The sequence below is a fragment of the Hyperolius riggenbachi genome, chromosome 9, assembly GCF_040937935.1.
Source record: "Hyperolius riggenbachi isolate aHypRig1 chromosome 9, aHypRig1.pri, whole genome shotgun sequence".
NCBI classification, from domain to species: Eukaryota; Metazoa; Chordata; class Amphibia; order Anura; family Hyperoliidae; genus Hyperolius; species Hyperolius riggenbachi.
The window spans coordinates 51,199,322-51,343,500 of record NC_090654.1 but is presented as its reverse complement, the minus strand read 5'-3'; the positions used below and the strand labels follow the sequence as shown (position 1 = coordinate 51,343,500).

The 144,179-nt window shown below is 47.2% G+C and overlaps 2 protein-coding genes across 2 annotated transcripts in view; one reads left to right on the top strand and one right to left on the bottom strand.

Moving 5' to 3' along the window:
• Nucleotides 1-2,552, top strand: part of SEC61A1 (SEC61 translocon subunit alpha 1) — a 16,910-nt gene extending 14,358 nt beyond the window's left edge. Inside the window, exons 10-12 of the mRNA XM_068252736.1 lie at nucleotides 1-138; nucleotides 224-300; nucleotides 1,925-2,552. The exon at nucleotides 1-138 is cut by the window's left edge and continues 54 nt beyond it. Of these exons, the coding sequence (XP_068108837.1) occupies nucleotides 1-138; nucleotides 224-300; nucleotides 1,925-2,111 (402 nt within the window). The 3' untranslated portion in view covers nucleotides 2,112-2,552. The remainder of the gene's footprint in view (nucleotides 139-223; nucleotides 301-1,924) is intronic.
• Nucleotides 2,553-89,082: 86,530 nt separating this feature from the next.
• Nucleotides 89,083-143,320, bottom strand: RUVBL1 (RuvB like AAA ATPase 1). Its single transcript, XM_068252732.1, has 11 exons — nucleotides 143,016-143,320; nucleotides 134,156-134,242; nucleotides 130,636-130,768; nucleotides 116,759-116,910; nucleotides 116,299-116,388; nucleotides 113,805-113,954; nucleotides 106,199-106,262; nucleotides 103,761-103,959; nucleotides 100,427-100,529; nucleotides 92,722-92,813; nucleotides 89,083-89,511 (listed from the first exon to the last, which is right to left on the bottom strand). The coding sequence occupies exons 1-11, from the start codon at nucleotides 143,154-143,156 to the stop codon at nucleotides 89,352-89,354; spliced, it is 1,371 nt and encodes a 456-aa protein (XP_068108833.1). The 5' UTR covers nucleotides 143,157-143,320; the 3' UTR covers nucleotides 89,083-89,351.
• Between the last annotated feature and the right edge of the window lie 859 nt (nucleotides 143,321-144,179).

The window sequence follows — 144,179 nt, the reverse complement described above, 5'->3', positions numbered from 1 at the left end:
TACTTGTCTCCGCCGGAGTCGTTTGGTTCGGTGCTAGATGATCCGGTACATGCGGTGGTTTACATCGTCTTCATGCTGGGCTCCTGCGCCTTCTTCTCCAAGACCTGGATTGAAGTGTCCGGCTCCTCTGCTAAAGATGTGAGTGTGAGAAGCAGTGGCTGTTATTAACTAGTCCTCCCTCTGTATGCTCAGCCTGTATGAACTCTGTTTTGTCTGTCCACAGGTGGCCAAACAGCTCAAAGAGCAGCAGATGGTGATGAGAGGACACAGGGAGACCTCCATGGTGCACGAGCTCAACCGGTGAGTCCCTCAGAATTTATATAGTCCTCAGCTCTTGTAACGTCTCAGTTGATTGTGTATTGCTTACTGCTTACATCCATATTTTTCTTTTTTTTTTCTACGTAGTTAAATATTATCTTTCACTGAGTTGTTTTTACTTTTTTTGTAAGTGAAATTCCAATTTGGTTGAAGGAAAAATGCGTCCTTCCCATTGCAGTTCTGTACATTACATTGTAAGAAGAAAAAAAAAAGGCATAACTCACCTTTGTTGCTGCCTCTCGCTGCTGTGCTACACACTGCTCTAGATCTTCCTGACACTTCCGCCTTCACAGCAGGAAGTGGGGAGAATGGAGAGCAGTGTGCTGCACACTGGCAAACAAGGGAAGTAATCCTCTCTGCCACACCCACATACAGGCTGTTTCATTTTAGCGGAAGGTGAAACTGCATTTCGGTCATCACTCGCTCATCCTTATGTCCCTGCCAGGAATCCAGTGTGTGCATGCTGTATTTGTGTACAACAGCGATAAATGAGTGTATTTTGTTAGTACTTACCCCACCTGCCAGAAGCACTCAATCATACACTGCCGCATCATCACTCTTTTCTTCTGCATTGAACGGTATACACCGCTCGGCTATAGCTGACTACTATCTGTATAGTACTTGTGCCCTGATCTCTTCGCTTTAACAGTGAATGATCTTTAAAGAGAACCCGAGGTGGGTTTGAAGAATATTATCTGCATACAGAGGCTGGATCTGCCTATACAGCCCAGCCTCTGTTGCTATCCCAAACCCCCCTAAGGTCCCCCTGCATTCTGCAATCCCTCATAAATCACAGCCATGCTGCTGACAAGCAGCTTGTCAGAGCTGGCTGTGTTTATCTCTATAGTGTCAGTCTGCTGCTCTCCCCGCCTCCTGCAGATCTCCAGTCCCTGCCTGCATCCCTTCCCTCCCTGCTGATTGGAGGGAAGGGACGGGGGCAGGGACCGGAGCTATGCAGGAGGCGGGGGAGCAGCTGAGACTGACACTACAGATGTAAACACAGCCTCACAGCATGGCTGTGATTTATGAGGGATTGCAGAGTGCAGGAGGACCTTAGTGGGGTTTGGGATAGCAACAGAGGCTGGGCTGTATAGGCAGATCCAGCCTCTGTATGCATTCTTTAAACACACCTCGGGTTCTCTTTAAAGTGGGATTGTCAGCCACAAAATCAAATTCCATTTACTCACTGCTCTGTTTTTATTGTGCATTCTACAACCTGATCCTGCATTGCACACATCCCAAATATAGTGTAATATTACCTCAGTCATCCTGGCTCTGTTTGGTACAATGCTGAAAAGAAGGAAGCTTGTCATCTCCCCTCCCACATTTCTGCTCCTCACTGATTTGGTTGAGGGCAGCTCAGTGTGACAGGCTGAGAAAGGCAGAGCTTCTGAAATACGATCTATGCTGTGCTCACATGTGTTTACAAAGCAAGCTAGATATGACCGTGCAGTTTCTATGGGGGGGGGGGGAGTAAGGGAGGAAATTACATCAGGATTGACTTCAGTCAGAAGTAGTAAAATGGAAAGTGCCAGGAACAGTTTTCTCTTTATAATCTGCTTTTAATCTCTGCAATGAAATCACCCCCATGTTTCCATCACTCTAGGTACATCCCGACAGCTGCGGCGTTTGGCGGTCTCTGCATCGGCGCGCTCTCTGTCCTGGCGGACTTCTTGGGTGCCATCGGCTCAGGCACTGGAATCCTGCTGGCCGTCACCATCATCTATCAGTACTTTGAGATCTTTGTGAAGGAGCAGAGTGAGGTGGGAAGCATGGGGGCGCTCTTGTTCTAACACCATCTCCACCATGGCCAGTCCTCAGCTCGGGGCGTGCACTGATCACAGGACTTGGAATTCCGGTTTATAAGTGCATCCTCCAAGGACTACAGAGCGGGTCAGGCACGTCGCCTGTGTGGCGTCCATCCACCAGTGATGTCCTCAAACACCCCAGTTTTGTTTTTTGTTTTTTTCTTTCTCCTTTTTACCAGTTTTGGCCCATTTTATAGAATTGTGGACAGTGTGCGAGAACTTTATTTTTTTTTTTTTGTTTGTTTTTTCTCCAGTGTCAGAAAAATATTTTAATTTCACCTTTTGTGAGCGTGAGTTCAAGAAGGGCATCGGTTTGGGTCTCTCTTAGGAGACTTGATTCATCCTGTTGGCTAATGCTTCTGTACAGTCATTCAGGGCAGCAATGTCGGTATTATCATTTTTTTTTCAATAAAATATTGAAAAACCGTTTGTCTTTAATGCTTACTGAGCGTGTCCATCTTATCGGTTAAAGTGAACCTGAGGTGAAAATAAACTGATGAGATAAACAATTGTATTTATCCCCCTACTCCTAAAAATTAATTTTTTTTTTTATTTTTTTTTTTACATCCCAGGATTTTATTTTGTATTCTACCACTTCAGGACCACAGGCTTGACCACCTCCTCCTCCCCCCCCCCCCCCCCCCCCCAAAGTCCAGGCCACTTTTTGTTAAATAGGCCACTGCAGCTTTAAGGCCAAGCACACAAGTGATTTACCCCCCCCCCCCCTTTTTTTTTTTCCACCCCCACTAACAGAGATTTCTGTTGGTGCGGTCTGATCCCCCACCCCCACAGTGTTTGTTTATTTACAAATATTTACTTTTTAACCACTTCAGGATTCTGCGTACGCTTAACTATGCCCCTGAATCCTGAAGTGGATTGCATGGAAACGGCCGCTCGTATGAGCGGCCGTTCCATGTCAGTTCACGGAGGGTGTCTCCCCCGGTGTTTACATATATACGGCGCCGTAGAGGAGATCGGCGATCCCCGGCCTCTGGCCGGGGATCGCCGGCATTACCCCCCCCCCCCACTGGCCAATCACTGTGATCGAGTCTCTGGAGGGGACAGCCGTGCCACAGTGTCCCCAGTACAGCGCTGCTGTACATCGCAGCGCTGTACACCCTAATTAGCCGGTTTCGCCGTCTAACAGTCTCTGAGCGGCGATCACCGCTGGGATCCTGCTCCGTCTACCAAGCAGGAGATGCGCGCGCAGCTGCGCACAATCTGTAAACTGCAGCCCCAGGACTTTATGCCCATTGGCGTTAGGCGGTCCTGTGGCTGTTGCCACGCCCATCGGCTTGACGCGGTCGTGTAGTAGTTAAACGTTTAGAAAGTAGATTGAATGTTGGCTCCGCTCAGTTGCAGTCTATTGAGTGTCCCTAAATGAAAACGCATGAACTACACTGACCATTTTGTCTCACTCTGCTTTCAGAAATTTGTAGAAAAATGTATTTTGTAAGTAAAACGTTTATGGCTGTAATTTGCTTATCAGTGATGTTTACTATATTCCTGACAAAGTACCGACAAGACAGAAACGGTCACTTCCATCCCTTAAGATTAACACTTTCAGGCAGCAAAATAAAACAAGTAAAACAGCCTGGTTATTAATGTTTAGTACTGTACATACACATGCTTATCTCAAGGGTACCCTGGGGCTTCTGCCAGCCCCCTGCAGCCGCCCTGTGCCCGCACCAGTCCTCCACTATCCTCCAGTCCCCTGCCGCAGCGCAGTTTCATTTTCTTCAGTCGCTGCCCACTATGCCTGCGCGGCCGCGCGCATCCTCATTCTTGTGCCCTGCGCAATACGAGAAAATACTGTGCAGCCCTAAGGGGATAATGGGGCTAAGCTTTTGGGCATTTTGAGAGCAGGAACTACTCGCCCACTCATGCAGGCGTTGTCTTCTATGCACCAACGGAGCCTCCCAGTAGCTTTATGGCGTCCATGCACCGCTCCTGGTGTGTCACGTGACCCGGTGCTGGTCAGGTGACATGCCGAGAGTCATACACTGAGGATGCTGGGAGCTGCAGGATGCGTAGAAGACGACTCCTGGACAGTCTGCGACTAATTCCTGCTGCTCTGGGAATGAGGGGGTAGTGCAGTTCAAGCAACCGGCAAGCAAATGTATCCAGCATCAAGCACTCCCCCCGCCAGTGCCAGATATTGGTAGTTTTGCTGTATAGCCTATTGATTGATTGTCAGTGAACGACGATATAAAATTCTATCTCGGACAGGCTAGAAAATATTGGTGAAAAGCGTCCATCATTCCATGTTTATGTCCAGTTCTGTTAACTTCTTTCTCTTTATTCAGGCAGAACTTATATCAGGTATGTTGCACAGTCTTATGTGTATATGTTTTATTTTAGACAGCACACCACTTTCTGTTGATTTATATTGTTACTCAGGTGTACCTATCAGTGCAGTGAATTGGGTAAAATTACATGTGTATGCTGTTTCTCTTCTTTATCTTATTGATGTCAGTTCTGACTATCGATCTGCAATGCTCAAGTTTGATCAGGGGCATCGCTAGCCCTATTTTGGGGGGGCAAGTGCCCCCAATCTGACCTGGGGTGCCACGGATCTTTTCCCCAGGGGTGCCGCTCACCCCCTGTCAGCGGCTCCCTCCAGCCGCCGCCGCTGCGTCACTCAGACCTCGAGCAGGCGGTACCAATCGTGCTGGCGCTAGGACCCAGCGCCCGCACTGATATGCGGAAGTGACATCACTTCCGCATATAGAGCGGGTGCGTCCGGCGCCCGCTCGTACTACTGGTCGGGTCGCCGCTGATCCTGAGGTCTGCTGACTGCGAGGTAAGGGGGGGAGCGGTGGCGGCTCCCTGTCACTCACTACCTAATGGGCTCCCTGTCACTTACTCACTACCTAATGGGCTCCCTGGCACTCACTCACTACCTAAAGGGGCTCCCTGGCACTCACTCACTACCTAAAGGGGCTCCCTGGCACTCACTCACTACGTGAAGGGGCTCCCTGGCACTCACTCACTACGTGAAGGGGCTCCCTGGCACTCACTCACTACCTAATGGGCTCTCTGTCACTCACTCACTACCTAATGGGCTCCCTGGCACTCACTCACTCACTACCTAATGGGCTCCCTGGCACTCACTCACTACCTAAAGGGGCTCCCTGGCACTCACTCACTGCCTAAAGGGGCTCCCTGTCACTCACTTACTACCTAAAGGGACTCCCTGTCACTCACTACCTACCTAAAGGGGCTCCCTGGCACTCACTACCTACCTAAAGGGGCTCCCTGGCACTCACTACCTAAAGGGGCTCCCTGGCACTCACTACCTAAAGGGGCTCCCTGGCACTCACTACCTAAAGGGGCTCCCTGGCACTCACTATCGGGGTCCCTGTCACTCACTAGCTAACCTGGGGGTCCCTGTCACTCACTAGCTAACCTGGGGGTCCCTGTCACTCACTAGCTAACCTGGGGGTCCCTGTCACTCACTAGCTAACCTGGGGGTCCCTGTCACTCACTACCTAACTTGGGGGGCTACCATATTAAGGGGGCATTCTGCCTAGTTATGTGAAATGCTGTCTATTTATGTGCCTCAAGATTGCTGAATTTGTCTTGTTGGGAGCCTCATGATTTGTTAGAGGCCTCATGATTGCTGAATTTGTCTTGTTGGGGGCCTCATGATTTCTGAATTTGTCTTGTTGGGGGTCACATGATTGCTAACTGTGAGACTATGGGAAAAGCTGAATCATCATCATATGAGACAAAAACATTAAACCTACTTTTTTAGTTTTTTAAAACAGAAAATAAAACTGGGAGGTTCTAAAAAATTTAATACATTTTTCAGGAGTAGGATGGATGAAATTGTTTATCTTCATAGTTTATTTTCAACTTGAATTTTCATGTATGAGTTAAAACGTTTGTACAGTATTTAGTTTAAATTGCTGTTATCACTTTGCGATAAGTGACTTTTGGGTTGTAGTTTGGGCACTCGGCCTCCAAAAGGTTCGCCACCACTGTCATAATCTAATGTCCCACCATTGCTAGGTTCATGTAAATTTGTCTCCACCCGTTACCACACCTATATTGTGGTCCATGGCCCACCCATTTTTCGGTGCGGCGCGATAAGCACGCCGCACAACGTGATCCTCATATTTTTGGCACGCTAGCTGCAGTGTGCTGAATTCTGCTGCCTACAGTATGTACAGTATACGCTGTTCTCTAGTGCTTGCACTGTGTGCTGATTTACCTCCAGTGTGTACAGTGTAAGGTGTTACTCTGTGCCTTTACTGATTGTAAACCAGCTATATTGTATGCATATCCCTGCTACTTTCAGTATGTACAGTATTAGCTGTAAAGCCTGGTACACACATACAATTTTGATTAGCCAATTTTAGCTCTGTTCATAAAATTCATTGTCTGTTGGCCCACTTACTGCACAGGGGTGGTAAAATTGGGGGTTAGTGATTGACCAATCAAAATTGTATGTGCGTATACATCTTTGATCTATGCCTATACTGATTGTAAATTATCCAAATAAAGGACAGGGGGCTCCATCCAATATTTCGATGGGCATGTCCGTTATCTGTAGCTTAAACCGCTGCTAAGTTCATGTACATTTGGCCCCACCCATGGCCACGCCCACTCACCTCATGACCACGCCCATTTTTTGCCACATATACCTCCCCACCTGGTGCCCACAGGTGCCCCCGATCTCCAAGGACCCTAGAAACGCCCCTGAGTTTGATGAAGTAAAAATTGCAATGTCTGTACCAGGGCTTATATTTCAAACAAGTCATGTTGAACTTCTTTTGTTTCGAAAATTTTATGTCTATGCTGTACCACAAAAAGCATTGGCCAGAGAATATTTAAAGTGAATCCAAGATGAGAGTGATATGGAAGCTGCCATGATTTTCTTTAAAGTGCATCCGTGGTGAACTTTTACTCATTGTATAATTGTGTTCATTTCCTATTGTTTATAGGGCATTCCTCAAGCCAAATACTTTGGCTTTTGCTTTAATACTCTAATTCCCTATAAACTAAACAAGCCACGCCCACAGGTTTTCAGAGAGCCTTGGCAGTAGCAAGGGCTCATGGGAGCTCAGTCTGGGCAGGAGGAGGAGGAGGTGTTACTAGCGATTTATTTCAGAGGCAGAGGGGAGGAAGGATGATTAGGTTTTTTTTTTCACAGGCTGAGCGCTCAAGATGCAGATAAGCCTGCCTCAGTGTAATGTTTACAAACATGGCTGCTGTCATTGTATCACAGGAAGAAATAACCATATTCTATTAAAGAGAATCTGTACTCTGAAATTCTTACAATAAAAAGCATACCATTCTATTCATTATGTGCTCCTGGTCCCCTCTGTGCTGTTTCTGCCATTCTCTGCTGCAAACCTGGCTTGTAATTGCCAGTTTTAGGCAGTGTTTACAAACAAACTAACCAGCTTCTAATAGGCTCAGCTAAGCAGAGTGTGTTAGTCACACAGAGCCTGCAGGGGGTGTGTACAGCTTCTAGCTAATCACAAGCAGCCCTGCACATTCCAGTCTGACTGCCTCAGCCTGACTGTGCCGACTATAGAGAGAAGATTAGATCATATAACAGAGATAACACAGCTACTGTGCAATTAGGAAAAGCTGCAGTAAGCCAGACCACATTAGAAAAGGCATAGGAACTTATAGCATAGAAGAAATAAAGATAAACAATTTGTTACAGAGTCTCTTTAAAGCTGTTTGCAGCTAGATTTGCTGTGTAAACTATCTAAACTTTAGATAAGATATATAGACAAGTTACTTGTTATAGTTAGTTTTTTCATCTCGGATCCACTTTAACCACTTCAGCCTACAGTGTCGTATGCATCCGAGCAAAGTTCACCTCCCATTCATTTGCCAATAACTTTATAGCTACTTGTCACAATTAATTGATCTATAGCTTGTTTTTTCCGTCACTAATTAAGCTTTCTTTGGGTGGTACGTTTTGCTAAGAATTATTTTTTTTCTAAATCCATTTTAACAGGAAGATTAAGAAATGGAAAAAATTCATTTCTCAGATTTTGGCCATTATAGTTTAAAATGAATACATACTACTGTAATTAAAACTCATGTATTTTATTTGCCTATTTCTCCCGGTTATTACACCGTTTAAATTATGTCCCTATCACAATTTATGGCGCCAATATTTTATTTAGAAATAAAGGTGCAGGACCAGGCAACTTGCATTGTTTAAAGGAAAAAACATCAGCCTTCCATATCCCTCTCACCTCCGGTTCCTTTTAAAGTGTGAACATACGGATGCTTCACTGCAAACTCCTTTGAAGGGTTTTTTTGTTTTGTCACCCTTTTACAGCTTGTGTGCCTGTGACAATGTCTGTGGGAAATAGCAACCATTTGCAGTAGTAATTGCTGCTTGCAGTAATGCTTCTCCAGATCATGCAGGTTAAAATGTTCCCGGAGATGCAGGAACTGAGCTATGCCTATACCAAGAGCAGGCAGCAGCAATACTTGTTAGCAGATGTTAGGCCCAGTGCACACCAAAAACCTCTAGCAGATCTGCAAAGCACTAGAGGTTCTTGAAGCCGATTTCAGAGCGATTCTAGGCATGTTTAGGGCCCTTTTCCACTAGCAATCACTAGCGTTCGCGCTGAACGCTAGCGATTGCGATTCAGCAAAAGTGCTACATTTTGCGGCGATTACCCGACGTCTGCGATCGCAATTTTGCTATGCACTGCATAGCAAAATCGCGGCAATGATCGATCCACGGCACGATTGCGATTGAGTAAAAAACGAATCGCGGTAGTGGAAATGGCCTACCGCGATTCCTATGTTAAAAAGCAAACCGTAGCGATTTGAACATCACTAGCGGTTTGCGTTTTTGCGATTCAGCCATCGCAAACGCTACAGTGGAAAAGAGCCCTTAGAGACGTTTTCTAAACATGCCTAGCGTTTTTGTGCAGCAGATTACAAATATTGTTACAATAAAGCTGTTACTGAACAGCTTTTCTGTAACAAAAACGCCTGGAAAACCTAAATCTAAAAAAATGCTGCAGCCTCTGAGTTTGCGTTTGTGGAAAAAACGAACTGCTCTGGTGTGCACCTTCCCATTCACTTTCATTCGCCAAACGGTTTTCCCCCTGCAGGCATTTTAAAAAAACACTCAGGGCATGCTGGGTTGTCTTTTTTTGCTTCTTTACTTTCCCTTCAGACTTGAATTAATGCAGCCTGCTTGGCTGAAGCCTCATTCCTGCCTGGTTTCCCCTGCCACACCCCTGTTCCTCTCTGATTGGCCAATATTTCTCAAGCAGAGACAATGCACTTTCTATTGCAGAGCTGGGTGGGAGTGCCTGAAGACTGGGAGGAGGGCAAGCAATGCATATACAATCGGGCAGAGGAAAGTAAGGGAGGAAATTACATCAGGATTGGCTTCAAAATAGACACAGTTAAAGAGTCTGAAGCGAGAATAAATCTCGCTTCAGACCTCATACATAGCAGGGGCATGTGTGCCCCTGCTAAAACGCCGCTATCCCGCGGCTTAACGGGGGTCCCTTCACCCCCAAATCCCCCTCCGTGCAGCGGGGGAGCGCTTCCACATTGGGGCAGGGCTAACCGCCGCAGCCCTGCCCCACGCGCGTCTGTCAGCGCGCCTCTCCCCCCCCCCCCCCTCTCAGTCTTCCTTCACTGAGAGGGGCGGGGGAGAGGCGGCTATGCGCCGCTGATAGACGCGCTGTGAGGCAGGGCTGCAGCCATTAGCCCTGCCTCCAGCAGCAGCAAAATCTACGACCAATTTGGTCGTTGATTTTGCGGGGGGGCTGAAGGGACCCCCGGTTAGCCACACGTGCCCCTGCTAACTATGAGCTCTGAAGCGAGAGAATCCCAAGAAGCATTTTTTTTTTTTTTTAAACTATAGAAGAGTTACTAAACTCAAAATGTGGACAGTGCAATACATACTTATGTAAGTATGGGGGGGGGTCTGGGATAGTATTGCTGATAGCTCCTCTGCTCAGGTCAGATTCTTTTCAAGGACACCTTTTGGAGATATTGTGGCATCCTTGGCTTAACCACTTCCGGATTCTCGGTGCGTATATATACGCCCCTGAATCCTGAAGTGTATACCATGGAAACGTTCCATGTCAGTTCACGGAGGGTGTCTCCGTGAACACCCTGCGAGCCGATCGGCGGCTCGCAGGGTAAATGTAAACACACGGGGAAGACCTTCCCCGGTGTTTACATGTATACGGCGCTGCTGCGCAGCAGCGCCGTAGAGGAGATCGGTGATCCCCGGCCTCTGATTGGCTAAAGCCTATCCCATCAGGCGCAGGACGCCGCTCACAGGGGGAGGGAGAGGGAGGGAAGGGGAAGGAGGCCAGGAAGCGCTGCGGAGGGGGGCTTTGAAGAGCCCCCCCCCCCTGCAAGCGCAAGCAGCCGGCGGCGATCAGACCCTGGCATCCTGCTGATCCTCTGCCTCTACCTCTACTACATTTAGCCATAGACCCTGAACAAGCAGTAAAGGGGCTTTGCTATTAACCGTTAAATACGGTGGGTTCTTAATCACAAATACCGACTCGTGATTACATGCGGTTATTGGACTCAAAACCGCACTCGAGTGGGATATCCCTATCTAACTGTGATCATGATCACGAGTCAATTTAAAAGTGGGCGGAGTCAAATTTGTGATCACTCGAATTTGTGATTGGGGGTATCCGAGCACCACTGACAGGGATGGTCAGAATTGCCAATTTCCGATTTTGCGGAAATTCCGCTTATTGCCATTGCCGATTACCGCTAATGCTTTCCGCTATCGATTTCCGCATTCCAAAGCGGATTTTCGCTGAAATTTCTGCTGACTTTAACATTGATTTTCTCGAAAAGTAAAAGGTCTTTTTGAAAAGATTTTTTTTTGCCTTTTATGCCTTTACCTCTAAAGTCGGGGGCATATGGTAATGCGGATTTTCTGCATTTTACATTTCCGCCGACTTTAGCGGTTAATAGCAAAGTCCCCGTAGGAGCTAGAGACACCACATTTTCATGGTTTGTTAAAGTGAACCAGAGACGAAGCACCCTCATGTATTTTACCATATAGATCAGTGGAAACATTAGAGGAAACACCTACCATGCTTTCTGTTTCATTCTGCACTGCACAGCTTGTTTCTTATCAGACCTGATAAAATCCCCAACTGAGCATTCAGTCTGGCTTTGCTATAATGACTCCACTATAATGATTCCTGACAGGGGCGTAACTAGTCCCTAACGGGCCCCCCTGCAAAATTTCAGAGCGGGCCCCCCCCTCTCCCTGGGGCCTGCTCGGGGCCGTTTTGTGGGGGCTGGAGGGATGGCAGCATGAGGGGAAAGCCTTGGCCACAGTCAGCGGAAGTTCCCCCCCCTCTCCCTCACCTCGGGGCTCTCCCCTCTGCGCTCCCCTCCAGCTAAAGTTATAGTGTGGGCAGCAGCGGGCAGATACATACCTTCCGTGCGTTCCACCGCATAATCTTCGCTCTGGTGTCTGACGTCACTTCCGCCAGAGCGTAGATTATGCGGTGGAACGCAAGGAAGGTATGTATCTGCCCGCCGCTGCCCAGCCACACTATAACTTTAGCTGGAGGGGAGCGCAGAGGGGAGAGCCCCGAGGTGAGGGAGAGGGGGGGAACTTCCCCTCTCCCTGCCGACTGTGGCCAAGGCTTTCCCCTCATGCTGCCACCCCTCCAGCTCCCACAAAACGCCCCCCCCCCCCCCCCGCAGGCGCAGGGGCTGCAGGGCCTATAGGTACGCCAGTGATCATGCATTAAAAAAGCATGGAGGGGATTATAAAGGTTGGACTGTGATTACGTTGCTATGCAACGTGGCGCAATGGAGGCGGTAGCGTGGCCACGCTACGTTTTGGGCGTTCTCCCCCTCTAGGACCTGTATAAATAGAGCAGCAGTACAAGATGTCAGTAGCTTCGAAAAAGCCACGCTATAGGTGGCGAATCGCGATAGCGGCGGTGGGGACCCGTGGAGACATCACACTGGTAGGATCTTATTCATCACTTGCTGACTTTAGTACTGGGTTCTGCCTCTTTCATTAGCTTTATCTACAGACTTTATTCCCTATGCACTATTTTCTATGTGGTCACTATGAGATGGCTCTTTGGCTGTTTCCTCTGCATTGATTTTTCACTTTTCAGGGGTTGTACCCCTCTTTGATGTAATATACTCACCTTCTCTTTTTCCAATTTGGTGTATGTATTGATTGTGGATATTCATTGCACATGTATATATTTCTATGTTATTGTATGTGTCATAACAGCATCATGCACGTTTAGTGCCATGCATATGATTTTTGACGAGCATGTTTGTCACTAGCACTTTATATTCCGCCAGGCCAGTTCTCCAGAGCAGGGACAAGGTCCTCCAGCACCCAAGGCTGAGACACCAAAGTGCGCCCCTCCATCCCTCCCACCCACCCCAGCCGTCGCACACTGATTGCTATTAGACTAAGAGGGCCACAGGGCCCACAACCTCCCCAACACCTTAATCTCTAGTTATCTGGCTTGCAGTCACTGCTATATATCCCCTTTTCTTATTTCTTTCTGCTTCATACACAATTAGGAATGACAGCTGAATGAATTGTGCGCCCCCTCCTACACTGCGCCCTGAGGCTGGAGCCTCTCCAGCCTATGCCTCGGCCCGGCCCTGGTTCTCCGATACTGTGGGTTTATACATTTCCCCATCATGTTTTAATAGTTTTTAATGTTTGGTAATTTCAAATAAAGGATATATATTGTATTTGATAACTACTGTTCTGGTGCGGTTATATTGAGGTCATTGCTTTTGTTTTTTGGTATACGATGTATGTAAAGAAGGTCTAATCTGAATTTTTAGTGCTAAACCTACCTGAAAAAATGGGAGGGAAAAAAAATCACTCACACATTCTGATTAAACTGCTCTGGTACTTTATTGGAACTGATACAAATCCATACAAATAATAAAGTTAATTAAAGTTTGCCCTATGTACCCACAAGTTCTGTAAATTGATATATGTGTTATTATATGTGACCACTAGAGGTCACTGTTGGATCAGCTGTCTATATAATGTAAAAGGTTTGGCATATAAAAGAAATCAGGGCAGTGTTTTTTGACAGTGAATGCCAAGTAGAACCCAAGAATACGCGTTAGATTAAACTCAGCTGAGGCAGCTGATAAAGACCACTCTGGGCAAGAATTGTAGTGTGTGTACAGTAGCGCCCCCGATGTTGCCTGAGCAACCCCTTGGTGCTTTTATTTCCACTTTGTTATCCACCCACCCTGTCTAGTGTCTACCAAGGCGCGATGAATACTTTTTGTGCCTCTAGGCCGAGTATGTTGTGGCTCCCCTTTTATGTGCAGCAACGCCCTTCCCATTCCATGTGCAGCCCCCTCTTCCATCCTTGCACTATAGCCCCTCTCTTTCATGAACTGTTCTCTTGAGCATGAAAAAGTTTACCCTTTTCATGTGTTGCTCCCCATTGTCAACCTCCTCTTTCATGTGTAGCAACCCCTCTATGTGTTGGTGCCGCCCTGGGCTGCAGCCGCTCAAGGCCCGTGTCTTTGTGGCCAATCCAGAAATCAAGACCTGCCGTCCACGAGATTCTGTTTCGTCGTGCACTGTGCATTGTCCCACTTCCCCACCATAGAAACAGATGTGTCGCTAGCCTGCAGGGTACCGACGTGTCTGTACAGGCTTGGCCCAGAACTGTCACCGAACATCTAGTCCCAATCCCTCCCAGGCGACGGTCCTTCTGCGTGTGTACGCGGCTTTGAAGGTGAAGTTGCAATGGCCTACAATGTAAAATGTGTTTATTTTGCTACTAGCATACTTCTGCTCAATTAAACTGTGATAAAGACACATTCAGATCATGAGAGCAATGTGTAATGTAATAATCTCTGTGTAATAATCTCTGCATAATCTCTGTAATGTCTAGGCATGCTGGTACTTATAGTGCCCAGCAATCTACTCTGAAGATACGTACACATATGCGATAACTGTCGGCTGAAATGGCCGATAATGAGCGTTTTCAGCTGACGATCGTTATGTGTGTACAGCAGCCGGCGATCGATATTGCTCGGGCATCAGGGGGTGTTAACCACTTCACATTCCAGGGCTTTTACCCCTTAAAGGGGAACTGAAGTAAGAGGTATACGGAGGCTGCCATATTTATTTCCTTTTAATCAATACCAGTTGCCTGGCAGCCCTGCTGGTCTATTTCTCTGCAGTAGTATCTGAATAACACCAGAAACAAGCATGCAGCTAGTCTTGTCAGATCTGACTTTAAAGTCTAAAACACCTGCTCTGCTGCATGCTTGTTCAGGGGCTATGGCTAATAGTATTAGAGGCAGAGGATCAGCAGGGCTGCCAGGCAACAGGTATTGCTTAAAAGGAAATAAACATGGCAGCCTCCATATACCTCTCTCTCCAGTTCCCCTTTAAAGAGAAACCGTGACCAAGAATTGAACTTCATCCCAATCAGTAGCTGATACCCCCTTTTAGGCTGCTTTCACAGTGGGACGTTACAGGCGCACGTTAGAGCAGCCTGTAACGCAGCCCAACTCACAGTAATTAAAAAGCAATGGGCTGTTCACAGTGCCCACGTTCTATGAAAGTGCAGCATGCTGTGCGTTACACGTGGTTTTAGCCGCGTTAGACTGTTTGCACATACTCAGCAATGTTGTTTTATTGTTTTTTGTGTGCAGGAGAGGAGGAGGGGAGAGTCCGCTATTTTGCCTAGCCACATGGCTAATTAATATTCACTGCACTGCAATGCCTGTTCTCTTCCTGCCAGCAATGATTCATATGAATCATTCTCTGCCTGCTAGCAATGATTCATATGAATCATTCTCTGCCTGCTAGCAATGATTCATATGAATCATTCTCTGCCTGCTAGCAATGATTCATATGAATCATTCCCGGTTCTCTGCCTGCTAGCAATGATTCATATGAATCATTGCCGGTTCTATCGAACGAAAACGGCGCACCAAGAGCCGCATAACGCGGCTCTATGTAGTGTCCACCTTTAGCACCACCATGCGTTGCGTTAGGGGAACGTTATGCGACCTTAACGTCCCCTGCAACGCAACGTCCCACTGTGTAAGAGCCCTTACATGAGAAATCTATTCCTTTTCACAAACCGATCATCAGGGGGCTCTGTATGGCTGATATTGTGGAAACTTTTAAGACCATGGTCCTGGTAGTTTCCTGTCTGTGAACCTTGTTGCATTGTGGGAAATAACAGCTGTTTACAGCTGTTTCCAACTGCCAAAAAAGCAAGCAGCAGCTACTTCCAGTGACATCACATGCCAGCAGTAAAAATGTCACCATGTGATAAATGTCAGAATGTAAAACAGGGAGAGGAAAGATTTTACAATGGGCAAACACTGACTAAATCATTTATACATAATTATTGTAAAAATTAAGCACTTTTTATTACATTATTTTCACTGGAGTTCCTCTTTAAGATTCCTGGCAATTTTGGCATTTCAGCTGTAACTGTTGATATAGCAATAACTTTTTTTTATTACTTACGCCATCAAAGTGATACACATGTAGTTTTTTTCTGGACAATCTATGCTTACTTTGTGCAAAATTTGTTTTCAAGAATTATTACATTTTTAGGCATTTTATAGGGAAAAATTGGGCGTAAGTGCAGAAAATACACATTTTTTCATATTTCACCCCTCACAAATTTCACATGACAAGTTCCACAGTTATAAAACATCTCAAAATATGTTACCTGTCTTTTTACGGTTAAAATGATACCCTCTATTTCCTAGGTTCTCAACGTGTGGTACGCGTACCCCAGGGGGTACTTCTGATGGTTCCAGGGGGTACTCAGGTGTGATATACTTAACCAAGAACAACACATTTTGAGTTTAAGAAAATGTTTACTATTCTAGGGGGTACTTGGTGAGTACAGTGTTTTATAAGGGGTACATACCAATAAAATGTTGAGAAACACTGCTCTATTTCATCACTAGTTGGGAATGTTGTGTACCACTATGGCCAGCTTGTGTGTTTGCAGCGATTGGATCCAATCGCTATGGCACACAGTTTAGATACCCCAGTGCTGTACAGATACATTACTAGGCAACAGCTCAGCGATGTATTCGTACAGTGTTGGGTCCTGGAGTTGATCGTGCCGATCGCTACAGGGGGCAGCCATTACCGACGTCCACTAATCTTAGTCGCTAAATATAGGTGACACAAGGGATTAATTAGTTAGGTAGGAGTTAATATTTTTCTTTTGGGGGGGGGGGGACACTTTATTATTTAATGGGGACACTGTCACTTCAATACTTTTTCTTTTCTTTTTTTTCTTACTTTCATGAATGAATCCCGCTAGTAGCAGCACTCATTCACTGTTAATTGAAAGCACGCTCGTGCACGAACATGTGCATCAGCGTACACGCGTGGGACCTGGGGGAGTGGTGTTTTAACTGCAGGACGTGAATTTCACGTCCCGGAATGCACAGGAGGGCCAATAGGGACATGACATTCACATCCTGAAATCTTAAGTGGTTAAGGATCCGTCCCAATGCTATCTTCACCCTCCCCCCTCCCCGATGGGTGTCAATTTGCACATTTGTGTGCATAGCGAAAAGCCTTGTACACATGCTAGATAGTTATTATTATTATTATTTAGTATTTATATAGTTCTTGGCCAAGGCCATTGTTCTCCTTAGACCTCTTGCTCGATGCCCCTTAGTCGCTCACTGCACCGTGACCGCCTTCAACCATTAAATTCTATGTAGTAGCCTGTTGGCTACTACTTGCATCTGGCACCCAAATGTCCTGCTAGGCGCCAGATTGCCGAAATATAACACAGGCGTCTATGAGACACCGTCACATCGCCTAAACAACCTGATCCACTCACACTATGCTCTGCAGAAACGCAGAACTGATCTCATTTAAGGGGAACCTGAGATGGATTAAAGTAAAGCAGTTATACAGTACTTACCTAGGCTGGGGATATCTGTGCATATATAAATACATAATAATATGGGAGGACATTAGACTATGACTATGGTAGCATTAGATTGTGAGCTCCTGTGAGGACAGTCAGTGACATGACTATGCACTCTATAAAGTGCTGCAGGAGATGTCAGTGCTATAAATACATAATAATATGGGAGGACATTAGCCTATGACAGTGGTAGGATTAGATTGTGAGCTCCTCTGAGGACAGCCAGTGACATGCCTATGTACTCTGTAATGTGCTGCAGAAGACATATAAATAGATAATAATGTGGTAGGACATTAGACTATGACTATGGTCAGGATCTTAAAGAGGACCTCCAACAATAAATTTAATGTAAACCTCTTTGACAGTAAGTGCTCTTTCACAGTGCGACGTTAACCACTTCACAACTGAGGGGTTTTACCCCTTCAGCATCCAAGCAATTTTCACCTTTCAGCTCCTTCCATTCATTTGCCAATAACTTTATCTCTACTTATCAGAATGAAATGTGTTAAATGTGTTTTTTTTTTATCACTAATTAGGCTTACTTTGGGTGGTACATTATGCCAAGAATTTTTTTATTCTAAATGTTTTTTAATGGAAAAATAAGAAAAAAATTGGAAAAAAATCCTTATTTTTCAGTTTTCGGTCATTATAATTTTTAAATAATGCATGCTACCGTAATTAAAATCCACGTAATTAATGTGCCCATTTGTACCGGTTATTACACCATTTAAATGATGTCCCTATCACAATGTCTGGTGCCAATATTTTATTAGGAAATAAAGATGCATTTTTTTTCAGTTTTGCATCCATCATTAATAAAAAGCCCATAATTTATAAAGTAACAGTATTATACCGTCTTGACATACATATTAAAAAAGTTCAGTCCCTAAGAAAACTATTAATGCATTTTTTATAATTGTAAATTTATTTCATTGTATTTTTTTTACAAAAAAAATAAATGTTGGTAACTATTGGGGAGTGTGGGAGGTAAGGGGTTAATTTAAAATGTAAAAACAGGTCTTTGCATTTAAAAAAAGTACTTTTAGATGTAGTTTTACTATTTGGCCACAAGATGGCCTCAGTCTTTTTTTTGTTATATGTCCTGTAAGCGAAATATGTATGCTTACAGGAAGTGTACTGAAGATGGGAAACTTTTATTTATTAGAATGATCGTGCAGCTTCTCATAAAAGGCGCCGATAATTGCTACGGGGACTTAGATCAATGATTAGGAATTGCTTTCCCATTCATTGATCTCCTGGCGGGCAGTTGGCAACATGAACGAGCGCACAAATAAGCGGGAGCGCTTTCAGCAGTGGTAGCAGCGGGAGTACGTATATTACTCCCCTGGGCGGTTAGATGAAGTCTGCAGGGGAGTAGATATACTGTACTGGAGCTGTGAAGTGGTTAAAGTCGCACGTTACAACAACATATAACGCACAGTAACTTACAGCAATGAAAAATCAATGGTCTGTTCACAGTGCAGACGTTGCGTTGGTGTCTAACGCTGCACGTTAAATGAAAGTGCTGCATGCTGTGCGTTATACACATTTTTAGCTGCGTTAGACTGTTTGCACATGCTCAATAATGTTTTCTTTTCTTTTTTTTAACGCATGCGCCGTTTTCATTTTATCACTGTGCAACAAAAACGGCGCACCAAACGCAGGGCTAAATAACATCCAAGTTATAGTCTTTCAATGCGTTGCATAGGGGCATGTTATGCGACCCTAACGTCGCATCAAACGCAATGTCTTACTGTGTAAGAGCCCTAATACCAGAATTGGCGGATCCCTGTATTATTTTAAAAATCTGACATGCCCCCCCATCCACAAAACCACTGTGGTGGGTCCTCCAAAAGTGTTTCTGAAGCTATGTCCACCCCCAGTGCGGCAGCACTCTACTCATACACCACTATACCTCTTCCTGATGCTTCAACTGACTACCTCACAGGGGCGTAACTAGAGGGGATCGCAATGGGGCCCGAAGCTGTGGGGGCCCTGACCTCTAACCTTCCCTTCCTCCAGTAAAAGGGACCATCCTTCAGATTAGGTGTTTTTGTGGCTACACTTGCTATGGGTGTGAAGATCATGATTGGACACTTGTTTTTTTGACCCTTGTGAGATGGGCCCCAAGGCTGTGACAGGCACCAAGGGGAGGCAAGGGAAAATATGCAATCATTGGGGGCCCCATCAAAGCATCTGACTCCCCAGATAGCAGTTTTGGGTGACCTTTGTGCTCCCTCCCTCCCTACATAGTGGTATTAGGTGGTGATAAATAAGAAAGGAACTGATATCGCTGTAATAGGTGGCCTTTGTCCCATCCCACTCCAGAGTATAGCGGTATTAGGCATTAGGGTAGCCCTGTTGTTCCGCCAGCACTGCAGAGAGCTCAGCATATAGCACAGCAGAGCGTCATATCTCAACTGACCAGCATCCCCTTTTTCCTTCCTCAGTGTGCTCCAGCCTCTTGTATCTCCTTCTCTGTTACGTGCAGACATACCATGCCAGTGATTCACAGGAACAGAGACCGGGGGGCACATTGAGGAATGGAGGATGAGGAGGACTGCATGGGCTGGACAGGTAAGATATGATGCTCCGCTGAGCAATCTGCATCATCCCCTCTGATGCTGACACGGGTGCACCCCGTACCACAATACCGATGCCCTTTAATGCTGGGCATACACGGCTCGATCGTTTTACCACTCGATTCCGCAGTCAATTCTCTTATTTCTTCGATCTTCAGCTCATTTTTCTTATCTTTTCCATTTAGATGGCTCGATAGATAATTTCCGACACGTCCGATCTCCCGCCCGATCGTTTCGCCGCTCGATTCTGCATTGAGGTCAATGGAAAAAGATAAGAAAAACGAGCAGAAGATAAGAGAATCGTCTGCAGAATCGAGCAGGAGTCGATCGAGAGGAAGAATCGAGTGGCAAAATCGAGCCGTGTATGCCCAGGATTAGAGGGGAGTCTTGAGGGGTCCTACAGGCTCTGGGGCCCTGGGCAACTGCCCTATGGCCGATCAAACACTATCTTTAATTGGTTTGCAGATGATCAGAACTGATGCGCTGATAACAGATTACATGTATTTGAATAGCACTGTCATGCCTGTCATATGCTGGGAATACACAGCGGCTCGATTCTGAGCAATTTAGATGGCTCAATAGATCATTTCCAACATGTCCGATCTCCCGCCCGATCGTTTCGCCGCTCGATTCCGCATTGAAGACAATGCAAAGAGATAAGAAAAACGAGAGGAAGATAAGAGAATCGCCTGCGGAATCGAGCGGGGAATCGATCGAGCGGCAAAATCCAGCCGTGTATGCCCAGCAATACACAACATATGGGGAGAAGGGTATGCTGTCAAATTATTGATCATTGGGAAGTGTTTGTAAACAATAAGAAGCCAAGGTGGTCTCAGAAGGTACCTGAGGAGGTGGAACAAGTGGATTGAGCCAAACATCAGCAAAGCCATTGGCAGTACTCTGTTTTTTTGGGTTTGCATTGGTTTATGGCTGTATATTCTATGCATCTTACCCATTGATCACCTAACCTGAACCTGTCCCATTAATGAATAAATACTTCCTAATGCCTAACCTTAAGCCTCGTCTACACGAGGAGATGTGGAGGCGATGTTCCTTATCAATCGAGCGGCTCGATTGATAAGATCCGTCAGGTCCGATTTTGCCGCCGACGATTCCCTGCTCGTTCCCCACGAGGGGACAATGGCAGGGAATCGAGCGGAAGATAAGCAGCGCAGCGCGGGGACGAGGGCGAATCGAATCTGACGCACGCTCGGGCAAGCGGGGACGCGGCGGGTACGCGCGGGGATGCGAAAGAGGCGATCCAGCGGCTAATCGAGCCGCCAGATCACCTCGTGTAGATTCAGCTTAAAAGTGGGATTATACTTCCAGAACTAAAATGTTGCTGCAGACAGCAGTACAAGATTGCTTATCTCTGGCTAATGGCAAATGTAATCTTTTGAGGCTGAAGTTCTCTGAGTCATGTGTCTTCCATCTTACATAGTTACATAGTTATTTTGCCCACCTCCTTTTCTGTTGAAGTGATTCAGCTGCTGCCATGGTTACATAGTTACATAGTTATTTTGGTTGAAAAAAGACATACGTCCATCGAGTTCAACCAGTATAAAGTACAACACCAGCCTGCTCCCTCACATATCCCTGTTGATCCAGAGGAAGGCGAAAAAACCCTTACAAGGCATGGTCCAATTAGCCCCTAAAGGGAAAAATTCCTTCCCGACTCCAGATGGCAATCAGATAAAATCCCTGGATCAACATCATTAGGCATTACCTAGCAATTGTAGCCATGGATGTCTTTCAACGCAAGGAAAGCATCTAAGCCCCCTTTAAATGCAGGTATAGAGTTTGCCATAACGACTTCCTGTGGCAATGCATTCCACATCTTAATCACTCTAACTGTAAAGAACCCTTTCCTAAATAAATGGCTACAACGTTTTTCCTCCATGCGCAGATCATGTCCTCTAGTCCTTTGAGAAGGCCTAGGGACAAAAAGCTCATCCGCCAAGGTATTATATTGCCCTCTGATGTATTTATACATGTTAATTAGATCCCCTCTAAGGCGTCTTTTCTCTAGACTAAATAAACCCAGTTTATCTAACCTTTCTCGATAAGTGAGACCTTCCATCCCACGCATCAATTTTGTTGCTCGTCTCTGCACCTGCTCTAAAACTGCAATATCTTTTTTGTAATGTGGTGCCCAGAACTGAATTCCATATTCCAGATGTGGCCTTACTAGAGAGTTAAACAGGGGCAATATTATGCTAGCATCTCGAGTTTTTATTTCCCTTTTAATGCATCCCAAAATTTTGTTAGCTTTAGCTGCAGCTGCTTGGCATTGAGTACGATTATTTAACTTGTTGTCAATGAGTACTCCTAAGTCCTTCTCCAAGTTTGATGTCCCCAACTGTATCCCATTTATTTTGTATGGTGCTAGACCATTAGTACGTCCAAAATGCATGACCTTACATTTGTCAACATTGAATTTCATCTGCCATGTATGTGCCCATATAGCCATCCTATCCAGATCCTGTTGCAATATGACACTATCTTCCTGAGAGTTGATGATTCTGCACAATTTTGTATCATCTGCAAAAATAGCAACATTGCTCACTACTGCATCTACTAGGTCATTAATAAATAAATTGAAGAGCACTGGACCCAGAACAGACCCCTGTGGGACCCCACTGCTAACAGTCTCCCATTTTGAGTACGATCCATTGACCACAACTCTTTGTTTTCTGTCCATTAGCCAGTTCCCTATCCATGAACACAGACTCTTCCCCAGTCCTTGCATCCTCAACTTTTGCACCAGACTTTTGTGGGGAACAGTGTCGAAGGCCTTTGCAAAGTCCAAGTATATCATATCTACAGCATTCCCAATATCCATATTAGCATTCACTACCTCATAAAAGCTGAGCATGTTAGTCAAACAGGACCTGTCTTTAGTAAACCCATGTTGATGCTGAGAAATAAGATTATTTTCTACTATGAAGTCATGTATAGTATCTCTTAGTAACCCCTCAAATAGTTTGCATACAACTGATGTTAAACTTACAGGTCTATAATTTCCTGGATCAGATTTTTTGCCCTTCTTAAATAATGGGAAAACGTGGGCTGTACGCCAATCCACTGGGACTCTGCCAGTTGCAAGAGAGTCACAAAAGATAAGATAAAGGGGTTTATCTATAACTGAACTTAATTCCCTTAGGACCGGAGGATGCATGCCATCCGGGCCAGGTGCCTTGTCTATTTTTAATTTATTTAGTCTTGCCTTCACTTCTTCCTGCGTTAAGTATTTAATATTACAGTTAGAAGATTGAGACTCTTCCGCCTCTGTAGTTTGCAACAGTGCTGTTTCTTTTGTGAAGACAGAAGCAAAGAAAGCATTTAATAACTCTGCCTTACCTTGGTCATCCACCATTGAGTTCCCATCCTCATCCTTTAGGAGTCCTATACAGTCAACCTTTCTTTTTTTAGAGTTAATGTACTTGTAAAACTTTTTTGGGTTAGATTTGATATCCTTAGCGATTTGTTTTTCAGCTTCAATCTTTGCCTGCCTAATTTCTTTTTTACAATTTTTATTGCACTCCTTATAATTGCTTAGTGCAGCCTCGGTCCCCTCCTGTTTTAAGACCTTATAGGCATTCTTTTTCCTCTTCATTTTATCTTTAACCTTTCTATTCATCCATAGAGGCCTTTTTTTTATTCCTAGACATTTTGTTTCCATATAGGATATACATACTACAGTATTGATTGAGTATAAGTTTAAAAGCTTGCCATTTCCCTTCAGTGTCTTCCCCTTGTAGTACATTATCCCAGTTCACCAAACTTAGTGCCTGCCTAATTTGAGTGAACTTTGCTTTTCTAAAATTCATAGTTTTAGTGGTCCCGCTGCCCCGTGGCCTATCAGTCACCAGATCAAACGTTATCATGTTGTGATCACTATTTCCCAAATGTTCTTGAACCTGCACATTTGATACATTATCTGGTCTATTAGAAATGATCAGATCCAGTAACGCATTCCCCCTAGTTGGTTCAGTTACCATTTGAGTCAAGTAATTGTCCTGTAGTGCTGCCAGAAATCTGCTGCTTTTACCAGAATGGGTAGCCTGAGCCTCAATACTCCAGTCAATGTCTGGAAAGTTGAAGTCGCCCATAATTATGACCTCATTTTTACCTGCAGCTTTTTCAATCTGCTGTAGTAATCGCAGTTCTGCAGCTTCATTAATAAGAGGTGGCCTGTAGCATACCCCAATAAGCAATTGGCAACTTTTATTTCCACCATGAATATTTACCCAAACGGACTCCACATCTTCGCAATCTTCCTCCATCTCATCGTTGGTGATATGTCTGTTCAGCAGAGGGGGGGAGCAGAAATCTATCTTGTACTGCTCTATGCAGTACATGTATACCTTTTTACACACAGCGGATTTGTGGGATTGCTTTCGATTGTCCTTTTATGTAGCTAAGAGTACTTACTGAAATTTTAGTGTTGGGAGTATAATCCCACTTCAACAAGTCTCTACTAATAACCCCTTCCTGACACCTAACCTTAACATGTGCATGAAATAAAGGTGTGAGGGAAAAAGGTTTAAGGTGGATTATGAAATTGTAATAAACACTAAATATCGTTTTCAACTGGGTGCGCAGTTTCATTATGCAATACCACAGCTTAACCTAACCCTACTCTCTTACAGAACCCTCCCCTGGTGGTGCCTAAAACGAACCACTCCCCTGGTGGCGCCTAACCCTAAACCCCCCCCCCCCCCATGGCACTATAGAGGAGGCGGGGGAGCAGCGATGAATGGCAGACATAAGTTAAACAGCCTGTAAGCGACAAGCTGCATGTCGTTAGCACTGCTTTTTTTTTTCTGGGGGACAGCAGAGCGCAGGGGGGGCCTGGGGGGGGGGGCACAGTACAGACACAGAGGCTGGTGATAGTATGCAGAACCAGCCTCTGTGTCCTAATAGCATTCTTCAAACTCACCTCGGGTTCTCTTTAATATCTACCACCGCCTAATCTTAGCCTTCTAAAGCTACCTACACATATTAGATGAAACCTGGCCGAGGCGGTCAATGAAGACTGCCTAGAGGGAGAATCTAGCCCGCACATAGGAGCCATGGTTGCAGCAGTCGCATGTGCTAACGGGGCCCTTAACCACTTGAGGACTGCAGTGGTAAACCCCCCTAAAGACCAGGGCAATTTTAACTAAATGGGCCACTGCAGCTTTAAGGCATAGCTGCAGACCCGTACAACACAGCACACAAGTGATCCCCCCCCCCCCCCTTTTATCCTCACCAACAGAGCCCCCTGTGTTTTTTTTTAAATATAAATATTTGTGGTTTTTTTTTAAATAAAATATGCTATTTTTGTGTGTGCTGTCCCCCGATCCCTCCCTCCCCTCGCCAGCCAATCAGCGTGATCAGCTGTCATAGGCTTCAGCCTATGACAGCCGATCACTGTGCAGCCTCAGGAGGGGACAGCCGTGTCACACGGCTGTCCCCAGTACAGCGCTGCTGCCGATCGCAGCGCTGTACAAGTAAATAGATGGCGATCACGCCGTCTAACAGTCTCCCAGTGGAGAGGGGGTGGAGCTCCGCCCTCCGAGCATGAGGGAAATTAGAGCCCCAGGACTTGACGCCAATTGGCGTTAGGCGGTCCTGGGGCACCCGCCGCGGCCACGCCCATTGGCGTGGGGCGGTTGTCAAGTAGTTAAGAGACCTGCTTGTCCCCCACACTTGCTGCATGAGAGGGCGCAACAGCAGGCGAGCGAGCAGCGGCTGACTGGGTCATCAAATACTCATTTTGCCACAATACTACGTGCTGCATGAACTTACTTCTTCCTCTTCCTGTATTCCATCTTACAGTAACAGCGCCCCCTAGGGTGCGGATTCATAATCATATCAAATGATTCATATTCACCAGGAGGCAAATTTAGTTTATTTGGCATATCTGTAAGTTTATACAGGTTGCCCCTTGTTAATGTAGACCTGAACTCTTGCACAGAATAGAAGGAAAACTGATAGAAAGGCACCCTGTATGTATTTAGAGAGTTTAGCCTGTTTAATTCTCCCTCATCTGTGATTAATGGCAACTGTGATTCAATCTCTTAGCTGTGTCAGCTGGCTGCCTCGGGAAAGAGCAGCTAATATGTAAATACAGGATGTTAACCCTATGTCTGCTTCCATGACAGCAGGAAGTAGACACACTGCAGATTGATTGCAGGATTTGTATCAGCTGTAACAAAGAAATGTTCTCCTTTAAAGGTTATTATACTCTTGCTTATCTGCAGAGTAGGAAGTTCTGAATTCAGGACTGCTTTTAACAAAAGGACTGTAGGTTGAAACACTGCAGCAAATCTGTCCCCTGCACCCCCTGTATGACCCCCCCCCCCTTCCCACGTAACACCTTTGTTCCCTCGTGCCTTTAGTTTCCCCCCTACTGTGTCAGCTCTGCCCTCCTGTGCCCTGAAGCAACATGTCATATTACCAGTTTAAAAACCAGTGTATTCTTTGTAGTTTTTGAGAAAATCGATTTTTAAAAAATTCAGTGTTTTTGAAAAATGTTTTTGGCTTGTTCCCACAGACAGGGGCGTAGCAATAGGGGGTGCAGAGGTTGCGACCGCATCGGGGCCCTTGGGCCAGAGGGCACCCGAGGGGCCCCCCGCAACTGCAGTATTAGCACTCTTGGTCCTGTGCTCATAATAATCACTTCTATAGAAGTGGATAGTGAATAGTAGTAATCATTAACAAACTGTTCTCCATTCCCTTCTTGCACCTCTGACACTGTAGTTGCCATTGGCAAGTTTTGGTGCGCCCTATCAATTGTTATGTATATAGAGTGCTTGGGGGGCCCCAATGTAAAACTTGCATCAGGGCCCACAGCTCCTTAGCTACGCCACTGCCCACAGAATCACATTTCACATTTTCAGGCCATTTGTATCAGTGAGTGTTTGTAAGTCGGGGGCTACCTGTACAGTGTAACTGGTTTTAATAAATGTAAAGGAGATGCTTTGGTGTTATGTCTATAACTCTTGAGTTCAGAGTAAAGGTCAGCGTCGGCGACTCGCTCCCCCCTCCTTCCTGCATCCTCCGCTGTCAGGACAAGGGCAGCTGGGCCCGCAGTGAGATCTCTCATAAAGCAGAGGATATACAGTATCGGCCACTGTGACCTCCACAGTTTCTGCTGAAGTTTTCTATTACAGAATATATTTACAGCCTGGCATTAATACACCAGCGCTGACAAGCTCCCTCCTCCCCGGCCCTCCTAAATCATATTTACTGCTGTCGCCCAGTTAAAGTTTCCGTTTGTGGACAACATGGCTGAGCGGAGGCTGATGGATGGAGGTCGAGGGAAACAAGGTTTGATATTTTCGCAACCCAGGGGACGCAGGTGTATGGAGGTGTACGGCGGATCCAGCGGTCTGTGTGGAGCTTTATGGGGATTTCTGGCCCATAACTTACAGAGGAAATCCAGCTACAACTCTTATTTTTATGTAAAATAGTTGGAAGCCTTTTAACAAGTGGAACCAGTGGCAGCTCCAGCTTCAAAAATTGGGGTTGGGGGCATGATGGCTGGCTGTTGGGGCCCATTTGGGTGATCAGAATCGATGTGTGTATGGCAAGCTTTAGATATTTTCTGCCTAACTCAGGTGATAAAATTAAGGCTAACTAGTTCAGCAATGATAGGAACCAGATGTAAACATCATAAACAGAACCAGGGGCGTAACTAGACATCACTGGGCCCCCCCCCTGCGAAACTTTGGATTGGGCCCCCCACCTCCCTTGCTTTCTGCACAGGGAAACTGAGGACCAATGTGTTTTCCCCATGCAGAGCAAAACACTTAGACTTAAAGCAGGTATGTCATACCGGTCCTACGAGGGCATTGCTGGAGACTATAGCTTGTTGCAAGGAAGGAAAGGAGTAGGGCACCACTTCTATAAAATCCCTTTTATTTCAGTTAGGAAGAGCAAGTACAAAGCAGTGGGGGGGTACCCAAGTGCCTGACAGCTGTTTTTGCTGGCTAGACCAGCTTCTTCAGAGGCCTCTGCTCCAGTTGTTCCGCTCTGCTGCATTTGGTGCCAGGTACTGTTTCTCTTTCTACATTAAGACTATAGCTTGTACTTTACAAACAGGAAGTTTTTTACGGACCCTAACAGACAGACTAGTGCTGCACTACTTATGGGAGTGGCAAGCAGTATGGCACATGGCGGTTGAACGTGCTTGGGGGAGGGGCAAGCACCTTGGCACATAGCGGTTGCACTAACTGGGGGAGGGGCAAGCAGAATGGCGCATGGCTGTTGCACTAGCTGAGGGGGCGGGGTCAGAGTGACTGTACTAGTGTTGGGAAGGAGGGGGTATTTGATTGATAAGGTGTCCACACTGTTATGTGGGGGATTGTAATATTGTGACTGCACTAGTTCTGGGCCGGAAAGGGGGGGTGACATGATGAATATGCTTGCACAGTAGGAAGTAGGCAACATGAGGGGTCCCCATTCAAATGTTGTGGGTTCCCATGTCTTTCAGTCACTCCCCACATTGGAAAACATATCTCTAATTACTGTTACTGAAACTATCAAATAATTCACCTCTTCTTTGTTTGCCAGGTGTCAAGGAAGTGAGCAGAAATCACCTTCCCCAACCACTTCCTGTTACACAATCATACAGAGCTGCAGGCGGCAATCTTCCTAAACGACTCTGACTGTTCTCCACCCATAAGGCCCTGTCTCCACTCGTCAGTTTTTCTGCATGAGTTGTCTGACAGTTTTGCATTACTGTCAATTGTCATTCTGTATGTGAGAAAACACACTGAGGCCTCATTTACAGTGGGAGGTTCGGGAGTTGCGTTATAAAGTCTTATAACGCAGCTTACCGCACTGCAAAGCTAATCATATGGGATGTTCACAGTGTGACGTTAGCGTCGCATTGTAATGGGTAGAGTTATGGTAACACACTGCTTGCAGTACGTTACCTCTAAAGGCACACGTTCCCGGGTACAGGAAAGCATACTTTTCATTGCCTGTATGTTTTACTGTACCTACTGTATGGGACGGTAACGCAGTGTTAATCTGCGTTACCAGCTTTTTTTTTTTGCATTGCGTTGTAATGCTGTGTTGTGACTTCGCATTACTGTTACGATCTGCATCTGCTGGTAAATTCCTGCATGAACTAACTTTGCTTCACCAGCAGATGTCACCAGCCTCCTCCATGAATTTACAACCTGAACTTTCCTCTGCCCACCAGCAGAGGGCGGACTGTCTAGAGATCTCTCCACAGACAGGGAGGAGGCCTGGACTGTCACATGGTCTCTCAGCATGGCATTTAAGCCACACCTGTGAACTGGCTAGTTGCTAGCTCTTTGTTCCCGGTTCTAGCTCTCCTGTCCTGAGTTCCCTGTTCCTGGTTGTATTGTTCCTTGTTTCCCTGCTCTATTGATCTCCCGTGTTTTGACCTTGTGCTTTGTATACCGACTACTCTTTGCCTAGCGATTACTGTACTGTTTTGATCTCCTGTGTATGACCTATGCTTGCTGACTATCCGTGTGTCTCCTCCTCGATTATAATCTGTATTTTGTAGATATATTCTAGGTTTATGTTGTGTTACTATTCCGGATCCAGGGTCAGTGTGCACACAGTTCTATACACTGGATCTACTCTGCATAACTCGCTTTATGCAGAGAGGTCCTTGTATAAACCCTGATTTTCATACCTTGTATGCTTATTGTATATATCTGCCAGTATTCTTTGATGCAGTGTGTTGTATGTGTGTAGAATACATTGCCTGCAAGTTGATACTGATTGTTTCTGTGCATGAGGTGAATGCACAGTATTTCTTTATTTTCATTTAATAATAAATCCTTATTATTCATTTACTCCTGGTTTGGCAGTCTTTTCCTAAACAGTGACATCTCTGCCTGGTTGCGGGTTTGTGCGTTGGTTTCTGTTTGCTCCAGGTGCAGCGCACAAACTCCATGCAAATTATAACAGAAGAGCTAGCCAGAAAAAATTGTCACTAGGAAAAGGTCTGGGATCCTGTTTTTTTTTCTCCAGCCATGATTGACATGGATTTAAAGCACCTGTCTGAATATGCTATTCTAGCAAAAAACAAAAGGAAACTTTGCTATCATACGTTTGCAGACGATTCCTATGAGGATCTGCAGCAGCTGATTTCATGGGTTCAGTCCGTGAGTAATGAAAGAACCTTTCCTTATGATTTAAAAGACTTTTTGTCAGTTTTGCAGGAATGTTGTTCTGAAGCCCAACAAAATTCAGTTGCTCATTCCACAATACATGTTCCGGGTAATTTATCAGGCCCCGTTAAAAGTCCTGCTGCCCCGTTGAATCAAGCCAAATCCTGGCCAGTAATTAACCAGATTCAATCAATTAAGCCCACTCATGATCCTGCTACTTCCATTAATACTGGAATCTCATTTGTTTCAGCTATGGAAGTTGATTGGACTATTCAGCACAATAACTTCTACTCCTTGCTAGCAGAGGAGGACCAATATGAGTGTTATAAGGAATTGTCAGCATATTCCCGTGAAGAGTTAATGCAAATTGTTATGCATGTTAAATCTTTTATGCAGCAGGGCAACTCTGCAGAATCTGAGATGCAAGCATTGTTGCAGATTCTGCAAACCCTAATTGCAGTAAGAGATCCTTCTACCTCCTGGACTCAAGTTAGATCCCTGCCTGTCTATTGCAATAACTCCTCCTCAGTAATAAACCAAACCAAGACAATTAAAACTAATCATATTCCTGTCACTTCCAAACAGACAGTTCAGTCCTGCAATTATGCTCAGGGTAATCTGCAAGCTCCCATTAAGAGTGATTGGGATCCCCCATTCAGTAGATGGGAAATTAATGCACTGAATGATGAATTAAAGTATGATTGGGAGTCATTTAATGAATTCTATTCCACAAAAGATACGACATTCTTGGATGCATGTATTAAATCTGCAACTTCTCTGATGAACCTGGATGTTTGCAAGTCTGACCGTATACTTCCCTTGATTGATGAATGGAAAAAGATTTGGCATAAAAAAGATCCTTCTGAGTTTTCTGGTAGTCAGTTTGTGCAGCATTCAGCAGCCAATGTTAACTCTGTCAGTTCCAGCAATAAGTTTGTCAGCTTTGATCCAGTATTCCATCCTGAACAGATTGATCAAATGTTTGGTTACCTTAAGAGTGACTGGGACCGATTTCTTGAGTTCTATCTAGAAAAAGGTGATTCATATATTTTTGCATGCATGCGTGCTGTCCAGTCCATGGTTGATCACAAGACTTGTAGATATGAATCAGGTTCTGGTCTAGTAATCGCTTGGCAAAGAATTTTGTCTCATTCTTATGATTTTCAGAGCACATCACCTGTTAATTCTGCCCCAGGCATCAAGGGAGAGACATGCTCTCTGTCCTCAGTAACCTGTTCCACGGACTTGGAATTACCTGTATCCAAAAATCATAAAAGAACTGCTCCTTTACAGACTGCGGTTAGATCCACTCCATGGTCGTTCCAGCTACCTACATCATACCTGCCCTGTTCTGCTGCACATCAGGACTTTGTTAAACTCACCCCTGCTTCCAGACTGAGTCAAAAATCTAAGTTCAAACGGAAATATTTTCCTACAGCCTCCATCCTTCCAGTTACCACCGCAAAGACTCCAACAGTTATGTTGCCGGTTTCCGCAGATCTACAAACTGTATCGTTACCGAAACATAATCCATCTTCACTCCAGCCTGCTGTCCCTATTATGCCAGCTCTGCCTGTGCCACTTACCTCAGCCGTGCCAGTCTCCTCAGCCGTGCCAGTCTCCTCAGCCGTGCCAGTCTCCTCAGCCGTGCCAGTCTCCTCAGCCGTGCCAGTCTCCTCAGCCGTGCCAGTCTCCTCAGCCGTGCCAGTCTCCTCAGCCGTGCCAGTCTCCTCAGCCGTGCCAGTCTCCTCAGCCCTGCCAGTCTCCTCAGCCCTGCCTGTCTCCTCAGCCCTGCCTGTGCCAGTCTCCTCAGCCCTGCCTGTGCCAGTCTCCTCAGCCCTGCCTGTGCCAGTCTCCTCAGCCCTGCCTGTGCCAGTCTCCTCAGCCCTGCCTGTGCCAGTCTCCTCAGCCCTGCCTGTGCCAGTCTCCTCAGCCCTGCCTGTGCCAGTCTCCTCAGCCCTGCCTGTGCCAGTCAGCTCAGCAGTACCAGTGTCCGTCGGCCCAATGTTTTCCCTTTCAGAAGATTTGGCAGTGTCCTTGTCGGTCGGCTTGGCAGTGTCCCTGTTGGTCAGTTTGGCAGTGACCCAGTCAGACAGCTTGGCAGAACCTCTGTCAGTTGGTTTGGCGGTGGGTCCTCCAGACGTCTCAGCAAGCCTCCTGCCAGCTGCTCCGGCAGAGTCTCAGTCTGCCGTTCCAGCAGAACCATACTCCACAGCTCAGCCAAAGGCCCAGCCAGGTGCTCGATCAGTTGGTCTGCCAGTTGCTCGATCTGAGGTTCAGCTAATAGCTCTGCCAAGGGTCTTGTCAGCTATGCAGCCAGTGGTCCAGCCAGTCGCTCAGCCAAAGGTCCAGCTTTCTCGAGTCTCTGCTGATGCCCTTTGCCCTTCAACTTCTGCTAGCGCACAGACTTATGCTGAAGTTCAACCCGCACAGATGTCTGACACTCAGGCACCACAGACCTCTGTTACTGCCCTGTTTCCACAGACTCCTGCTGAGATCCAGCTCCCTCAATGTTCTGCTGAAAGAGGTCTCCCACAGTTTTCTGCTGAGGCTAAATGCACACTCATCTCTGCTGATGGCTCGTCCTCAAAAACATTTTCTGGTACTCAGTTCCCACAGATCCCTCCAGATACCCTGCATTTACAAACTGTTATCCAGTCTGCTGCTTTGCCTGCTTTATTGGAAAATGACTTTCAGTTTATCCATCCTGATGGCCTCCAGTCTGCTGTTCCTGCTCCTGATGACTTACAGTCTGCTGTTCCTGCTCCTGATGACTTACAGTCTGCTGTTCCTGCTCCTGATGACTTACAGTCTGCTGTTCCTGCTCCTGACGACCTACAGTCTGCTGTTCCTGCTCCTGTTGCCTCCAAGTCTGCAGTTCCTGCTCCTGTTGCCTCCAAGTCTGCAGTTCCTGCTCCTGTTGCCTCCAAGTCTGCAGTTCCTGCTCCTGTTGCCTCCAAGTCTGCAGTTCCTGCTCCTGTTGCCTCCAAGTCTGCAGTTCCTGCTCCTGTTGCCTCCAAGTCTGCTGTTCCTGCTCCTGTTGCCTCCAAGTCTGCTGTTCCTGCTCCTGTTGCCTCCAAGTCTGCTGTTCCTGCTCCTGTTGCCTCCAAGTCTGCAGTTGCTGCCGATGCCCTCCCATCTGCTGTTGCTGCCGATGCCCTCCCATCTGCTGCTTCTGCCGATGTCCTCCCATCTGCTGCTCCTGCTGGTGCCTCTCCTGATGAGATCCTGTCTGGTGCCTCTCCTGGTGGTATCCTGCTCCTCCTGTTTATGGCCATTATGCATCCCTTCCTGATGGCATCCAGTTTTCTGTTTTATTTGGTGACCTCAGATGCCCTGCTCCTGTGGATGTCCAATCTATGGCTCTTCCTGGTGTCCTTCATTTTTCTGTTTCACCCAAAGGTCTTCAGAGGGACTTGCAACATGTCCTATTGCCTATGGGTCCTTTTGTCCAGTCAGCCTGGTAATACCCGGGTTGTGGCCTCATTTACTGACCAATTTATGGCCTGCCTCTTTGCCAGTATTTTCTGGGACCCAGGTGGGCATAAGTCCAAGTGGAGCATCCGGAGGCTGCTCCTTGAGGGGGGGGTAATGTTACGATCTGCATCTGCTGGTAAATTCCTGCATGAACTAACTTTGCTTCACCAGCAGATGTCACCAGCCTCCTCCATGAATTTACAACCTGAACTTTCCTCTGCCCACCAGCAGAGGGCGGACTGTCTAGAGATCTCTCCACAGACAGGGAGGAGGCCTGGACTGTCACATGGTCTCTCAGCATGGCATTTAAGCCACACCTGTGAACTGGCTAGTTGCTAGCTCTTTGTTCCCGGTTCTAGCCCTCCTGTCCTGAGTTCCCTGTTCCTGGTTGTATTGTTCCTTGTTTCCCTGCTCTATTGATCTCCCGTGTTTTGACCTTGTGCTTTGTATACCGACTACTCTTTGCCTAGCGATTACTGTACTGTTTTGATCTCCTGTGTATGACCTATGCTTGCTGACTATCCGTGTGTCTCCTCCTCGATTATAATCTGTATTTTGTAGATATATTCTAGGTTTATGTTGTGTTACTATTCCGGATCCAGGGTCAGTGTGCACACAGTTCTATACACTGGATCTACTCTGCATAACTCGCTTTATGCAGAGAGGTCCTTGTATAAACCCTGATTTTCATACCTTGTATGCTTATTGTATATATCTGCCAGTATTCTTTGATGCAGTGTGTTGTATGTGTGTAGAATACATTGCCTGCAAGTTGATACTGATTGTTTCTGTGCATGAGGTGAATGCACAGTATTTCTTTATTTTCATTTAATAATAAATCCTTATTATTCATTTACTCCTGGTTTGGCAGTCTTTTCCTAAACAGTGACATCTCTGCCTGGTTGCGGGTTTGTGCGTTGGTTTCTGTTTGCTCCAGGTGCAGCGCACAAACTCCATGCAAATTATAACAATTACAACACAACGTCCCACTGTGAATGAGGCTTCAAGTGTGAACTAGCCCATTGATTAACATTGGTTCTCAGTTTTCCTATGCAGAAAATGCACAGAAAAAGTGACGAGAGGAGACAAGCCCTAAGGCCCTGTTCACAGTGCTCAGTTGTGCTACAGAATAATTCTGCATGTCAACTCACTGCCCATACAATCCTATGGGCCTGTTCACAGTACTGCATTGTAACTGATTGCGTTATTCTAACTCGCTGCATGCAGGCTTTGTATTTAAGTCTACAGTGGGTTGCAAAAGTATTCGGCCCCCTTGAAGTTTTCCACATTTTGTCATATTACTGCCACAAACATGAATCAATTTTATTGGAATTCCACATGAAAGACCAATACAAAGTGGTGTACACGTGAGAAGTGGAACGAAAATCATACAAGATTCCAAACATTTTTTTAAAAATAAATAGCTGCAAAGTGGTGTGTGCATAATTATTCGGCCCCCTTTGATCTGAGTGCAGTCAGTTGCCTATAGACATTGCCTGATGAGTGCTAATGACTAAATAGAGTGCACCTGTGTGTAATCTAATGTCAGTACCAATACAGCTGCTCTGTGATGGCCTCAGAGGTTGTCTAAGAGAATATTGGGAGCAACAACACCGTGAAGTCCAAAGAACACACAAGACAGGTCCAAGACAGGTCAGGGATCAAGTTATTGAGAAATTTAAAGCAGGCTTAGGCTACAAAAAGATTTCCAAAGCCTTGAACATCCCACGGAGCACTGTTCAAGCGATCATTCAGAAATGGAAGGAGTGTGGCACAACTGTAAACCTACCAAGACAAGGCCGTCCACCTAAACTCACAGGCCGAACAAGGAGAGCGCTGATCAGAAATGCAGCCAAGAGGCCCATGGTGACTCTGGACGAGCTGCAGAGATCTACAGCTCAGGTGGGGGAATCTGTCCACAGGACAACTATTAGTCATGCACTGTACAAAGTTGGCCTTTATGGAAGAGTGACAAGAAGAAAGGCATTGTTAACAGAAAGCATAAGAAGTCCCTGCAGTTTGCCACAAGCCATGTGGGGGACACAGCAAACGTGGAAGAAGGTGCTCTGGTCAGATGAGACCAAAATGGAACTTTTTGTCCAAAATGCAAAACGCTATGTGTGACAGAAAACTAACACTGCACATCACTCTGAACACACCATCCCCACTGTCAAATATGGTGGGGGCAGCATCATGCTCGGGGGGTGCATCTCTTCAGCAGGGACAGGGAAGCTGGTCAGAGTTGATGGGAAAATGGATGGAGCCAAATACAGGGCAAACTTGGAAGAAAACCTCTTGGAGACTGCAAAAGACTTGAGACTGGGGCGTAGGTTCACCTTCCAGCAGGACAATGACCCTAAACAAAAAGCCAGGGCAACAATGGAATGGTTTAAAACAAAACATATCTATGTGTTAGAATGGCCCAGTCAAAGTCCAGATCTAAATCTAATCGAGAATCTGTGGCAAGATCTGAAAACTGCTGTTCACAAACGCTGTCCATCTAATCTGACTGAACTGGAGCTGTTTTGCAAAGAAGAATGGGCAAGGATTTCAGTCTCTAGATGTGCAAAGCTGGTAGAGACATACCCTAAAAGACTGGCAGCTGTAATTGCAGCAAAAGGTGGTTCTACAAAGTATTGACTCAGGGGGCTGAATAATTACGCACACCCCACTTTGCAGTTATTTATTTGTTAAAAATGTTTGGAATGATGTATGATTTTCGATCCACTTCTCACATGTACACCACTTTGTATTGGTCTTTCACGTGGAATTCCAATAAAATTGATGCATGTTTGTGGCAGTAATATGACAAAATGTGGAAAACTTCAAGGGGGCCGAATACTTTTGCAACCCACTGTATGTCCAACCTCCACTGCAGTTCACAGTCACAAACCTCCCAACTTTTTGAGATGAGAAAGAGGGACACTTAAGCCACGCCCCTGATCACGCCCCTGCCACACCCCTAGTCACGCATATCATAAAGATTTCATAAGAAAAATATGTTGTTTTATAATCCAAACCACACTGGTCCTTTCTATCCTGGTTCATTTTCCTTCATAGTAACATTTTAAAATCAGTAATATATCAATTTAAAGGATGGGAATAAAGTTTAGAGTCAATCAAACACATCTTTTAGTAGAGAAATATATATATTTACATAAAGGGACAATTGAGGAATACAGAGGGACAGGGCTCCCAAAGAGGGACTGTCCCTCCAAAAGAGGGACAGTTGGGAGCTATGCAGTCATTATAACACATTATAGCATGTGCGTTATGCAACTGAACTGATCACTGTGAACCTAGCCTCAGGCTGGGTTTACACTTATTCAAAATGGTGTTTTTTCCCCCGAATGTGTGAAAACACATTTGCCGCACATCTAATGAAAGTTAATGGAAAATTTGCGTTTATGTATTTTCATGCGTGAAAGAAATACGTAAGTTTTTTTTCACCGTATATTCGCACATTGCATGTGATTTCCCATTGACTTCCATTATCTGTGGGAAACTGAACACCTTGATAATTTCAGATGTTTGTTCACGCTACGGCGCTGCGTAAGTCATGCGTACTGCAATGCTCAATTCCCTCAATAAAACATTCACATTATTTCATAGCCTGGTCATTTACTTTGGTGCATGAGCTCATGTTATCTACAAACCGACAGCAGACAGTACAGCATAAAGACTAAAACTAACAACAACATAAGGTACACCGTACATATGACTATGACTAAGGAGCTATGCCTGCTCCGATACGCATGAGCTGTTTTCCTGTGTGATTGGACTTTTATCGAATCATCGGTGTAGCGAGATCTGACCAATACATGCAATCATAATTATCGACAGCTTTGGCTGCCACCTGACGGTACTAATGACCCCTGGGTATGAACGATTGCAATGCTGTTTTCGTTCGACCTCCCGCTCCATCGTGCGCTGATTGTTGTCCCTCCGCCTCCTCTTCATAGCAGTTGAAAGCATCGCTAACCTGAAGACTAGCGATGCATCTATACAGCACTGTGCCTTAAATGTCACTCAGGGGATTGTTTCCTGATCCCCTATGGGCGACAATCATCGCATGTGTGTACTTTGCTTCAGGCAAGCTATCATATAAGTTAATATACTGTATAGTTGATAGCACAACATGGGAGCTCAGAGGGACAGGTGTGTATCAGAGGAAAGTCCGGGGAGGAAGAGGCTGCTCAGGACACATTTCTGAATATTTTATCCCAGGACCACCCAAGAACCAGCAATGACAATATCCCAGCTGAAGCAACCTATCCTGCTCATGGCGCATGCTGTGCACGTGATGCTGTGTCCTGATGGAGTGCTGGGGGGGTATGTATTATGAGCGAGAGATGGATGAGAAGAGCTGACTGACAGATTAATAACTTTAGCTCCAAACAGCATCAAAAGCCAACCCACCTCCTACCAAAATCGCGCACCCTTCCCCCGGAAGAAGCGTTCGCAGAAGACCAGAATGGCAAAAATATTATCAGGCTTGTCCTTTCAACAATGATTTATTATTTGCGTTTTGTTATTACAATGTGCCAGTCGGCTTGTGCCTCTCGCGCGCCCCCCCCCCCCCTCCGCCACCTCCCTGACAGCAGCCTGATAGCCCCCAAAGCCATTTATATTTAGTCATAAGGCTAATATGATCCGGATACGCAGGGAACTCCCCCCTCCCCTCCTCTCTGCCTTGTACCCCCCAACCTTTCCTGCTTTGTTGCCTTTGGCGAAGGCCTAGCTGCGCTGACAGCCCTTGTTACGAAAAAAGGGAGAAAGAAAAAAAAAAACAGTAGTCGATCTTGCTTTAGCTATTCACCATTAATCAAACTGCCCAAGGATTGCAAAGTAACATTGACAGGTCTTTATCTAGCAAAGAGGAACCTTGGCAGATGTATTTTATTACAGAGAGAAGGTTCAGCAGCGTTCTATTAGATGTGGCGCAGAGGGAGAATCGTTGGAGGGGGGGAGGTGTTAGATGGACGAGGGTAAGGTGGGGAGGGTGAGGGAGCCCATTTTTATATACGGACAAGGTGCGCTTGGGAAAGAGAGGTTGCGATGGGGGAATGGGCAAAGGCCATGAGACAAGGAGAGAAGGTAGCGGGAGGTAGGATGGCGGGGGGAGGAGGTGGTGGCAGCAGCGGAAATAGACGGCTGGAGATAGATAGATCAGTCACTCAGCCGAAGAGGTCCCAAACGGAGGGAGCTATTGTGGGTGACAGTAAGACCAATCAAAAGGGGAGTGAATCAAAAGGTACATCTTATCAGCTGCGGGCCAGCTGGACGTACTGTGCACCAGCAGGACCCGCCGAGGGCAACACAAATTAATCGTGCTGTCGAGCCGTGAGAAATTGTACCCACTCAGGGCCTTCAAGTTCAACAATATGATTAACCCCGTCAAGGATGGAGGACGGCGCCGAACAAAAGAATAGGCCTCGCGAAGCCAGAGCATTCATTTCCATTCAACGTTTGGCACCGGCGCTCTCCGCCGAAGCCTCTGAGCACCCCTGGCAGTCAACATGTTAAAGGAAGACGTTAAATAAAACAAAACAAGAGAAGAAAAAAAAGTCTTTGCGCAAGAGCACCTGCAATTCTTACCTTTTATTATCCCCTTCTGACGGGAAGAATAGGACCCCCCTCCCCCTCCTACCGCCCCTGCTCCTCTTTTCCCTTTACTCCCTCTTATTTGCTGATATAAAGATACATAGGTAATAGGGAAAACCGGTGGGAGCCGGAGAAAAGTTTTTGAAGACCATTAATCAAAAAGTTGAGAGCAGCCAAGTGACAGGGCCATCAATACTGCAGGTTCGCCCCACCGCCACCGTAGGCAGAGGGTGACGTCTCTGGATAGGCGCTTTATAATACTTATTTATGTGTTCATCTGTTTTTTGTTTTTTTTTATATATATAGAGCGCCCTAACTACATTCCGCTAAGAAACACGTAAAACCTGGACGCAGGATAAATAGCCCGAGGGGAGCGGGAGGGTTTATGTTATAATTTTTATTATCTGTCAGAATACATATAACCGAAATGCATTATTAATTCGGCTATTTGTTATTCTGATATATTGCGGTTTAATAGCAAGAATTTAAATAGAGATAAACTCATTGGGGGAGGGGGTGGGTGTTATAAAACTCCTGCAGCATTTGAGATTTGCTGAAAACCTGTCGGTTTGATAACTAATTTCTTTCTGAAAGGCACACAAGAGGTGATTATAATTAATATACACATAAAAAGACACATATGCTGGAGTAACACGTAGACTGGAAAATGTCCAGTTTATCATTTCAGAAGGGTTCAGGTTAGGAAAACTTCTGAAGTCCTGTTGCGGTATCTGAAAACAGAGGAATATGGTTTTCAGTTTTTTTTTCTTTCTAATGTAGCCCAGAGCGTTTTAAAGCAGACCTGAACTCAGAACTTCCTCTCTGCTGTAAAAGATGGGTAACAGCATAATAACCTTTAAAGAAAAACATTTGTGATACAGCTGATACGAATCCTGCAATAAATCTGCAGTGTGTCTGCTTCCTGCTTTCAGGTAGTGAAGGTGAAATCCGCACTATATCGGTTGAAAAAAATTCCTTTATTTGATCAGATACAAATCAATCCAAAACACCACACGCAACATACTTTCTGCGTTCACAGAAGCAGACATAGGGTTAACATCCTGTGTTTACAAATTAGCTGCTCTGCCGGGGCAGTCAGCTGACACAGCTGAGAGATCAAATTACAACTTGTGATTCGTCACAGATGAGTGGGGATTAGACAGACTAAACTGTCTAAATACATATAGGGTGCATTTCTCCGTTTTCCTTTTGTCCTGTGTAAGAGTTCAGGTCCACATTTTATACTATTTTCTTTTTAATGATTTGATTCATATAAACTTGTACTTGCATAGTAACGACATACACGTTAGATAATCTTTGGTCGAGACGTTCGTTCAGCGCTGCCTTGGCTGCATGTGCCCCCTAATGTCTCTTAACGATCCGCTTCGCTGGATTGCTGAAGAACAAGTGACAAATGAGTCCTGTGTGCTCACACCCAGCCTCCGGAGGCCGCTCACTTGTGTGCCGACCCTTCGTTCCCCTTCCCCTCTCCAGTGACAGCACGCAGTGCTTAGAAGTAGCCGAACAGCATGTTTGAGCAGCGCTTATTCTCTATAATAGCACCCTAACACTTATGTAACGGTCGTTTGTGTGTTCACACTATGCACGTTGGGATTATAACGCAACGCATTACCACTCACTGCCCTTACACTTGTAAGGACATGTTCACATCCAGGGGAGTAACTACAATGAGCCACTCTGCATTACCTACGTAGAGGATTCGGGTTCCCGCCAGCTCCTGCTCCCCCCCCCCCCCCCCCTCCCCAGGCAGTGGTGAAGGTCATGGAGGCTATTAGTACAACCCTGCGTTGTAATGCATTATGTAATCCCAACACACTTCCCACAGTATGGTTCTGAATAATGTGCATAGTAATTGTTCATGCTATGGAAACAATGGTGTGCGCCTTACCGTGCGCTATGCACGTGGTATGGCGTGGTTTGCTTGGTGCTGCAAATACAATAGAACCCCCATTATCCGGGACCAACGGGGATTGGCTGATCCCAGATAAGTGACGTTTCTAGTTGCTTGAGGCTGGTTTCACACTGGAAGGTGAGGTGGGATGTGATCGCATCACACTGTAACGTAAAAAATACAGTGCGGTAATCTCTAATCTGGCTGCAAGCCAAGGCATAAGTGAGGCTCTCAAGTGCTCATTTTCTACTAGGAAAGTGTTTTATAGTTGGAATTTCTTATCAGTGAGGGTCACACTCTAGTCTGACTCAGTCCTGACTCAGACAGGAACTGTCACTTACATACCTGATGTTTAACCTCTTGAGGACTGCAGGGCTAAACCCCCCTAGTGACCAGGCCATTTTCGGTAAAATGTGCCACTGCTGCTTTAAGGCCAAGCTGCAGGGCCGCACAACACAGCACACAAGTGATTCCCCCCCCCCCCCCCCTTTACTCCCCACCAACAGAGCTCTCTGTTGGTGGGGTCTGATTGCTCCCCCCATGTTTATTTTTTTTTAAATCAATATTTATGTTTGTGTCTCTTAAAAAAAAAACCTGTTCCTTTAAACCCGTTCCCTCCCTCCCTCCCCCCAGTAGAGATGTCGCGAACCTCCGATTTTCGGTTCGCGAACCGGGTTCGCGAACTTCCGCGGAGGGTTCGGTTCGCGGAAAAGTTCGCGAACCGCAATAGACTTCAATGGGGATGCGAACTTTCAAAAATAGAAAAAATTATGCTGGCCACAAAAGTGATGGAAAAGATGTTTCAAGGGGTCTAACACCTGGAGGGGGGCATGGCGGAGTGGGATACACGCCCAAAGTCCCGGGGAAACATCTGGATTTGACGCAAAGCAGCATTTTAAGGGCAGAAATCACATTGAATGCTAAATTGCAGGCCTAAAGTGCTTTAAAACGTCTTGCATGGGTATACATCAATCAGGGAGTGTAATTAGAGTTCTGCTTCACACTGACACACCAAACTCACTGTGTAACGCAGCGCAAACAGCTGTTTGCGTAGTGACAGCCGTACTGGACTGGTGTGCACCGTGGCCAGAGTGTAGGCCGTGGCGTTTTTAAAGCCCATATGGTCGCCGGGCTGTGGTAGCTCAATGATAGAACAACAGTGACTGTCCAGCTGATCAAATTTGGTCTGACCACAATGAAGCAACGACCTTATTATCTTTTGTGTGCCACCCCCACCCGAGACACTCAAATAGCCGGCGGTCATTGCTTCATTGTGATGCGCAAGCCCCTTCACCGCGGCAAGGTAATGATCATGAAGGGGGATGGGCACATGTACATGCCTTTTGTTGTAATGTTGCAGCCGCCCGCAGTGCAGCCAGAAAAATTAGCCAGGCATGTACACGCACCAGAAAAATTAGTGTAGCGGCCGCTGCTAGCAGCGGCCTTAAAAATTCAGGAATCCGCCTAGAGTCCTGGACCCTGTTGGTGGTGGCGGAGAAGGCAGTCAAGCGGCCTGCAGGCAGAGATGCTGTGTGTGGGGACTGACTTAGTCTTCGGTCGTGCAGTAGCCCCCCGGGATCCATTCCTCATTCATCTTGATAAAGGTCAGGTACTGAACACTGTCGTGACTTAGGCGACTTCTCTTCTCAGTAACTATGCCTCCAGCTGCACTGAAGGTCCTTTCTGACAGGACGCTTGCGGCAGGGCAAGAGAGAAGTTGTATGGCAAATTGGGACAGCTCTGGCCACAGGTCAAGCCTGCGCAACCAGTAGTCCAAGGGTTCATCGTTGCTTTTCGCAGAGTCTACATCCACACTTAAGGCCAGGTAGTCGGCTACCTGCCGCTCCAGGCGCTGTTGGAGGGTGGATCCGGAAGGATTATGGCGAGGAGTTGGACTAAAGAACGTCCGCATGTCCGACATCACCCTGAGATCGCTGGATCGTCCTGTCCTTGCCTGCGTGGACTTGGGAGAAGGAGGGTTACTGCCAGTGGTACCTTGATTGCGTTTTGCAGCCACATCACCCTTAAATGCATTGTAAAGCATCATCGACAGCTTGTTCTGCAAGTGCTGCATCCTTTCCGCCTTTTGTTGAGTTGCTAAGAGGTCCGCCACTTTGTGCCTGTACCGAGGGTCTAGTAGCGTAGCCACCCAGTACAGGTCATTCATCTTGATTTTTTTGATACGGGGGTCCCTCAACAGGCTGGACAACATGAAAGAGGACATCTGCACAAAGCTGGATGCAGACTTACTCTCCATCTCCTCTTGCTCTTCCTCAATGACGGGACGCAACTCCTCTTCCTCCCCCCAACCCACCAACAATACCACGGGAACGTGGAGCAGCAGAAGCCCCCTGTGACGGCTGCCGCGGTTGTTCTTCTTCCGCCGCCTCTTCCTCCTCCACAGAAACACCTTCCTCATCATCACCATCATCAGAGTCTGACTCCTCTCCTTCCCCACACAACTCCTCTTCTTCCTCCTCCTCCTCCCCCCTCTGTGCTGCCGCAGGTGTTGTGGGAACATCGGGTTCGTGTGTAAATGGCTCCCACGACTCCTGCTGCCGTAACTCTTCTCATTCACGCTCCTCCACAGCTGTATCCACCACTCTACGCACAGCACGCTCCAGGAAGTAGGCGTAGGGGATCAAGTCGCTGATGGTGCCCTCATCGCGACTCACCAGTTTGGTCACCTCCTCAAAGGGCTCCATGACCCTGCATGCATTTCGCATCAGTGTCCAGTTGTTGGGCCACAACATCCCCATCCTCCCAGATTGTGTCCTTGTACTGTAATGATACAGGTAGTGGGTGACGGCTTTCTCCTGGTCTAGCAGGCGAGAGAACATCAGCAGGGTGGAATTCCAGCGAGTCGGGCTATCGCAAATCAGGCGTCTCACCGGCAAGTTGTTTCTACGCTGAATCTCCGCAAAGCGTGCCATGGCCTTGTAAGAGCGCCTGAAATGCCCACACAACTTCCTGGCCTGCTTCAGGACGTCCTCTAAGCCTGGGTACTTGGACACAAATCTTTGCACGACCAGATTCAGCACATGTGCCGTGCAGGGTATGTGTGTCAGCTTTCCCAATATCAACGCAGCAATCAGATTGCTGCTGTTGTCACACACCACGTTGCCGATCTCAAGCTTGTGCCGGGTCAGCCATTGCTCCACCTGTTTGTTAAGAGCAGCCAGGAGAGCTGCTCCAGTGTGACTCTCCGCTTTCAGGCAAGACATGTCTAACACTGCGTGACATCGTCGTACCTGGCATGCAGCATAGGCCCTGGGGTGCTGGGGCTGTGTAGCTGGAGAGGAGATCCCGGCACCAGCCAAGGAGGAGGAGGAGGATGACGACAGCGAAGCGGTGGTAGCAGGTGGAGAGGAGGTGGCTGGAGGCCTGCCTGCAAGCCGTGGAGGTGTGACAAGTCGGTCTGCTGCGCAGCCACGTACTCCCTGCTTGCTGCCATCGGTCACCAGGTTGACCCAATGGGCTGTGCATGTAATGTAGTGGCCCTGCCGGTGCTTGGCAGACCAGGCATCCGTGGTCAGGTGGACCCTTGACCCAACGCTGTGTGCCAGAGATGACACCACTTGCCTCTCAACTGCACGGTAGAGTTTGGGCATGGCCTTTTGTGAAAAATAATTGCGGCCTGGTATCTTCCACTGCGGTGTACCAATGGCCACAAACTTACGGAAAGCCTTCGACTCCACCAGCTTGTATGGTAATAGCTGGCGAGCTAATAGTTCCGCCACGCCAGCTGTCAGACGCCGGGCAAGAGGGTGACTGGCAGACATTTGCTTCTTCCGCTCAAATACTTCCTTCACGGACAGCTGGGTACTGCTGTGGGCAGAGGAGAAGGAACCGCTCACGGGAAGAGGCGGTGTGGAGGAGGGTGGCTGTGAAGGTGCAAGGGAGAAAGTGGATGAAGACGATGCACCTGAAGGAGGAAGAGGAGAAAGAGGGTGGCTTGTCTTTTGAGGGGTGCTGCTTTTCCTCAGGTGTTCTTGCCATAGCTGTTTGTGCCTTCTCTCCAGGTGCCTTCGTAAGGCACTTGTCCCTACGTGAGAGTTGGCCTTTACACGGCTCAATTTTTGCTGGCAGAGACAACAGATGGCTTTGCTCCGATCTGAGACACACACGTGAAAAAATTTCCAAACCGCTGAGCCCCCCTGGGCTGATGGCGCTACGGTGGCAATTAGCAGCTGACGTTGAAGGGCATGTGTGCTGGCTGGCCATAGCTGGCGATACATGGCGCCGGACACTGCCTCCAGCTGTTTCAGAGGACGAGCTCCCTCTGCTTCTATCATGGAGTCGTCTCCTCCTACTCCTCTCTGACTCCTCCTCTGAACTGTCCCCCTGGTCATCTCCTCTACCGGGAACATATGTGGTATCCGTATAATCGTCATCATAATCCTCCTGGCCAGCTGTGCTTTCTTCAGACACCTCCTCAAGTGCACCAACTTCAGGTGGTCCACCATTAGAGTTGGGCCGAACGGTTCGCCTGCGAACGGTTCCATGCGAACTTCAGTGGTTCACGTTCGCGTCCCGCAGGCGAAGTTTTGCGGAAGTTCGGTTCGCCCCATAATGCACCATGAGGGTCAACTTTGACCCTCTACATCACAGTCAGCAGGCCCAGTGTAGCCAATTAGGCTACACTAGCCCCTGGAGCCACTCCCCCCTAATAAAAGGCAGGCAGCGGCGGCCATTAAGCTCACTCGTGTGCCTGCGTTAGTGAGAGTAGGGCGAGCTGCTGCAGACTGTCTCTCATAGGGAAAGATTAGTTAGGCTTAGCTTGTTCCTGGCTGCATACCTGTTCTGTGAACCCACCACTGCATACCTGTTCAGTGAACCCACCACTGCATACCTGTTCTGTGAACCCACCACTGCATACCTGTTCAGTGAACCCACCACTGCATACCTGTTCTGTGAACCCACCACTGCATACCTGTTCAGTGAACCCACCACTGCATACCTGTTCTGTGAACCTGCCACTGCATACCTGTTCTGTGAACCCACCACTGCATACCTGTTCAGTGAACCCACCACTGCATACCTGTTCAGTGAACCCACCACTGCATACCTGTTCAGTGAACCTGCCACTGCATACCTGTACTGTTCAGTGAACCTGCCACTGCATACCTGTTCTGTTCAGTGAACCCGCCACTGTATACCTGTTCTGTTCAGTGAACCTGCCACTGTATACCTGTTCTGTTCAGTGAACCCGCCACTGTATACCTGTTCAGTGAACCTGCCACTGCATACCTGTTCTGTTCAGTGAACCCGACACTGTATACCTGTTCAGTGAACCTGCCACTGCATACCTGTTCAGTGAACCCACCACTGCATACCTGTTCAGTGAACCCACCACTGCATACCTGTTCAGTGAACCTGCCACTGCATACCAGTTCTGTTCTGTGAACCTGCCACTGTATAACTGTTCTGTTCAGTGAACCCGCCACTGTATACCTGTTCTGTGAACCTGCCACTGCATACCTGTTCTGTGAACCCACCACTACATACCTGTTCTGTTCAGTGAACCCGCCACTGCATACCTGTTCTGTTCAGTGAACCTGCCACTGTATACCTGTTCTGTTCAGTGAACCCGCCACTGTATACCTGTTCAGTTAACCCGCCACTGCATACCTGTTGTGTTCAGTGAACCCGCCACTGTATACCTGTTCTGTTCAGTGAACCTGCCACTGTATACCTGTTCTGTTCAGTGAACCCGCCACTGCATACCTGTTCTGTTCAGTGAACTTGCCACTGTATACCTGTTCTGTTCAGTGAACCTGCCACTGTATACCTGTTCTGTTCAGTGAACCCGCCACTGTATACTTGTTCAGTTAACCCGCCACTGCATACCTGTTGTGTTCAGTGAACCCACCACTGCATACCTGTTCTGTTCAGTGAACCCGCCACTGCATACCTGTTCTGTGAACCTGCCACTGCATACCTGTTCTGTGAACCCACCACTACATACCTGTTCTGTTCAGTGAACCCGCCACTGCATACCTGTTCTGTTCAGTGAACCTACCACTGTATACCTGTTCTGTTCAGTGAACCCGCCACTGTATACCTGTTCAGTTAACCCGCCACTGCATACCTGTTGTGTTCAGTGAACCCACCACTGCATACCTGTTCTGTTCAGTGAACCCGCCACTGCATACCTGTTCTGTGAACCTGCCACTGCATACCTGTTCTGTGAACCCACCACTACATACCTGTTCTGTTCAGTGAACCCGCCACTGCATACCTGTTCTGTTCAGTGAACCTGCCACTGTATACCTGTTCTGTTCAGTAAACCCGCCACTGTATACCTGTTCAGTTAACCCGCCACTGCATACCTGTTGTGTTCAGTGAACCCGCCACTGTATACCTGTTCTGTTCAGTGAACCTGCGACTGTATACCTGTTCTGTTCAGTGAACCCGCCACTGCATACCTGTTCTGTTCAGTGAACCTGCCACTGTATCCTTGTTCTGTTCAGTGAACCCGCCACTGTATACCTGTTCTGTTCAGTGAACCCGCCACTGCATACCTGTACTGTTCAGTGAACCCGCCACTGCATACCTGTTCTGTGAACCCGCCACTGCATACCTGTTGTGTTCAGTGAACCCGCCACTGTATACCTGTTCAGTGAACCTGCCACTGCATACCTGTTCTGTGAACCCGCCACTGCATACCTGTTGTGTTCAGTGAACCCGCCACTGCATACCTGTTCAGTGAACCCGCCACTGCATACCTGTTCTGTTCAGTGAACCCGCCACTGCATACCTGTTCTGTTCAGTGAACCCACCGCATCAGTGCGCATACCTGTGCAGTTAAGTGAACCCACCTACCTACGTGAGTGCACGCAGTGTGATATACCACTCCGTGCATACCCGATATGGACAAAACAGGTAGAGGAAGAGGTAGTGCCAGAGCCAGAGGAAGGCCACCCGGCAGGTCTGTGCGAGGTTGTGTAAATGTAATTTCGTGTGGACCTGGCCCACAGTACAGTGCTCGGAAGAAGGCACGTCCCATCACCTCCCAAGATTGTCAGGACGTGGTTGAGTATTTAGCGACACAGAACACCTCATCTTGCTCAGCCACCAGCGCTACTACTAGTACCACTTCCGCTGCATTTGACACTTCGCAAGAATTATTTAGTGGTGAAATCACTGATGCACAGCCATTGTTGTTACAGCCAGATTAATTTTCACCAGCTCATATGTCTGAGTTACGCAGCAACACTATGGATGTAACGTGTAAGGAGGATGAAGGACCTACTGATGGTGCATGTTTGGATTTTTCTGAGGCAAGCGAAGCTGGGCAGGATGATTACGATGATGACGATGATACGGATCCTCTGTATGTTCCCAATAGAGGAGATGAAGAGGGGGACAGTTCAGAGGGGGAGTCAGAGAGTAGGAGGAGGAGAGAAGTTGCTGAAAGAAGCTGGGGCAGCTCTTCGTCAGAAACAGCTGGTGGCAGTGTCCGGCACCATGTATCGCCACCTATGTACAGCCAGCCACTGCATACCTGTTGTGTTCAGTGAACCCGCCACTGTATACCTGTTCTGTTCAGTGAACCTGCCACTGTATACCTGTTCTGTTCAGTGAACCCGCCACTGCATACCTGTTCTGTTCAGTGAACCTGCCACTGTATACCTGTTCTGTTCAGTGAACCTGCCACTGTATACCTGTTCTGTTCAGTGAACCCGCCACTGTATACTTGTTCAGTTAACCCGCCACTGCATACCTGTTGTGTTCAGTGAACCCACCACTGCATACCTGTTCTGTTCAGTGAACCTGCCACTGTATACCTGTTCTGTTCAGTGAACCCGCCACTGCATACCTGTTCTGTTCAGTGAACTTGCCACTGTATACCTGTTCTGTTCAGTGAACCTGCCACTGTATACCTGTTCTGTTCAGTGAACCCGCCACTGTATACTTGTTCAGTTAACCCGCCACTGCATACCTGTTGTGTTCAGTGAACCCACCACTGCATACCTGTTCTGTTCAGTGAACCCGCCACTGCATACCTGTTCTGTGAACCTGCCACTGCATACCTGTTCTGTGAACCCACCACTACATACCTGTTCTGTTCAGTGAACCCGCCACTGCATACCTGTTCTGTTCAGTGAACCTACCACTGTATACCTGTTCTGTTCAGTGAACCCGCCACTGTATACCTGTTCAGTTAACCCGCCACTGCATACCTGTTGTGTTCAGTGAACCCACCACTGCATACCTGTTCTGTTCAGTGAACCCGCCACTGCATACCTGTTCTGTGAACCTGCCACTGCATACCTGTTCTGTGAACCCACCACTACATACCTGTTCTGTTCAGTGAACCCGCCACTGCATACCTGTTCTGTTCAGTGAACCTGCCACTGTATACCTGTTCTGTTCAGTAAACCCGCCACTGTATACCTGTTCAGTTAACCCGCCACTGCATACCTGTTGTGTTCAGTGAACCCGCCACTGTATACCTGTTCTGTTCAGTGAACCTGCGACTGTATACCTGTTCTGTTCAGTGAACCCGCCACTGCATACCTGTTCTGTTCAGTGAACCTGCCACTGTATCCTTGTTCTGTTCAGTGAACCCGCCACTGTATACCTGTTCTGTTCAGTGAACCCGCCACTGCATACCTGTACTCTTCAGTGAACCCGCCACTGCATACCTGTTCTGTGAACCCGCCACTGCATACCTGTTGTGTTCAGTGAACCCGCCACTGTATACCTGTTCAGTGAACCTGCCACTGCATACCTGTTCTGTGAACCCGCCACTGCATACCTGTTGTGTTCAGTGAACCCGCCACTGCATACCTGTTCAGTGAACCCGCCACTGCATACCTGTTCTGTTCAGTGAACCCGCCACTGCATACCTGTTCTGTTCAGTGAACCCACCGCATCAGTGCGCATACCTGTGCAGTTAAGTGAACCCACCTACCTACGTGAGTGCACGCAGTGTGATATACCACTCCGTGCATACCCGATATGGACAAAACAGGTAGAGGAAGAGGTAGTGCCAGAGCCAGAGGAAGGCCACCCGGCAGGTCTGTGCGAGGTTGTGTAAATGTAATTTCGTGTGGACCTGGCCCACAGTACAGTGCTCGGAAGAAGGCACGTCCCATCACCTCCCAAGATTGTCAGGACGTGGTTGAGTATTTAGCGACACAGAACACCTCATCTTGCTCAGCCACCAGCGCTACTACTAGTACCACTTCCGCTGCATTTGACACTTCGCAAGAATTATTTAGTGGTGAAATCACTGATGCACAGCCATTGTTGTTACAGCCAGATTAATTTTCACCAGCTCATATGTCTGAGTTACGCAGCAACACTATGGATGTAACGTGTAAGGAGGATGAAGGACCTACTGATGGTGCATGTTTGGATTTTTCTGAGGCAAGCGAAGCTGGGCAGGATGATTACGATGATGACGATGATACGGATCCTCTGTATGTTCCCAATAGAGGAGATGAAGAGGGGGACAGTTCAGAGGGGGAGTCAGAGAGTAGGAGGAGGAGAGAAGTTGCTGAAAGAAGCTGGGGCAGCTCTTCGTCAGAAACAGCTGGTGGCAGTGTCCGGCACCATGTATCGCCACCTATGTACAGCCAGCCACTGCATACCTGTTGTGTTCAGTGAACCCGCCACTGTATACCTGTTCTGTTCAGTGAACCTGCCACTGTATACCTGTTCTGTTCAGTGAACCCGCCACTGCATACCTGTTCTGTTCAGTGAACCTGCCACTGTATACCTGTTCTGTTCAGTGAACCTGCCACTGTATACCTGTTCTGTTCAGTGAACCCGCCACTGTATACTTGTTCAGTTAACCCGCCACTGCATACCTGTTGTGTTCAGTGAACCCACCACTGCATACCTGTTTTGTTCAGTGAACCCGCCACTGCATACCTGTTCTGTGAACCTGCCACTGCATACCTGTTCTGTGAACCCACCACTACATACCTGTTCTGTTCAGTGAACCCGCCACTGCATACCTGTTCTGTTCAGTGAACCTGCCACTGTATACCTGTTCTGTTCAGTAAACCCGCCACTGTATACCTGTTCAGTTAACCCGCCACTGCATACCTGTTGTGTTCAGTGAACCCGCCACTGTATACCTGTTCTGTTCAGTGAACCTGCCACTGTATACCTGTTCTGTTCAGTGAACCCGCCACTGCATACCTGTTCTGTTCAGTGAACCTGCCACTGTATCCTTGTTCTGTTCAGTGAACCCGCCACTGTATACCTGTTCAGTTAACCCGCCACTGCATACCTGTTGTGTTCAGTGAACCCGCCACTGTATACCTGTTCTGTTCAGTGAACCCGCCACTGCATACCTGTACTGTTCTGTGAACCCGCCACTGCATACCTGTTCTGTGAACCCACCACTGCATACCTGTTCAGTGAACCCACCACTGCATACCTGTTCAGTGAACCTGCCACTGCATACCTGTACTGTTCAGTGAACCTGCCACTGCATACCTGTTCTGTTCAGTGAACCCGCCACTGTATACCTGTTCTGTTCAGTGAACCTGCCACTGTATACCTGTTCTGTTCAGTGAACCCGCCACTGTATACCTGTTCAGTGAACCTGCCACTGCATACCTGTTCTGTTCAGTGAACCCGACACTGTATACCTGTTCAGTGAACCTGCCACTGCATACCTGTTCAGTGAACCCACCACTGCATACCTGTTCAGTGAACCCACCACTGCATACCTGTTCAGTGAACCTGCCACTGCATACCAGTTCTGTTCTGTGAACCTGCCACTGTATAACTGTTCTGTTCAGTGAACCCGCCACTGTATACCTGTTCTGTGAACCTGCCACTGCATACCTGTTCTGTGAACCCACCACTACATACCTGTTCTGTTCAGTGAACCCGCCACTGCATACCTGTTCTGTTCAGTGAACCTGCCACTGTATACCTGTTCTGTTCAGTGAACCCGCCACTGTATACCTGTTCAGTTAACCCGCCACTGCATACCTGTTGTGTTCAGTGAACCCGCCACTGTATACCTGTTCTGTTCAGTGAACCTGCCACTGTATACCTGTTCTGTTCAGTGAACCCGCCACTGCATACCTGTTCTGTTCAGTGAACTTGCCACTGTATACCTGTTCTGTTCAGTGAACCTGCCACTGTATACCTGTTCTGTTCAGTGAACCCGCCACTGTATACTTGTTCAGTTAACCCGCCACTGCATACCTGTTGTGTTCAGTGAACCCACCACTGCATACCTGTTCTGTTCAGTGAACCCGCCACTGCATACCTGTTCTGTGAACCTGCCACTGCATACCTGTTCTGTGAACCCACCACTACATACCTGTTCTGTTCAGTGAACCCGCCACTGCATACCTGTTCTGTTCAGTGAACCTACCACTGTATACCTGTTCTGTTCAGTGAACCCGCCACTGTATACCTGTTCAGTTAACCCGCCACTGCATACCTGTTGTGTTCAGTGAACCCACCACTGCATACCTGTTCTGTTCAGTGAACCCGCCACTGCATACCTGTTCTGTGAACCTGCCACTGCATACCTGTTCTGTGAACCCACCACTACATACCTGTTCTGTTCAGTGACCCCTCCACTGCATACCTGTTCTGTTCAGTGAACCTGCCACTGTATACCTGTTCTGTTCAGTAAACCCGCCACTGTATACCTGTTCAGTTAACCCGCCACTGCATACCTGTTGTGTTCAGTGAACCCGCCACTGTATACCTGTTCTGTTCAGTGAACCTGCCACTGTATACCTGTTCTGTTCAGTGAACCCGCCACTGCATACCTGTTCTGTTCAGTGAACCTGCCACTGTATCCTTGTTCTGTTCAGTGAACCCGCCACTGTATACCTGTTCAGTTAACCCGCCACTGCATACCTGTTGTGTTCAGTGAACCCGCCACTGTATACCTGTTCTGTTCAGTGAACCCGCCACTGCATACCTGTACTGTTCAGTGAACCCGCCACTGCATACCTGTTCTGTGAACCCGCCACTGCATACCTGTTGTGTTCAGTGAACCCGCCACTGTATACCTGTTCAGTGAACCTGCCACTGCATACCTGTTCTGTGAACCCGCCACTGCATACCTGTTGTGTTCAGTGAACCCGCCACTGCATACCTGTTCAGTGAACCCGCCACTGCATACCTGTTCTGTTCAGTGAACCCGCCACTGCATACCTGTTCTGTTCTGTGAACCCACCGCATCAGTGCGCATACCTGTGCAGTTAAGTGAACCCACCTACCTACGTGAGTTCACGCAGTGTGATATACCACAGAGGAAGAGGTAGTGCCAGAGCCAGAGGAAGGCCACCCGGCAGGTCTGTGCGAGGTTGTGTAAATGTAATTTCGTGTGGACCTGGCCCACAGTACAGTGCTCGGAAGAAGGCACGTCCCATCACCTCCCAAGATTGTCAGGACGTGGTTGAGTATTTAGCGACACAGAACACCTCATCTTGCTCAGCCACCAGCGCTACTACTAGTACCACTTCCGCTGCATTTGACACTTCGCAAGAATTATTTAGTGGTGAAATCACTGATGCACAGCCATTGTTGTTACAGCCAGATTAATTTTCACCAGCTCATATGTCTGAGTTACGCAGCAACACTATGGATGTAACGTGTAAGGAGGATGAAGGACCTACTGATGGTGCATGTTTGGATTTTTCTGAGGCAAGCGAAGCTGGGCAGGATGATTACGATGATGACGATGATACGGATCCTCTGTATGTTCCCAATAGAGGAGATGAAGAGGGGGACAGTTCAGAGGGGGAGTCAGAGAGTAGGAGGAGGAGAGAAGTTGCTGAAAGAAGCTGGGGCAGCTCTTCGTCAGAAACAGCTGGTGGCAGTGTCCGGCACCATGTATCGCCACCTATGTACAGCCAGCCACTGCATACCTGTTCTGTTCAGTGAACCCGCCACTGCATACCTGTTCTGTTCAGTGAACCTACCACTGTATACCTGTTCTGTTCAGTGAACCTGCCACTGTATACCTGTTCTGTTCAGTGAACCCGCCACTGTATACCTGTTCAGTGAACCTGCCACTGCATACCTGTTCTGTTCAGTGAACCCGACACTGTATACCTGTTCAGTGAACCTGCCACTGCATACCTGTTCAGTGAACCCACCACTGCATACCTGTTCAGTGAACCCACCACTGCATACCTGTTCAGTGAACCTGCCACTGCATACCAGTTCTGTTCTGTGAACCTGCCACTGTATAACTGTTCTGTTCAGTGAACCCGCCACTGTATACCTGTTCTGTGAACCTGCCACTGCATACCTGTTCTGTGAACCCACCACTACATACCTGTTCTGTTCAGTGAACCCGCCACTGCATACCTGTTCTGTTCAGTGAACCTGCCACTGTATACCTGTTCTGTTCAGTGAACCCGCCACTGTATACCTGTTCAGTTAACCCGCCACTGCATACCTGTTGTGTTCAGTGAACCCGCCACTGTATACCTGTTCTGTTCAGTGAACCTGCCACTGTATACCTGTTCTGTTCAGTGAACCCGCCACTGCATACCTGTTCTGTTCAGTGAACTTGCCACTGTATACCTGTTCTGTTCAGTGAACCTGCCACTGTATACCTGTTCTGTTCAGTGAACCCGCCACTGTATACTTGTTCAGTTAACCCGCCACTGCATACCTGTTGTGTTCAGTGAACCCACCACTGCATACCTGTTCTGTTCAGTGAACCCGCCACTGCATACCTGTTCTGTGAACCTGCCACTGCATACCTGTTCTGTGAACCCACCACTACATACCTGTTCTGTTCAGTGAACCCGCCACTGCATACCTGTTCTGTTCAGTGAACCTACCACTGTATACCTGTTCTGTTCAGTGAACCCGCCACTGTATACCTGTTCAGTTAACCCGCCACTGCATACCTGTTGTGTTCAGTGAACCCACCACTGCATACCTGTTCTGTTCAGTGAACCCGCCACTGCATACCTGTTCTGTGAACCTGCCACTGCATACCTGTTCTGTGAACCCACCACTACATACCTGTTCTGTTCAGTGAACCCGCCACTGCATACCTGTTCTGTTCAGTGAACCTACCACTGTATACCTGTTCTGTTCAGTAAACCCGCCACTGTATACCTGTTCAGTTAACCCGCCACTGCATACCTGTTGTGTTCAGTGAACCCGCCACTGTATACCTGTTCTGTTCAGTGAACCTGCCACTGTATACCTGTTCTGCTCAGTGAACCCGCCACTGCATACCTGTTCTGTTCAGTGAACCTGCCACTGTATCCTTGTTCTGTTCAGTGAACCCGCCACTGTATACCTGTTCAGTTAACCCGCCACTGCATACCTGTTGTGTTCAGTGAACCCGCCACTGTATACCTGTTCTGTTCAGTGAACCCGCCACTGCATACCTGTACTGTTCAGTAAACCCGCCACTGCATACCTGTTCTGTGAACCCGCCACTGCATACCTGTTGTGTTCAGTGAACCCGCCACTGTATACCTGTTCAGTGAACCTGCCACTGCATACCTGTTCTGTGAACCCACCACTACATACCTGTTCTGTTCAGTGAACCCGCCACTGCATACCTGTTCTGTTCAGTGAACCTGCCACTGTATACCTGTTCTGTTTAGTGAACCCGCCACTGTATACCTGTTCAGTTAACCCGCCACTGCATACCTGTTGTGTTCAGTGAACCCGCCACTGTATACCTGTTCTGTTCAGTGAACCTGCCACTGTATACCTGTTCTGTTCAGTGAACCCGCCACTGCATACCTGTTCTGTTCAGTGAACTTGCCACTGTATACCTGTTCTGTTCAGTGAACCTGCCACTGTATACCTGTTCTGTTCAGTGAACCCGCCACTGTATACTTGTTCAGTTAACCCGCCACTGCATACCTGTTGTGTTCAGTGAACCCACCACTGCATACCTGTTCTGTTCAGTGAACCCGCCACTGCATACCTGTTCTGTGAACCTGCCACTGCATACCTGTTCTGTGAACCCACCACTACATACCTGTTCTGTTCAGTGAACCCGCCACTGCATACCTGTTCTGTTCAGTGAACCTACCACTGTATACCTGTTCTGTTCAGTGAACCCGCCACTGTATACCTGTTCAGTTAACCCGCCACTGCATACCTGTTGTGTTCAGTGAACCCACCACTGCATACCTGTTCTGTTCAGTGAACCCGCCACTGCATACCTGTTCTGTGAACCTGCCACTGCATACCTGTTCTGTGAACCCACCACTACATACCTGTTCTGTTCAGTGAACCCGCCACTGCATACCTGTTCTGTTCAGTGAACCTGCCACTGTATACCTGTTCTGTTCAGTAAACCCGCCACTGTATACCTGTTCAGTTAACCCACCACTGCATACCTGTTGTGTTCAGTGAACCCGCCACTGTATACCTGTTCTGTTCAGTGAACCTGCCACTGTATACCTGTTCTGTTCAGTGAACCCGCCACTGCATACCTGTTCTGTTCAGTGAACCTGCCACTGTATCCTTGTTCTGTTCAGTGAACCCGCCACTGTATACCTGTTCAGTTAACCCGCCACTGCATACCTGTTGTGTTCAGTGAACCTGCCACTGTATACATGTTCTTTTCAGTGAACCCGCCACTGCATACCTGTACTGTTCAGTGAACCCGCCACTGCATACCTGTTCTGTGAACCCGCCACTGCATACCTGTTGTGTTCAGTGAACCCGCCACTGTATACCTGTTCAGTGAACCTGCCACTGCATACCTGTTCTGTGAACCCGCCACTGCATACCTGTTGTGTTCAGTGAACCCGCCACTGCATACCTGTTCAGTGAACCCGCCACTGCATACCTGTTCTGTTCAGTGAACCCGCCACTGCATACCTGTTCTGTTCAGTGAACCCACCGCATCAGTGCGCATACCTGTGCAGTTAAGTGAACCCACCTTCCTACGTGAGTGCACGCAGTGTGATATACCACTCCGTGCATACCCGATATGGACAAAACAGGTAGAGGAAGAGGTAGTGCCAGAGCCAGAGGAAGGCCACCCGGCAGGTCTGTGCGAGGTTGTGTAAATGTAATTTCGTGTGGACCTGGCCCACAGTACAGTGCTCGGAAGAAGGCACGTCCCATCACCTCCCAAGATTGTCAGGACGTGGTTGAGTATTTAGCGACACAGAACACCTCATCTTGCTCAGCCACCAGCGCTACTACTAGTACCACTTCCGCTGCATTTGACACTTCGCAAGAATTATTTAGTGGTGAAATCACTGATGCACAGCCATTGTTGTTACAGCCAGATTAATTTTCACCAGCTGATATGTCTGAGTTACGCAGCAACACTATGGATGTAACGTGTAAGGAGGATGAAGGACCTACTGATGGTGCATGTTTGGATTTTTCTGAGGCAAGCGAAGCTGGGCAGGATGATTACGATGATGACGATGATACGGATCCTCTGTATGTTCCCAATAGAGGAGATGAAGAGGGGGACAGTTCAGAGGGGGAGTCAGAGAGTAGGAGGAGGAGAGAAGTTGCTGAAAGAAGCTGGGGCAGCTCTTCGTCAGAAACAGCTGGTGGCAGTGTCCGGCACCATGTATCGCCACCTATGTACAGCCAGCCACTGCATACCTGTTGTGTTCAGTGAACCCGCCACTGTATACCTGTTCTGTTCAGTGAACCTGCCACTGTATACCTGTTCTGTTCAGTGAACCCGCCACTGCATACCTGTTCTGTTCAGTGAACCTGCCACTGTATACCTGTTCTGTTCAGTGAACCTGCCACTGTATACCTGTTCTGTTCAGTGAACCCGCCACTGTATACTTGTTCAGTTAACCCGCCACTGCATACCTGTTGTGTTCAGTGAACCCACCACTGCATACCTGTTTTGTTCAGTGAACCCGCCACTGCATACCTGTTCTGTGAACCTGCCACTGCATACCTGTTCTGTGAACCCACCACTACATACCTGTTCTGTTCAGTGAACCCGCCACTGCATACCTGTTCTGTTCAGTGAACCTGCCACTGTATACCTGTTCTGTTCAGTGAACCTGCCACTGTATACCTGTTCAGTTAACCCGCCACTGCATACCTGTTGTGTTCAGTGAACCCGCCACTGTATACCTATTCTGTTCAGTGAACCTGCCACTGTATACCTGTTCTGTTCAGTGAACCCGCCACTGCATACCTGTTCTGTTCAGTGAACCCGCCACTGCATACCTGTTCTGTGAACCTGCCACTGCATACCTGTTCTGTGAACCCACCACTACATACCTGTTCTGTTCAGTGAACCCGCCACTGCATACCTGTTCTGTTCAGTGAACCTACCACTGTATACCTGTTCTGTTCAGTAAACCCGCCACTGTATACCTGTTCAGTTAACCCGCCACTGCATACCTGTTGTGTTCAGTGAACCCGCCACTGTATACCTGTTCTGTTCAGTGAACCTGCCACTGTATACCTGTTCTGCTCAGTGAACCCGCCACTGCATACCTGTTCTGTTCAGTGAACCTGCCACTGTATCCTTGTTCTGTTCAGTGAACCCGCCACTGTATACCTGTTCAGTTAACCCGCCACTGCATACCTGTTGTGTTCAGTGAACCCGCCACTGTATACCTGTTCTGTTCAGTGAACCCGCCACTGCATACCTGTACTGTTCAGTAAACCCGCCACTGCATACCTGTTCTGTGAACCCGCCACTGCATACCTGTTGTGTTCAGTGAACCCGCCACTGTATACCTGTTCAGTGAACCTGCCACTGCATACCTGTTCTGTGAACCCACCACTACATACCTGTTCTGTTCAGTGAACCCGCCACTGCATACCTGTTCTGTTCAGTGAACCTGCCACTGTATACCTGTTCTGTTTAGTGAACCCGCCACTGTATACCTGTTCAGTTAACCCGCCACTGCATACCTGTTGTGTTCAGTGAACCCGCCACTGTATACCTGTTCTGTTCAGTGAACCTGCCACTGTATACCTGTTCTGTTCAGTGAACCCGCCACTGCATACCTGTTCTGTTCAGTGAACTTGCCACTGTATACCTGTTCTGTTCAGTGAACCTGCCACTGTATACCTGTTCTGTTCAGTGAACCCGCCACTGTATACTTGTTCAGTTAACCCGCCACTGCATACCTGTTGTGTTCAGTGAACCCACCACTGCATACCTGTTCTGTTCAGTGAACCCGCCACTGCATACCTGTTCTGTGAACCTGCCACTGCATACCTGTTCTGTGAACCCACCACTACATACCTGTTCTGTTCAGTGAACCCGCCACTGCATACCTGTTCTGTTCAGTGAACCTACCACTGTATACCTGTTCTGTTCAGTGAACCCGCCACTGTATACCTGTTCAGTTAACCCGCCACTGCATACCTGTTGTGTTCAGTGAACCCACCACTGCATACCTGTTCTGTTCAGTGAACCCGCCACTGCATACCTGTTCTGTGAACCTGCCACTGCATACCTGTTCTGTGAACCCACCACTACATACCTGTTCTGTTCAGTGAACCCGCCACTGCATACCTGTTCTGTTCAGTGAACCTGCCACTGTATACCTGTTCTGTTCAGTAAACCCGCCACTGTATACCTGTTCAGTTAACCCGCCACTGCATACCTGTTGTGTTCAGTGAACCCGCCACTGTATACCTGTTCTGTTCAGTGAACCTGCCACTGTATACCTGTTCTGTTCAGTGAACCCGCCACTGCATACCTGTTCTGTTCAGTGAACCTGCCACTGTATCCTTGTTCTGTTCAGTGAACCCGCCACTGTATACCTGTTCAGTTAACCCGCCACTGCATACCTGTTGTGTTCAGTGAACCTGCCACTGTATACATGTTCTTTTCAGTGAACCCGCCACTGCATACCTGTACTGTTCAGTGAACCCGCCACTGCATACCTGTTCTGTGAACCCGCCACTGCATACCTGTTGTGTTCAGTGAACCCGCCACTGTATACCTGTTCAGTGAACCTGCCACTGCATACCTGTTCTGTGAACCCGCCACTGCATACCTGTTGTGTTCAGTGAACCCGCCACTGCATACCTGTTCAGTGAACCCGCCACTGCATACCTGTTCTGTTCAGTGAACCCGCCACTGCATACCTGTTCTGTTCAGTGAACCCACCGCATCAGTGCGCATACCTGTGCAGTTAAGTGAACCCACCTACCTACGTGAGTGCACGCAGTGTGATATACCACTCCGTGCATACCCGATATGGACAAAACAGGTAGAGGAAGAGGTAGTGCCAGAGCCAGAGGAAGGCCACCCGGCAGGTCTGTGCGAGGTTGTGTAAATGTAATTTCGTGTGGAGCTGGCCCACAGTACAGTGCTCGGAAGAAGGCACGTCCCATCACCTCCCAAGATTGTCAGGACGTGGTTGAGTATTTAGCGACACAGAACACCTCATCTTGCTCAGCCACCAGCGCTACTACTAGTACCACTTCCGCTGCATTTGACACTTCGCAAGAATTATTTAGTGGTGAAATCACTGATGCACAGCCATTGTTGTTACAGCCAGATTAATTTTCACCAGCTCATATGTCTGAGTTACGCAGCAACACTATGGATGTAACGTGTAAGGAGGATGAAGGACCTACTGATGGTGCATGTTTGGATTTTTCTGAGGCAAGCGAAGCTGGGCAGGATGATTACGATGATGACGATGATACGGATCCTCTGTATGTTCCCAATAGAGGAGATGAAGAGGGGGACAGTTCAGAGGGGGAGTCAGAGAGTAGGAGGAGGAGAGAAGTTGCTGAAAGAAGCTGGGGCAGCTCTTCGTCAGAAACAGCTGGTGGCAGTGTCCGGCACCATGTATCGCCACCTATGTACAGCCAGCCACTGCATACCTGTTGTGTTCAGTGAACCCGCCACTGTATACCTGTTCTGTTCAGTGAACCTGCCACTGTATACCTGTTCTGTTCAGTGAACCCGCCACTGCATACCTGTTCTGTTCAGTGAACCTGCCACTGTATACCTGTTCTGTTCAGTGAACCTGCCACTGTATACCTGTTCTGTTCAGTGAACCCGCCACTGTATACTTGTTCAGTTAACCCGCCACTGCATACCTGTTGTGTTCAGTGAACCCACCACTGCATACCTGTTTTGTTCAGTGAACCCGCCACTGCATACCTGTTCTGTGAACCCGCCACTGCATACCTGTTGTGTTCAGTGAACCCGCCACTGCATACCTGTTCAGTGAACCCGCCACTGCATACCTGTTCTGTTCAGTGAACCCGCCACTGCATACCTGTTGTGTTCAGTGAACCCACCGCATCAGTGCGCATACCTGTGCAGTTAAGTGAACCCACCTACCTACGTGAGTGCACGCAGTGTGATATACCACTCCGTGCATACCCGATATGGACAAAACAGGTAGAGGAAGAGGTAGTGCCAGAGCCAGAGGAAGGCCACCCGGCAGGTCTGTGAGAGGTTGTGTAAATGTAATTTCGTGTGGACCTGGCCCACAGTACAGTGCTCGGAAGAAGGCACGTCCCATCACCTCCCAAGATTGTCAGGACGTGGTTGAGTATTTAGCGACACAGAACACCTCATCTTGCTCAGCCACCAGCGCTACTACTAGTACCACTTCCGCTGCATTTGACACTTCGCAAGAATTATTTAGTGGTGAAATCACTGATGCACAGCCATTGTTGTTACAGCCAGATGCATTTTCACCAGCTCATATGTCTGAGTTACGCAGCAACACTATGGATGTAACGTGTAAGGAGGATGAAGGACCTACTGATGGTGCATGTTTGGATTTTTCTGAGGCAGGAGAAGCTGGGCAGGATGATTACGATGATGACGATTATACGGATCCTCTGTATGTTCCCAATAGAGGAGATGAAGAGGGGGACAGTTCAGAGGGGGAGTCAGAGAGTAGGAGGAGGAGAGAAGTTGCTGAAAGAAGCTGGGGCAGCTCTTCGTCAGAAACAGCTGGTGGCAGTGTCCGGCACCATGTATCGCCACCTATGTACAGCCAGCCACTGCATACCTGTTGTGTTCAGTGAACCCGCCACTGTATACCTGTTCTGTTCAGTGAACCTGCCACTGTATACCTGTTCTGTTCAGTGAACCCGCCACTGCATACCTGTTCTGTTCAGTGAACCTGCCACTGTATACCTGTTCTGTTCAGTGAACCTGCCACTGTATACCTGTTCTGTTCAGTGAACCCGCCACTGTATACTTGTTCAGTTAACCCGCCACTGCATACCTGTTGTGTTCAGTGAACCCACCACTGCATACCTGTTTTGTTCAGTGAACCCGCCACTGCATACCTGTTCTGTGAACCTGCCACTGCATACCTGTTCTGTGAACCCACCACTACATACCTGTTCTGTTCAGTGAACCCGCCACTGCATACCTGTTCTGTTCAGTGAACCTGCCACTGTATACCTGTTCTGTTCAGTGAACCCGCCACTGTATACCTGTTCAGTTAACCCGCCACTGCATACCTGTTGTGTTCAGTGAACCCGCCACTGTATACCTGTTCTGTTCAGTGAACCTGCCACTGTATACCTGTTCTGTTCAGTGAACCCGCCACTGCATACCTGTTCTGTTCAGTGAACCTGCCACTGTATCCTTGTTCTGTTCAGTGAACCCGCCACTGTATACCTGTTCAGTTAACCCGCCACTGCATACCTGTTGTGTTCAGTGAACCCGCCACTGTATACCTGTTCTGTTCAGTGAACCCACCACTGCATACCTGTACTGTTCAGTGAACCCGCCACTGCATACCTGTTCTGTGAACCCGCCACTGCATACCTGTTGTGTTCAGTGAACCCGCCACTGTATAGCTGTTCAGTGAACCTGCCACTGCATACCTGTTCTGTGAACCCGCCACTGCATACCTGTTGTGTTCAGTGAACCCGCCACTGCATACCTGTTCAGTGAACCCGCCACTGCATACCTGTTCTGTTCAGTGAACCCGCCACTGCATACCTGTTCTGTTTAGTGAACCTACCACTGTATACCTGTTCTGTTCAGTGAACCTGCCACTGTATACCTGTTCTGTTCAGTGAACCCGCCACTGTATACCTGTTCAGTGAACCTGCCACTGCATACCTGTTCTGTTCAGTGAACCTGACACTGTATACCTGTTCAGTGAACCTGCCACTGCATACCTGTTCAGTGAACCCACCACTGCATACCTGTTCAGTGAACCCACCACTGCATACCTGTTCAGTGAACCTGCCACTGCATACCAGTTCTGTTCTGTGAACCTGCCACTGTATAACTGTTCTGTTCAGTGAACCCGCCACTGTATACCTGTTCTGTGAACCTGCCACTGCATACCTGTTCTGTGAACCCACCACTACATACCTGTTCTGTTCAGTGAACCCGCCACTGCATACCTGTTCTGTTCAGTGAACCTGCCACTGTATACCTGTTCTGTTCAGTGAACCCGCCACTGTATACCTGTTCAGTTAACCCGCCACTGCATACCTGTTGTGTTCAGTGAACCCGCCACTGTATACCTGTTCTGTTCAGTGAACCTGCCACTGTATACCTGTTCTGTTCAGTGAACCCGCCACTGCATACCTGTTCTGTTCAGTGAACTTGCCACTGTATACCTGTTCTGTTCAGTGAACCTGCCACTGTATACCTGTTCTGTTCAGTGAACACGCCACCGTATACTTGTTCAGTTAACCCGCCACTGCATACCTGTTGTGTTCAGTGAACCCACCACTGCATACCTGTTCTGTTCAGTGAACCCGCCACTGCATACCTGTTCTGTGAACCTGCCACTGCATACCTGTTCTGTGAACCCACCACTACATACCTGTTCTATTCAGTGAACCCGCCACTGCATACCTGTTCTGTTCAGTGAACCTACCACTGTATACCTGTTCTGTTCAGTGAACCCGCCACTGTATACCTGTTCAGTTAACCCGCCACTGCATACCTGTTGTGTTCAGTGAACCCACCACTGCATACCTGTTCTGTTCAGTGAACCCGCCACTGCATACCTGTTCTGTGAACCTGCCACTGCATACCTGTTCTGTGAACCCACCACTACATACCTGTTCTGTTCAGTGAACCCGCCACTGCATACCTGTTCTGTTCAGTGAACCTGCCACTGTATACCTGTTCTGTTCAGTAAACCCGCCACTGTATACCTGTTCAGTTAACCCGCCACTGCATACCTGTTGTGTTCAGTGAACCCGCCACTGTATACCTGTTCTGTTCAGTGAACCTGCCACTGTATACCTGTTCTGTTCAGTGAACCCGCCACTGCATACCTGTTCTGTTCAGTGAACCTGCCACTGTATCCTTGTTCTGTTCAGTGAACCCGCCACTGTATACCTGTTCAGTTAACCCGCCACTGCATACCTGTTGTGTTCAGTGAACCCGCCACTGTATACCTGTTCTGTTCAGTGAACCCGCCACTGCATACCTGTACTGTTCTGTGAACCCGCCACTGCATACCTGTTGTGTTCAGTGAACCCGCCACTGTATACCTGTTCAGTGAACCTGCCACTGCATACCTGTTCTGTGAACCCGCCACTGCATACCTGTTGTGTTCAGTGAACCCGCCACTGCATACCTGTTCAGTGAACCCGCCACTGCATACCTGTTCTGTTCAGTGAACCCGCCACTGCATACCTGTTGTGTTCAGTGAACCCACCGCATCAGTGCGCATACCTGTGCAGTTAAGTGAACCCACCTACCTACGTGAGTGCACGCAGTGTGATATACCACTCCGTGCATACCCGATATGGACAAAACAGGTAGAGGAAGAGGTAGTGCCAGAGCCAGAGGAAAGCCACCCGGCAGGTCTGTGCGAGGTTGTGTAAATGTAATTTCGTGTGGACCTGGCCCACAGTACAGTGCTCGGAAGAAGGCACGTCCCATCACCTCCCAAGATTGTCAGGACGTGGTTGAGTATTTAGCGACACAGAACACCTCATCTTGCTCAGCCACCAGCGCTACTACTAGTACCACTTCCGCTGCATTTGACACTTCGCAAGAATTATTTAGTGGTGAAATCACTGATGCACAGCCATTGTTGTTACAGCCAGATGCATTTTCACCAGCTCATATGTCTGAGTTACGCAGCAACACTATGGATGTAACGTGTAAGGAGGATGAAGGACCTACTGATGGTGCATGTTTGGATTTTTCTGAGGCAAGCGAAGCTGGGCAGGATGATTACGATGATGACGATGATACGGATCCTCTGTATGTTCCCAATAGAGGAGATGAAGAGGGGGACAGTTCAGAGGGGGAGTCAGAGAGTAGGAGGAGGAGAGAAGTTGCTGAAAGAAGCTGGGGCAGCTCTTCGTCAGAAACAGCTGGTGGCAGTGTCCGGCACCATGTATCGCCACCTATGTACAGCCAGCCACTGCATACCTGTTGTGTTCAGTGAACCCGCCACTGTATACCTGTTCTGTTCAGTGAACCTGCCACTGTATACCTGTTCTGTTCAGTGAACCCGCCACTGCATACCTGTTCTGTTCAGTGAACCTGCCACTGTATACCTGTTCTGTTCAGTGAACCTGCCACTGTATACCTGTTCTGTTCAGTGAACCCGCCACTGTATACTTGTTCAGTTAACCCGCCACTGCATACCTGTTGTGTTCAGTGAACCCACCACTGCATACCTGTTTTGTTCAGTGAACCCGCCACTGCATACCTGTTCTGTGAACCTGCCACTGCATACCTGTTCTGTGAACCCACCACTACATACCTGTTCTGTTCAGTGAACCCGCCACTGCATACCTGTTCTGTTCAGTGAACCTGCCACTGTATACCTGTTCTGTTCAGTGAACCCGCCACTGTATACCTGTTCAGTTAACCCGCCACTGCATACCTGTTGTGTTCAGTGAACCCGCCACTGTATACCTGTTCTGTTCAGTGAACCTGCCACTGTATACCTGTTCTGTTCAGTGAACCCGCCACTGCATACCTGTTCTGTTCAGTGAACCTGCCACTGTATCCTTGTTCTGTTCAGTGAACCCGCCACTGTATACCTGTTCAGTTAACCCGCCACTGCATACATGTTGTGTTCAGTGAACCCGCCACTGTATACCTGTTCTGTTCAGTGAACCCACCACTGCATACCTGTACTGTTCAGTGAACCCGCCACTGCATACCTGTTCTGTGAACCCGCCACTGCATACCTGTTGTGTTCAGTGAACCCGCCACTGTATAGCTGTTCAGTGAACCTGCCATTGCATACCTGTTCTGTGAACCCGCCACTGCATACCTGTTGTGTTCAGTGAACCCGCCACTGCATACCTGTTCAGTGAACCCGCCACTGCATACCTGTTCTGTTCAGTGAACCCGCCACTGCATACCTGTTCTGTTCAGTGAACCTACCACTGTATACCTGTTCTGTTCAGTGAACCTGCCACTGTATACCTGTTCTGTTCAGTGAACCCGCCACTGTATACCTGTTCAGTGAACCTGCCACTGCATACCTGTTCTGTTCAGTGAACCTGACACTGTATACCTGTTCAGTGAACCTGCCACTGCATACCTGTTCAGTGAACCCACCACTGCATACCTGTTCAGTGAACCTGCCATTGCATACCAGTTCTGTTCTGTGAACCTGCCACTGTATAACTGTTCTGTTCAGTGAACCCGCCACTGTATACCTGTTCTGTGAACCTGCCACTGCATACCTGTTCTGTGAACCCACCACTACATACCTGTTCTGTTCAGTGAACCTGCCACTGCATACCTGTTCTGTTCAGTGAACCTGCCACTGTATACCTGTTCTGTTCAGTGAACCCGCCACTGTATACCTGTTCAGTGAACCCGCCACTGCATACCTGTTGTGTTCAGTGAACCCACCGCATCAGTGCGCATACCTGTGCAGTTAAGTGAACCCACCTACCTACGTGAGTGCACGCAGTGTGATATACCACTCCGTGCATACCCGATATGGACAAAACAGGTAGAGGAAGAGGTAGTGCCAGAGCCAGAGGAAAGCCACCCGGCAGGTCTGTGCGAGGTTGTGTAAATGTAATTTCGTGTGGACCTGGCCCACAGTACAGTGCTCGGAAGAAGGCACGTCCCATCACCTCCCAAGATTGTCAGGACGTGGTTGAGTATTTAGCGACACAGAACACCTCATCTTGCTCAGCCACCAGCGCTACTACTAGTACCACTTCCGCTGCATTTGACACTTCGCAAGAATTATTTAGTGGTGAAATCACTGATGCACAGCCATTGTTGTTACAGCCAGATGCATTTTCACCAGCTCATATGTCTGAGTTACGCAGCAACACTATGGATGTAACGTGTAAGGAGGATGAAGGACCTACTGATGGTGCATGTTTGGATTTTTCTGAGGCAAGCGAAGCTGGGCAGGATGATTACGATGATGACGATGATACGGATCCTCTGTATGTTCCCAATAGAGGAGATGAAGAGGGGGACAGTTCAGAGGGGGAGTCAGAGAGTAGGAGGAGGAGAGAAGTTGCTGAAAGAAGCTGGGGCAGCTCTTCGTCAGAAACAGCTGGTGGCAGTGTCCGGCACCATGTATCGCCACCTATGTACAGCCAGCCACTGCATACCTGTTGTGTTCAGTGAACCCGCCACTGTATACCTGTTCTGTTCAGTGAACCTGCCACTGTATACCTGTTCTGTTCAGTGAACCCGCCACTGCATACCTGTTCTGTTCAGTGAACCTGCCACTGTATACCTGTTCTGTTCAGTGAACCTGCCACTGTATACCTGTTCTGTTCAGTGAACCCGCCACTGTATACTTGTTCAGTTAACCCGCCACTGCATACCTGTTGTGTTCAGTGAACCCACCACTGCATACCTGTTTTGTTCAGTGAACCCGCCACTGCATACCTGTTCTGTGAACCTGCCACTGCATACCTGTTCTGTGAACCCACCACTACATACCTGTTCTGTTCAGTGAACCCGCCACTGCATACCTGTTCTGTTCAGTGAACCTGCCACTGTATACCTGTTCTGTTCAGTGAACCCGCCACTGTATACCTGTTCAGTTAACCCGCCACTGCATACCTGTTGTGTTCAGTGAACCCGCCACTGTATACCTGTTCTGTTCAGTGAACCTGCCACTGTATACCTGTTCTGTTCAGTGAACCCGCCACTGCATACCTGTTCTGTTCAGTGAACCTGCCACTGTATCCTTGTTCTGTTCAGTGAACCCGCCACTGTATACCTGTTCAGTTAACCCGCCACTGCATACCTGTTGTGTTCAGTGAACCCGCCACTGTATACCTGTTCTGTTCAGTGAACCCACCACTGCATACCTGTACTGTTCAGTGAACCCGCCACTGCATACCTGTTCTGTGAACCCGCCACTGCATACCTGTTGTGTTCAGTGAACCCGCCACTGTATAGCTGTTCAGTGAACCTGCCACTGCATACCTGTTCTGTGAACCCGCCACTGCATACCTGTTGTGTTCAGTGAACCCGCCACTGCATACCTGTTCAGTGAACCCGCCACTGCATACCTGTTCTGTTCAGTGAACCCGCCACTGCATACCTGTTCTGTTCAGTGAACCTACCACTGTATACCTGTTCTGTTCAGTGAACCTGCCACTGTATACCTGTTCTGTTCAGTGAACCCGCCACTGTATACCTGTTCAGTGAACCTGCCACTGCATACCTGTTCTGTTCAGTGAACCTGACACTGTATACCTGTTCAGTGAACCTGCCACTGCATACCTGTTCAGTGAACCCACCACTGCATACCTGTTCAGTGAACCCACCACTGCATACCTGTTCAGTGAACCTGCCATTGCATACCAGTTCTGTTCTGTGAACCTGCCACTGTATAACTGTTCTGTTCAGTGAACCCGCCACTGTATACCTGTTCTGTGAACCTGCCACTGCATACCTGTTCTGTGAACCCACCACTACATACCTGTTCTGTTCAGTGAACCCGCCACTGCATACCTGTTCTGTTCAGTGAACCTGCCACTGTATACCTGTTCTGTTCAGTGAACCCGCCACTGTATACCTGTTCAGTTAACCCGCCACTGCATACCTGTTGTGTTCAGTGAACCCGCCACTGTATACCTGTTCTGTTCAGTGAACCTGCCACTGTATACCTGTTCTGTTCAGTGAACCCGCCACTGCATACCTGTTCTGTTCAGTGAACTTGCCACTGTATACCTGTTCTGTTCAGTGAACCTGCCACTGTATACCTGTTCTGTTCAGTGAACACGCCACCGTATACTTGTTCAGTTAACCCGCCACTGCATACCTGTTGTGTTCAGTGAACCCACCACTGCATACCTGTTCTGTTCAGTGAACCCGCCACTGCATACCTGTTCTGTGAACCTGCCACTGCATACCTGTTCTGTGAACCCACCACTACATACCTGTTCTATTCAGTGAACCCGCCACTGCATACCTGTTCTGTTCAGTGAACCTACCACTGTATACCTGTTCTGTTCAGTGAACCCGCCACTGTATACCTGTTCAGTTAACCCGCCACTGCATACCTGTTGTGTTCAGTGAACCCACCACTGCATACCTGTTCTGTTCAGTGAACCCGCCACTGCATACCTGTTCTGTGAACCTGCCACTGCATACCTGTTCTGTGAACCCACCACTACATACCTGTTCTGTTCAGTGAACCCGCCACTGCATACCTGTTCTGTTCAGTGAACCTGCCACTGTATACCTGTTCTGTTCAGTAAACCCGCCACTGTATACCTGTTCAGTTAACCCGCCACTGCATACCTGTTGTGTTCAGTGAACCCGCCACTGTATACCTGTTCTGTTCAGTGAACCTGCCACTGTATACCTGTTCTGTTCAGTGAACCCGCCACTGCATACCTGTTCTGTTCAGTGAACCTGCCACTGTATCCTTGCTCTGTTCAGTGAACCCGCCACTGTATACCTGTTCAGTTAACCCGCCACTGCATACCTGTTGTGTTCAGTGAACCCGCCACTGTATACCTGTTCTGTTCAGTGAACCCGCCACTGCATACCTGTACTGTTCTGTGAACCCGCCACTGCATACCTGTTGTGTTCAGTGAACCCGCCACTGTATACCTGTTCAGTGAACCTGCCACTGCATACCTGTTCTGTGAACCCGCCACTGCATACCTGTTGTGTTCAGTGAACCCGCCACTGCATACCTGTTCAGTGAACCCGCCACTGCATACCTGTTCTGTTCAGTGAACCCGCCACTGCATACCTGTTGTGTTCAGTGAACCCACCGCATCAGTGCGCATACCTGTGCAGTTAAGTGAACCCACCTACCTACGTGAGTGCACGCAGTGTGATATACCACTCCGTGCATACCCGATATGGACAAAACAGGTAGAGGAAGAGGTAGTGCCAGAGCCAGAGGAAAGCCACCCGGCAGGTCTGTGCGAGGTTGTGTAAATGTAATTTCGTGTGGACCTGGCCCACAGTACAGTGCTCGGAAGAAGGCACGTCCCATCACCTCCCAAGATTGTCAGGACGTGGTTGAGTATTTAGCGACACAGAACACCTCATCTTGCTCAGCCACCAGCGCTACTACTAGTACCACTTCCGCTGCATTTGACACTTCGCAAGAATTATTTAGTGGTGAAATCACTGATGCACAGCCATTGTTGTTACAGCCAGATGCATTTTCACCAGCTCATATGTCTGAGTTACGCAGCAACACTATGGATGTAACGTGTAAGGAGGATGAAGGACCTACTGATGGTGCATGTTTGGATTTTTCTGAGGCAAGAGAAGCTGGGCAGGATGATTACGATGATGACGATGATACGGATCCTCTGTATGTTCCCAATAGAGGAGATGAAGAGGGGGACAGTTCAGAGGGGGAGTCAGAGAGTAGGAGGAGGAGAGAAGTTGCTGAAAGAAGCTGGGGCAGCTCTTCGTCAGAAACAGCTGGTGGCAGTGTCCGGCACCATGTATCGCCACCTATGTACAGCCAGCCAACTTGCCCTTCAGCATCAGCTGCCGAGGCCCCCATAGTGCCCACATCCCAGGGTGGCTCAGCGGTGTGGAAATTTTTTAATGTGTGTGCCTCAGATCGGAGCAAAGCCATCCGTTCGCTCTGCCAACAAAAATTGAGCCGTGGAAAGGCCAACACTCACGTAGGGATAAGTGCCTTACGAAGGCACCTGGAGAAAAGGCACAAACAGCAATGGGATGGCCACCTGAGCAAAAGCAGCAGCAGCACACAAAAGAAAAGTCACCCTCCTTCTCCTCTTCCTCCTTCAGGTGCATCATCTGCTTCTGCCGCTTTCTCCCTTGCACCTTCACAGGCACCCTCCTCCACTCCGCCTCTGCCCTTGAGCGGTTCCTGCTCCTCTGCCCACAGCAGCAGTCAGGTGTCCGTGAAGGAAATGTTTGAGCGGAAGAAGACAATTTCGGCCAGTCACCCCCTTGCCCGGCGTCTGACAGCTGGCGTGGCGGAACTGTTAGCTCGCCAGCTGTTACCATACCGGCTGGTGGACTCTGAGGCCTTCCGTAAATTTGTGGCCATCGGGACACCGCAGTGGAAGATGCCAGGCCGCACTTATTTTTCTAGAAAGGCCATACCCCAACTGCACCGTGAAGTTGAGAGGCAAGTGGTGTCATCTCTTGCGAAGAGCGTTGGGTCAAGGGTACACCTGACCACGGATGCCTGGTCTGCCAAGCACGGGCAGGGCCGCTACATTACGTACACAGCCCATTGGGTCAACCTGGTGAACGATGGCAAGCAGGGCGCAGCGGACCAAATTGTGACACCTCCACGGCTTGCAGGCAGGCCTCCTGCCACCTCCTCTCCTCCTGCTACATGCTCTTCGCTGTCTTCCTCCTCCTTGGCTGAGTGGCAGTTCTCCTCTCCAGCTACACAGCCCCAGGGCCTATGCTGCATGCCAGGTACGACGGTGTCACGCCATCTTAGACATGTCTTGCCTCAAAGCGGAGAGTCACACTGGAGCAGCTCTCCTGGCTGCTCTTAAGAAACAGGTGGATGAGTGGCTGACCCCGCACCACCTGGAGATAGGCAACGTGGTGTGCGACAACGGCAGCAATCTGCTTGCCGCTTTGCATATGGGAAAGCTGACACACATACCCTGCATGGCACATGTCATGAATCTAGTTGTTCAAAGATTTGTGTCAAAGTACCCTGGCTTAGCGGATGTCCTGAAGCAGGCCAGGAAGTTCTGTGGGCATTTGAGGCGGTCTTACACAGCCATGGCACGCTTTGCGGAAATTCAGCAGAAAAACAACTTGCGGGTGAAACACCTGATTTGCGATAGCCCGACTCGCTGGAATTCAACCATGCTCATGTTCTCCCGCCTGCTAGAACAGAAGAAAGCCGTCACCCAGTACCTCTACAACTACAGTAGAATGAAACAGTCTGGGAAGATGGGGATGTTCTGGCCCGACAACTGGACACTGATGAGAAATGCATGCAGGTTCATGCGGCCGTTTGAGGATGTGACCAACCTGGTGAGCCGCAGTGAAGGCACCATCAGCGACTTAATTCCCTACGCTTACTTCTTGGAGCGTGCTGTGCGTAGAGTGGCGGATGAAGCTGCGAATGAGCGTGACCAGGAACAGTTACGGCAGGAACAGGCATGGGGCCAATTTTCATCAGACCCAGCTGTTTCCTCAACACCTGCGGCAGCACAGAGGGGGGAGGAGGAGGAAGAAGAGAAGTCGTGTGCAGAAGACGAGTCAGACTCAGAGGATGATGAGCAAGGTGTTTCTTTGGGGGAGGAGGAGGAGGGGACGGCGGCAGGAGAACAACCGCAGCAGGCGTCGCAGGGGGCTTGTGCTGCTCAACCTTCCCGTGGTATTGTTCGCGGCTGGGGGGAGGAGGTTGACTTACGTGACGTCACTGAGGAAGAGCAAGAGGAGATGCATGGTACATCTGGATCTGACTTTGTGCAGATGTCGTCTTTTATGCTGTCCTGCCTGTTGAGGGACCCCCGTATAAAAAACCTCAAGGGGAATGAGCTGTACTGGGTGGCCACACTACTAGACCCTCGGTACAGGCACAAAGTGGCGGACCTGTTACCAACTCACCTGAAGGTGGAAAGGATGCAGCACATGCAGAACAAGCTGTCAACTATGCTTTACAATGCCTTTAAGGGTGATGTGACAGCACAACGCCAGCAAGGTACCACTGCCACTAATCCTCCTCCCGTGTCCACGCAGTCAAAGACAGGACGCTCCAGCGATCTCATGGTGATGTCGGACATGCGGACGTTCTTTAGTCCAACGCCTCGCCGTAGCCCTTCCGGATCCACCCTCCACCAACGCCTGGAACTGCAGGTAGCCGACTACCTGGTCTTAAGTGTGGATGTAGACACTGCTGTGAACAGCGATGAGGAACCCTTGAACTACTGGGTGCGCAGGCTTGACCTGTGGCCAGAGCTGTCCCAATTTGCCATCCAACTTCTCTCCTGCCCTGCCACAAGCGTCCTGTCAGAAAGGACCTTCAGCGCAGCTGGAGGCATTGTCACTGAGAAGAGAAGTCGCCTAAGTCACAAAACTGTTAAGTACCTCACCTTTATCAAAATGAATGAGGCATAGATCCCGGAGGGCTGCTGCCCGCCCCAAGACTAAGTCAGTCCCCGCACACACAGCATCTCTGCCTGCACGCCGTGTGACTGGCTGCCTGGCCTGCCCCAAGAAGACTAAGTCGCTCACAGTCCCTTCACACAACATGTCTGCCTGCAGGCCGCTTGACTACCTTCTCCGCCACCACCAACAGGGTCCGGGACTCCAGGCGGATTGCTGAATTTTTTAGGCCGCTGCTAGCAGCGGCCGCTGTAATAATTTTTCTGGTGCGTGTACATGACTGCCTAATTTTTCTGGCTGCACTGCGGGCAGCTGCAACAACAAAAGAAAAGGCATGTACATGCGCCCATTCCCCTTCGTGATCATTACCTTGCCGTGGTGAAGGGGCTTGCGTATCACAATGAAGCAATGACCGGCGCCTAGATGAGTGTCTCGGGGGGCACACCCACGATAATAAGGTCGTTGCCTCATTGTGCTCAGACCAAATTTGATCAGCTGGACAGTCACTGTTCTGTCATTCACCTACAGGCGACCATATGGGCTGTAAAGCCACCAAAACCTGCACTCTCGCCATGGTGCGCACCAGTCCAGCACGGCCGTTACTACACAAACAGCTGTTTGCGGTGCGTTACACGGTGAGTTTGGTGTGTCAGTGTGAAGCAGTACCTAAATTACACTACCTGATTGATGTATACACCTGCAAGATGTTTTAAAGCACTTTAGGCCTGTCATTTAGCATTCAATGTGATTTCTGCCCTTAAAACGCTGCTTTGCGTCAAATCCAGATTTTTCCCGGGGACTTTTGGCATGTATCCCACTCCACCTGGGGGTCCAGGTGTTAGACACCTTGAAACATCTTTTCCATCACTTTTGTGGCCAGCATAATTTTTTTTTTTTCAAAGTTCGCATCCCCATTGAAGTCTATTGCGGTTCGCAAACTTTTACGCGAACCGAACCTTCCGCGGAAGTTCACGAACCGAAAATCGGAGGTTCGGCCCCACTCTATCCACCATCATCCCCATCCACACACGTTACGTCCATGTTATCGCCACCTAACTCAGACGTATGAGGTGGTGTACCTGCGCCTTCTTGTTGTTGTGGCAATAGTGGCTGGGAATCAGTGATTTCACCACCACCACCACCAAATAACTCCTGCGAAGTGTCAAATGCAGTGGATGTGGTGCTTGTTGTAGCGCTGGTGGCTGCGGGAGATGAGGTGTTCTGTGTTAAAAACTCAATCACCTCCTCACGATTTTGGGAAGTGATGGCACGTGCCTTCTTCTGAGCACTGTATTTTGGGGCAGGTCCGCACGAAATCAGAGAAACACCACCTCACACAGACCTGCCGGTGCCTGGTGGCCTTCCTCTGGGCCTGCCTCTACCTCTTCCTCTACCTGGTTTGTCCATTTTGTCCATCTCGGGGGGATGCTAGCTATATGCAGTGAGGTGGGTTCTCACTCAACACAACCGGTAGTTAGATGCAGTGAGGTGGCCAGGTGGGTTCTCACTCAACACAACAGATATTTAGATGCAGTGAGCTGGGTTCACTCAACACAACGCTAGGTATATGCAGTGATGAGGTGGGTTAAGTATACACAACAGGTACTGGGTAGTTAGATGCAGTGAGCTGGGTTCACTGAACAGTGAAGGCACTTAAGATGCAGTGAGGTGGGTTCTCACTCAACACAACCGGTAGTTAGATGCAGTGAGGTGGCCAGGTGGGTTCTCACTCAACACAACAGGTATTTAGATGCAGTGAGCTGGGTTCACTCAACACAACGCTAGGTATATGCAGTGATGAGGTGGGTTAAGTATACACAACAGGTACTGGGTAGTTAGATGCAGTGAGCTGGGTTCATTGAACAGCGACGGTACTTAAGATGCAGTGAGGTGGGTTCTCACTCAACACAACCGGTAGTTAGATGCAGTGAGGTGGCCAGGTGGGTTCTCACTCAACACAACAGGTATTTAGATGCAGTGAGCTGGGTTCACTCAACACAACGCTAGGTATATGCAGTGATGAGGTGGGTTAAGTATACACAACAGGTACTGGGTAGTTAGATGCAGTGAGCTGGGTTCACTGAACAGTGACGGTACTTAAAGAGAACCTGTACTGAACAAAAATATTTAAAATAAACACATGAGGTAACTTCAAATGAACATTACATAGTTACCTTGCCATCAGTTCTTCTCAGAAGCTCACCATTTTCTTCTGACAATAATCCCTTCCAGTTCTGACAATATTTTGTCAGGTTTGAAATATATCAGTTGCTGTCAGTAAAATATCAGTTGCTGTCAGTTATAGCTGAGAGGACAACTGCTGTGCCAAGTAATGTCTATGTTTCCCTATGGCTCAAGTGGGCGATGTTACAGTTTAACTGTGTGCTGACCAGAAAGCTGTTATGGGTAATGGCCATTTTCAAAATGGAGGACGGAAAATTCCCTTGATCACAGTAAACAAACAGGACGCGGGACAGGAGAAAGACACTGAGGAGTAGACTACATGGAAGGTAAGTATGACTTGTGTATGCTTATTTTGACTTTTAATCTTCAGTTCAGGTTTTCTTTAAGATGCAGTGAGGTGGGTTCTCACTCAACACAACCGGTAGTTAGATGCAGTGAGGTGGCCAGGTGGGTTCTCACCCAACACAACAGGTATTTAGATGCAGTGAGCTGGGTTCACTCAACACAACGCTAGGTATATGCAGTGATGAGGTGGGTTAAGTATACACAACAGGTACTGGGTAGTTAGATGCAGTGAGCTGGGTTCACTGAACAGTGAAGGTACTTAAGATGCAGTGAGGTGGGTTCTCACTCAACACAACCGGTAGTTAGATGCAGTGAGGTGGCCAGGTGGGTTCTCACTCAACACAACAGGTATTTAGATGCAGTGAGCTGGGTTCACTCAACACAAAGCTAGGTATATGCAGTGATGAGGTGGGTTAAGTATACACAACAGGTACTGGGGTATATGCAGTACTGGGTAGTACAATGTGCAGCTCCCTGTCACACACACAGGTAGTCACTGAATGTGCTGGGCTGCTGGCAGTGGCACACACACTATCAATTAGCAATGCTGTGCATGCAACAAAAGTGTCAGTTTGACACACAGGAAAAAAAAAAAAAAAGTACAGGATGAGCTCTGACAAGAGCTGTTGCTGGGTGCTATAAAAGCAATAACAATCAGCCAGGAGCAAGCTAAGCAGTCAAGAACCTAACTAATCTGTCCCTAGAAGAACAAGTCTGCAGCAGCTCTCCCTAGTCTGTCTAATAGCAGGCAGACGAGTGACTGTAATGGCCGCCGGAGGCTGCCTTATATAAGGGGGGGTGGGGCTCCAGGGCTTAGTGTAGCCTGAATGGCTACAATGTGCCTGCTGACTGTGATGCAGAGGGTCAAAGTTGACCCTCATAGTGCATTATGGGGCGAATCGAACTTCCGCAAAAGTTCGCCTGGTGCAGTGCGAACGCAAACCCCCGAAGTTCGCCTGGAACCGTTCGCCGTCAAACCATTCGCTACATCTCTACCCCCCAGCCAGCCAATCATGGCGATCAGCTCTCATAGGCTTCACCCTATGAGAGCCGATCGCTCTCTTGTCCCCCAGGGGGACAGCCGTGTCACACGGCTGTCCCCAGTGCAGCGCTGCTGCTGATCGCAGTGCTGCAACATATAAATAGACGGTGATCACGCCGTCTAACAATCTCCCGATATCCGCTCGGAGACTGAAGGCGGGGGCGCGGAGCTCCGCCCCCCAAGCAGGAGATGCGTGCGCAGCGTGCGCGAGATCTCCTGCAAAACAGAGCCCTTAGGACTTTACGCCAATTGGCGTTAGGCGGTCCTGGGGCTGGCCACGCCCATCGGCGTGACGTGGGCGGAAAGAGGTTATCACTTTCAAGCAGAGAAAGAAAAAAGGAACACAGCATAGTAGTTTGTGTGCTTGGCACTTTACATACACACGTCTATCTCATCATGTCACATGTCACATCAGTTGTCCTTTAAAAATATCTGCGGTGCCATAAACTTACATGACTTCCGGTAGCCGCACATTGCTGCAGGTGGTCGCCGATAACGCGCTATAGACCGTGCGGTAAAAAAGGGTAACACAATGCAATGAAAATGTCCCAGTTCGAAAGAGGCCCGAGAGTCAATGTTAAAAATAGGCCTAGCTAAAACAACAGTACTATACCCCACACTGTACACTTACCGTAAACTCTGTATTAATGCTGAAATACAGTTTATGACTATATGAGGAAGTATAAAAGTAGACTTACGCATCCTGCAAAGCCAGGATTCTTTGTTTCTGGTTACTTGAGAATTATACAGGGCCGGATTTACCATAAGGCACTGTAGGCACGTGCCTACAGGCGCCTAATGATGGAAAGGCGATCACTATTCTCCCTAAGCTCCTCCCTCTCTTCTTCCCTATGCATAACCCTGATATGAGAGCTCTTGGCATTCCACTGCTGAGATCTCCCTTCAATTAGGGGCACTGCTAGCTACTTAATACTCGGGGTCACCTCTAGCTACTATTGAGGGTTCTTCTGGCTACCTAACACTAAGGGGCACCTGTAGCAACCTATAATGGGCAAGGAAGTAATTGAGAAGTAACAGCTGGGACTTTCAGGACACTTGTGCTGCAGTTGGTTGTTGGTTTGTAGGTTCATGGAGGCCAAAGCGTAAGGTGCCAGGACTGTGCCTATAGGCTCCTGTGAGGTAAATCCAGGCCTGGAATTATGGTTGACCGAGGGTATTATAGTACAAACTGCCCAGGCTGAAATGTCTGGGCTTTACAATAACACTAGAACTGATTATGGCAGGGAGACCCTCCCACTTATGTCTCTACAGTGTCCTGTCATTGCGCAATATATACAAAGCTGGAGGGTGGTTCACATCTACCCAGAGCCGGGACAAGGTCCTCCAGCACCCAAGGCTGAGACATCAAAATGCGCCCCTCCATCCCTGCCACCCCAGCTGTCACACACTGATTGCTATTAGACTAAGAGGCGCCACAGGGCCCACAACCTCCCCAACACCTTAATATCTAGTTATCTGGCTTGCAGTCACTGCCATGTATCCCCTTTTCTTATTTCTTTCTGCTTCAAACACAATTAGGAATGACAGCTGAATGAATTCTGCGCCCCCTCCTACACGGCGCCCTGAGGCTGGAGCCTCTCCAGCCTATGCCTCGGCCCGGCCCTGCATCTACCCATATCTAACACAGAAATTCCAGACATTAAAGGAACACTATCAATACCCAAGTGTTCTAAAATGACAATGTACAAATAATGTCTCAGTAGCTGTGTAAATTTTTTTCCTAATTTTCATGTTAAATATCAGAGGCAAAAGCTTAATTCATTGTGTGTAGGACAAATCGAGCTTGATTCACTATGCGGTGCTAACCTACTTAGCACATCTAAAGTCTTTAGGCGCGCTAACCAGGGTGCTAAGTAGGTTAGCACCGGTTTTCTCAATCAGATCGCGTGCTAAGTACCGCGTGCAAAGTTTTGCGCGCGCAAAGTCACATAGGCTTTAATGGGCACTTCGCGCGGAGCGACCTGCGCTCTGTGCAGTGCACGCGTAAAGTTTTACGCGCATAAAGTTTTACGCGCAAAAAGCTCGTTTAGACGTGCTAAGGGGGTTTTCAGAGGTGCACCGCTTTGTGAATTAAGCCCATCATTTGCAAAGGGGGTTTCTGCTTCAATACACAGGTAGTGTTGCTTTTTTTTGCATATCAGACTACAGAGTATTTTTCTCTGTAAGCAAAAAAAAAAAAGTATGAAAAGCTGTTGAGTCACAGACAATTACAGATGTTTATAACAAGTTACATTTCCTCTGCTCTCCTGCAGACAGCTCAGAGACAGGCAGCTTCGGAGAGCTTTCTTTCACATACAGAGTGAGGCCCAGTGCACACCAAAAACCTCTAGCAGATCTGCAAAACGCTAGAGGTTTTTGAAGCCGATTTCAGAGCAATTCCTAGGCATGTTTAGAGACTTTTCTAAACATGCCTAGCGTTTTTTGGAGCGTTTTTGTGTAGCAGATTACAAATATGAACAGCTACTGTAACAAAAACGCCTGTAAAACCGTTCTGATCTGGCAATTTCCTATACTTAACATTGAGGCAGAAACACCTCAGAAATCCCAAAAATGCTGCAGCCCGGGAGTTTGCGTTTGGGGAAAAAACGAGCCGCTTTGGTGTGCACCATTCCATTCATTTTCATTAGCCAAGCGGTTTTCCCCCTGCAAGCGTTTTAAAAACTGCTGCAGAACCGCTCTGGTGTGCACCAGCCCTTAAAGAGGAAGTCCAGTGAAAATAATGTATTAAAAAACAGTGCTTCATTTTTACAGTAATTATGTATAAATTATTAAGTCAGTGTTTGCCCATTGTAAAAGCTTTCCTCTCCCTGATTTACATTCTGACATTTATCACATGGTGACATTTTTACTGCTGGCTGGTGATGTCACTGGAAGTAGCTGCTACTTGCTTTTTTGGCAGTTGGAAACAGCTGTAAACAGCTATTTCCCACAATGCAACGAGGTTCACAGACAGGAAACTGCCAGGACCATGGTCCTCAGTTCCCCGTGGGAGGGGTTTCACCACAATATCAGCCATACAGAGCTCCCTGATGGTCTGTTTGTGAAAAGGAATAGATTTCTCATGAAAAAGGGGGTATCAGCTACTGATTGGGATGAAGTTCAATTCTTGGTCACGGTTTCTCTTTTACAGATACACTGTGAGGGAATTCCCCAATCCCCCTCCCCTCATAGTTCTCTCTCCCATCAGAATTGAGCAGACTGCCTTCAGTTCAGAGTGTAAGGAATTTATTTCAGTAAACAAGAGATAAGCAAATGAAATGTATACCTCATTATTTACCAGCACTTCAGGAACTCTCTCAAACCCAGGTTAAAAAAAAAACGTGTTAATCGATAGTGTTACTTTAAGGCGGACCTGAACTCAGAACCTCCTCTCTGCTCTATTAAAATAAGCAACAGCATAATAACCTTTACAGAAAAACATTTCTTTGTTACAGCTTATACAAATCTTCCAATAAATCTGCAATGTCTACTTCCTGCTTTCCTGGAAGCAGACTTGGGGTTAACATCCTGTGTTTACAAATCAGCTGCCGAGATTCCTGAGCTGACATAGCTGAGAGATCAAACTACACTTGTGATTAGTCACTGATGAGTGGAAAATTAGACAAGCTAAACTCTCTAAATACATACAGGGTGCATTTCTCTCTCTCTGTTTTCCTTCTGTCCTATGCAAGAGTTCAGGCCCACTTTAATGGGAGGCAAGCATAATAGGTTGGAGGCAGTGGCATTGCAGAGGCCTGGCACAAAGGGCACATATTTATGGTGAATGTATTGTGGTGGCTTTTACCAAACCATGCTTGTCTATTGAGTTCATATTCATTTATGGTCTCTTTTTTCCCCCGTAATTTTTAAAATCTAATCTTTTTCCATGAGGAACTTATGTCAGTTTCCAGCATGAGAGCAGGACATGGTTATTTGTAGCACAGTGATATATGAAGTAGACTATATAGGTGGCAGCTGCAGTCAGGCCCAGATTTACCTCACAGGAGCCTATAGGCACAGCTGTCCCCACCGAACCACACGTGTGCTGGCTGGCCCAGCTGTCACTTCTCCCTTACTTCCCTTGTCCATCATACGTAGCTACAGGTGCCCCTTAGTATTAGGTAGCCAGACGTACCCTCAGAGGTGCCCCCAAGTAGGTAGCTAGAGGAACCTCAGTATTATGTAGCAAGAGGTGCACCTTACTGAAGGGATCTGGTCAGTGGAATGCCTTATTTACACACTCTCATCAGGATTCTGCATAGGGGAGGAGGGAGGTCCTTGGCTGAGGCGAGTGAGCTGTCATTCCATTATCAGCTGCCTCTAGGCACATGCCTACAGTGCCTTATGGTAAATCCAGCCCTGGCTGCAGCACATGCTCTGTCTGCAATACCTAGGAAAATTCTTTCCATGCGCGGTTCACAAAGATTTGCAGCCACATATGCGCAGAACGCTTCCAGCCATGGAAGCACAATCGAGGTGGCACGCGGATGGGACAGGGCATGTGCCATAGCTGCATAGCAGGCGGGTTGTAGCTTTTAATAGGGGCCCAATATAATTAATTTCCAGGTTCAGGTGTGCTTTAAAGGGACTTTGTAGTGAGAAAAATATAGTTTCCCAAAAATAAGACTTCACAATCAGGGATGAGAGAGCAGTTTTGCAAGAAGTGAAACTGTACCCGCTCAGGTAGGGGGGTGCCACAGAGGGGACTAGTTTACCTGTATGACTGCTTCCTGTCCATGCACTTCATTCTCTCGATACTTCCTCCTTCACAGTGGATGATCCAGCTGTGTAGTGTAGGAAGAGGGAGCGCAGCATGGAGCACCGGAGCAAGAGGCGGGGATACAGGTAGATGAATGAAGAGGAACAGAGGCAGCCACTACATCCAGGTCAACCTCCAGTGACTATACTGCTGCTCATGCAGTATGTGTGATATGCGGTTTATTTTCCTATTGTTTGTGCTGCACACAATATTCCTTTCAATAAATTATGACACCTGGAGTCTGGGTAAATTTGATTCATGATTATTGCATAGATAAAAATCAATCTGTCACACAATACAAAAATCAACCCCTTTCCCCAAGCTATTGCACCAATCCCTTTTCTATGTGGATTCCCCAGCAAGCATGAACGTTTGTGGCTCATGGATTAGCACTGTCCCTCAGCTGTAGCGTTCATTATGGGCCCTCTATGATTGATCAATCATGCACTTAATATTCATACTGCAGTATGCAAAATTCTTGTGTCTTTGGTTTTTAAGCATGCTTTTACTCACGCTGCCCGGGACTTAGCTTTCTTGTAATGCTGCCGGTTTCCACCACCGCTAGTGAAATGTTCTTGGCTCATGGCCCACCGCTAACTAATTCACCCCACTGGTGATATCACCCTTTCTTCGTTACTGCTCATCAATCAGGGATGAGAGAGCAGTTTTGCAAGAAGGGAAACTGTACCCGCTCGTGTTCAGGGAGGGGGGTGCAGCAGAGGGGACTAATTTACCTGTATGACTGCTTCCTGTCCATGCACTTCATTCTCTCGATACTTCCTCCTTTACAGTGGATGTTCCAGCTGTGTAGTGTAGCAAGAGAGAGCACAGCAGCAAGAGGCGGATACAGGTAGATGAATGAAGAGCAACAGAGGCAGCCACTACATCCAGGTCAACCTCCAGTGACTATACTGCTGCTCATGCAGTATGTGTGATATGCTGTTTATTAACATCTATCTTGGAAGTGCAATTTTAATTCTTGCTTGTTGATTAAAAAGTTGATGCACTATAGAGCGCGCAATTTCCACATTGTCTTCTAGACACTTTTGCCCACTTGGCACTTGGAGCAGCAACTTTGTGATCATTTAAAGGCACTTGCCCTTGGAGTATCTTATTGACTGAGTGCAGCTATCTTTTTGCATTCTTGTTATACTGTACATACACCACAGAGTACAGTACAGATTCCAGGCTGGCATAAGGGCCGCTTCAGCTTCAGTAACTTTTGGAAGTGCGTAGATGGCTGCAAACTGAATAGGAAAGTCAAAAATCTTACTTGGCCTCTCAGTGAAAGCAGCCCAGACTGGTCCATGACCCCATAATACAAAGAGTCCATAGACTCATGATCAGTGAAAGGATGAAGCTACATGGTCTATTTCACTTGATCACAAGAAATGCATTTGTATTTAGGAGCTTTTTCTATTACAGCAGAGTCCCAGTTATCTGGAACCCAACCAACCAGCACAAATCGCTGGCAGTACTCACATTGGTGAAGGCCATCGTCTTAGGCTGTTTGAGAGGTCTGCTAATCTTTAAGGGAGTCTGATGCAAAAATAAAAACAAAAGATACTAACCTAAGGAGAGGGAAGGCTCTGGGTCCTATAGAGCCTTTCCGTTTCTCTCCTCGTCCCGTTGTTCCTGTGCTGGCTCCCCGTTAGCAGTCTCCGACCAATCAGTTGGAGACTCTTCTCTTCCACTGTTGGTTTAGTTTCTCATGTCTTCAGGAGCACTCGGAAGATGGGCCACTCCATTCTGCGCACGCAAAATGCTTATTTTAGTCAGCCTGAGCCAGGCTGTACCTTTTTTGGTACATTATCAGGGAGAGGGAAGCTTATCTCCCCTCCCACATTCCTGCTCCTCGCTGATTGGCTGGGTGCAGTTCAGCGTGACAGGCTGAGGCTGAGAAGGGAAGTACACCTCACCCCTCTATGATCTATGCTGTGCTCACATGTGTTTACAAAGCAAGCTAGATATGACAGTGCAGTTTCTATGAGGGAAAAAAATAAGAGTAAGGAGGAAATTACATCAGGATTGGCTTCAGAGGCAGTGAAGATGGAAAATACCTGAAACTGTTCTCTCTTTATTTACTATATAAAATTCACTGAAATCAAAACATGGACAGTACAATACATATATTATGTAACAAGTATTTATCTACATGTTTTTTTTTTTTTTTCTTGGATAGTATAGCTGTCCCTGCTGCTTTTATGGAGGCGCACAGACAGCATCACACATGTGCAGCATTTCCTCAATCTCCAGATACTTCCCCACCGGAACCTCCATTCTTCACAGGAGACCCTTTTGTCCTCTAGCTTGGTCACCTCCTCTCACAACCAGGACTTCTCACAGGTTGTTCCTCTCCTTTGGAACTCTCTCCCACAGCCTGTTAATCATGCTCCGATCCTGGACACCTTCAAACGTACTCTGAAAACAAACCTATTCAGACAAGCCTATAATTTGCTACAGGTCACATTGGAAGCTCACTGCCCTGTCCCGTGTTTCCTTTCGTATTGTTTCCACCCCCTCACTCTCTAGATTATAAGCTCATGATGGCAGGGACCTCCTTCTAGTGTTTCTTATATTGCTGTAATTTACCATTTGATCATGTACCAAATACACATTAACTATGCATGTATCTGCACTTGTACTACTGATTGGCATGACTGTATAGTGTCTTGAACTTCTCATGTACATGTTCCCCCAATATTTGTTTTGTACTTTGTATAGTGCTACGGAAGATGTTGGCGCTATATAAATAAAAATAACAAAATAATAATGCAGCAACCCACAACCAAGCCTGGCCGGAGGTGTTCCTGCAGCACAACAGAGGGGTCTCCAAGGACAGACGGGCCTCAAAGGCTGGAGCACACTTGTACACTTGTCCCTTAGTAGTAAACGAGAGCGGTCTATAAAACGTTTTTCAGTCGGGGTCTCACCCTCCCATCGCTTTCCAGCCTTCATTTACCGTATGCAAACGCCCAGACCGCTCTCCCCACCACTTCCACCTTAACATAACATTTCTTTCCCTCTGGCTGAAATTGAAATTCCAGGATATATGTGTCTGCTGTAATTGTTGCTAGATTAGGTGTCAGCCAGATAAGATGTAACTAATATTTCCCTCTTCGGCTGGGCCCGGCTTCCAGCTCATAATGAATCGGGGCAGCTTCTTACCCGTCCCGGCAATTTGGTTGTAAAAACTTCACACCGGAGATGGATTTGATAATTGCAGCAGTTTGGGAGAGCGGGAAACGCAGTGATGCATCGCTTCCATGCCGCCCCTCATCTGTTGTATTCGTGCCGCTAGCAGGGACTGGTTGGTGGGGTTTATAAGGCGCAGCACCAGTCGTATTCAATTCTGGCTGCCGGCTTTGTCATCACTGCGGTTCTCGTGCATAAATTTGGCTTAGTTTAAATGCTTAAAGTGTACCCGAGCTGAAGCTCAGGTACAAAATTAGATACTTATCTAAAGAGAGGGAAGCCTCAGGATCCTATTGAGACTTACCTCTGTATTCTAATGTACCATGTTGCTGAGCATAACCCCACCCCTCCCCAAAAAAATAAAAAAAAGATAATGCATTGTCGCTAATCTCATCGGGGCCACGCAAGCCGGCCCACACGTGCAGTAAGCTGGAGCTGAGGGCTTAATGCTACTGTGCATGCGCGGCTGTGCTCTGTCTACTGCTTGGCCACGCTGCAAGAGAAGGCCCATGATCTGGAGGGGAGCTGGAGGGGGACATCTCAGTAGAGAGGGAAGACTCAATAGGATGCTGAGGCTTCCCTCTTTTAAAGGTATCCGTTTTTGATCCTGAGCTTTGGCTCGTAATCGCGTTAAAGAGGTACCATTATTTATTACTTTTTAGGCTCCACTAGTTAAAGTACCTGTGACTCCTTCCAGCCCTCATATAGTTCGGCAGCTCTTCGGTGCCAGTCCGTTCCCCTGCTGTCAGCCCAAGTAAAGCCCCCATCTGAGCTCGTTGGAGAATGCTGCGCATGTGCGCCCTGGCCTCACTACTCCTTGGTCTCACTCCTGGCCTGCGCAGTTACAAGCCTTTACTACCTGCGCAAGCACAGAATGCTCCTGGCCACAGGAGCACCATTGAGGAAGCGTGTGGCAGATGCTGCACAGTAGTCAGCAACCACTGGGGCTGACAGCGGGAGGATGGAGGGGTTCGGAGGAACACAGTGGGAGCTGATGGACTATAGGGGGCAGGAAGAAGCCCCAGGTAAGTATATAAATACTCTTGCTCCCCTCGTGATAGGTTTTCTTTAAAGAATTCCACCCCAAACCATTCAGTACCATGTAAGGGCAAGTAAAGGTATGTGTCATATACACACTGTATTACCAAAAGTATGGGTCGCTCTCAGAACCCCTGAATTCCAGCGTGGTACTCATGACAGGTTGCCACCTGTTCAAGTCCAATTCTGAAATTAAAAGCCACTAAATATTTCAGCTGTTAGTAGTACAATGACACATTGCACAGCAGTCACCCGCTTGCTGCAGTCGTTAGCTACAGACCTCCAAACTTTATATGGTCTTCAGATTAGCACAAGAACGCCCAGAGAGCTTCATGGTATGGGCTTCCATGGCCAAACGGCTGCACCCTACAACACCAAGTACAATGCAAAGCGAAAAGAGAACTCAAGGCAACCTCTGGTAAAGAGTTACTGAAGAAGAGGAAAGCCTATGGATACTGTACAGCACAGGTGCCAAACACAAGCCCCGCGGGCCAAATGCAGCCCTCTTTGCCATTTTATGTGGCCCTCAAGAGCGTAAAATGTCCATCATTGTAAGCAGCAAAAGAAACCCTTCCCCATCCTGAGGAGCACATCGGTGATGGTGTTTCTAATTGAAACATTGTCAGTTTGAGCTAGGGTGCAGCAAACACCTGTGGGACCCCCTAATGAATTTAGCTTGGGGTCCCCTCCTGGGATACAATCCCCCTTGTGAGGCGGGTAAAACACACACACCCCTCCCCACATTGCATAGTACAGCGTAGCAGTGTAATTTTTACTCCAGCAAGGAGTCAGGTCACCTCTGTTCTTCCCAGCAGCTGCACGCTCTGCGCTTCCATACCTCCAGCTTCCGATCACATGACATGCATTCAGAGGTATGAAGCATGTGGCAGTCAGGGGAGTCCTGAAACAGGTGCACTTTACACTGCTTCAATGTGCTACTGTCCAGAACAGGAAGGAGCAGGCCCCCTCGCGGTCGATATAGTTAAGTCACTTTATTTGGCCGGCGACTTAGACTATGTTTTAGATTTTGGCCCCTTACATGATTGAGTTCGACACCCTTGCTGTGAAGGCTTCCGTGTCCTCCTCGTAGGGACCCTCCAGAAGATCTGGGCTGTGCTCCTCTACATGTATGCCCAGCTCTGGTTTATTGTGCTGGTGCGGCCGTACTCACATGGGTACAGCAGCCCGGAGCTCATTCCTGAAGAGCGGTATGGCCCCGATCTTCAGACAGACCATTGACTGATCTCCAGAACAGTAGATGCTTTTTCTGGTGTGATGAATCTCAGCCACTGCAGGCTGCCGGTACTAGATGTTAGTGGGTGGAGTCTAGCTGTTGGTAATCTCTGTACTTTACTGGGCGATAGGCTAGTCACTACGCTGTCGATGGGGGGTAAAGACAGCCCTGCCAATGTAGAATAGATCCAACCAGGCACTGGATTGTAAATGTATTCCAAACAGGTACAGGGGCCTCAGACATGTGCAACTTGGGGAATGAGACATTAATTCTAGCTCGCCTGCAAATGTAATGCAAATTGTATTCAGTCTGATACTGGGCCCATGAGAAAGCACGTCTGATTGTGCCAAGCACCACTTTGGCCTCAATTCACCTGTGGTTACCGACCGATTTATCTCATGGGAGGTAATATACCTCCTGTGATATCTCCAAATAGCAATTCTCCAGTATAGGGTGAAATATAGACAGAGAGAAATCCATGTGATAAATGTGCGATAAATAGGCGATAGTTAGTCGTTATTTTTTCTCAAAATCACAATTAACCAGGGAAAAAAAGGGGGTGTTACCATTCGTTAGGTTTTCATCTATTTATCCCCTGAATGTATCTGGCGATATGTTGTTTTTCTCACAGCTGCTGCAGCTCACTCTGCAGCTAGTTTACTAGCAGCACACAGTAACACAGGGGTCTCAAACTCAATTTACCTGGGGGCCGCAGGAGGCAAAGTCAGGATGAGGCTGGGCCGCATAAGGGATTTCACAAAAAAAGTCAATCAGCAGCTCCCGCCAACAACCCCCACCCCCCGTCCCTTGCATTGATTTTTATTTCAAAATCAAATTCACACTGAAGCGAACTATTTTACCTTATAGATTGCTTCAGTGCTCCCATTACAAGTAATCCGAAGTGTCCCCGCCGCAAAACAAGGGCTGCAGAGCCCCCAAATCGCCTGGGAGGCAATCCGCCGGCATTTCCTGGAAGGGGCAGAGCTTTCAGCTTCAGCTCTGCCCCTCCTGACGTCAATTGCGGTGCATCGCCGCCTCTCTCCGCCCCTTTCTGTGAAAGAGGAGTGAGAGGGGCGGGCAGAGGCGGCGATGCGCGACGTCAGGAGGGGCAGAGCTGAAGCTGAAAGCTCTGTCCCTTCTAGGAAATGCCGGCGGATTGCCCCCCGGGCGATTTGGGGGCTCTGCAGCCCTCGTTTAGCAGCGGGGATGCGGCGGATTACTTGGGAGCACTGAAGCGAACTATAAGAAAGCTTTTGCCGGCGCGGGCCACAAAATATTGTATCGAGGGCCGTAAATGGCCGGCAGGCCGCCAGTTTGAGACCCTTGCAGTAACAGCTTATACTGTACATATTTCAGGCACCAGAGAGCAGCACGCTCTGCAGCTAGTTTACTAGCAGCACACAGTAACATGTTATACTGTACATATTTCAGGCACCAGAGAGCAGCCCATTTACACTATTTAGCATATTAAGCAATATTAAGCATTTACAACGTTAAGTGGATGGGTGAAACAAAGGAGGAATCTGGATACATTTTTCATCGGGAGGGAGTGTGAAAATGTATCCAAATATCTCCTCCGTTTCACCCATCCACTTAATATTGTAAATTATTAATATTGCTTAATATGCAGAATGGAGTGAGGGATTTGTAATGGAAGGAGAGGGTCAAAAAAACAGGGAGGAAAACCCTCCGCAGTCACGTGCTGGTAATAACCTCCTTCTCCTACCCACAATCCTTTACTTCCAGCATCCAGAGAGGCAAAGTATCGCATGCAAATCACTAACACCGCATAACTATCGACCGTTTACCGCATGGTTTTCGCATCCATATCGCTCCATTATCGCCTGCTAGTGAACCTCTCTATCCTCTCACAGTGTTGAATTGCAAACAGTGTTAAAATACCGCATGAGATAAAATACCGACCTTTTATCTCTTACTAACTCTTCTCTGGTGAATTGAGGCCATTGCGTTCAATTTGCATTAAATTTACATGCTAGCTGGAATTTCCTAGCATTCCATTGCCAATCTCTACTTCTCAATAGTATAGTTTTAGCAGGCTCCATTTTCAGAAACACACTATAGGTTAAGCCTTTACAGTATATACACAACCATGCAAATCTGTTTCTTATGTTTTATTTAAAAAAAAAACAAAAACAAAAAAAACATATTACAGAAAAAAAAAGCACATTAAATCATTAAATATTTTCTAAACAGTTCATACGTCATTTCCGGTGAAAAAATACTATACTTTCCATGGGAAAACGTTCCCACTTCCCACATGTTAACGTCATGGCAGATTGTTCATAGCAGTATCTCTTCAGGGTAATCACCGATGATGGCATAATGAGGATGATGGATGCGGCCAAGAAACATACCCCAGCTGTGGTCACTTCATATACTTTTCTTGCTGCTCCGCCAGGATTTTGGCTGAAGCCTTGGCGTCGTAAAAGAGGTCGTTGATTTCTTCCACGTGCTCCTTCTCGATGCTGTCTTTGCCGTTGATTTTGGCAAGGAGGTTAGCCGGGGTCAGGAGCTGCACAGAGTATCTACAGACAAAAAACAAACATGTACATATTAGATTGTGAGCCCCTCTGAGGGACGGTTAAGTGACAAGTCTATATACGCTGTACAGCGCTGGAGAAGAGGTTGGCGCTGTATAAATACTAAAGAATAATAATAATAAAATACTGTTTTTGCTCATTAATTTAGGCCTGGAACCCATTAGCAGCGCTTTCTAAGCGCCAGTGATTTGAAAAGCTCTTGCTAATGCGATGCTATGGGGAATTTTTTAACAATTGCATCCCTTAAAGGGAAGGTTCAGGGAGGGGAGTGAAAAAATAAAAATCAATTTCCACTTACCTGGGGCTTCCTCCAGCCCGTGTCAGGCAGGAGGTGCCTTCGCCGCCGCTCCGCAGGCTCCCGGTGGCCGACCCGACCTGGCTGTCTGCCAGGTCAGGCTCTTCTGCGCTCCAAGGCCCGGCACTTCTGCGTCCCACGCAGCCGCGCTGACGTCATCGGACGTCTGCCGGGTTCTACTGCGCAGGCGCAGAATTACTGCGCCTGCGCAGTACAGCCCGGCGGACGTCCGATGACGTCAGCGCGGCTGCGTGGGACGCAGAAGTGCCGAGCCTTGGAGCGCAGAAGAGCCCGACCTGGCAGCCGGCCTGGCCAGGTCGGGTCGGCCACCAGGAGCCTGCGGAGCGGCGGCGAGGGCACCTCCTGCCTGCCACGGGCTGGAGGAAGCCCCAGGTAAGTGGAAATTGATTTTTATTTTTTCACTCCCCTCCCTGAACCTTCCCTTTAAGTGGGATCACACCCATAGCATTACATTAGCAAGAGATTTTTAAATCATAAGCACTCAGAAAAGCTCTGCTAGTGGGTTCCAGGCCATACGGGCTGGTTCACACGGGCGCCTGGCAACGGCTAGTTTATGTTAAATGCTTTTTTGCTACCAAGCAGAAAATCATTCAGCATTGTTTCATCATGTCGGATTTTGAGCTCCTAGGGGGACATAGAACTGCGCGAACACAGCCCACACTAGCCGCTATTCTTTTATTATCATAGATAATGTAAACATTAGAAAACAATGTCCACATGCACACAGGATGCCGCTGATGCGCCGCTACAACTGTGTAATTCAGATTTGTATATTATGTCATCTATGGCAGCTTTCAAAAAATAATAATAATAATAATAGGCTTTTCAATTTTATATTTAAAAAGTGAACCAGAGAAGAAGCACCCTCATGTATTTTACCATATATATCAGTGGGAACATTAGAGAAAACACCTACCCTGCTCTCGGTTTCATTCTTCACTGCTCAGCCTGCTTCTTATCAGCCCTGATAAAATCCCGACTGAGCATTCAGTCTGTCTTTGCTAGAATGACTCAGCTATAATGATACCTGAGCAAAGCCAGACTGAATGCTCAGTCAGGGATTTTAATCAGGGCTGATAACAAGCAGGCTGAGCAGTGAAGAATGAAAGAGCATGGTAGGTGTTTTCTCTAATGTTCCCACTGATATATATGGTAAATACATGAGGGTGCTTCGTCTCTGGTTCACGTTAAAGGACTCCCGAGGTGACAAAGTAAATCTTTACTTACCTGAGGCTTCTTCCAGCCCCTAGAAGTCTTCTGGGTCCTTCGCCGCAGCTCTAGTGCTCCACGGTGTCCCACTGTCTGCCCACAAAGCTCGCCAACCCATTGGCGGGTCATCACTTCTGCGCACCGTTGTCACCAGGCGCATACTGCACACGTACGTGCCTGATGATGCAGGCGAGTTCACACGTGGCCACATGCGCAGAAGTGATGACCTGCCGATGGGTCAGTGATGCTTACAGGCAGCAAGCGGGACACCGGGGAGCAGCTGTGGCGAGGGACCCAGAAGACTTCTAAGGGCTGGAAGAAGCCCCATGTATGTAAATATTGCTCCACTTTGTCACCTCGGAAGTACTTTAACCCTTTCTGGATCCGCATGCTCTGGCCCACTAAAAGGACTAGAGACCCCAACCCCCTTATTTTAGCGCTTTGATCACTGTGATTGGCTCACAGTCAGGAGCCAATTAAATTAAGACAGCAGAGTGCAAGAGAGCGACGAGAGCACACAGCGGCAAGAGATTTCAATCAGCACGTTTGGAACAGGTTACATAGCATGGAGAAGTGGGGTCTTTATAAGCATTAGTTCATATAATTCAATTAGTCCCTTTTAAGCCTGGTACACACATCCAATTTTGATTAGCCAATGACTGGGAAATTTTAGCACCTCCCTGTATTATGAGGGTCAATAGATTTTCAATAGTATAAACACATTGTGTAAGTAAGCTCTCATATTACATGAAGGAGTAAGATTGGCCAATCAAAGTTGAATGTGTGTACCAGGCTTTGGAGATGGCCATTTTTATAAAAAGGCAATAAGAGTAATTATGGTGGAAATTGTCTGGGTTGCTTGATCACAGATCTGACTCACAAGTGCAACGACCTGAAGTTTGAAAAAATGAGACTTTTCTTTCTTTTCAGTGAGGGAAGTAGATCCGAGATCAAATGTGGGGTCATCACTAATGGCCTCCTCGCATATATTTAATAGTCAATTTTCTCCCCAAAATGTTCTTTTATCTTCTCACTCTATAACCGTTGAATGTAATTAGCCCCTCCCTCTCATCTATCTACTGTTGCGGCTCTCCTGGTTCCTAGATCACAAGTGCTCCTAGGAGCTCCTCCCCCATAATAGTTTTTGCAATTTGTGTTTTTCAGCATGCATTTGAATTTTTTTAGGTTGTGTTTGCTACACTGCCTTTGCATGTTTAAGGTTGCCTTTGCATTTTTAAGATGGTGGTAAGCTGGATTTGATACAGAAACTTACTTATGTTTTTATTCAACAGTGGGTGTGGTATAGCTGGGTAGAACTGTTGTACTTTGGCTTTATTGCACTACAAACATAAATGCAGTTTGTTTTTAGCTTGTCCAGCTATTACTTTTATATTCTTCTTGTAGTAAATTGGAGTTCCCCCTTACGTTGGAAGCAGAAGAGAGTGAATAGCATGTGATAAAGGAGAGCTTGTCCGCTGTTTCATGAAGGGAAAGGATGGCGCCCCGGTGTGCTATCGCCAGATGAGGGGGATAACACACCTGTGCTGCTCCGATCACTGACAGCTGACATCTGTCTACCTGAGCTGTGAGGGCCAGGCCAGACGTTTCTCAGCTGCCTTGTCCTCTCTGCTGGGAGAAGAATGACCCTGTGGGGCCAGACCATCACTTACCTCAGCGTGGTCTTGGTGCCAGTCTCTCCCAGGTGATTTAAGGCCTCTTCGCTGATGTTAATGCCCTCCGTCTGAGCCCGGATCTTTATAATCTGGATAGAGGAAAGAGGAGGAGGTGGAATGAGGGAGCAGCTTTACTTCACGGGAGGTATAATGATCTCTATCCTCACATGTGATCCCTAGATAGACAATGCCAGAGGTGAGAGCGGAGAGTTGTCAATTAGCAAAGTGTAAACGCTGATAAAATGGTGACTAATGGCAGGAAAGATCCTCTGCAGGGTTCACTGAGAAATGAGCTTCTGGGTGTTCTGACCATCATTACACCTAAATTACACCATTTTTAAAAAAGGTTTCACTTCTCAATGGTGGAGACACAGTAGGTGTTAAAGCGGATCCGAGATGAAAAACTAACTACAACAAGTAACTTGTCTATATATATCTTATCTAAAGTTTATTCCTGTGAGACTACAGGTGCGTACACACGCACTAGTATAGAGAACGACGGGTCCGTCAGACCCTCCCGCTGGGTGGGCATTCTCCCGACAGTAGTGCGTGTGTACAGTCTGTCTGCAGACTGATAAGTCTGTCTGTCTGACAGACTGTACACACGCACTACTGTCGGGAGAATGCCCGCCCAGCGGGAGGGTCTGACGGACCCGTCGTTCTCTATAGTAGTGCGTGCATACGCACCTAATGAGGGCAGCCATGTTCTTTGTGTCTCATTGTCACAGGCTAAGCGCTGGAGATGCTATCAGTTTTCTTGTGTGTAAATTCAGCACCCTCTCCTCCTACCGCCTCCCCTCTGCCTTTGAAATCAATGGCTTGTAACCTCCTCACCTTCCCCCTGCCCAGACTGAGCTCCCATAAGCCCTTGCTATTGTCTGATAATGCCTTGGCACTCTGGCTGTGGGCGAGGCTTGTTTAGTTTAATTCCCTATAAAGTATTAAAACAAAAAAAAGTCTTTGGCTTGAGGAATGCCCTATAAACTATAGGAAAGGGACACAATTATGCAATGAGTAAAAGTTTATCTCGGATCCACTTTAAGAGGAACCGGAAGTGAGAATAATATGGAGGCTGCCATATTTATTCAATTTTAAAGTGGACCTGAACTCTTGTACAGGACAAAAGGAAAACAGAGAGAAATGTTCCCTGAATGTATTTAGATAGTTTAGCATGTCTAATTCCCCTTCATCTGTGACTAATCACCAGTGTAATTTGATCTCTTAGCTGCTTCAACTGGCTGCCTCGGCAGAGCAGATAATTTGTAAACACAGGATGTTAACCCTTTGTCTGCTTCCATGAAAGCAGGAAGTAGACACATTGAAGATTTATTGCAGGATTTGTATCAGCTGTACCAAAGAAAGGTTTTTCTTTTAAGGTTATGATGATGTTGCATATCTTTTAGAGCAGAGAGGGAGTTCTGGGTTCAGGTCCACTTTAAATAATACCAGTTGCCTGGCTGTCCTGCTGATCCTCTGCCTCCAATACTTGTAGAGAGAGACCCTGAACAAGCATGCAGATCAGAGGTTTTAGAGAAAAATTTGTCAAGATCAGCTGCATGCTTGTTACAGGTGTGTGATCCAGACACTACTGCAGCCAAAGAGATCAGCAGGGCTTCCAGGCAACGGGTGTTGTTTAAGGGAAGAGTCACACTTGAGCCCACTGAAAACTGAAGTTTTTTTCCCGCAGGCAAATCTGAATTCAGCTGAGAGCAGCTTACTGTCGGCGATGGGGGATCGCATGCAGGGAAAAGCAGTAGCAATTATTGTCGCTGTGGAAAACCGCACATTGCTCCCCCTACACTGCGATTGTGCATTGGGAAGCATTATGTGCGCTTTCCGCTTGCTTAATGTAAATAAATATGGCAGCCTCCATATCCCTCTCATTTCAGGTTCCCCTTAAAGCAAACTGGCTGAACACCTTTGTTTTTCTTTTTTTTCATGGCCTGATAATCAGAGTCAAGTGCAGCAGTGCTAACCTCTTCACCCAGACTGCTAGGCATGGTGGTGCTTAACAATGAAGGCCACACAACCAATCCATTAGTGTTCTGTAATCCGTGGCACATAATTTCCCATAAGACTTTGCAAAATGTTGAGGGGCCAGAATAAAACACACTGACCTGCCTCCAGTGCAGGGAAGATTGTCCACTAGGGTTGCAGTAGGAATGTGCCTACAGGTGGCGCTATTGTACTCTCTGGCCTACACAACCACTATAGCAACATTTAGCTGCCACCCACTCACCATCTTTTATTAATTAGTATTTATATATAGCGCTGACATGTTCTGCGGTGCTTTTAACAGGGTATATAGTCTTTTCAATAAATGTCCCTCAGAGGGGCTCAAAAATCTAATTCTTACCATAGTTATACATTCATTATAGTCTCTAGGGCCAATTTTAGTGGGATGCCAATTAACTTATCTGTATGTTTTTGAGATGTGGGAGGAAACTCAGGCAGACAAGGCAAATGTGCTGTCCACTATGCCACCATGCTGACCATCTATATACTGCATCCTTGACGAGCATGATTTTGACTCCTGAAGAGGTTATTGCGATCACATGCGGAGGAGGAAGTGCATGATGTGCAGGATATTGGAAGTAACTGGACATGTACAGTGACTAAGCATGCCATGTGTTGCTGGATGAGTTTTTGTAACCTAGTGGAAATTGGTCAGTAGTGTGTGGGCAGGCCTTAGATGCCTCTAATCAATGTCGATCAGAGAGGGATTTGTCTAATGGTTGATCTGGTGGCATATCGAATAACAGAGCCACCTAAATCTGGCCATACATTGGTTAATTTTTTTACTTTGATTATTAAAATCCATTAATGAATCGAATGGATCAAAAATCGAGTTGTCATTTTGATGTGGAATAGATTCTTATCGACCGATAATTGATCAAATTCTTTAATTGAATCAATCAAGTATGTCGGGTTATTTCAATCGATGGAACAAGAATCGAGAGCTTTTCATTATGTATTCGATCAACCTTTACTCAATCTGATTCATCAGTATACTTATTTTGCAATCTAAAATAGCTTCCAATCGATTAAAGGTGGAAAAAGGGAACAAAAAGCAACCCTAGTGGCAAAAAAAAAATAAAAAAAATAAACAATATTCAATCAATTCATTTATTTTGAATTGATCCTAAGAATAGATAGGTCAATTGATTGTCCTATAATCGACCAGTGTTACATGTGGCTATACAAACATCGTTTTTCTCTTTCGATTCCTCTAATCGAATTGGCTCAGAATAGTTTATTTTAAATGTTCGATACAATTGAGATTGACTAAAAATAGATCAAAGAAAATCGATCAGACAGGATGAAAAATCTAGGCCGATTGGAGGCGGGACAGGAGCTGCAGACAATCAACGAGCCATAGCGTGCATTGCATCGAACAGGACAGCGCTACACGAAACGATCAACTATTAATAGATTCACTGCAGGAAGCTATTAAAAATTGATGAGCTGTGTGTTGTAGGAATCAATTCCTTTCTGAAAGGAATCAATCGTTTTGGAACATTTAGTGGAAATCTGTAAGTTTATGGCCAGCTTTAGTCATGTAAACTGTTCTAGACGATATTTAAAGGAAGTTGAACTTACCTGGGGCCTCTAATGGTCCCCTGCAGACGTTCTGTGCCTGCGCAGCCACTCACCAATGCTCCGGACCCGCCTCCGGTTCACTTCTGGAATTTCCGACTTTAAAGTCGGAAAACCACTGTGCTGGAGTGTTCACGCCCTCTCTCCCGCAGAAGTCGCTGGGAGTGTATTGCGCAGGCTCAGTACGGTCTGCGTCGTACACACCTGGTGACGTCAGCGGGAGTGTGGACACAGCCACGCAGGCGCAGTGGTTTTCCGACTTTAAAATCGGAAATTCCAGAAGTGAACTGGAGGTGGGGCCCGAAGCATCAGTGAGTGGCTGTGCGAACACAGGAGGTCTGCGAGGGACCATTAGAAGCCCCGGGTAAGTTCAACTCTTTTTTCCCCCTACAGTATTCCTTTAATGTGTTTAAAGATCTAGTTATGATAGGCAGGTTCTCTCATGGATCGATTATCATTAGAAAGCGGTCTGTTGGATATCCATACACCACAGGCCGACCACGCACCACATGCTATTCGAGCGGCGTGTATAGCGCAAATGGAGGAGCAGGATTCTGAAGACGGATGGGCACCGCGCAGTGGGCAACAAGGGACAGAATGTATAAACGCACACACAGGGGGGCGCATTTATACAATAGCGGGAACAGCGCCAGAGGTTTCAGCGTGTTCCTCGCTCATCCCGATACCGCTTGCAGTTACCGATGTGCACCCGACCGACCACGATGGCCTGACGTCTTGCAGTATGTCCAACTGATAAATACAACCAATTGCGGCCCAAAATTGGTCGCATTGTCGATCATGCATGTTCTTGGTGGCACAGATTTTCATCCGATTCAATAAGAATTATTGAATCGGATGGTCGATCGGCCGCCAAGTCGAGTAGTGTATGGCCACATTTACACATCAAGTCCCCCACTAATGAACTAATGTGACCAGATGCTTATCTATGCTAATGAAGGCACAGATTACTCAGCCTAGCAGGAAAGTGGGTGGGGCCAGACTGCTCTTTACAGCTTATGGCTCTCCGAAGAAGAATAGGATTGCGATGCTGCTTCTGCTGTATTGGATTTCATTGATCATTACAAAAATGCTGACCTGGAGAGATTAAACAGACTTAATGACTCTGATAAGGATGAAACATTTACACGCGGATATTATTACCATCAAGCCATCCTCTCAGCTTTAAACTAGCTAGTCTCTCGAGTATTTTACCCTTTGTGCTAACACCCAATAACAGGCTGCTGGCCCTGTGAACATCTGCATGAGGTGCTGTATGTGAGGCAGCCGCCGGCTCTCATGGCTGAATGATAAGGGGCAGCCTGGATAATAGTGTTGTGTGTTGTGCTGCTGAGATAGCAGGTCTCATATAATACAGGTATTTTTCACTTTGGCAGCTCTGTAAACAAGATAGCGGGAGGCGGCGGCTTGGATGAAACCTGGGAATGTGCGGGAAGCGGACGGGCGCGAGCTGTCCTGAAACTTCACTGACAGCCGTTCAGGGGAGAGATAATGAGCCGCGGCCCGCTTTATTCACTGGGAGCATCTCTGCATGAAGAAAGCCTGCACATTCGTATTGGCAGTTGAGACAGTTCCTTAAAGAGAAACTCCGACCAAGAATTGAATGTTATCCCAATCAGTAGCTGATACCTAATTTTACATGAGAAATCTATTCCTTTTCACAAACAGACCATCAGGGGGCGCTGTATGACTGATATTGTGGTGAAACCCCGCCCACAAGAAGCTCTGAGTACCGAGGTACTTCTGGCAGTTTCCTGTCTGTGAACCCTGTTGCATTGTGGGAAATAGCTGTTTACAGCTGTTTCCAACTGCCAAAACAGCAAGCAGCAGCTACATCACTTGCCAGCAGTAAAAATGTCACCATGTTATGTCAGAATATAAATCAGGGATTTAAAATATTTTACAATGGGCAAACACTGACTAATCATTTATACATCATTATTGTAAAAATGAAGCACTTTTTTTATTACATTATTTTCACTGGAGTTCCTCTTTAAATGCAACCGAGCACCACAGCAAACATTATAAAAAAACTCCCCATAAGGGAGGTTCTTAACGGAGTGTGCCATAGGTAAGGGGGGGGAGCATTATTACTTACCTACGGGGTGCTGCTCCTCTGGTCCCCCGTTTGGGATGCGCCATCTTCACAGACTTTCTGCAGGGACCACAGTTTGTATGTTCCTAGCAACATTGTACTCTGTACTCGCAGTCACGGACTACATCTCCCAAGCATGCATTGCGATGCACGCTAACACTGCCAGGAACATACAAACTGCGGTTGCTGTGGCGAGTCTGAGGAGAAGATGGCGCAACCAAACTAGAGGAGCAGCATCCCATAGGTAAGTAATAATGCTTCCTCCCCACCTTCTGAGAGTGCCAGTTAGGAACCTCTCTTATGGAGAAGTTCATTTAAAAAAATGTTTGCAGTGGTGCTCGGTTCTCTTTAGTCCCACTTTACAAAATTATTTTCTTAAATTTGTTTTTATGCAGACTGTTGCTCCTTATGTAAGCGGATGTCAAATTGCTAAAAGGACCTAGTCTGGAGCCCAGACCCTGGCCACTTCCTGTACAGACTGTCACCGCTATAGAATGCTATTGTGGCCAGAGGTTCCTAACTGGCACTCTCAGAAGGTGGGGGGGGGGAAGCCTCAGAGAGATTTAGACTACCTTCCCACTTGCAGTCAGAGGCAGTCCAGAAGCTGCACCCACAGAACCTGAAAACTGACAATGTTTAGCTGCAGATGCCTCGATACACACAAGTCTACATAGATAACAAGGCACGGTTTGCCTTCATGGGGCTGTGGCAACATCTGGGCCATAATGTGAGCCTGAAATGCTGAATAAAAATCTGCACAGCTAGCACTGAATCGTTCAGCACTGCCCTGCAAGTCTCATCATGAAAGGTTCCGGTTTTAGGCAGCGTAGTGGTGTCCACCCACGTACGCTAAGTCAAGACCAAGCAGGGCCGGACTTGTACCCTTTACCGCCCAAGGCCGCTGTCAGCAGCAATCCCCCCCTCCAGTATAGGTAACCAGATGACCCTTCCCTCTCCCTCCAGTATAGGTAGCCCATTGACCTTTCCATCCAGTATAAGTGCGAGATTACATTCCCCTCTCCTCCAGTTTAGCCTGATGATCCCCCCTTCCCTTCTGTATAGGTATCCTGATAACCCATTCCTTCTAGTATAAGACACCAGATGACACTCCCTCCTTTCTATATAGATAGCCTCATGACCCCCCCCCCCCCTCCCCCCGTTCAGTATAGGTAGCCAGGTGACCCTTTCCCCCCAGTATAACCTGCTGCCCACCCGCCCTTGATCTTGTGGTGCCCTAGGCCATGGCCTATGTGGCCTTTGCTTAAAACCAGCCCTGAGACCATGGGACTATAATCTAGTTCTGGCAGGTCTCAGTTCCACAGAATAATGTTAGGTGCTGTATGCAAGATGAGAGTATGGGAGCAAGGACCACCATAGAGCGGGACATCACAGTCCAACCAAGGAAGATAGCAATGCACCTGGCAGGGGAGGAGACCACACACTACTAGGCAGGTAAACTAAAGAGACATTTGGGGTCATATTAAAGGGAACCTGACGCAAGAGGGATAGGGCGACATTTATTTCCTTTTAAAGTGAACCTTAACTATGGATATTAAACAAAAAACTATTCAACTTACCTGGGGCTTCAATCTGCCCCCTGCAGATGTCCTGTACCATCACAGAATGATTCTACCGTCCCCCGCAAAGGCTAAGTTTCATTGTTGGCAACTGCCCACTGTGCCTGTGCGGCCCTGGCCACGCACATCCTCGCTCACGTGGACACGCATGGCCAGGGTCGCGCCTGGCTGTTCTGCTGATCCTTTGCCTCTAATACTTTTAGCCAGACCCTGAACAAGCATGCAGCAGATCAGGTGTTTCTGACTGAAAGCTGACTGGATTAGCTGCATGCTTGTTTCATGTGTGGGATTCAGACACTACTGCAGCTAAAGATATCAGCAGGGCTGCCAGGCAACTGATATTGTTTCAAAGGAAATATAGGCAGCATCCATATCCCTCTTCAGGTTTTTTTTAAAGCAACAGAGCTGCTCGCACCTGCTTCATTTCCTGAGGGGTGTAAAGCATGGTCCGGATAATCATCACCCTGTCCAGCAGATCCAGAGGAATCCCGTGAGGGGAAGCAACGTCTTCTGTGCCTCTGAAAATACACAACACAGCAAAGATCTTTATAAATACGCTACAAATCAACTTTGCATGATCATTTTTTACCAATATCCAGAGGTGTCATCTATCATGGCTGCTCTTGGCGAACTACTATTCTCCCTGCATGATATTATCATAATGGAGAAACTCAACTCAGTGTTCACTTCTACAGCAGAAAAATATGGGAGGCGCAGAGCTATCCAATTCCATGCACATGCTAACACAAGTAAAAGAAACAAGCCTGCCATTGCTAACTATGGGCTTGATTCACTAAGCTAAAACCACTTTGTCCACAGGTCAGTAGATATACGTCCTCTGGGACTTCATCTAAGCCACAGGTCAGTAGATCTACTGACTTGTATAGAAGCAGTGCTGTGCAGGATTGGGCTTGCTCCTGTGCACATTTCTGGCACTATCTGATGCAGGACTAATTGGTGAAGGGGAATATATGTTTCCTGAGCTAAAGAGATTGACTTTTACTATTAAAAATACTTCTATTTTCTCATTTCATAGTGAAAAACACTCTGTAGCATTATTTCAGAATTAAATATCTTCACCATAAATTGTGACCGGAACATAATCTAAGTTTTGTGATAAGCAGTAAGAATAGCCAAACAAAATGTGTGTTTTTTTAATTACAGTAGCACTTTTTATTTTGAAACTGGAATTGGTAAAACTGAGAAATACATGTTTTTCCTATTTTTTTTTCTTTCTTTCCCATTAAAATTCATAGAAAACAAAATTGTTTGAGGGGAAAAAAATGGCATACAATGTAAACCTAGTTTGTCTTGAAAAAAAACAATATATATTTCATTTCTGTGTCATAAGTAGGGACAAAGTTATTTCTGATTAAATAAGGACATAGCTAAACTGCCAAAACTGCTCTGGTCAAAAAGTGGGAAAAAAGGTCTGGATGCGAAGTGGTTAAGCAGCGAGAGTTAAAAAATCCCCAGCAAATGGTACGAACAGGAGTGCGCTCCCTGTAAACTACCGACCGCTCCTATAGGCCCTCCCTCAGACCCATCGGGTCCTGTGGAGTTCAAGGATGCGATCCCCGCACTATGATTGGCCCAATAGGCTTCCTGTCACATGACACTGTACTAAGGCCTGCGTTGCTGCTTATGTACTAAACCTGATTCTCACTCCGTTTCATACAATTAGTCACAGAGAGTATGCGGACCTCTGCCTAAACTATCTGTGCTAGTTACAGGTGTGTGACAACCTCCTGGGCGTTCTGATTAATTCTAGGTTTAGGGTCTAAAAGCGGTGCAATTTTTCCCCAGCTTTTAGATCCTAAAATCAAAACTGATTACCAGTAGAATGCCAGAGACCCCCTCCCCACCACCCATCTGCTCAGGCAGTCTCTGCACGTTATCTCCCCGGGACACCATAATTTACTAGACATAAGACAAGAACTTTGTCCACGGACTGCATCCAGCAAGCATTGCGGCACGTGGCAGACACTGCCAGGAACATCAAAATTCGGCAGACGCAGCTTACCCTAACATCCGCCCCTCCCAAAAACACACGCTATTATGAACCTTTCTTTATGGGGAGGTTCATTTAGAAAAAATAAAAATATAGTAATATTACTGGTGCCCAGTTCCCTTTAAGAGGGTCAAATTTAGGGGTTGGCCTATACATGAGGACGACTTACACTTGAGGATCTATGGTAAGAGTATTTCAGCCAGAAATGGAAATCGTAACGCATGCTCAGTTCACCAGAGCTGCAGGTACCATCCCATCGCTGGGGGAGTGGCTTGAGAAGCAGCAGGACTCTGGCGGTAAATAAAGCAACTGGCAAGCAAATCCATGTCTGAAGGCAACTTGCCTGATGGGTGCAGAAAACGCCTCAACAGTCATCAGAAATGATCTACTGGGCATGTGCGGACCACACTCACGTATGCCCAGTACGAAGGAGCTCATAATTAGACGGGAGCACGGCCATGAGAGCCTATTCGATAATCTCTTGTCAACTATGCTTAATGGGGACCAGTGCTGGAACGGTGGGCACCAGGAAGATCCATTAAAGTGAACCAGAGACAAAGCACCCTTCATGTATTTCACCATATATATCAATAGGAACATTAGAGAAAACACCTACCCAGCTCTCCGTTTCATCCTTCACTGCTCAGCCTGCTTGTTTACAGCCCTGATAAAATCCCCGACTGAGCATTCAGTCTGGCTTTGCTCAGGAATCATTATAGCCGAGTCTGTCTTCTCTGATGTCTTTTCAAGCCCAAGCCTGCCCCCTTCTGGCTCTGCTATAATGACTCTGCTAAAATGATTCCTGAGCAAAGCCAGACTGAATGCTCAGTCGGGGATTTTATCAGGGCTGATAACAAGCAGGCTGAGCAGTGAAAGATGAAGCAGAGAGCAGGGTAGGTGTTTTCTCTAATGTTCCCACTGATGTATATGGTAAAATACATGAGGGTGCTTCGTCTCTGGTTCACTTTAAGCCTCTGGATTATCCAGAGGTTACCCTCTACTGAGGCACCTATTTTTAACCTTTTTTTCACTTCAGTAAAAGCAAATCGAAAAGGTCTGCCCCATTGACCTTCAAGATCGCTATGCCACTCCAAGCCTGTCACAATCTGACCAAATCTGGATCAATTGGCCTTATAAAACATCTAAAGACTTCCTAGTTTTAAGACATTGGCCTCGATTCATAAAAGTGCTGTCGGTAAGGTAAAGTCGAGCGGGGAAACACCGCTGCCGGTATTTCTGCCTTCAGGGTGGTAATTCATAAAAATGTTGCTAGTTGTGACAGGCGTGCGGAGATATTCCGCTGTAGGCAGGCGTAAGGCTGTCGGGAGACATGCGGAAACAGGAGAAGCAGGCGGAGTCCCTCCGTGCGGTGTTCTCTCTGCAGCTGCTTGGGAGGTCTGTCCCATTCACTGCACTGTATTCCGCACGCTTCTCGCCACATCAGAGGTAGCGGTAATATCCGTCCGCATACCGCTACCTCTACCTCTAATCTTTATGAATTGACTACTTGTTACTTTTGCTATGATAATCACCGCGCAAGGCGGTGAATTATCACTCTGCTCGCGAATGTCGGCTTTTCATGCGGAATACAGCCTTTATGAATACAGATTTTGCTGTGTGGTCGGTAAAGTGAGCCGTTTTCAGCATTTCCGAATGCGGGAATGCTTTATGAATCGAGGCCATTATCCTTCTTTGCCATAAAAGACTAGTTCTTCCTTAGTAAGCAGTTTCTTGGTACCTGATAATACAGTTGCCTCGGTTGGTGGCGAAGATAACGATAGGAGCCAAAGAGGACTCTAGAGCTCGGTGGAGGTAGGTGAAGCATTCGATGTCCAGCATGTGCACCTCATCGATAAAGAGCACCCCGGGTACCAGTTCTGCGATGCCCTGATCTATGTACTTGTTCACCACTTTATTGATTTCTCCTCTGAGCTTATCTGGGGAGGAGAGAGAGACATAGCATCGTACCGTCAACAACAGATTACCCGATAGGCCAGTATCGTGGAAGGCAAGAGAACCTCAGACCAACTTACAGCTTCACTCTAGATCATCACTAAAGTGGAAGGAAGGGTTAGTAGCCCTAGTTCAGTATCCCATTTTAAATTCTGTATGATAATACATTTATATTAATTAGCAATGCACAAATCTTTGCACTGTACTTTTTAAAGTAATATATTGGCATACATGGCTGGTTGGCCCTTTAAAGAGACTCCGTAACAAAAATTGCATCCTGTTTTTTATCATCCTACAAGTTCCAAAAGCTATTTTAATCTGTTCTGGCTTACTGCAGCACTTTCTGCTATCACAGTCTCTGTAATAAATCAACTTATCTCTCTCTTGTCAGACTTGTCAGGCCTGTGTCTGGAAGGCTGCCAAGTTCTTCAGTGTTGTGGTTCTGTGATGAATCTCCCCCATCCAGGCCCCTCTCTGCACACTGCCTGTGTATTATTTAGATTAGAGCAGCTTCTCTCTTCTCTCTTATCTTTTACAAGCTGGATAAATCCTCCTCTGAGCTGGCTGGGCTTTCACATACAGAGGAATTGCATACAGGCAGAGCTGTCTGCACTCTGCAGGAAGAAACAGCCTGACACTTCAGTGCATGAGAACAGGGGGAAAGAAACACACAAATGATCTCTTGAGATTCAAAAGGAAGGCTGTATACAGCCTGCTTGTGTATGGATGTATTTTCTATGTGTGGACATACTGTACATCAATCTACTTCCTGTTTTGGTGGCCATTTTGTTTGTTTATAAACAAACTTTTTAAAACTGTTTTTAACCACTTTTAATGCGGCGAGGCGCAGCAAAATTGTGACAGAGGGTAATAGGAGATGTCCCCTAACGCACTGGTATGTTTACTTTTGTGCGATTTTAACAATACAGATTCTCTAATCTGGGCACCGTATAGACTAATGTTAACTGCAGCTATAGCAGCGCCCAGTGCATAATTTAGGCATTGGTGCTCAGCTGCATGCAAGCGGCCATTGGCTGTGTAGCAGAGAGGGGCGCTCTGCTATACTATAGACAAGTACCAAAGGGTTAATTTGGGCGCTAGCGATCGGGTGCGGTGGGCATAGGGGAAATGGGTGCTCAGCTACACTACAGCCGAGCACCAAGGGGTTAATTTGGTCCCCGACACTAGTCTACGGCGGGCATAATAGAGATGGGCGCTTAGTATAGCCAAGCACCAGAAATATCGGGGATACATTGAAGGGGCAAATAAGGGCAAGTTACTGGGTGCCACTTTGGGCATAAGTTAGGGTAGTGTTAGGAGTAGGGAGCGCGAGGGTAGTGGTAGGTGTAGGTCGGGGAAAGTTAGTCTGAGAATTAAGTTAGGCGATTGTAGAATATCGGTCATTTACCGACATTCTTCTATTAGTAATACCAGGCGTCCAAATTCTCGGGCACCATTTTTACATGTACGTGGTTGACCCCTACCTTGGTCATCTAATTCTTTCCAGGAGAGTGGGAGTTCCTTTCCCATCACAGAGCAGATCAACTGACCCCACCCACCTCTTTCCTGTCCTAAGAGATTAACTTTGTGGTCAGCACTGCAGCTTCAGATCTTTCCTGCTCGGTATGTAATAAAGGATTTACCCTTCTCACACCCTCCCCAGTGTCCGTAAAAGCCAACTACACATACCTTTCATCACCCTGGCCTTCCTGCAATAACAAGTCACGTGTCACAGATCTATTTAACTCTTTTATAAAGACACTGGAAAGAGTGTGGGGAGGGTTAAATGCTTTATTAAAAAGGACCAGTGAGCCAAGACACAACTTAACTGTAGTGCTCCAGTACTGGCCACAAAGACTCATACTCTCAGAAGTGGTTGGGTCAGGTGATCTGTGCATGCAGGAAGATACTAGCTACTGTAATATCCCAGCTTCTTCCTGACTCTTCACTAAAAACGGAGACCTCCATATACCTTTCCAGGGTAGGTTTTCTTTTTTTCCCTACAGGTGAAAAAAATGTGTTTACCATCTGATGTTCCCCCAAAAATTACAAATGCCCCCCCTTTTTTTTTTTTTAAAGAAAAGTCGCCAGGGACACCCTCCACATTCCTGAAAGTTTGGGTTCCTCAAAAGACACCTTTGTTAATTTTAACTGGGAAAGAAAGAGGTCTTCAAGAACAAATTACAGCCTGGCCCCTTGTGAAGTCACATTTTTCAGGATTACCTGTGATCTCCGTTTTCTTTGGCTTCATCAACTGACCCATCATAGAAAGGATGTCTTGACCTCCCTGCAAGCAAGAAATCCCATTGTTAAGTCCCTGTAAAGTCTCCTTGATTTTTACTACTACATTTAACCACTTCAGGACCACAGTCTTTCTACCCCTTAAGGACCAGGCACTTTTTTTCCATTCAGACCACTGCAGCTTTCACGGTTTATTGCTCGGTCATACAACCTACCACCTAAATGAATTTTACCTCCTTTTCTTGTCACTAATAAAGCTTTCTTTTGATGCTATTTGATTGCTCCTGCGATTTTTACTTTTTATTATATATTCATCAAAAAAGACATGAATTTTGGCAAAAAAATGATTTTTTTAACTTTCTGTGCTGACATTTTTCAAATAAAGTAAAATTTCTGTATACATGCAGCGCGAAAAATGTGGACAAACATGTTTTTGATAAAAAAAAAAAAACCCATTCAGTGTATATTTATTGGTTTGGGTAAAAGTTATAGCGTTTACAAACTATGGTGCCAAAAGTGAATTTTCCCATTTTCAAGCATCTCTGACTTTTCTGCGCACCTGTCAGGTTTCATGAGGGGCTAAAATTCCAGGATAGTACAAATACCCCCCAAATGACCCCATTTTGGAAAGAAGACATCCCAAAGTATTCAGTGAGAGGCATGGTGAGTTCATAGAAGATTTTATTTTTTGTCACAAGTTAGCGGAAAATGACACTTTCTGACAAAAAAAAAAAAAAAAAAAAAGTTTCCATTTCTTCTAACTTGCAACAAAAAAAAATGAAATCTGCCACGGACTCACTATGCTCCTCTCTGAATACCTTGAAGTGTCTACTTTCCAAAATGGGGTCATTTGTGGGGTGTGTTCACTGTCCTGGCATTTTGGGGGGTGCCTAATTGTAAGCACCCCTGTAAAGCCTAAAGATGCTCATTGGACTTTTGGCCCCTTAGCGCAGTTAGGCTGCAAAAAAGTGCCACACATGTGGTATTGCCGTACTCAGGAGAAGTAGTATAATGTGTTTTGGGGTGTATTTTTACACATACCCATGCTGGGTGGGAGAAATATCTCCATAAATGACAATTGTTTTATTTTTTTTTTACACACAATTGTCTATTTATAGAGATATTTCTGCCACTCAGCATGGGTATGTGGAAAAATACACCCCAAAACACATTATACCACTTCTCCTGAGTACGGCGATACCACATGTGTGGCACTTTTTTGCACCCTAACTGCGCTAAGGGGCCCAAAGTTCAATGAGTACCTTTAGGATTTCACAGGTCATTTTGAGAAATTTCGTTTCAAGACTACTCCTCACTGTTTAGGGCCCCTAAAATGCCAGGACAGTATAGGAACCCCACAAATGACCCCATTTTAGAAAGAAGACACCCCAAGGTATTCCGTTAGGAGGATGGTGAGTTCATAGAAGATTTTATTTTTTTGTCACAAGTTAGCGGAAATTGATTTTAATTGTTTTTTTTCACAAAGTGTCATTTTCCGCTAACTTGTGACAAAAAAATAAAATCTTCTATGAACTCACCATACTCTTAACGGAATACCTTGGGGTGTCTTCTTTCTAAAATGGGGTCATTTGTGGGGTTCCTATACTGCCCTGGCATTTTAGGGGCCCTAAACCGTGAGGAGTAGTCTTGAAACCAAATGTCGCAAAATGACCTGTGAAATCCTAAAGGTACTCATTGGACTTTGGGCCTCTTAGCGCACTTAGGGTGCAAAAAAGTGCCACACATGTGGTACCGCCGTACTCAGGAGAAGTAGTATAATGTGTTTTGGGGTGTATTTTTACACATACCCATGCTGGGTGGGAGAAATATCTCTGTAAATGACAATTGTTTGATTTTTTTTTTTTACACACAATTGTCCTTTTACAGAGAGATTTCTCCCACCCAGCATGGGTATGTGTAAAAATACACCCCAAAACACAATATACTACTTCTTCTGAGTACGGCGATACCACATGTGTGACACTTTTTTGCAACCTAGGTGCGCTAAGGGGCCTAACGTCCTATTCACAGGTCATTTTGAGGCCTTTGGATTCTAGACTACTGCTCACGGTTTAGGGCCCCTTGAATGCCAGGGCAGTATAGGAACCCCACAAGTGACCCCATTTTAGAAAGAAGACACCCCAAGGTATTCTGTTAGGAGTATGGTGAGTTCATAGAAGATTTTTTTTTTGTCACAAGTTAGCAGAAAATGACACTTTGTGAAAAAAAAAAAACAATACATATCAATTTCCGCTAACTTGTGACAAAAAATAAAATCTTCTATGAACTCATCATACACCTAACAGAATACCTTGGGGTGTCTTCTTTCTAAAATGGGGTCACTTGTGGGGTTCCTATACTGCCCTGGCATTTTACGGGCCCAAAACTGTGAGTAGTCTGGAAACCAAATTTCTCAAAATGACTGATCAGGGGTATAAGCATCTGCAAATTTTGATGACAGGTGGTCTATGAGGGGGCAAATTTTGTGGAACCGGTCATAAGCAGGGTGGCCTCTTAGATGACAGGATGTTTTGGGCCTGATCTGATGGATAGGAGTGCTAGGGGGTGACAGGAGGTGATTGATGGGTGTCTCAGGGGGCGGTTAGAGGGGAAAATAGATGCAATCAATGCACTGGGGAGGTGATCGGAAGGGGGTCTGAGGGGGACCTGAGGGTTTGGCCAAGTGATCAGGAGCCCACACGGGGCAAATTAGGGCCTGATCTGATGGGTAGGTGTGCTAGGGGGTGACAGGAGGTGATTGATGGGTGTCTCAAGGTGTGATTAGAGGGGGGAAATAGATGCAAGCAATGCACTAGCGAGGTGATCAGGGCTGGGGTCTGAGGACGTTCTGAGGTGTGGGCGGGTGATTGGGTGCCCGCAAGGGGCCGATTAGGGTCTAATCTGATGGGTAACCGTGACAGGTGGTGATAGGGGGTGATTGATGGGTAATTAGTGGGTGTTTAGAGTAGAGAACAGATGTAAACACTGCACTTGGGAGGTGATCTGATGTCGGATCTGCGGGCGATCTATTGGTGTGGGTGGGTGATCAGATTGCCCGCAAGGGGCAGGTTAGGGGCTGATTGATGGGTGGCAGTGACAGGGGGTGATTGATGGGTGGCAGTGACAGGGGGTGATTGATAGGTGATTGACAGGTGATCAGTGGGTTATTACAGGGAATAACAAATGTAAATATTGCACTGGCACATTGATAAAGGGGGGTCTGAGGGCAATCTGAGCGTGTGGGTGGGTGATTGGGTGCCCGCAAGGGGTAGATTAGGGTCTAATCTGATGGGTAACAGTGACAGGTGGTGATAGGGGGTGATTGATAGGTGATTGATGGGTAATTAGTGGGTGTTTAGAGGAGAGAATAGATGTAAACAATGGATTTGGGAGGTGATCTGATGACGGATCTGCGGGCGATCTATTGGTGTGGGTGGGTGATCAGATTGCCCGCAAGGGGCAGGTTAGGGGCTGATTGATGGGTAGCAGAGACAGGGGGTGATTGACTGGTGATTGACGGGTGATTGACAGGTGATCAGGGGGGATAGATGCATACAGTACACGGGGGGAGGGGTCTGGGGGGGGGTCTGGGGAGAATCTGAGGGGTGGGGGGGTGATCAGGAGGGGGCAGTGGACAGGGGGGGGGGGGGATAAAAAAAAAAAATAGCGTTGACAGATAGTGACAGGGAGTGATTGATGGGTGATTAGGGGGGTGACTGGGTGCAAACAGTGGTCTGGGGGGTGGGCAGGGGGGGGTCTGAGGGGTGCGGTGGGCGATCAGGGGGCAGGGGGAGGGAAATCAGTGTGCTTGGGTGCAGACTAGGGTGGCTGCAGCCTGCCCTGGTGGTCCCTCGGACACTGGGACCACCAGGGCAGGAGGCAGCCAGTATAATAGGCTTTGTATACATTACAAAGCCTATTATACAATGTAAGTGCGGCGATCCGGGTGCTAGTAACCCGCCGGCGCTTCCGAACGGCCGGCGGGTTACTACGAGCGGTGGGCGGAGCCAGTCCCCGGCGGCTGATCGCGCCACGAATGACGCGATCGCCGCATAACCACTCCCGCAGCCGCCCCCGCCGATGGGCGTATTGCGGTCGTTTGGGCCCGGACTTTGCCGCCGCCCATCGGCTGGGGGCGGTCTTTAAGTGGTTAAAGAGAAACCATAACCAAGAATTGAACTTCATCCCAATCAGTAGCTGATACCCCCTTTCCCATGAGAAATCTTTTCCTTTTCTCAAACGGATCATCAGGGGGCTCTGTATGGCTGATATTGTGGTGCAACCCCTCCCACAGTGTGATGTCAGGACCATGGTTCTGACATCACACTGTGGGAGCCTTGTTGCATTCTGGGAAGTAACAGCTGTTTAAATGTGTTTCCAACTGCCAAAAAAAGAAGCAGCAGCTACTTCCACTGACATCACCTGCCAGCAGTAAAGATGTCGCCATGTGATAATGTCCGAATCTAAATCAGGGAGAGAAAAGATTTTACAATGGGCAAACACTGACTAAATCATTTATACATAATTATTGTAAAAATGAAGCACTTGTTTATTAAATTATTTTCCTAGCACTACTGTTGCTTGTCTATGCAGGCAGGGTGTGTGCTGCAGTCACAGCTTAGCCTCAGAGACCCACCAAAAATAAATGGAGTTGCCAGACTGGCTTGCACCTTGAAAGCAGGTGTACAGAATATGCTCACCATTAACACAGCAGAAGGTGAAGGTTCGCACACCTTTTTCCGAAACATCTCTAAAAGGCAACCTGAAGTGAGGAAATTTATTTCAGGTTTATTACACACCTATGTAGGAAGGAAGGCTCTGGATACCAAAGAACCTTGTTGGGCCTTGGGCCATTCTGCTATTCCTGCACCATCTCTGGCTGAAGTTATTAGACCTGCTAGGTTGACAAGCTCTTTGTTTCTCCTTGAGCAAACTTCAGAACTACAATTTTCTCCAACCCCCACCCCTAAGTAGTTCCAAAGACCAGCATTGGGTTCATGCATGAGCAGTACAAATGCGCTAGCCTTCAGAATTACTTTGGGGCAGACAATAGTTCTGAAGGCTGACCAAGGAGTACCAGTGTTCTCCCCAGGATCAATCAGCCGGGCGGAGCGCCCAGGTAAGATAAGTTACCGCCCGGCTGATGAAATCTCTGTCACTGCGAGCCGCACTCTTCACTGACAAGTGCCCGGCTGTCAGGATGTGCTTCTTCCCCTCTGCACATGAGATCTCGTGCTTCCCGGGCGAGCTCCTGCACTGATTGGCTCAGCGCATGGTAAGAGGTGTGACCATAGCGCTAGCTGCCGTGTCACTGCAGAGTCCAGACTAGGCTCGTGACTGTGTAGTGTGTATAAGCTGTGTGGGGATGTGCTGGGCAGAGACTAGAGGCAGGCAGAGCGCAATCATTGACCGGCTGAACGTGTTAATTTATGTGCACGAAGTTCAGCGTATAAAGCGGGACGGAGCAGTGCGGTGGTCTGATTTATAGCACAGGGGAGAAACACGTGCTGGAGTCATAGGGGAGCTGACAGCAGGATGGAGAAGTGTGGTGGGCTGTGATTTATAGCAGGAGGATCCCGGGCAGGTCATGGTGAGAGATGGAATGCTGTGTGGAGTCAGCCACAATGTAAACTGCAGACTTAACTGTGTGAGAGCCAGTGGCTGTGGGAGCACATAGCTCTCTTGTTATATATGTGTGCTTGTGTCGTGAAAGTCCTGTGTCCTGACTGCAATCCTTCATAATCATAAATAAATCTTTCCTGGACTCCTATGGGTCTGTTCTGCCTATGCAAGCCAGGGAGGAGCTGATATATCACACAGTGCGAGACCCCTCCTCCATACAACCCAAAGAAAGATGGTTCCCTGTCCATTTGCAGCAGCCAGTCATGTACACTCAATCCACTAGCAACACAGTGTGAGGCATCTAGTATGAACCCCTCACCCACAACACCTGCACCAAGGGTGAGATCTCCCTCCCCACCTGATAGCTGTCAGTGGTATTATCTCCACCCACATCCAGTAGCACTCGGCGCAACCTTCTCCCTCACCTAGTATTACCCAGGGTGATCAAAATACCCCACCTGACACTTTTTGTGATCCTCTACAACAGGGGTCTCAAACTCCATTTGCGTCCCTTGATACAATATTTTGTGGCCCTCGCCGGCAAAAGCTTCCTTATAGTTCGCTTCAGTGCTCCCAAGTAATCCGCCGCATCCCCGCCGCTAAACGAGGGCTGCGGATCGCCAGGGGGGCAATCCGCCGGCATTTCCTGGAAGGGGCAGAGCTTTTAGCTCTGCCCCTCCTGACGTCAATCGCCACACGGATCGTCGCCTCTCCCCGCCCCTCTCTGTGAAGGAAGAGTGAGAGGGGCGGGCAGAGGCGGCGATGCGCCGCGATTGTGAAATTCCTTATGCGGCCCAGCCTCATCCTGACTTTGCCTCCTGCGGCCCCCCAGGAAAATTGAGTTTGAGACCCCTGCTCTACAAACACACACTTGTCCCAACTCCCCAGCAAACCAATCACCCACCCACCCCGCGTGACCCTCTCCTCCACTCAATGAGCCCTTACTTCCCCACCCGGCTACTTTTTCATGCCACCCGGCTGGCAAAGATTTCTGGGGAGAACACTGGAGTACTAAAGACCTAACAAGTCGACTAGCTTCAACAGGAGACTGTGCAGGAACAACTAGACGGACCGAAACTAGCCTTCTGTCCACTCAGAATTGTATCAAACCTGAAGTGAATAACCTCACTTCACGGTTTCCTTAAAGGATACCAGAGGTGACATGTGACATGATGAGATAGACATGGGTATATACAGTGCCAAGCACAATAACTATGCTGTGTTTCTTTTTTTCTTTCTCTGCCTGAAAGTTAAATATCAGGTATGTAAGTGGCTAACTCAGTCCTGACTCAGACAGGAAGTGACTACAATGTGACCCTCACTGATAAGAAATTCCAACTATAAAACACTGTCCTAGCATAAATGGCTTCTGAGAGCAGGAAAGAGATAAAAAGGGTCAATTGTTCATAGATTTTAGCTCTGGCATACTTCAATGAATGTGTAATTGAGTAAACACAATAAAACAGTTAAAACTTAAAGTAGATTTAAACATAAAATAAAACTGTGGAATATCTTAAAAAGTCATTTTTAAGTGAAGGAAGATAGATACAATCATTTATTTCATTAGTTTATTTTCGCTTCGGGTGCCCTTTAAATATCTTGGCTCAAGATTTTTTTGTCCTGTATGGTAAGCTTAGATCCCTGCACAGATTTAATTTCGGAGTTGTTTAACAGACTATATCCAAAGGTAATTATGTAGACTCTTTCTCCAGTAGGCGGTCACTGGTATCAGCAACTGGGAAAGTGTAGATTAGGAGAATAATGATAGGCTGTAGGTCAGTGTTGAGGTTAAATAATGGTCAGGGTTAGGTAAAGATACCAGGTTAGATCAGCTGTAACATACTCTCGCTCTGCGAGGCGTAAAAAGGTGAAATTTTCCAAACTAGACAAATTCATCATCTTTGACAAAGTGATGAAATGATCGCCGTCCATGTTCTGTATATGGATAAACATTCCTGACTCCTACCTGAGGCCTTGCATTGGCCACATCCAGGTCATGTAGTGTGACATCCTGAATCACTTCTTTCTTCTTATGAACATCTCCCTTGGGCAGCGGGACGTACTCCTCGGCCTCAAGGTCAAACTCTGTGGCGTAGGTGTCGCACCTGCCCTGCCTCTGTGGGGTGAAGAGAGAATGGTGTTAAGAGGAAGGGAACAGGTGTGCTGTCACTATGGCTGCCAAATCCATGGCTGACAGGCTGCTGATAACAGCAACAGGTACCCACACACCAATTACTGCCCTGATGAAAGCTGAAAGGAGACAGATACTCGATCCTGGGCTTCTCTAGCTACAGCAACATACCAGTAACAATGCCCACACCCCTGTTCAGGAGCAAAGGCAAGCTAGAACCATGCAGGATCTCTACTAGAGAGGAACGATTCTCATTGCTTGTGGAATCTACACTCTAAGTCCGCCATTTCTTCATCCCTGTATTAAAGACTTAAAGAGGAGCTGTTAGGTATAGGGTCTCTTTTGCAGCCTGACAGTTACTCTTTAAAGAGAACCAGAGATGAGGATCTTAGAATTAAATCTATACACAGAGGCTGGGTCTGGCTATAGTGCCCAGCCTCTGTTGCTAGTTGAATCTTCCCTAAATCCCCCCTGCGCTCTGCACGAGCCCATAAATTACAGCCGCGCTTTCGGGCTCTGTTTACCTTTCTAGTGCCACTCACGCCGCTCCCCCCGCCTCCTGCAGAGCGCCGGTCCCCGCCCGCGTCCCTTCCCTCTAATCAGCGGCGAGGGAAGGGACGTGGGCGGGGATCGGTGCTCTGCAGGAGGCGGGGGAGTGGCGTGAGTGGCACTAGAATGGTAAACAGAGCCTGTTGCGTCACGCTCAGTGTCGCCAACGCGGTTGTAATTTATGGGCTAGTGCAGAGCACAGGGGGGATTCAACTAGCAACAGAGGCTGGGCACTATAGCCAGACCCAGCTTCTGTGTATAGATTTAACTCTAAGATCCCCACCTCGGGTTCTCTTTAAAAAACATGTCCAGAAATACAAAGAAAAAAAACAAACAAAAAAAAAAAAAAACACGTCCACCACCAAGTAGTTAAAAATAAAATGTAAATATAAACTATTCTCACTGCAACCCATGACAAACATTCAGAGATAAAGTGATCTTGTATGCGCTACAGTTCTTATCACTACCCACAGTGCCTTCTGGGAGGGGGTGTGGCCATACTGCCACTCTCCGATACACTGCTGTTCTGTAGGGGAGGCAGGTATGGTTAAGGCTGTCACACACCTTCCCTCCCACACTGGACTGAGAAGTGACACCATGTGAATCAGCCTTCCTATATTATCAGTCTATACGAGAAATTGCCTAGACAGTCATGTTTTCAAGGAGAGTGTGTGAGTGAGTGTGTGTGAGTAAGTGCGTGAGAGAGTGCGTGAGAGAGAGAGTGCGTGAGAGAGAGAGAGTGCGTGAGAGAGAGAGAGTGCGTGAGAGAGTAAGTGAGTGTGTGTGTGTGTGTGTGAGTGTGTGTGTGAGAGAGTGTGTGTGTGTGTGGCCTGTCAGCCTGCTCATTACCCTCAAGGGACCACTATCGTGAAAAATGTAAAAAAATAATAATTAAAAAAAAAATAATGCCATGCATGTGTATGCACCTTATAAAATGTACATTCGTTCAAGAGTACATTTTTTTCTTATGTTGCGGTCACTTACAATAGGTAGTACAAATAGTCAAGTTTTAGAATAGTCCATCTATTCATTTGGGAGGGGGGGGGGGATGATTCACATGTATTTCTTTATTTACAAAATGCACTTAGAGGACAATAATTGCATAGCCCAACTATCAAAATAGTGTGCAGGAAAATAGGGAATCTTGCTGGTATTTCTTTTGCAGATCCTTTCCAGGAAGTACTTTTGTAAAGAATACAGGAAATACTGAGAATCCCCCATGAGGAGATGGACTGATCCAAAACCTGTCAGATCTATCTGATTTTTAATGCCTACTGTAAGTGACAGCAACATGGAAGAAAAAAGTAAATTTTACTCTGGGAGAAACTGAATTTGTGTACAAATGCATTATACATTTTAAGGCTCATACACACGCTCAACAAAAGTCTTTTAAATGCACAATTATCAAACAACTTATGTTGTTGAAACAATCAAAAAAAGTTGTTTGCCATAGTTCAAACAACTGATAAGACATCTCAAGTCAATCCAACAGTTGGATTCACTTGAGCTGCGTCTTATCAGTTGTTTGAGCAATAGCAAACAACTTTTTTGGTTTGTTTCAACAACAAAAGCTGTTTGAAAGTTGTTTGAGCTGAGCGGATCGTTCAGAAACCGCCTTATCAGTCCACTGACACTGCGTACACACGCACTACTGTCGGCTGAACGTCCGCCCAGCGATAGGGTCCGGCAGACCAGTCGTTGCCGCTGGTAGTGCGTGTGTACGCACCTTAAAAGACTTTTGTTGAGCGGGTGTATGTTAAGAATATCTATGGCAAATTACCTTCACTGCTCCACTGTTTGCTTCAATGTAGATGACATCACCGACCTCCACTCGCTCCTTCTGTAAACTTTCATAGATGCTGGGGTCCAACTAAAGAAAAAAAAAGACATACACATGTAACCACACACCACTTTCTGATCATGCTCAGCCAGACAGAGAACAGTGGATCACGAAAATCCACACAAGTCAGATTTCCACAGCTTCAGACATGGATAGGGGATGGCAATGCTTACGGGAACACATGGAGAAGCATGTGATCAGTTTGATCAGCTGATCGATTTGTAAGGTCCTGATTTGCTGTGTGACTTCCTGGTTTAACACATGACTATGACCAGCAAATCAGACCAGCAAGTCCTTACACATGCTTCTCCATGAGTTCTCCTAAGTATTGCCATCCCTAGGCATGGCTAACTAAAGGTTATAATTAAACCCTTAAAATATTAAAAAACAAAAAAAGTACCTTTAATTGTTTTGTTCCTTTGGCGGTTTTTAAGCCTATAATAACATGGCTGATGGTCTTGCCATAACCTCCCATTGGATTCTCAGTCTCACATGGTGTTAGCTCCGTTACTTCCCCTTCATACACCTCCTTGGTTTCCCTTATTCTTAGGCCTGCAGAAAAACACACAAGTATGGTGTAAAGTCTGAACAAGGGAGTCCAATTTAAAATGTACCTGAGATCTCAGAATAAAAAGATTTTATACTCGCCTGGGGCTTCCTCCAGCTCCATGAGCACCAATGCGTTCCTCGCCATCCTCAAGAGTGCCTCAGTCCGGCCACAATCATCCCCGGTAACCTGGATCAGTCGCGCCAGTCTGTTCTTCCGCGCATTTGTGGAGGGGCCACGCACGCGTAGAAGAGCCGCATGGCACGACTGAGCAAGATCACCGGGGCCAATTGCGGCCACACAGAGGCACTCGGGAGGGGCGGCGAAGGACGCATCCGTGCTCACGGGGCTGGAGGAAACCCTGGGTGAGTATAAAATCTTTTTATTCTGTGATCTCAGGTATACTTTCAGGATTAGTAGTTTTAAATGCAAAAAAACAAAACAAAACTGTAGTTCTAAGACTGTCCGGACATCACTTATGCCAGTTGCCTAGGGCTTGGAGAGAGTCTAGGCGCCTGGCGGATGCTACCCCATACCAAATCTTACTAAAAAAAAAACAGCCAGGTGACCATCAACTGTAGGCAAAAACTTCTATTTTGTCTAGGGGCCTATTTCATCTTAATCCATTCCTGTTGTACAGGCTATAGTTGTTTAGCTATAGCCGAGAAACCGGTGATATTTTCTGGAAAGGGGTGGAGGGATGATGGTAGCAGAACAAGTGAGGGAGTGAGTGCCAGAGACAAAAGTGCTATTTTTTATTCATCACCATGGAGAATCGCTACACAACGTTGAGGATGTGGTAACGGTTCTTGGCCAAGATGCATCCAGCATGTACCAGACCTTAGGCTTCTTACACGTGCTACATTGTCCTCGGCTAAGATAGCCAGTCGGTGCCACCTCTGCCGAGAATCTTGTGTGTGTATGGCAGCCCCGATGCATCGGTGAGAGTTCTGGAGAGCTGGTTCATCTTATACGAGCGCAGGCTGAGGCCATTTGTCTCCTTACTTACCACTCCCACGCCATCATGCACAGCAAGATACTTCTTCCCTATTCCACAACAGTAGACACCACTAGCCTATGTGCAGTCCTTGGTTCCGAACTGTCCTCCAATGTGGAGCCCATCGGAAAGCCGCTACTGTATTTCGGGGGCTGCCAGCGCCGAATCCCTGAGGCTTTAGGAGGATGGGGGAAGCCTTGAAGGGATCGAGAGGCTTCCCCCTCCAGAGGTAAGCATCTCCCAGGGGTTTTTTTAGTTACAGTTTCTCTTTGTGCACCATGCAAATTTTTTCCCAGTAATTACCAATTCTGTATTTTGCATTAGTGTTTTGCACTCCAAGTTTCTTTCTTACTTTGTATAGCACCACGGAATATGTTGGCGGTTTATTAATCAATAATGAAATTATAATGCTTACAAGAACATACCGTGTATGGAGAAAAAGGGTTAACGAAGAAGGAATACATAAAAACCCATGAGAACGCAGAACCTCCAGCATCACACAGAAGCAATGGCGGCACCAGCAGTAACACTACAGGTGGATGGATGAAGCCTTGCATACTTATTTGGATGTTAAGTCAAAGTTTACAGTGTAGGCTTCAGTTTAGTTCAAACAGCTATTTTTCTATTCCAGTTTATTCAAAGCACTTAGACGAACACGATAAAAAGGCCCCGACAGAATGCGCCATTTGAGTTACAACGGCTGTAAAATTTCTGAGGCTAAACAAGATCGCGGGCTGGCCTCCAATAGACAATTCATTACAGCCACTTGAAAGCGGTTTAAATCATTGGCAAAAACAATTTTCTGTTGCCCTTGCAGAGAGAGAGGAAAAAAAAACTACCTCCCGTTTTAGCTAAAAAGAATAATCCATGCATGAAGTATAGAAATTCAGATTTGTTCAACATTAAGAGACGCGCGGTTCCCCCTCAACATCGTTCAAATATCACTGGAGCTATTACGTTTTTCATTTTTATTACGCAGCCTCCGGGGCAGACTATTCCGAGCAAACTGTGCAGAGTTAGATCAGATTAGGAGCGATCCCCAATAATGAATATGAACATTAATGGGAGGCCATAAAAGGGAACAGATGGCGATGTGGCCTGGAGAAGCGGAGGGGGTTTGTAGAGAGTCATAATGAAAGTAAAGTCTAGAAAAGTTCAGAATATATTTACTGGTACTGATCGAGCTACCAGGACTATATACTGATCAGCCCAGCAATAAAACCACTGACAAGAGAATAACATTATCACCTTACAATAACACCAGTCAAGCGAAGGGCTGTATTAGGCAGGAAGTGAATCTTATGGGTTAGACGCATGATAAATGGTGAAGTGAATGGATCAGAGTGACTTTGACGAGGGCCAAACTGTGATGGCTAGATCAGAGCATCTCCAAACAGCATGTAGGGAGAGATGGCGGTATGCAGAGTCTGGTATCTACCAAATGTGGTCTAAGGAAGGATAACCTCTGATGGGGCCGTGGGTGCCCAAGACTCACCGATGAACATGGTACAAGGTCAGCCTTGTCTGTACGAAGGATGGTCAATAAAATGCAAATAATCAAGGATTATGAAAATTTTGTATGCAAATTTTTGCAGCTTGAAAATGGACCAATCAAATTTGACCTCAGCAGGATCTGATTGGTTCATTTTTCAATCACTCACATAAAACAAGCATGTAGCTAATTCAGTCAGAAATATCTGCTCGGAACGCTTGTTCGGGGTCTATGGCTAAAAGTATTATGCCCAGTTCAAATTAGCGTTTTTTGCGGACCTGAAGCGGAATGTATACTGTACAAACGGAACGGATGCGAAAGGATCCAATGTTAACCTATTGGACCATTCACAGGCATCCGTTGGTACGGATCCGTTGTGCACGTTCCGCTTCATGGACCAAGAAAATGCTGCAGGCCCTAATTTTACGGACCGTTCTGCTCAGCAGAACGGGGGAAAAAAATGCTGTGCATTGGAGGCAATGGAGAACGGAACGTTTCTTCACATTAGTGAAGAAACAGACCATTCAGAGGGTATCCATGGGGGGTGAGGGGGCGCTAACCTGAGCCACGGGAGGGTGCTGCAGCCGTGCAGGTGGGTAAGCGAGGATGAACCAGGTCTAAATACATACCTAAGGTCTGTTGAAAAGCCAGCGGTAGAGGCTTCAGTGTTCTTCCGCATCATATGACTACATGACGAGTCACAGCAGAAAAAGAGGAAGCCTCTACCGCTGACTTCAAAAGACCTTTAGGTATGTATTTAATGGCAAATGGAGTGAAAACCGATCCGATCAGTGATCAGATCTGTTTTCACGATTCGTTTGCCAGTGTGCACAGAGCCATCCGGATCCACTTGGCTCATTTTTGTAATGCGAACCGGGCCTTAGAGGCAGAGTGTTAGCAGGGCTGGCAGGCAATGTGCATTGTTTAACCACTTCAGCCCACAGGCCATTTTACACACCTGTATATACAAAACGAAGGTTGTAAATATGCACGGACCTGTGTATGGAGGCCTAGTGTGGGCGGCACAGTCGTGGGCTGTGGCCTAGTGTAGGCAGCGGCTTAGTACGGCGGATGTAGTGTGCAAACGTGATTCTTTTGAGAATAAGGGGTTTACTGGTAGCAGAGAAGTGAGCAGAAAGCTGCAGGAGAGGGATAAAAAAAAAAAAACACCAAAAACTCTGGCAGTGTCTTCCGGTGCGTTACTAAAGTAAGGACACTCAAAACACAGACTGCTTTGTAAAACGGCAGATATTCAGATAAATCTCAGAACTGCCAATAACACACACAACATAATCCCTACACTACTTTTTCAAGCAGTTGAAAATGCATAATACCAGCTACAATCTTCTTTTTTTCAACCACTTAATCAACATCCCTAAATAGAATCCGCTAAACTCGCCATCATTTCAACATGCGGGCTTAGAAGCCATTGCCGCAATTAAATACGTTAGAGATGCTGCGAGCGCTGAAGGTTTTGCTAGACTGAGACGCTTCATTTATAAAGGCTGGAAGAATCCTATTAGGATCTCGCTGCTAATCCCGACCCGCGTATGAAATTGAAAATTCCACCAGAAGAATCCCCCCAATCTTTCAGTAAATCCAATATTTGTTTAGGAGCCTTCCCTCGTGTTGACATTTAGAGAATGTACCGCGCAGCACAATAGAGGTGGCTGTTAGCGATGATTTGACTGTGGGGCTCTTATCTGGCCGAATGACAACGGGGATGACACAGGTTTCAACTGTTGGTTCAAATTTCCACCTGCTTGACAGGCAACTTCATCACGCCAAGGAAATATTGCAGACGCCTCGCTTTTCATTTCTGCTCCAGAGGGTTTTGCGCGGCTTCTGCCCTCCCCCTCTTTGGCCCTGACTTGACAGAATTTAAAGGCCAAGATAATGTCGACTGCCCCTTTCTTTGGGGAGGAAGAAGAAAGAAAGGAAAAGAAATCAATAAAGGGTCAAGCTTTATTTGGCTCTGGGATTAAAGAAGGAGATTTGTCTCCTGCTCTCTCGTGCTGCTGGGAAAACGATCGGCTGTGATTTCAATAATAAAAACCTGCGCGGTGATCCTCTTCGATCGCTGTGTCTGCACACCACCTTCTTCACAGCCCATTACCTTCCTCTTTCACCCGCTACGCTGCCTTACAGCAGAGGGGAAAAAAAAAAAAAAAAAAAAGAGTGTGGTGTGGTTCCACTTTTTTTTTTTTTTAAATTTGCTGAAGATTTCATTTTATGAATGAGGAAAAAAAAAAAAAAAATTATACAGGCTGCCATCTTAGGACCACTTCATGTCTTGTGTGTATGGAGTGATGCTATATTGTGAATTGTGCTGCCCCTTCCTGCCTCACGATTGGCCAGCTACCATTAACCTCCCTGGTGGTAACCCCGTGTCAAGCTCTGGCTTGGGGGAAAAAAAAAAGTCAGCAGCAGTAACCCCGAGCCTGACTCCGAGTAGCTGCCGGGAGGTTTATACAATGGGCGTTTTAACTCACCTCCCCAGGATCCAGACGCCAGTAGCCATTCTCCTTCCTGTCCTCGGAGGCTCTGGATCCCTCTGGTGAGATCCTGACCACAGACAGTGATCTCACTACAGGGTTACAATGCCACCTGTTGGATAGAGGGAGAACTGCAGCACTGGATCCCATGGAGGCGAGCAGTTGCAGGAGCTGCTGCAGGCTCTCCAGCAGCAGGATTGTTTCCAGGTTTTAGCATCTAAAAGCATGCACCGCTTTTAGACCCTAAAATCTGGACATTATCATACTGCTATAGAGGTCAAGGCCCGGTTCACATGGGCTTTCGGTGACTGATGCTAAACAATTCTATGCAAACTAGCAGAGAAGAGTTTGCCATTGGCTCCTGACATCCGGTAAATGTGTCGTCTGTTGACCCCCATAAGGGGGCACGGCAGCCAAATACTTAGCTGATCCAAACAAGAGAACAGGAAACAATGGGCTCACATGCAGAATTTACACAGATGGGAAATGCCGGTACCAATATTTAAAAAGAGCTGTCCATTCATTTGAATGAAAAGAGCTTGTAGGATGACCGCCAAGTGCAGCGATTACCACTGGTTTGTGCAAACTGACTCACACTCTTGTCATGTGGGCCTAATTTTAAGACCAGTGTCCACTAACCCTGTCCCCATAATCACACAATACTGGTGACAGAGTAAGTGGGCAATGGTCTTCAATTAAAGTGCACCTGAACTTTAGCACAGGGCAGAAGGAAAACAGAGAAATGCACCCTGTATGTGTTTAGAGAGCTTAGCCCAATTCCCCCCCCCCTCATCTGTGACTAATCACAAGTGTAATTTGATCTTTCAGCGGTGTCAGCTGGCTGCCTTGGCAGAGCAGCTAATTGGTAAACACAGGATGTTAAAATCACAAACACTGGTCCACATGACAGCCCAGGGGTCTCTAAACTGAATGCCAACTGCAACAAACACAATTGCTAACTTCCAGCCAGAGCAATATCCTGCCTCTATCTGGCCAGCAGACGCCAGTCAGCCAATCAGGTGCACTGTCATACACCCTTTGCCTGCTGTACCATACCTAGCAGGAATTACATAGATTAGCATTCAGGTGGGAGGCTTCGGTTGGACGCAATCGTGAATTGCGTCGTTTACAGGGACGCCCCGTGTAGGCACATCTCCCACACGGTCCCCTCCCTAACCACTCACCTGTCAACCGCATCCTAGCTTCTAGCTTTGCAGCTTCTAGGATGCGGTTGACAGGTGAGTGGTTAGGGAGGGGACCGTGTGGGAGATGTGCCTACACGGGGCGTCCCTGTAAACGACGCAATTCACGATTGCGTCCAACCGAAGCCTCCCACCTGAATGCTAATCTATGTAATTCCTGCTAGGTATGGTACAGCAGGCAAAGGGTGTATGACAGTGCACCTGATTGGCTGACTGGCGTCTGCTGGCCAGATAAAGGCAGGATATTGCTCTGGCTGGAAGTTAGCAAACACAGGATGTTAACTCACGTTAACCCTACGTCTGCTTCCATGAAAGCAGGAAGTAGAAACACTGCAGATTTATTTTTATTAGCTTATCTCTTCAAGTAGAAAGGAAGTTCTGAGGTCGGTTCGTTTTAAGGCCCGTACAAACGCTCAATCAACGGGACCCGATCCCTCCAGCAACATTACAGGGCCGAGGCTGTGTAGACATGTCGCTCCTTTGCATCGGTAGCTACCATACACATGCTGGATTCTGGGCAGAGGCGGTTGTTATCGTCATCTGGCATGGGCCTTTAATCACTTCACCCCCAAGGGTTTTTACCCTAACGCAGGGGTCCCCAACCACCGGTCCGCGGCCCACTGCCGATCAGTGGGCAGTTTCCAGCTGGGCCGCGGCGGGTCTGGCCTCTCGCCCCTCCTCCCCCCGCGGCCGCCGCTTCTGTCACCTTATGAGCTGGCGGCCGCTTCCTGTCACAGATTCCCCGTAACCGCTCTCCTCTGTGTAGCATCTCCTATTACAGCAGCGCTTCCTGTGCGGCTGCTGTAAGGAGGGAAGGAGGCGGGGCAATCGCCATTACCATGGGAACCGCTGCCCCGCCTCTTTCCCTCCTTACAGCAGCCGTGCGACGCGCTGCTGTAATAGGAGATGCTACACAGAGGAGATCGGTTACGGGAATCTGTGACAGGAAGCGGCCGCCAGCTCATAAGGTAACAGGAGAGGCGGCCGCGGGGGAAGTGGGCTACACTGGGGCACTATACTAGCTATCCTGGGGCACTATACTAGCTATCCTGGGGCACTATACTAGCTATCCTGGGGCACTATACTAGCTATCCTGGGGCACTATACTAGCTATCCTGGGGCACTATACTAGCCATACTGGGGCACTATACTAGCCATACTGGGGCACTATACTAGCCATACTGGGGCACTATACTAGCTATACTGGGGCACTCTGGGCACTATACTAGCTATACTGGGGCACACTGGGCACTATACTAGCTATACTGGGGCACACTGGGCACTATACTAGCTATACTGGGGCACACTGGGCACGATACTAGCTATCCTGGGGCACATGGGGCGCTATACTGGGGCTCTATACTAGCTATACTGGGGTACTATACTAGCTATCCTGGGGCACTATACTAGCTATACTGGGGCACACTGGGCACTATACTAGCTATCCTGGGGCACACTGGGCGCTATACTAGCTATCCTGGGGCACACTGGGCGCTATACTAGCTATCCTGGGGCACTATACTAGCTATTCTGGGGCACACGGGGCACTATACTAGCTATCCTGGGGCACACGGGGCACTATACTAGCTATCCTGGGGCACTATACTAGCTATCCTGGGGCACTATACTAGCTATCCTGGGGCACTATACTAGCTATCCTGGGGCACTATACTAGCTATCCTGGGGCACTATACTAGCTATCCTGGGGCACTATACTAGCTATCCTGGGGCACTATACTAGCTATCCTGGGGCACTATACTAGCTATCCTGGGGCACTATACTAGCTATCCTGGGGCACTATACTAGCTATCCTGGGGCACTATACTAGCTATCCTGGGGCACTATACTAGCTATCCTGGGGCACTATACTAGCTATCCTGGGGCACTATACTAGCTATCCTGGGGCACTATACTAGCTATCCTGGGGCACTTGGGGCACTATACTAGCTATACTGGGGCACTCACTATATTAGCTATACTTGGTCACTTTGATACTAATTATACTGGGGAAACTATACTTGGTCACTTTGATACTAATTATACTGGGGCACTATACTAGCTGTACCGGGGTAACTAGACTCCCTATACTGGGGCAACTGTGCTTGCTGTGCCGCCGTGAATAATCTCTCCCCCCCCCCCCCCCCCCCCCCGGGGCCCAGAGAAAATTTTGGACGGTTACCGGTCCCCGGGCTGAAAAAGGTTGGGTACCCCTGCCCTAACGGACCAGAGCAATTTTCACCTGTCAATGCTCTCCCCTTCCATTTGCCAAGAACTTTTTCAATACTTATAACAACAAAATGATCTATCACTGCACAGAGAATTAGCCTGTTTTTAAATTTTTGGGAGATGGGTGCGGATGGCCCCCCCCCCGGCGCCGGCCACGCTTGGGGGGGTCGTCTGCGCTACCCAGCCTCCACCTCCGGGGTGTTGCTGTGGTCCCTAGGCAGTGAGAGAGCCTGGGGCCCCGCAGCCCCCCCGGTTGTATGGGGGCAATGGGAAGCCTCCCCGAGGCGCTCCTGGATAGTGCTGTATAGCATTAACTAATTCCCGCAGGGCAACCGCTTCGCGGTATTGGTTTTTGACCCTGCAAAGTTTGGCATGCGAAAGCAGATGCATTTCTGCATGAGCATGTCTCATGGTAAGCCATTTTAGCCAGATTTGCACAGCTAGACTTGAAAGGGTTAAGCTTGGTGTAGAGCACGCATACATTTTCTTGTGATTGAACAAAATGATCTATACCTGTTTTTTTTCCCCACAGATTAGGCTTTTTGGGGGTGATATTTGTGTTCTGTAATTACTTTACTTTCTATGCATTTTAAAGGGAAAAACATGGGGAAAAAAAATGAAAAAATACACAATTTCTCCAAATCCATCCCCTATAGTTTTAAAATAAACAATGCTACCATACATAAAACCCACACATTTTATCTGCCTATGTTAAGAAGAACATTGGGAACAAGGTGCAACTTTTTTTTTCCCAAAAAGACCTTTAGATCGTTTTTGAGAAAATCGATTTAAAGTTTCAAACAAAAAAAAGTATTCATGTTTAAAAAAAACGCCAAAACCCACAGACTCTAGCGGTTAATAGCAAAGCCCCTTTACATGATATAAACCCCACATTTTCAGGATATATTAAGTAGAATATTGAGAACAAGGTGCAAAAAGTTTAAAAAAAAACGACCTTATAGTTTTTGAAAAAAAAAAAAAAAAACGATTTTAAGAACTGAATGTTTTAAAACGTCCATTGATCCATTAACAGGGATAAATAGGACGTTTTAATACTACTGGTGGCCTTGAAGTGGTTAAAGGGGCACTATGGCAAAAAATGTTGCAATTTAAAATATGTGCAAACATATACAAATAAGAAGTACATTTTTCCCAGAGAAAATTGAGCCATAAACTACTCTTCTATGTTGCTGTCACTTACAGTAGGTAGTAGAAATCTGACAGAAGCGACAGGTTTTGAACTAGCCCATCTCGTCATGGGGGATTCTCAGGGTTTTGTTTATTTTTAAAAAGCACTTAGGCCTGGTGCACACCAGAGGAGTTTTTCTGAGTGTTTTATGTTTTTAAATCGGCTGCTAATGTTATCCTATGTCTTTGCACACTGGAGCAATGAGGTTTTGTAAAAAAAAAAAAAAATAAAAAAAAAATAAAAAAATATAGCATTACATTGTTAAGAGCTTTTGAAACCTCTAGCGTTTGGGCGCTAAAGGTTTCAAAAGCTCTTCCTAATGCAATGCTATGGGTTTTTTTTTACAAAACCTCATTGCTCCAGTGTGCAAAGACACATAGGATAACATTAGCAGCAGATTTAAAAACTCAAAAACGCTCAGAAAAACTCCTCTGGTGTGCACCAGGCCTTAGAGAATGGCAATTGCTGTCCCAACTGCCAAAAAAACTGTAGCGAGCAGACAAGCTGGCCAGCATCATTGTTTAAATCCTTTTTAGGGAATATCTTTATAAAGAACAAAAGCCTTGCTGAGAATCCCCTATGAAGAGATGGACTAGTCCAAAACTACTGTACGTGACAGCAGCATAGGAGAAAAGTAATTTATGGCTCATTTTACTCTGAAAAAAAAAAAAAAAAAACACACTTGTAATGGATAGCGGAGATACTGCCGCAACAGCAAGCGGCATGGCGGCTATCTCCGCGTCGCAGCCGGCGGTTTCCGCCGCACAGTTACATGCTGGTGCTTTGCCTGGTCCTTCTATCGCTCATAGACTAAGGGCTACGCGTGCGCGCCGAGCGAAAGGATCTTTATGCATCTAGAAGAGGAGTCAGCTGATCACTCGGTCAGCTGACTCCAGCTATGCTCTGGATTGGCTGAGTGATTGGGGCGGCGCTATGGAGCACGTTTAGTATATATAGGATCTGCCTGTCAGTTCCGCGTCTGCTGTTGCATATGCTACATGTTAGCACTCAGATCTAGTCAGATCCCAAAGTGTGCTAGAACCAGCTGGAGCTGGGGATCCACACTTCGCCAGATTCTGTTGATAGCTTAAAGTACTAATTGAATTGTATTATTTGTTATGACCTTCTGCTAGGTTGACTATTCTTCTGCTCTCCGATTCGGTACCTTTGCCTATCTGATATAGTTGCCGACTCTGCCTGAACTACTACTACGATTTAGCTTCCCGTCTCTGTACCGTTTGTCCGTGTGTTGCCGAACCTGCTTGTCTGACTCTTCTGCCCTCACCAGGGAGCTTAGTCCTGGTGAGGGACTCTCAGTTTAGTTATCACCTGCTCCTCAAGTAGATAGCTGCAGTATAGTCTGAATCACCTGCTCCTCAGGTAGATAGCTGCAGTATAGTCAATCACCTGCTCCTCAGGTTGATAGCTGCAGTACAGTCTTAATCACCTGCTCCTCAGGTGACTAACTATTGCAGGACTGTCTGGATCTCCTGCCCCTCAGGGGATCACCTGCTGCAGTACAGTCTGAATCACTCGCTCCTCGAGTGATCACTCAACATTGTCTCATTGTGCATCACCCACTCCTCGGCTGAAACTATCACTATTGCTCTGTGTCTCCAGCCTGCTGGAGTACGGATTACTGTGTTCTTTAGAGATACCCCCTTCTACCAGCCCCTCTGGGATAGTGGGTATCTCCATCTATATTTACTGTTGCACCTAACACTATCTTACACCTGAGTGTCCTGTGTCCTGCTATACTTGTATCATTGGTGATTCTGCAGATCGCCACATAATTAGGTATAACATCTGTATTATTGGTGATACTGCAGATCACCAATAGTCAGAAAATCTGTTCTTGCTGACACCAATCGTTACAATACTTATTTGTATATCTTTGCATATATTTTAAAATTTTTCGCCATAGTGAAGTACTTTAATTGCGCATGCGCAGTACTTTCACGCCGGCCGACGTGGTCACATCAGCCGCGTCATACCAGGAAGAAGGAGCCTGACACTCGGCCAAGTGTCGCCCGGCTGCCGCCGTCCAGCCATTCCGGTGTGGGGCCTAGGAGAGGAGCCAGGACGCCGTTGTGGGACCTCCCGACCAGCGCTGGACTAAAGAAAGCCCCGGGTGAGTACTTTTACTTTTTAAGTAGAGCTCGGAGTCCCTTTAAGGCAGGGGTCTCAAACTCGCGGCCCGCGGGCCATTTGCGGCCCTCGATACAATATTTTGTGGCCCCCGCCGGCAAAAGCAAGAGAGACACGGAAGCAAACTATTTTTGCCTATGTTACCTAATAGTTCGCTTCAGTGCCCCCAAGTGATCCGCCGCATCCCCGCCGCTAAACGAGGGCTGCAGAGGCCCCAAATCCCCCGGGCAAACATCCACGACTGTGCTGAGGGGCAGAGCTTCCAGCTGTAGCTCTGCCCCTCCTGACGTCAATCGCCGCGCCACCCCTCCCCGCCCCGCTCTGTGAAGGAAGAGTGAGAGGGGCGGGCAGAGGCGGCGATCCGCAGCGATTGACGTCAGGAGGGGCAGAGCTGAAGCTGAAAGCTCTGCCCCTTCCAGGAAATGTGGGCGGATTGCCCCCCGGGCGATTTGGGGGCTCTGCAGCCCTCGTTTTGCGGCGAGGACACTGCGGATTACTTGTAATGGGAGCACTGAAGCGAACTATAAGGTAAAATAGGCAAAATAGTTTGCTTCAGTGTAAATTTGATTTTGAATCAAAATAAAAATCAATGCAAGGGACGAGGGGTGGGAGCTGCTGATTGCGGAAATGACATGCCATAACCGTTATATGGGAGGACGTTCTGTGTGCACATTTGAGGACTTTTTTGTGAAATCCCTTATGCGGCCCAGCCTCATCCTGACTTTGCCTCCTGCGGCCCCCAGGTAAATTGAGTTTGAGACCCCTGCTTTAAGGCAAGTACCCATGGCCAGATCCTTCCCAATCCATCTGGCCTGATCTGGAAGTATTTGCAGACACGATTGCATGGAAACTGTCACGGGAGTCTATGGCGATCTTATTGATCACTTATCCAGTGACTGTCATTCAATATGAACACCATAGGTGGTAACAAATTTTCATTAAATGATGTTATGCGATGCGGTGAAAATGACAGTTAATAGAGAGAGAAAATATGAGTGAGCAGGCAGCTGAAGATTGTTGAGGATTTAGACACAAACACACAAGTTTGCAATGCATAATTATTTAGAAAGTTCCATTAAACAAAAACGTGGGCTTTAATGGTTTTTTGCTAGGGCGATTTTGGACACAGGACAATTTTTATAACAAGTCAACAATTTTTAGCTGCAGAAGGTGGTGTACTTAGAATGCTGCCTGAAGTGCACATGCTTTACGAAATGCAAATGATGTACAGCTTGTAGCTGGGCCAATCAAAAAGGTCAGAAATGGCAACCGATTGGTTCAGTTCCATGTCGCAATTTGCATTAAATCTGCATACAGGCTGAATTATTAGCATCTCTTGTCTATCTCCATTTTCAATATATCCTAAGTTGAATAATTAGTCTGCTCACTAAAGCCTTGGTTAAGCCTTTAGCCCAGTAGACTGCTATAAGCTATTACACTGCTCTAAGTGAACCTGAGATAACGTGACATGAAGAGACAGACGTGTATGTACAGTGCCAAGCACATAAAGAGGCTGTATTCTTTTTCCTCTTTCTCCGACTGAAAAAGTTAAATATCTGGTATGTAAGTGACAGTTTCTCTCCAGGTAGGACTATAGCCAACCCTCACTGGTAAGGAATTACAGTCATAAAACTCTTTCCTGGACAAGAACAGCTTTTGAGTGCAGGGAAGAACAGTTTATACATTTTAGCTTTGGAGCACTGGAAAGACTGTGCCATTGAGCAGAGACAATAAAACATTAAATCTACTTCTGTAAGTTTTTAACTATAAAATAAAACTGTAGTATATCTAAAAAATAAGGTCATTTTTAGAAGTAAGGGGATAGATACAATTGTTTATCTCATCAGTCTAAATGTCACCTCAGATTCATTTAATATTTCAAAGCAGATGACAAACAAAGGTTAGAAGAAAAATACAGTGATAGGCGAATAATGTTTGTTAGTTTTGTTTATTTAGTGCAGCACAAGTGTTTTTAATTACCAATAGCTCTGCGGAAATTTTCCATTAACACTTCCGTCTTCTTGATCTCTGTGGAGTAGACTTCACTGCCAACCATGGGGCAAAACGGGACCTTGCTGCCCAACTCCTGTGCAATGGCGAGTGCCAAGGCCGTCTGAATAATAATAATAAAAAAAAGCTAAACTGTTATTCCACACAAATGATGCCGAGGACTTGAAAGATGCTAGACAATTGAGTAAACCTGTGTCTGCTTTCCATTCACAAAGAAGGAACTTAAGTAATCGAATTCTTGTCTGATTCGATCACTTTGATCAGATGCCTGTCATCTATTGGAAGGCAGCGCACACCACAGATTTATATTTCATGCTGAAATCAATTGCAATCTGACAATGCGTTTCATGGGTCATGGCCCACTTCCTCAGGTCAATACAAAATGCCTTGATAGCATAGGGGTTACAGTGTAGGTGCCTCTATTATTAGCAATACCATATATAGGTATTAGAGGCACCTACACTCCCCTATGCTATCAAGGCATTTTGTATTGACTAAAAGAGAACACACATTGGGCGCCTCCATCCTACCCATTACCAATCAGACCTCCTTTGGAGGTAATAGCTTTGCAGTTTTTCTTGGAAGTCTACTGTACTATAGGAGAGCAACCATCCAGTATCCAGCAGGACCTGAAGTACCGAGCAGGGGCGGTTAATTCCCTGCATGCCTATATGGTGGTTGCAGGAACTGCAACACACCTTTGTGAGTATATATCTATATCATTTTATCCAGGGCTGTGGAGTCTGTACAAAAAATCTTCCGACTCCTCAGTTTATGAAACCACCAACTCCTCACTTTATTGAAACCACCGACTCCAGGTACCCAAAATTGCTCCGACTCCTCAGCCCCGATTTTATCCTCCCTATACCCAACGATACTGCACCATTGGTGGCCCTTACAAGAATCACCAAAGAAAAAAAATCCTATATCTAAACTGAATAATCTAAAGTATTCTCAATCTACCGACACATCAAAGAGGAACTGCAGTGAAAATAACGTAATGAATAATTTAATTTATCTCTTTATATAATTTGCCTGTGTCTCTGCGTCCTGTTTTGTCCCTGTGTCAGTGATTTTTTGCACTGTGCATGTGCAGGGACTGATGCAGAGACACTCAAGAGAGCTGGGGAGAATGACGGGCGGCAGAGGAGGACAGGTCCCGAGGGGAGCAGGCAGGTGCGTGTGTGGTGTGTGCTGCATGCGTGCGGCTAAGCTGTGAGTGAGACCAGTGGGTGGGGGTTTGAACACGGCCAAAGCCTAGCGCCATTTTTAAAAATGATTTCGTCAGTGTTTGCCCATTGTAAAATTTTTCCTCTCCCCAGACCAAATGGAAAATTTTGGCCAAACGGGCATGATGAGGGAGTAGTGATAGATCGACAGCCAATAACACTGCACTGTATTAAACAGTGTAGCACTGCAGTTTCAAGGACAACTGAAGTGAGAAGAATATGGAGGCTGCAATATTGATTTCCTTTCAGCCCCATTCCCGACTGCTTAACGCCGGTAGGCGTTGGGAAGGTGGCAGCACGCCGAAAGGCGTCAAGTCCTGGGGCGGGGTTTTGCAGGGGATCGGGCGCATCCCCACTTGAATGACGGATCTCCTCTGTGTCATCAGTCTACCAGCGGCGACCGCTGTTAGCAGACTGTTAGACGGTGAAACCGCCAGCTATTTACATTGTACAGCGCGGCGATCTAAGTGTCATTCGGCTGTCACCTGGAGAGGCTCACAGAGCGATCGGCTCATAGGCTGATGCTGAAAGCTCTGTTGGTGGGCAGAAGGGGGGGGGGGGGGGAATTCACTTGTGTGCTTAGTTGTATGGCTCTGCAGCGAGCACTTAAAGCTGCAGAGCATTATATTGTAAAAAATAGCCTGGTCACTAGGTGGGGGGGGGGGGGGGGGTGTAATCCTATGGTCCTGAACTGGTTAAATCAATACCAGTTGCCTGGCAGCCCTATTTGGCTGCAGTAGTGTCTGAACACCACCAGAAACAAGCAGGCAGCTTATCTTGGCAGATCTGAGAATGATGTCAGAAACACCTGATCTGCTGCATGCTTGTTCAGGGTCTAGGGCTAGAAGTATTAAGGTGCGTACACACATGCGACTATAGTCGTTTGTAACGATCGTTCCCCGATCTTTACCAACGACGATCGTTACAAAAAACGAACCACCGACTATTAAGGCAAACGACGAACGAGCCAAATCGCTACAAAAGAAAGTTCTGTCTCGGCGGATTTTAACCAACGACGATCGTTTGCAAAAGTAGTACATCGTTGGAAACGGTCGTTCGTACTAGGCTTGACATGCGCATTTCACTATTTCTCCATGGAACTTCTCATTTTTATGCGCAGGCGCAATAGTTGCTTTCTGTGATGTAACGTTCGTTCTAACGATCAGATCGTTACACACATTTTAAAACTACCTTTACTTAGGTCGTTCTTTCATCAATTAAAAGTTCGTTCGTCGTTCTTAACGAACGATCGTTGTCGCATGTGTGTACGTAGCATGAGAGGCAGAGGATAAGCAGGATAGCCAGGCAACTAGTATTGTTTAAATGGAAATAAATATGGCAGCCTCCATATCCCTTTCACTTCAGTTGTCCTTTTGCCATTTGCATGCAGATAGGAATTGATCTGTTTGCCACCTTCAGTGGCATTCTGTTAGTGTATGGCCAGCTTTGTATTACATAAATGTAAAATCAAGTCTATGGGCTTGATGCACTAAAAAGTGCTAACACAGTTAGCACGCCTAAAAGCTTTGCACGTGCAAACTAGGGTGCAAAATAGTCTGCACGGGCAAAGCTGTTACTGATCACGTGCTATCCGGTGCACCTGAAACGTCGCACCGTTTGTGTGCAAAATAGCTTTTCAGGCTATTTTGCGCGCGCACCATGCAAAAATTGCGCACATATTAGCGTTTGCAAAGACACTTTGCACGCGCTAAGGGGCTTTTCACTGGCGTGCTAACACTTTGCATGCTTCAGTGAATCAAGTCCTGTATGGTATATAGCCAATCAAATCAGAAAAAAAAAACTACCGTAATAGCCTAAAAAGGACCCCCCCTCCCCCCCAAAAAAAAAATTCATCCCCAGAACTTTTCTCAAGAAATAACTTCTGGAAGCCACAGCATAGTTTTGTACAAATACATAATAAAAAAAAAATATTACCCCTTTACGGCAAACCAGCGATCCCTAGGGACCGACCAAATTTGAATATATGGCCGTAAGCCTCAACCGAACCTCATCAATCACAGGATCACCCTTACGGTAAGCCATGTTCCTATTAATGCCTGTAATGAGCATGGATCAGTGAGAAGCCAGCTATGAGCTCTGCAGTGAAAGCATGCTTATTTGTATGCATAAACACAGAGCTGACTGCGGATGGAACGGAGGGAGAAGCATTTCAACACTCAGGGTCTTTGCCAGCACTTGTACTTGTGATGAACATTCTGACTTTCCACGGCTAAATCGGATGCAGGTGAAACGCTGGTTACCTTGCCAGTTCCAGGGGGTCCTGCCAGCAGCACGGCTCTCCCAGCCATCTTCTTGCTTTTAATTAGCTCTACGATTACACCACATGCCTGCAATTTAAAAGGGATAAGAAAAAAGGCATTTAAACAGAGGGTGTGCATTAACCACGGGCGCTAACCAAACATGGTAACGATGATGATAGTGTTGCGACAGCCTGTTATCAGAACTACTAGATAGGAGAACAGTAATGACACCTTAAAGCAGAACTGCAGTTTCATTTATCTGGGGCTCCCCCACACCCCCAGCAGCCGGCCTGTCCTGCACCGGTCCTCCACGAGTTTTGCCACCGGGCCACTGCCCCTTCAATCCGCAATAGCGCTATTGCAGATGGGAACGCGTAGAAAGGATATGCTTGGCAGGACTGCGCAGGCCTCGACTTACAAGTCGAGGAAAAAAAAAAAACGGAGCGGCAGGAGAACGGAGGATCGTGCAGAACCGGCGATGGACAGGATGGCTGCTGGGGGCTTGGGGAAGCCCCAGGTAAGTAAAACACTTTTTTTTTAAATGAACTTCAGTTCCGCTTTAAGTCTGGTTTCACAGTGGTCAGTAGCATAACCCATGCATTATAATGAGTATGAACTGCAATGGAGACTGGATGTAGACTTTAATAATTATTTGCACTGTAGCCACTGGAACTTGAAATCATTTAGAAATGGCCTTGTAGCCATTTCCAAACTTGTGAGCAGGGCTGTGGAGTCGGTACAAAAATCTTCAGACTCCAACTCCGAATCCTCAGTTTATGTAACCACGTCTCCGACTCCAAGTACCCAAAGTGGCTCAGACTCCGACTCCTTAGTCTAATACTTAACAGGGCTGTGGATTTTGTACAAAAATCATCCGACTCCTCAGTTTATGAAATCAACAACTCCGACTCCAACTCAGAGTGCCCAAAATTACCCCGACTCCGACTCTACAGCCCTGCTTGTGAGTAGCCACAATGCAAGCCACAGGTCCTCACTGAGCTCCTTTGTCTTAGCCATGACTATCCACAAACCAACTGCAGAGAGCTGCTGTTTTTCACCTGTTGAGTTGATTAAAACAGCTGTTCCCAATTTATCAGGGTAATTAGGATGCTTTAGAACAGCTTGGACTATTTGGAATGGTATAGAACTTTGGATTTTCCCACGACTGTGGCAGTTTGTGAAGCGTATGAATAATTTTGGACTGGGCACTTTTTGCTCAAATGTAAATAAAGCTGATAAATGTTTTTTTTCCCCCACAATAATGCCTCTTGTACATTGTTTTATCCTTTGGGAGACATATGTAATTTCACATCAAAAAAATTACTTACTGGTTGAATAAAAGTAAAAATTTGCCAGCGATATGAATAATTATGGGCAGCACTGTAGCAACAGCACTCAGTCCTGAAACTTTTGCCAAAGGGGTCGAGTCCCGGTCCACGGCAGACAGTACTTGTGTATGTATGCTATGCACCCCAATTCTAGGGAAAATCAATGATGTGGACTTTTTTTATTGGAAATGTATGCAGCTCCAAAATGGACCAATTGAATTGTACGCCTTAGCTTAAACTGGTAAATTTTCAAGCTACATAAACTTGTATAAAACAATACATTTTCAGGGCTGGAGTCGGAGCAATTTTTATTTACCTGGAGTCGGATGATTTTTGTACCGACTCCTCAGCCCTGTCATTTTACAAAAATTATGAATTATATGCACCTCATTGACATCCCTAAATAAGTCTGGAGGTAACAGGGGAAGCAGATTATTTTCTATATAGCTGCAAGTCGAAAACAGTTATACTAAAATCACAAATGGTAAAGTGTACATCCCATCTAATCTAAAGCAATTAAAACTGCTTTAGTAGCACTAGTATTTTTTTAGCATTTGTATAGCATTGAAAGCACTACAGCACTTTACAAAGTACACAGTCATGTCACTAACTGTCCTCAGAAAAACTCCCCCATAGTCGTATGTCCATTATAGTCTAGGGCCAATTTAGGGGGAAGCTAAATAACTTCTCTGTAGTTTTTTGGGATGTGGGAGGAAACCAGAGTGCTCGGAGAAACTCCTTGCAGATAGTGCTCTGGCTGGGATTTGAACCGGGTACCCAGCGCTGCAAGGCAAGAATGCTATCCACTATGCCACCCAGCTCTCGTTACAAACCTTATTAGAAGAATAAAAACAGCATCTACTTTCCACTACACCTATTATAATACAGGTACTCTTTAGGTCTTCTAAAACCACAAACATATTTCTGTATTGACTTCTGGAATGTGTCCACAAACATACGAATTCCACCTTAAACGGCCCCATAATCCTTACAGTGATGAGGACTAAACGTAAATTGTATACATCGAGTAGCAATCGAAAATACTGGTAGGGCTTTGATCTTGCTCTAAATATAAAAAGTGTCCAATCACTGGTTCACGGTGAGTTTTCTGCTGCCATCAGATAACCCTGCAGTGCGGTCCACATAGACGGGACTTGTCAGAGGCCTTTCCAGATTGCGTCCTGCTTCAGTGCCAGAGTTCCCACACATAGCACATCAAATGAAAACCATGCCACGGCAACAGCCCGGGCCAGTAAATAAAAATACATGGGAACCGCTGCCAAAAATGCAGCATTTCACAACAGATTTAACTCATTCAATGGGGGAAAGCTTTATTCACCTACTGGCAGGCTTCACACAGGCAGGCTGAGGGAACCGCAGCTTATTTTCCTGCTTCAAAAAGTCTAAAGACGTCCTATTAAGATGGATATAAATTGCTTTGGGCAAAATTGAAAAATTCCAACTTATAAAGACTCAGCCTACAGTCCTTAAAGTGAACCTCAAGACTAAAAATCTACTCAGCAGCACTGAAAAGGTTTGGAGTTTCTTTAACAGTATCAGAACTTTGTTTTTCTTAGCTGCACAGAAGCTAAGCTCCGCCCCATCAAAGAAAACTGTCCAGGCATTTCCCCCCTGACGCTGTGCAAAGCATGATGGGATTTCTGATGTGGTTCTCATTGCTTAGCAACTGGGAGGGGTGATCAGGACACAGGACAGTTGGAACTGTGTCTCATGCTCCCTGTCACCTCCTTTCAACCAAAAAGATGGCTGCCCTCCTGAAATCAAACATTTGCCTGTTCTTTTAAAACAGAGTGGGTAAGAGATTAGATCATCTATTTTAATTAACATAACTAATGCAACTTAATGACAGTATGTTTGTTTAGGCTAAAATTCCTCTTTAACATAACCACTGACGAAGCGTGTAAAACACAGAATTAATCCGGTTTAGTTCCTGTTGCTTATGGCCCCTGCAGTATTCTGTATCCGGCAATAGTGGAAAGTGGGCAGGCGCATGCGTCATAGGTCAGTCAGAGACGCATGAGCCGTGGTCGGGCTGTTATGCTGGGTACACACGATGAGATTTTCTGGCCGATTTACTGTCAGATCGATTATTTCCAACATGTTCGATTTGCTTTCCGATCAATTTCCGAGCATTTCCCGATCGATTTCCATGCACTTTAATAGGAAATCGATCAGAAAATGCTCAGAAAGCAAATCAGACATGTTGGAAATAATTGATCTGACAGTAAATCGGCCAGAAATCTCATAGTGTGTACCCAGCATAAGCCACTTGTAGCCTGCTCATTATTTGCACACTACTCTGGGCCTGGGTGGGTTCCCTCAAAAGTACCAGCTGGTGAGACCTCTGCTTCCTGTTTAAGCTGCTGCCTGATTACTGAGGGAATTGCATGCCATCTGCGACTTGCTTGTGAATGGCTGCAACCCTACAGCACTGTTCTCCTCAGAATTTTTTTTTCAGCTGGGTGGGAAAAAAAAACAAACAAAAAAAAAACCATCCGGGTGGGGCATGATGGTGGAAAGCCCAATCTACATAATACAATTCTTTGTACGATTCGATTAAATTCGACATGTCCGATCGGGAATCGATTCAATTCGATTTGCCATTGCAAAACAATGGCAAATCGAATTGAATCGAATCCCGGACATGTCTGATTTAATCGGATCTTACATAGAAACTCATTTGCCCGGTCACTTTGAGTTTACTTTGAAGGGATTCTACTGTCGTAATGGGCTACATTGCATTTAATTGCAGAGGCCTTCTGCTCTGCTTCACACACCATGGGGCAGAACACATGATACGGGTGAACGGAGTCTCTCCTCGAGAAGTGAGGAAAGAGCTCTCATGAGAGACCGAGACAGCAGTAAAACACTCATGTTTATAAGACGTTTTTATTAGAGGTGGTGAACCAACCTAGTGCAGCACTGCAGTTGCTTCTAAACCACCTCCAAGTGCCTTGGTTTTCGCAGAGTTAATAACATTTACAAAAAGTAGGCAAACACCTATCAATACAGATGCCTTTAAAAGTACTGGACGCTGCATTCTGCTAAGGTGGCTAAAGCTTCTCAGAGAATGCGAACAGTAACAGACCTACTGTGGCGATTCCCCTACACCTGTTTCTTTCACACAGGAGGCTCATTATTTTGTCACCAGGTGACCCCACAGCTTGTCAAACTCTAGGTTTAGAAACACTGCCATTCAGCCAAATTAAACTACAGCCAAAAGGCGTTTATAGCTGACAGACCGAACTTCCAGAGCATTTCAGCTGCTCAAGAAAAATGGGCCTAATTCATTCAGTGAAGAAGCAGTTAGTAAGGTAAATACCTGCAAAACAACATGCAGCCATCCATGGGAACCAGCCCTTACAGACATACTACATGGAAGTGGTAAAAGTGGCCCATCAAACTTGGATGTGTTCAGGTCTGGATTTACCTCCCTATAGGCACATATGTCCTGGCACCTTAGATTTCGCTACTTCATGAACCTACAAACCAAATTGCACCACAAATGTGCTGGCTGGCCCAGCTGTCACTTCTCCCTTACTTCCCTTGCCCATCATAGCTAGCTATAGGTGCCCCTTAGTATAAGGTAGCTAGAGGAACCTCAGTATTAAGTAGCAAGAGGTACTCCTGACTGAAGGGACATCTCATCAGTGGAATGCCGAGAGCTGGGTGAGTAACCTCTCATTCACACTCTTATCAAGACTCTGCATAGGGAAGAAGGCGCTCGGGGAGGGGACTGAGACGCCTTTCTATCATCAAGCTCCAGTAGGCACGTGCCTACAGTGCCTTATGGTAAATCTGGCCCTGGATGTGTTAGAAGGCTTAATATGCCCCCAGTCTTCCCAAAACTGAAGGAGAAAATTTGGGCTGGATATGAAACTCAAATTCCATCTCTGGTGTAAAACATTAAACATAGAATATAACTAAAAAAAAAATAAAAAAAAAATCATGACTAAGCATTCACCCTTACAGTAACTTGAAAACCAAACTTCCAATTAACTCAGAAGTTACTGGCTATGACTTGAAGGGTGACTGCACAGGCGCAGCACGCGCCAGATGACGTAGACAAGCAGGCACGAATACCCACGCAGGGGCAGAAGGCCTGGCCCACCAGTGGGGTCGCGCTCATTACAGGAAGCCCCAGGTAAGTATGGAACCTGAGACGCTTCTCATCTCAGGTTCTCTTTAAGGAACCAGATACATTTATGTGGCTTTTACCATTCAACTTAGATTCTACTGTGTCTAAATGATGCCATAACCTCCCTAGCATTCTGGACGAGCTGAGCTCATCCAGAGATGCTAGAGGGCGCACCGCTCAGGCCCCGCTGGGGCGATTTTGATAATTTTTTTTTTCCAAACACGCAGCTAGCACTTTGCTAGCCGCGTGTTTGCCCCGATCGCCGCCGATCCGGCACTACCCGGCGCGAAAGAGGCCCCCCCGCGCAGCCTGGCCAATCGTCGCCAGGCTGCGCTTTGGGGTGGATCGGGAGTCCCAGTGACGTCACAACGTCAATCCGGTCATTACCATGGCGACGGGGGAATCCCTAAAGGAAATCCCGTTCAGAACAGGATTTCCTTATGGGCGTGATCACCGGCGGCGATCAGAAGGGTGGGAGGGAGAGAGGAGGAAGGGGAGAATCATGTAGCTAGCGCTAGGCTAGCTACATGATAAGAAAAAAAAAAAAAAAAAAAAAAAAAAAAAAAAAAATCGGGCAAAAGAGGCCGCGGGAATTGAAACGCCCAGCAGGTTAATGTTACGCAAGTCTAATGAAAGGACTTCCAAGGCCAAATTTAGAAAAAAAAATAAAAAGGTTAAATACCTGCATCAGTTTGGAAAACACGGAGGACGCCATCCGTGCCGTTCCACCGGGTCCCCGCCGCTCGATAGCCCCTCGAACGACTCCCGACCGCACGGCCCGGCTCGCCTGCCCAAAGATGACCGCGGCTGCGCAGTCCGCATAGCCGCGAGTGCTGCTGCGCACCTCTAGGGCCAACCCCCCGATCCACGCTACAGGAAACGTGGATCGGGGGGTTGGCCCTAGAGCGGCGCATATGCGGACTGCGCAGCCATCTTTGTGCAGGCAGGAGAGCCGACCCGGGCCGTGCGGTCGGGAGCCGTTAGAGGGGCTATTGAGCGGCGGGGTCTCGGCGGAACGGCACAGAGGCCGTCCTCCGTGTCTTCTAAACTGATGCAGGTATCTAACTTTATTTTTTTTTCTAAATTTGGCCTCAGAAGTCCTTTAAGGGGACCCAGCAGGAAACCTCATAGGGAAATACCGCTAACGGGACTAGTGGGTGGGCAGATCCTTCTGGATCTTTTAGTTTCAGGTAGGTTGTAGTAAACTAAACCCACACTATTCAGCCAGTCACAACAGCTTGTGCTGTAGAGGGTGCTGTGATTAGAGAACTGTTCCCTATGAGACGAGCAGGTAGGGTGATCTGAGAGCACCCTGGAGTGAAAAAAAAAAAAAAAAAAAACCACAGAGACACCGGGAGCCTCAATAGTGTAGTATGTCAAACAATTGAAGGAAATGCTGAAGAAGAATGGGTACTCACAAAGGGAGGTTGCAGTTGCAGGCGGGCAACCAACCACTGTAGGCGGGTGGAGATGCACAAACCCAACTCCACTCGGGTGTCCAGTCCAACTGGATGTGGACTCTCTTGTTACAAAATAGCTCTAGATGGTTGTAGGGGTAGAAAGCCCTAATCTAAAAGACTACCCCTCCCGAAGGAGGGTGTGTGTCACAAAGGGGGATAAGAGGCACCTAAAATGATAAAACTGCATTAAAAACAGTTAAAATAGAAGGGATGAGGTGGCTTACCTCAATGACGACAAAAGTCAGATAATACACACAAAAAAACCCCCTTTAATTTGCACTTAGCAACACGTTTCGTGGTCTCAGACAACTTCCTCAGGCTGAATACAGCGCCAGAGTTGTCTGTAGGCGTCTACAGATCGCTATGCAGAATTCTGGCACTGTATTTGGCCTGAGGAAGTGGGCTGAGACCCACAAAACGCGTTGCCAAGTGTAAATTAAAGTTCTGTGCATTATCTGACTGTTGTCATTGTGGTAAGCCTCCGCACCCCTTCTATTTTACCTGTTTTTAACACAGTTTTATCATTATCTGGGCGCCTCTTATGCCCCTTTGTGTTCCCTATGAGGTTTTCTGCTGGGTCCCCTAAAGTAGACTAGTACCCAGTCTTCAAGCGATGACTGGCAAGCGATCCATCAGGCAGATCAACAGTTTTGTACTTGCCACTGCATCGGACCTCTAAAACCTTTCAATAGGGTGTAATAAACTATGCAGCCAATCACAACGCTTTGTGCTGTAGAGGCTGCTGTGATTGGAGGACTGTTCCCTATGAGGTTTACTGCTAGATCCCCTAAAGTAGACTAGTGCCCAGCCCTCAACCCCTGATCAACAAGCCGACTGTCAGGCAGATCAGCAGCTTTGTACTCACCACGGCAACGACCCTCTGCAACCCCACATCCCAATTTCAGACGAACACATCTGTACAGTCTCGGCTCAGCGATGTCATGTCGCCCAAGGGATAAGACCCTGATACCCTCAGGCGACATCAATCTACAACTTAGGCTGGTCACGCGTATTGATTTTGACCTCCTTAGCTGTATGCCCGACACTGTGTCGGCCATGGCGCTCAAGAGGTTTTACTGGCCTCAGGAGTCTCCCCACTCTAGAACGCATAGCTTATCGGGCTGTATAAGATCAGTATCCCCCCCCAATTGCCAACCACATGTACTAGTTAGCCTAGTGCTAGCTAATAACTATGATCTTATACAGCCCGATAACCTATTTGTTTTAGAGGGGCAGACTCAGGCTAGCAAAACCTCCTGAGCAGCGAAACACTCAATACAATCACTTTGATCAAATCCGGTGTTCCAACTAACTAGCATACATTGACAGAATAGCATACATTTAAAGTGATATACCCCTTGTTAGTAGAATCAGTGTCCCCTTGCCCGCTCGCTGGGCTGCGGGCTCGGGCCTCGCACAACTTTTTATTCTAACTATGTCCACTTGGATAGTGGAGATTGCACATCAGCACACAGGCAGCTAACCGGGGTTGAAAAGGTTAATGCTGCGGATGGGTATTATGGGGTTAATGTATGCTCTGCATGACTTTGCACATGCTCAGTAGCATATGTATGCTATTCAGTCGGGTATGCTAAAATGTTGGAACACCTGTGATCCATTTACCCCCAACTTGGCTCTCCAGCTGTTAAGGAACTACAAGTCCCACAATGCATTTACCTTTATGAATCATGACTGTGGCTATCAGATTCCTGCAATGCATTGTGGGACGTCTAGTTCCTTAACAGCTGGAGGAGAACCAGATTTACCTTTCACTGCCCCAACTGACCAACTTTTGTTGTGAGTCAGTTTATTGACAGAAACAGAAGCTCTGGCATAGCAATGAAGCCACTGGTAGAATTAATGAGGACATGAATGAATACAGCAGCAAATGAATTGGGAGTCAGGCTGCTCACCTCCCGGGCATTCTCCTGTCCCACCAGCCCGGCGGCTGCCTGCTTCGCCATGCCGCTCTCATCCAGGCCCAGCCCCTTCACATGGCTGTGCGCAGCGATGCGCTGGGTCTTGGTGGTGCTCTTCACCTCCTCGATCTTCATGGTACCGGGCGGGGAGAGCTCCTGGGCAGCGGGAGAAGGAAGCTCCTGGGTACCGCGGCCACGTCTGTATGAGTCCCGCACTGAGGAGCGCGAAAGCCGGGCTGCTACCGCGTTACCATGCGGTTACCAGGATCCCACAGCGGCCCGCCCACTCACCTCAGACCCCGGCGTCTGATTGGCTAGAAGCGGAGCGTCCTGAACACTGACTGCACGGATTAAATGTCAATCTCACAGAAGGCAGCTACTTCCGCCTGTGTTGCTAGAGGCTTCCCTAGGCCTTAGCAACGAGGCCTGCGGGATGCAACGGTCATCTGAGAGCTGACTGCAGGCCGATCTAGCGGCTTAGATGGCGGAGACAGCGCCTGTGTGTTTATAGGGAGATATGAGATAATGAGAGGGAGCAGGTGGCCCAATGCAGAACTGAAGGCATCATTTCCGAGGATTGAAACAGCTCAGCTCTGCTAGAATTGTGCCATAGATTGTTATTATTATTACTAGTTATTTTGTTTTAATTACCAATTAAAGGATGCCTGAAGCCACAAGAGATACAGAGGACCCAGAAAGCTCATGTGGTGAACCAGAACTTCTAGGAGTGTGTAAGGGGGTACAAAAGCAACAAAAAGGTTATATACTTGCCTCAGTTGAAGGAAGCCATGGATAGTTCAGTGGCTTCCCTGAACTTCTTACCATTCCTGTGCTGGCAGTGGTGTAGCAATAGGTAGTCCAAAGGTAGTGACCGCATCATGGCCCCGAGGGGCCCTCCCCCAACCACAGTATTAGCTCTTTATTGGTCCTGCTCTAAAAATATTTAATTCTATAGATGCTTTGAATAGTAGTGATCATTAACACACTGTTCCCCAGCCCCTTTTTGCACCTCTTGACAATGTGGTTGTCCTTGATTGGTTTTGGTATGCCATATAAGTTGTTATGTACATAGCACTTGGGGGTCCCAGTGTACAACTTGCACCAGGCCCACAGCTTCTTTGCTACTCCACTGTGTGCTGGGACCCATTTTACAAAACA

What these genes read in the sequence shown, in the direction of transcription:
- RUVBL1 (XM_068252732.1), bottom strand. Translation starts at nt 143,156, where the DNA reads ATGAAGATCGAGGAGGTGAAGAGCACCACCAAGACCCAGCGCATCGCT. An exon ending in AAATTTCCGCAGAGCTATTG is followed by an intron (nt 116,911 to 130,635) that starts GTAATTAAAAAC and finishes GTTTTTCTGCAG; the next exon opens with GCCTAAGAATAAGGGAAACC. An exon ending in CCCCTCAGGAAATGAAGCAG is followed by an intron (nt 92,814 to 100,426) that starts GTGCGAGCAGCT and finishes TCCTCTATCCAG; the next exon opens with ATTATAAAGATCCGGGCTCA.